This window comes from Dasypus novemcinctus, chromosome 28 (assembly GCF_030445035.2).
Source record: "Dasypus novemcinctus isolate mDasNov1 chromosome 28, mDasNov1.1.hap2, whole genome shotgun sequence".
NCBI lineage: Eukaryota > Metazoa > Chordata > Mammalia > Cingulata > Dasypodidae > Dasypus > Dasypus novemcinctus.
Genome location: NC_080700.1, coordinates 10,084,313 through 10,228,491, shown reverse-complemented (window position 1 = coordinate 10,228,491; position 144,179 = coordinate 10,084,313). Strand labels below are relative to the sequence as shown.

Below are 144,179 nucleotides of genomic sequence, written 5' to 3'. Positions count from 1 at the left end.
TCCTCTTTGTGCTCAATCTTACCACCAGCTCATCATAGATTCCACCCCTGCAGATGTCAGCGCATATCCTTCCTCCACCCCCCGATTTCCTGTAAGCCTATTTTCCAGTCTCCAGCTCTCTGAGGCAGCTTGCTTATTTCATATCATTGAGGTCATGTAGTATTTGTCCTTCAATGCCTGAGTTGCTTCACTCAACATAAGGTTCTCAAGATTCATCCATGTTAGCACGTATGTTTGTAGTGTATTTGTTCTTACAGCCGAGTAGTATTCCATTGTATGTATATACCACATTTTTTTGATCCACTCATCTGTTGATGGGCATTTGGGTGGATTCCAACTTTTGGCGATAGTGAACAATGCTGCTATGAACATTGGTGTACATATATTGGTTTGTGTCCTTGTTTTCAGTTCTGCTGGGTATATACCCAGTAGTGTTATTACTGGGTCATATGGCAAATCTATGGTTAGTTTTTTGAGAAACCACCAAACTGTCCTCCAGACTGGTTGGATCTTTCTGCATTCCCACCAGCAGTGGATGAGTGTTTCCCTTTCTTCACATCCTCTCCAGCATTTGTATTCTTCTGTTTTCTTCATAGCTGCCAATCTTATGGGAGTAAGATGGTATCTCACTGTAGTTTTGATTTGCATTTATCTGATAACTAGAGATTTGGAGCATTTTTTCATGTGCTTTTTAGCCATTTGTATTTCTTCTTTGCAGAAGTGTCTGTTTAAATCTTTTTCCCATTTTTTAAATGGGTTGTTTATCTTTTTATTTTCAAGATATATGAGTTCTTTATATGTGCAAATTGTAAGTCTCTTATCAGATATATGGTTGCCAAATATTTTCTCCCATTGTGTGGGTTCCCTTTTTACTTTCTTGACAAACTCCTTTGAGGCGCAGAGGGCTTTAATTTTGAGGAAGTCCCATTTATCTATTTGCTGTTTTGCTGCTCGTGCTTTTGGTGTGATATTCATGAAGCCATTTCCTATCACAAGGTCCTGTAGATGTTTCCCTACACTGCTTTCCAAGATCTTTATGGTCTTGGCTCTTATATTTAGATCTTTGATCCATCTTGAGTTGATCTTTGTATAAGGTGTGAGATGGTAATCCTCTTTCATTCTTCTACATATGGCTATCCAGTTCTCTAGGCACCATTTGTTGAATAGGCCACTCTCTCCCAGTTGAGAGGGTTTGGTGGCTTTATTGAATATTATATGGCTATATATATGAGGTTCTATATCAGAACTTTCAATTTGATTCCATTGGTCTGTGTGTCTCTCCTTATGCCAATACCATGCTGTTTTCACTACTGTAGCTTTGTAGTATGTTTTGAAATCAGGAAGTGTGATTCCTCCACTTTCATTTTTCTTTTTCAGTATGTCTTTGGCTATTTGGGGCCTCTTTCCTTTCCAAATAAATTTCATAGTTAGTTTTTCTAGATCCTTAAAGAAGGCTGTGTTGATTTTTATTGGGATTGCATTGAAGGTGTAGATCAATTTTGGTAGGATAGACATCTAATAATGTTCAGTCTTCCTATCCATGAACAAGGAATATTCTTCCATTTATTTAGGTATTCTTTGATTTCCTTGAACAGTCTTGTATAGTTCTCGGTGTATAAGTTTTTACCTGTTTAGTTAAATTTATTCCTAAGTATTTGATTTTTTTATTTACTATTGTGAATGGTATTTGTTTCTTGATTTCCTCCTGATCTTGCTCATTATTGGTGTACAGAAATGCTACTGATTTTTGCCCATTGATCTTATAACCTGCGACTTTACTAAACTCATTTATGAATTCTAGAAGCTTTGTTGTAGAGCTCTCAGGGTTTTCTATGTATAGGATCATGTCATCTGCAAATAATGAAATTTTGATTTCTTCCTTTCCAATTTGAATGCCTTTTATGTCTGGTTCTTGCCTCAGTGCTCAAGCAAGTACTTCTAAGACAATATTAAATAGGAGCGGAGACAATGGGCATCCTTGTCTTTTTCCTGAGTTTACAGGGAAGGATTTTAGGATTTCCCCATTGTAAACAATGTTGGCTGTTTTTCATATATACTATATATCATGTTCAAAAAATTTCCTTGTATTCTGATCTTTTGGAGTGTTTTTATCAAGAAAGGGTGCTGTATTTGTCAAATGTTTTTTCTGCATCTATAGATATAATCATGTGATTTTTTTTCCCCTTCAATCTGTTTATATGGTGTATTACATTGATTAATTTTCTTATTTTGAACCATCCTTACATACCTGGAATAAATCCCACTTGGTCGTGGTGTATAATTCGTTTAATGTGTTGTTGAATACGATTAGCAAGTATTTTGTTAAGTATTTTTGCATCTAGGTTCATTAGAGAAATTGGTCTGTAATTTTCCTTTCTTGTGGTGTCTTTGTTTGGCTTTGCTACTAGGGTAATGTTGGCATCATAGAAGGAGTTCAGCAATGTTCCTTCTGTTTCATTTTTTGGAATAGTTTCAGCAGGATTGGTGTTAGTTCTTTCTGGAATGTTTTACAGAATTCACCTGTGAAGCCATCTGGCCCTGGGCTCCTCTTAGTTGGGAGATTTTTAATGACTGATTCTATCTCTTTGCTTCTGATTGGTTTGTTAAGATCATCCATTTCTTCGTTCGTCAATATGCGCCACTTCTGTGTTTCTAGGAATTTGTCCATTTCCTCTAAATTGTCATTTTTGTTGGAATACAGTTTTTCAAAGTATCCTCTTATGATAGTCTTTATTTCTGTGGGGTCGGTGGTGATATCGCCTTTCTCATTTCTTATTTTGTGTATTTGCATCTTCTCTCTTTTTCTCTTTGTTAGTCTCGCTAAAGGTTTGTCAATTTTGTTGCTCTTCTCAAAAAACCAGCTCTTGGTCTTGCTTATCTTTTCAAGTGCTTTCTTATTTTCTATTTCATTTAGTTCTGCTCTTATCTTTGTTATTTCCTTTCTTCCTCTTCCTGTTGGGTTACTTTGTTGTTGTTTTTCTAATTCCTCCAAATGTGAAGTTAGTTCTTCAATTTTTGCTCTTCTTCTTTTTTGATATATGAATTTATGGCTATAAATTTCCCTCTCAGTACTGCTTTTGCTGCATCCCATAAATTTTGGTATGTTGTGTTATCATTATCATTTGTTTCAAGGTAGTCATTGATTTCTTTTGAGATTTCCCCTTTGACCCACTGTTTTTTTAAGAGTGTGCTGTTTAATTTCCAAATCGTGGTGTGAAATCTGGGCCTCTGTCCCTTGCAAACTTCCAGCTTCACTCCACTGTGGTCAGAGATATTGTTTTGTATGATTTCGATCTTTCTGAATTCATTAAGCCTTTCTTTATGGCTTAGCATATGGTCTATCTTGGAGAATGATCCATGTGCGCTTGAGAAAAATGTATATCTTGCTGTGTTTGGGTGTAATGATCTATATATGTCTATTAGATCCAGCTCTTCTAATATACTGTTCAAATGTTTTGTTTCTTTAATGATTCTCTTTTGAGATGTTCTGTCCAGAGTTGATAGTGGTGTATTAAAATCCCCCACTAAAATTGTAGATGCATCTATTTTTTTCACTTAGTTTTTCCAGCGTTTGCCTCATGTATTTAGAGGCACCCTTATTAGGAGCATAAATATTTATGATTGTTCGATCTTCTTGACAGATTGTCCCTTTCACTAAAATGTAGTATCCTTCTTTGTCTCTCACAATTGTTTTGCATTTAAAGTCTATTTTGTCTGATATTAATATAGCTACTCCTGCCTTTTTTTGGTTATTGTTTGCTTGTATGATTGTTTTCCAGCCATTCACTTTCAACCTCCATGAGTCTCTGGGTCTAAGATGTGTCTCTTGTAGACAGCATATAGATGGGTCATATTTCCTTATCCAATGTCCCAGTCTGAATCTTTTGATAGGTGAGTTTAATCCATTAACATTCAGTGTTATTACTTCCAAGGAATTATTTGTGTTAGCCATATTTTGATTGGATTTGTGTTCATCATATTTTTTTGGTATTTTTTTCCTTCTATTTTTGTCTTTTTTGTTGCTCTGACACTTTTCTCCAACTCTGCCTGTCCTGTTTTTTCCTTTCTTCCTGCAGAACTCCCTTTAGAATTTCTTGAAGGGGAGGTTTCTTGTTGGTATACTCTTTCAGTTTCTGTTTGTGAATATTTTGAACTCTCCATCATTTTTGAATGCTAATTTAGCTGAATAGAGTATTCTTGGTTAGAATTTTTTTTTCCTTTAGTACCTTGACTATATCATACCACTGCCTTCTTGCCTCCATGGTTTCAGATGAGAAATCTGCACTTAATCTTATGGAGCTTCCCTTGTATGTGATGGTTTTCTTTTTTCTTTCTGCTTTTAGAATTTTCTCTTTGTCTTGAGCATTGGATAATTTGACAAGTATATGTCTTGGGGTGGGCCTGTTGGGGTTTATGACCAGTGGAGTGTGCTGTGCTTCTTGGATATGTACATCTGTCTCTTTCAGTAGATTTGGGAAGTTTTCAGCCATTATTTCCTGCAACACTCCTTCTGACCCCTTTCCCTTCTCTTCTCCTTCTGGAATGCCTATAATACGTATTTTTGAGCGTTTTGCATTATCATTCAGGTCCCTAAGCCCTAGCTGGATTTTTTCTATCTTTTTATCGACCACTTCTACTATCTGTTTGATTTCTGATGTACTGTCTTCCACATCACTAATTCTCTGCTCTGCCTCTTCTACTCTGCTGATATTTGCCGCAAGTGTATTTTTGATTTCTTGAACTGTGGTGTTCATTTCCATCATATCTGTTGTCTTTTTGCATATGTCTGCAATTTCCCCTCCAAGTGTTGTCTTCATGTTGTTAACCTCTTCCTTTACTTCATCAAATTTGTCATTGATAAATGTTCTGAGATCTTTCATTGCTTGTGTGAAGTTCTGTTCCCCTTCCTGATTTTTGGCTTGTTGATTGGATTCAGCCATGTTTTCCTGATTACTGGTTTGGTTTGTAAATTTTTGTTGCTGTCTGGTCATCATTTTTTACTTGATGGGTTTAATCAGTTCCTTAGTTTCTTTGTCTAGTCTTGGAGATTAATTAGCTGTTGTTTTTGCATAAGTGTTATATCTTCTCTTTGTCACTTTGTTCTTCTTATTCTACTTTCTTATTGCTGGTTAAGTTCACTTTAAAGGAAAGTATTAGTGCCGGGGAAAGGCAATTGTGTAAGCAAGGAAAAAGTGTAAAGTAGTATTGGTGATATATGTTAACAAAGCAACAATATGAGATCTGGGAGGATGGAGATTAGATTCATGTAAATTGTGTAGAGTTATAGCAGTAGGTAGAGTACCTATAATGAGGTAGATGACTGAATATGGGAGGAATATGGTATGAACTAAAAAGCTATTGTTTTTGTGAGAGAGGGAAAGAGAAAAGAAAGGTAATAGTTTCAAGAGTGGATAACAGACAGAAAACAAGACAAAATTATTAGAAATTAAGAGTTAGACAGTTTGTGGATCAAAGAAAGGGGGTGGAATATAGGAGAGACAGTAGATGACGCAGGATATCAAGATGTAGGGGAAAGGGGATAATGTAGATATCCAAAATCTATTTGCACAGAAATGAGGCAGTGGAGGATGAGGAAACCCAGCAAACATGAGGTGTTTCCTGCAGCACCTATTGTATAGTTAAGATAAAATAGAAGAAGAAGAAGATGGAGGATGAGAGAGAGAGAGGAAAAAAAAGACTTTGGGGGATATTCTGGGAGAAAAGACTAGGGGATAATCCAATGTTAGCAATCAGAACATTAAAAAAATAAAATAAAAAATAAAAATAGAATAAAAACAAAAACAAAACAAAACAAAAAAGAAAAAATGCAAACGTTGAGGACTAGGACATTCAAGGACCTCAGATGGACCTCAGGGTGTGATGGATTCAGGGATGCAAAGTGTGAGATATTGAGGACTCAAGAGGTGTGAGTCTCTGGGGTGTGGACCACCAGGGTTTAGGGGACTCAGACCTGGCAACCTCAAGTCCAGTTAACAGGAAGCCTGGGAGCACCACAGTGCATCACAGCCTTCAGGGATCCCTGCAGGTGGGTGCCAGCCCTATGGGTGAGGTCACATCCACAAGCTCTATCCTGTGTTCTGTACCCCACAATTCACTCACTCACTGGGGTCTATTCTGTGGCTAATCACCAATTGACTTCAGGACCCCTCCCACCCTGTGATCCCCCAGAATGGCCACCTGGGGGTGCCTCTAGGCTGCAGCCAATTTAATGACTCAGATCAATAGCCAGGTCCAGGGAGGCTCCAGCCAGAAATGCTTATAACAGAGTCCAAACCCAAAATTCCCAGGCTTCACAAAATATTCCCGTAATCAGCTTCCAAATGTCTCCCACCCTGCCAGACCCTGGTGGCGTCTCTTTATTGCTATCACTTTAAGTCCACTGTAGATCAGCAGCCAGGTTTGGGGGGGCATGGCTCTAGGTGGAAGCGCTATTGTTTGTGTCCACAATCAAAAATGCCCCCCCGCTTTGCCATAAAACTCCCGTTTGTCTCCCCAAATCGGTCTGCAAGCGCCTTCTGTCCTATTAAGCCCCCAATAGGCCACTCAGGGCTTATGAATTCCCCAGTACTACAGAGCCTCCGAAAAAAAAAAAAAAAAACAACAGCCACGGCAGCTCCACCCACCCAAGGAGGGAACTTTCCGTGTGCAGCCGAGACCGCCGTGTATATTTTATAGACGTATTTTCTCTGTTACCTTCCCACAAAATCAATGTCCAGATGCCTCCTGACCTGCAAAAATCCTGAAACAGCCTGGTCCCCAAGAGCCTCCAACACTGCCCAGTGGCTTCTTTGCAGGAGATATTATCAGGTAAGCTCACTCAGCCACCATCTTGCCCCACCCCGGAAGAACTCTTATCATTGATGGAATGCAGGGGCCACCAGAGGTTTTGAGGAATGGGAGAGGGAAAAATAGGTGTAACATAGGGGCATTTTGGGGACATTATATTTGTCCTACAGGACATTGCAGTGACACATACATGCCATTGTATATTTTGTCATAACTTACAAAATTGTGTGGGTCAGAGTGTAAACTATAATGTAAATTGTAGTCCATTGTTAGTAGCAATACTTCAGTATGTTTTCATCAATTGTAACAAATGTACTACACTAATGAAGGATGTTTTTAATGTGGAAAGTGTAGGAGGGTAAGGGGGGGACATATGGGAATTCCTTATATGTTTTGTGTAACATTTATGTAATCTAAATCTTCTTTAAAATTAAAAAAATGTAAAATAAAGAAAAAATAAAAGTAAAACCGAGGCTTTTATAAGCAAAGATGCCTTACACGGAATCTTCACCATCATTCAAATACATTACTTTCAGTGAATTTAGCCATCAAATTTTGTAAAGATAGAAAAGACCCTTTGCTCTACTAATTACTGTTTGCCCCTTTCACTTGACAAAGTTTTTCAAGACTCTATGTAAGTTTTTTTTTTTTTGTCTGATATTCTATAATACACAGTATAGTTTCTGGTACTAGAAGTGTGTTTTGTCTGAAAAATGGAGCCACCTCAAATATGCTGGGAGTAAAGGGTTTGATATGGGAATTAGGCCTTACAACTATGTGGGAGGAACTGAGGCAGGGAAGGTCTGGACAGGCAGCCAGGGGATGAGCAAAACAATCCTCTTCAGAAAACTGGAGCAGTGAGGGAAGCTAGAGTGAACAAAATGGCCAAGTATTCAAGGCCTCTGGACACCATGACCTCTTAAGAATGATGGCTTAGCTTTCCAAACCCCATGCACATTCCTCCCACTGGCAGCAATCCAATACTGGAGTATATAGGAAGGAGCATTCTGGGAACCATGGTTCCCAGACTTGGCAGTGAGAGGTGGTACTGCCAAGATGACTGTAGGTAATCCAGAAAATCAATTGCACAATGAAAAAAGAAACTTCATTTACTGAAAATGGGTCTATTTATTGTAACTGATAACTGGTGTACCTGCTAACAGAATGAATTCAGTTTAGCTAACTTTTTATTTTGTGAAGAACAAAATATCAGCTGAAGCATTTATGAAATCTTTTCCATCAGATTTTAAACATAATTTTGCAACAAAGGAAGTCCTGTTTTTAATATCAAAGGCAGTCTCCCTGCCTTACTGTCTTGTTGATCAAGGTGAGACAATGGCAGTGTTTTGAGTGATATTGGGCTTCCTTGTCTTGTTTCTGATCTTAGACGGAAAGGTTTCAACATTCCCCACTGACTACAATGTTGCCGTGGGCTTTCATATATGCCTTTTATCAGAGTGAGGAAATTTATTTATATTCGTATCTTTTGAAGTGGTTTTTATCAAGAAAGAGTGCTGGATTTTGTCAAATGCCTCTTCTGAGATGATTATGCATTTTGTTTTCCTTCAGTTTGTTAATTCAGCATATTATGCTATTTGATTTTCTTATGTTGAGTCAACCTTGCATACCAGGAAGAAATTGCACTTGGTCATTATGTATAAGTCTTTGATAATGCTGCTAGGTTTGATTTGCAAGTATTCTGTTGAGTACTTTTGCATCTATGTTCATTAAACAGATGGGCCTGTAATTTTCTTTTCTTGTAGTGTCTTCGTCTGGCTTTGATATTAGGGTGATATCGACTTAATTAAAAGTGTGGGGTTATTTTCCCTCCTCTTCAATTTTTTGCAAGAGGTGAAACATAATTGGTGTTAATTATTTTGGAAATGTTTTGTAGAATTCACCTCTGAAGTCATCTGATCCTGGGCTTTTCTTTTGTGGGAGATTTTGATGACAGATTCAGTCTCTTTAAATGTGATTGGTTTTGATAAGTCCTTGAATTTCTTATAGTGCCAGAGAAGATTGTGCATTTCTAGGAATTTTACCATTTCTAGGTTGTCTAGTTTGTTGGCATACAGTTTCTCATAATATCCTCTTATGATAATTTTTATTTCTGTGGGGTCAGTCATTACTTCCCTCTTTTCATTTCTAATTGTATTTATAAGCCCCTTTTTGTTTTGTTAATCTTCCTATGGATTTGTCATTTTACTGATCTTCTCAAAGAACCAGCTTTTTAAAAAATATGAGTAAATGTACTTTATTAATTATTGCAGAACATAATAGTTTTTGTATTATCCAACTAAACAATTAGGAAATTTACAGAGTAGCTTGAATTCAATAGCTTGTTTCAATTGTTTGCCCATTTCAGGTTTTTAAGATGATACAATTTTTTCTGATACTTCTTTTAATTTTGTAAAAAGAATTATTTGTTATCATATTATTTTTAAATTATCTTTTTTTAATGTTAATAGATCACACAAAATGTTACATTAAAAATCATAAGAGGTTCCCATATACCCCACTCCCAAATCCCCACACCATCATTTTGTAAATTGTAATTTTTGAAGATATATAGATCACAAAACATGTTACATTCAAAAAATATTAAGAGGTAAACATATAGCCCCCACCCACCCCATCCCACTGCTACCACAGCAACAACTCTTTCATCATTATGGCACCTTTATTGCATTTGGTGAATACATTTTGGAGCACTGCTGCACCACATGGATAATAGTTTACATTGTAGTTTACACTCTGCCCCAGTACATTTTGTGTGAAATATTAACTTGAGAAAAAGATAATGAAAAAATAAAATAAAATATTAAAAAAATAAAGTAAAAAAATAAATTGTGGTATTAAAAAATGAAAAATATCATAAAATTTTGTTTTTGACATTTGGCCTTTCATCACTATAACTGGTGTTACCTTGCATGTAAAGTGGCAAGGAAATCTCTTCCATTCCTTCCTCAGTGTCTACATCCTTTTTTTATTTTTAATTTTGTCTTCAAAAAAGTTTTAGATCACAGTAAATTCACATATAAAATATAAGGGACTCCAATATAGCCAACATCAAACACTTTACCCCTATCCCCAGCAATGATCTTTTTATATGTGGTTGTTATGTTTGCTACAGGTGATGTACACATGTAGAAACATAGCAACTAACCGTGGTTACATTTGGGTTTACATTATGGTTTATAGTTTAGACTATATACTTTTCTAAATTGTTTGTCTTTCTTTTTTTATTTACATTTTTTCCTTTCTTGACTGTATTTTTTGAAGATACATAGATCACAAAAAATGTTAAATTAAAAAATATAACAGGTTCCCATATAACCCACACTCACCCACCCCACTCCTCCCACATCAACAACTGCCTTCATCATTGTGGCACATTCATTACATTTGGTGAATACATTTTGGAGCACTGCTGCGCTGCATGGATTATAGTTTACATTGTAGTTTATAGTCTCCCCCAGTCCATACAGTGCATTATGGCAGGATATATAATGTCCAGCATCTGTCCCTGCAATATCATTTAGGAGGACTCCAAGTAATTAAAATGCCCCTCATCACATCTATTCATCCATCTCCCTGTTCTCAGGAATTAGCATGACCACTTTCTTCACATCAATGTTACAATTTGTTCCATTACTAGCCACAATTGTTCTATAATAGATTCGCAGTTAATCAATTCTAATGCATATTAATTTCTTCCATCCTGTGGACCCTGGATTAGAGATGTTCACTCCACCTCTGTATCAAGAGGGGGCTTAGATCCCACATGGCTGATTGGTACAAATCTCCTGCTTGCAGTTGCAGGCTCTCTTGGATCCCCTGTGTGGTGGTTTACCAACTTCATCTCCCTGTTAGCAGGCCTGGTTAAGACCAAGGAACCAAAGCGTCTGAGTTGCAACCCTCCTGAGGCTCAGGGCCCAGCTGGAAAATGACCAGCCCAGGGCTTCAAGTCTCCTGGGCATAACCAACCCAGTGCCAAAAAAAAAGGTCCAGTAAAAGTGACAAGAGAGGCATGTGTAGAGGTCCAGTTGAGTCCAAATCCATCACCCTCAGGAACCCAAATTACAAATTAGAGACCACTGACAAGACACTGAAGTTCAGAGCCATCTGCCATGACCAGAGAACTTGTGTGTCTCCATAGCCCTCAGGAGAACCAGTATCTGGGGTTGTATCTACTTTGGCTGTCTCTGGGATCCTGCTGATGGGTGCATAAGCATGAACCCTCTGATGACCTCCTGACACTTTTTTTTTCATTTTTTTCTTCTTTATTTTCTTTTAAATGTTATATTAAAAAAAAGTGAGGTCCCCATATACCCCCCACCCCACCCACACCACCCCTCCCACATCAACAAACTCTTCCACCATTGCAGCACATCCACCGCACCCAGAGAATACATTCTGGAGAACCGCTGCAGCACATGGACAGTGGTCCACATTGTAGTCCATACTCTCCCCCAGTCCACCCATTGGGCCATTACAAGACACACAATGTCCAGTATCCATCCCTGCAGCACCACCTAGGACAACTCCAAATCCTGAAAATGCCCTCAAAGTATATCTCTTCTTCTCTCTCCCAACCATCAGCAGCCACCGTGGCTTCCCTCTCCACATCACTACTACAATTTTTTTCCCTTACTAATCACAATAGTCCCCCAGCAGAAGATTTAGCCATTTAAATTCATTTGTGTATACCATTGCCTCCTTCTTTCAGGGTCATTTTATAGTTGCATCATCAATTAATGATTGGTAATAATCCCTTGGTGGCAGGGAGGTTCATCCCTGAGAGTTATGTCACACACTGAGAGGAAGATAATACATTTACATGCTGAATTTGGCTTAGAGAGTAGCCACATTTGAGCAATATGAAGGCCCTCAGGAGGTAACTCTTAGGCACCATATATCTCTAGGCTTAGTTGAAATTTCAGACACACAGATCATAAGCATAGTCATCAGTATCAAGGGCTCATCATTGGACCATCCTTCTTCACTGTGATGGAAACTGAGGCATAGTGGTCTCACAAAGAGAGATGTGCTGTTTCCATGGCTACACTTTTAAAATAGGAATGCAGCAATTAAGTCTTTTGGGTCAACAGGACAAAGCTGTCTGGGGCAGGGAGAAATACAAGCAAACACACTTTGCAGTTTGAAAGGAATACTAAATCTTTGTATTCTGAGATAAGTTCTTTAATTTGTGAGTATTGTTAATGTGTAGTTAACACTGCTTGTTATCTCGATAGCTTGAGTATATATAATGACACATGTAGAAAATAAAGTTGTCTGAGGAGTCATTACTTGCAGACCCCCTGATCCCAGCTCGCTCATTCTTTCTCTTTATTTCCTTCCCCCTTTTCTCTCTCTTTCATTCCTGATACCCTCTGGGTCCAAATCTCCAACACACTCGTCATTGCCCTTGCACTTGGAGAATTGTTGCTGTTCCATTGGGGAATGTGACAAAGCTTCCCTTGCTAGGAACTCAGTACTCCCTCAGTTGCCATTTGTAACTGTAACTTCTATGAAAATATTCAATGAATATCAGAAAATGTTTATGCACCCTATATACATGCCCTAGAGAACTCCCTCCCAACCATGTGCCCCCATCAATAACACCCCACACCAGTGTTCCTCCACTACCATAGTTGTATCCCTCTGCGATCCAAAACTTCTTCAAAAATGAAGCCTAATATATTGTCAAATTCAATTAATAGGAAATTGAAATACAAAGGATTGGTTTAAAGTTAGAAAAAGAATAAATACTAAATTTAAAAAAGCTAAAATAAAGTAAAAAATGAATTGGGGTATTAAAAATGAAAAATATCATAAAACTTTGTTTTTGATATTTTGCCTTTTGTCACTGTAATAGGTGTTGCCATATATATACAGTAACAAGGCAGTTTCTTACATTCCTTTCACAGTGTCTCCATTCTTTTTGTTTTAATTTTGTCTCCAAAAATGTTTTAGATCACAGTAAGGTCACATATACTATATAGGGGACTCCCATATACCCAACATCAAACTCTTTCCCCCCTCCCTAGAAATGATCTTTTTACATATTCATGCTATATTTGCTGTAGCTGATGTACAGATATTGAAACAAAGCTACCAAATATGGTTTCATTTTGGTTTACATTATGGTTTATATTTTAGACAGTTCAATTTTCTAAAATTTTTTTATCATTATGGTTTATATTATGGTTTACATTTTAGCCTATAGACTTTTTTACATTTTTGGTGTAATATAACATGACATATATCCATCATTGCACAAACTTGTGGAACACGTCCACTACCCCCCATTTACCTTGCTTCCATCTATTCTGCTCCTCCTTCCCCCTCCCCTCAGGACCCACAGTGACAACCAAGCTTCACTACTTGAAGGACCAGATTCACAGAAACTTGCATCAATGCTGAGGGTTTGACACACTAAACTGTCCTCCCCCATTGGCAGCCACCAATTCTTTCTAGAGAACCCTTACTTCTGTTTGAGTACATCAGGCCTCCCCAGGATGGGGGTACCCCTTCCCACACATTGATGGGTCTCCACCCAATGATACTACACACTATGACAAGATGAGCACTCACACACTCCCTAGAAGTCTGCCCCTGTGCCAGATGCCTCCCATTAAGCACCTTAAACAGGTAACCATTCCTTATTATATTTTTTAAAGAGTTTTCTCATCATTATAGATTCAACCACATACCCGACAATCTCCCATGATCATCTGTTATCCCAGCCCTCCCTCCAATCTCTTGGACCATCTGACTCATTCTCCCAACCCTAACCTCCATCAAGTCTACAAAGCCCCACCCAATAGTATTCCTATGTCCCCATCTTATCCCTTCTGTGTGCAACTCCTTAGCACCACTTTATCATAGATTTCACTGATATAGGCATCAGCTTACAAACTTCCTTTCCCTCCCAATTTCCTGTAAGCCTATCATTCAGTCTCTAGCTCTCTGAGACAGCTTGGTTTGCTTATTTCTTATCAGAAAGGTCATGCAGTATTTGTCCTTCAATGTCTAGCTTGCTCACTCAACATAAGGTCTTCAAGATTCATCCATGTTATCCAATGTGTTTGTACTCTATTCCTTCTTATAGCTGAGTAGTATTCCATTATATGCATATACCACATTTTGTTTATCCATTCTTCTGTTGATGGGCATTTGGATTGATTTCAAATTTTGGCAATAGTAAATAATGCTGCTATGGACATTGGTGTGCATATATCACTTTGTGTCCTTGTTTTCAGTTCTTCTTGGTACATATCCAGCAGTCAAATTCCTGGGTCATATGGCAAATCTATAGCTACTTTTTTGAGAAAATGCCAAACTGTCTTTCAGTATGGCTGCATCCTTCTGCATTTCTACCAGCAAAGGATAAGTGTGGCCATACCGCCACATCATCTGCAACACTTGTAGTAGTCAGTTTTTTAAATAGCCCCCAGTGTTATGGGAGTAAGATGATATCTCATTGTAGTTTGGATTTGCATTTCCCTAATAACTAATGATTTCAATTATCTTTTCATGTGATTTTTAGCCATTTGTCTTTCTTCTTTGGGGAAGCATCTGTTCAAATCTCTTGCCCATTTTTTTAAATGAACTGTTTTTCTTTTTATATTTGAAATATAGGATTTCTTTATATTTGCAGGATATCCACCTCCTATCAGATATATGTTTACCAAATATTTTCTCCCATTGGGTAGCCTATCCTTTCACTTTCTTGAAAAACTCCTTCAGGCGCAAAAGGCTTTAATTTTGAGAAGGAACCATTTATCTTCTTTTGCTGCTCGTGCTTTGGTTTGAACTCCATGAAGTCATTTCATATTAAAAGGTCTATAGATGCTTCCCTACATTGGTTCCCAAGGTCTTTATGGTCTTGGCTCCTATTTTTAGGTATTTGATCTATATTGAGTTGTTTTTTGTGTAAGGTGTGAGACAGTAATCCTCTCATTCTTTTGCATGTGGATATCCATGCATGGGGTTTGGCAGGTACATGTTTGAAACTACAATGTTGGGAATGCTCTTTTGGCAATATGGCAAATGAGGGTTACTGATTTAAGGTGTTGAATGTGTGAGACATTTGGGGAAGGGTGTGCTTTGGGCAAGCTTCCAGGGAGTGTGTGAGTGTTCCTCTTGCCATAGTGTGTTATATCTGTGGTTGGAGACCCAAATAATAGCAGCAGGTGATGGAATCCCATCTAGGGGAGGCCCACCATGTTCTCAAAGAGAAGGATCATCTCTCAAAAGCATGGGTGGTCCCTAATAAGTAAGGACAGACCAGTGTGTCAAGCCCTCAATATTGTTGCAAGTAACTCTGAATCCTGCAAAGAGTGAAGCCTGATGGTTATCAGGAGTTCTGAGGGGAAGGGAAGGGAAGGGAGATATAGAACAGATGAAACAGGGGGCATTTTGGGGCTGATGGAAGTTCTACATGATCTTGCTATGATGGATGCAGACCAGGTTAAATTACATAAAAATTTATAAAAATGTATGGTCCATCAGTGTGGCATATTCTATTCCTCTCTCCTCCTCCCCTCAGGGCCAACAGGGACAACAAAGCTTCACTGCATTGTTGCTGTGGGAGGAGTTGGGGGAGTGGGATATATGGGAATCTATTAAAAATTTTAATGTAACATTTTGCGTGATCTATGTATCTTTTTTAAAAGACAATAAAAACTTTGCTAAAAAAAAGTGTCAGGTCCAAAATGTAAACCAAAATGTAAATCATTGACTTCGGTTAGTAGCTATGTTTCAGTATTTGTACATCAGTTGTAACAAACGTGTCATCCACATATAAAATATTATTAAGTGGGGAAGGAGGAAAAACAGGGAGGATGTTGGGCATAGGGGAATCTCCTGTATTTGGTACATGATTTTCTGCAACCTAAAACTTCTTTGAAGACAAAATAAAAAAAGTAAGACACTGGGGGAACAAAGAGAAGAAAATGTCACTGTACATATAGGACAACAGATGTTACGGTGATGAAAGAAAAATTTCAAACATTTTAAAAATGTTTTTTCATTATTTTTATCACATTTTAAAATTTTTATTTAAAATTTTAAAAATAGTATTTCTTATTTTTGAAACTATCATTATTTCATTCTCATATCAATTAGATTTTACTCTTTTATTGCTTTTTGAAGAAGTTTTGGATTGCAGAAGAGTTATAACTGTGGCAGGGGAGGATCATTGGCTAGGGATATCAGCGATGGGGGATACATGGGGGGAAGCTCACCTGGATATACATATAAAGCATATAAATGTGTTCAAATGTTCATGGGGGCATTGTCATGGTGCATGAAGATTCATGAATAACTGGAGGAATGTCCATTTCCCTTCCCGGGGATCTCTGTTACATTCTCTAATGGAACAGCTAGAATCCCTTGAGTACAGGGGCAATGACTAATGAAGAAGGATGGTCCATTGATTGGCTTTTGATATTGATTACTGTATTATGAAATTTTCCTCTTGAAATGGAAACTTAGCCTAGTATTATAGGTTGCCTAAGAATTGCTTCTTGGAAGCCCTTTTGTTGCTATTATGTGGCTCCTCTCTAAACTGAACTCAGCATATAAATATATCACCTTCCTCCCAGCATAGTAAATGACTCCTGTGAGTGAGCCTCCCTGGCATTGAGGGATTACTACCAAGCAACAACCAGCATCCAAATGGGAAAAGACCTTGACCAAAAAGTGGGAAAGGTAAAGACAAATGAGTTTATATGGCTAAGAGGCTTCAAGCTGAGTTGGGAGGTCATTCCAGAGGTTGTGCTAATGCATGCCTCAGCAGGATCTCATTGACTGGAACGTAGATATTACCACAAATAACTGGGCTCTTCTGGGTGCTGGAGATATCTCGACACTAAAAACAGTGTAGATAGCTCAGGAGCTTTGTGCCTTTTAAGTGTGCCCTATTTTGGGGTTTGTACTCCCCAGTGTGACACAGATGGACTCAGTTGTGTTTTCCCTACACATGGCTTTTCTGTCCTTCTATATAGTACTATAGAGTTAGTACTAGAGTTGTTAGGTATATGCCCAAGAGACTTAAATCTTTGGTCTGTCCATGTGCCAGCTTGGCTCTGAATCTCAACAGAGTTGAAACACCTACACTCTAGTCCATTGTTCTTACCCAGGAGAGCCAGCAAGTAGATGATGATGGACACCACCATACCAAGGAACTGAGAGAGTCTAAAATTGCAAACAAGTGAGCCCCATTCATAGGCCCTATGGGATCACAGCTCTGTCTCAATTAGAGGTGGATTAGGCATCACCATTCCAAAATCTTCAGGATTGTAGAATGTACTATGGACTAAAGTAGACATAGTGTTATTCTACTATAGACTTATTGGGATTCAACAGTAGAAGAAATTATATTACTGATGTGCAGGCCATGTCCACTAAAGGTTCTGAGGTCAGGGAAAGGGAAAAAGAGGTGACTACAGGGACATTTTGGGGACTTGGGAATTGTCCTGAATGACATTGCAATGACAGATATAAGCTATTTATATATCTTGCCATAACCTACAGAACTGGGTGGGAGAATATGTAAAGTACAATGTAAATTTTAATCCATGCTTAGTGGCAATGCTCCAAAATGTGTTCATCAATTACAATGAATGTACTACACTAATGAAGGATATTGTTAATGGAGGAAAGTGTGGACAGTGTGGGGAGTGGGGCATATGGAAATCCCCCATATTTTTAAAGTAATACTTATGTAATCTAAATATCTTCTAAAAATAAGTAGACTTAAAACAGAAATTAATAAAGGGAACAGCTAGTCAAAAATAGGAAATAAGAATGGTGAGGCAAAAGCTGATACAATAAAATGGAAGATAGTTCTTTGTTTAAAAAATGGGGTATCGGGTATATGGGGATCTCTTATGTTTTTTAATGTCACTTTTTTGTGATCTATATATCTTCAAAAAATACACTTAAAATAAATAAAATAAAATTTAAAAATCTGAATACAGTCGACTAATAAAAATGTAAATAAATGAGGACTGCTTATTGTTTGAAGAATTCACCAGAACCCCAAAATTGGAAGACAGTGAAGTCAGCTATGTTCTCAGAAAGGTTCCAAAATATAGCAGCAGTTTGCTCATTTCCCAAAGTCCTGCCTTGTTCAGTTTCTTCTTCTCAAGATGGATATAACCTCTATTTTTCAATACTCTTTTAAAACAGTCAATAAACCACAAAAGGACTATATTCAGGGAGTCACACCCTGATTACACAGACAAAACAATCAGTGCTTCATTCTCTGGTATACATCTTCATTAGATATATATACCAGATAATTTCAAATTATAACCCTCAGATAATGTTGAATGTGTAAAACTATTGTGAAGAGAAACTATGAAGATTCCTTCATTTTTCCTTTTACTGCATTCAAAATTTCTTTTTACTGCATTGTATGTAGTATGAAATATTCCAGGTCCTGGAGATTCTTTAGGGATCCTAACAACTGGTTCTCTATAGATAAAAGGCTGGAACTTTCTGAAATAAATGTGGAACTAAAAACAAATGGAAGATAAATATGAACATTTCAGCAAGTTTAACGATGTGATGAAAGTACAACAGGTTACTGGGATGAAGAATGAAATATGGGATTGGTAGGGTAGGAGCTATATAGTACTCTCTAGAGTGGGATAAAATGTTAATAATTATCTCTATAATTGTTTTGATATGGGGGAATTATATAATAATTATAATAAATATCACAGGCCAGGACATAATTTTATTTCATTTGCCATTGAATTGCTCAAATATTTGAGAGAAATTCAAGGGTTTACTTTATTTTGACATATTTATTTTATTTTTCTCTGAATATGTTATCATGTAGCATGAAAAAAATAGCCTGAGAAAATACAAGTTCATTTAAAATTTTTTGTAAATCACATGACTAAGGAAAGGAGCCAGATATTTACTTGTTCAAACTATTTCATTGTTAATATGTGTGATGGTTAGGCTAGTATGTCAACTCAGCCAAGTAATTACCCCCAGTTATTTGGTCAAGCAAGCACTGGGCTAATTGTAATAAAAGGGTATTTATGGACTTTAGTCACCACTGACTTTGTTGCAGTGGTAAATCATAGATAACTGAATACAATTACATCAGTCAGGGAGATTGCCATCAACAATGAGTGATGCTTTATCCAATCAGTTGAATACCCTAAAAGGGGAAGTGATTCCAGCATTCAGAGAGAATTTCCCAACTCATCTTTGGACAGCCAACATTTCCCAGCAACTCATCATGGACCTTCATTGGACTTTCAATGGAGCCCCTGGTTGCAGCCTGCCTGCAGAACCTGGATTTGTGCATCCCCATGGCCACATGAGAAACTCTGATAAAATCTCTTACTATTGACAGATATCTCTTATTGATTCTGTTTCCCTAAAGAGCCCTGATTAATACACTATTTCATTATTAATATGCCTTGAGGGAAGTAGGTCAAATAGATTTTGTAATAAACTTTAAATTTTAGAACAGTTTTAGATATACAGACTGTTTTGAAGATATTACACAGTTCCCATATATCACACATGCAATTTTACCTGTTAGCATCTTACATTAGAGTGGTACATTCATTATGATTAATGAACTAATATTGATATATTGTAATTTAATAAAATTTATTTTTAAAGAAAAAATAAAAATTAATACACTCAGCTGACACTCTACTCAATGAAGAAACCGTGAACGCTTTCCCACTAAGATCAGGAACAAGATAAGGATGACCACAGTCACCACAATTATTCAATATTGTGCAAGAAGTTCTAGCAAGAGCTATTAGGTAAGGAAAAAAACCACTAGAATAGGAAAGGGAAAAAGAAAACTTTCACTATTTGAGGATGACATTATTGAAAACATGGAAAGCCCTGAAAAATCTACAACAAAACTTCTAGAGATTAAAAAAAAACAAGTTCAGTAAAGGGGCAGGTTATAAGATGAACACAGAAATCAGTAGCATTTCTGTATATTATTAATAATCTCAGGATGAGACAGCAAATAGATGGCTCAAATTTTCTGTCCTGCAAGTTCCACTAATTTTCTATGCATGCTTTGAAATTCTTTGTGCTCATCTAATATCTTCTTTTTTTATTTTTTATTTCTTTAAAAGATATTTAGATTACATAAATGTTACATAAAAAAAATAGGGGATTCCCATATGACCTGCTCCCACACTGCCCACCCTTGCTCTCATTAACAACAACTTTCATTAGTGTGGTACCTTCATTGCAATTGATGAACACATTTTAATTATTGCCACTAAGCATTAATTATAGTTTACATTGTAATTTACACTCTCACACAATTCTGTAGGTTGAGGCAGGATATATAATGGCCTGTTTCTGTCATTGCAGTGTCATTCAGGACAATTCCCAAACCCCAGAAAAAGTTCCTGTGTTACACTTGTTTTCCATCTCCTTGTCCTCAAAACCTCCAGTGACCACTGCCTTCACATCAATAATATAATTTCTGCCATTGCTAGAATCTTAATAACTTTATAGTAGAATACCAGTAAGTCTTCTCTAGTCCATAGTCCATTCCCCAATCCTGAAGATTTGGGGGTGATGATGCCCACTCCAACTCTAATTGAGATGGGGCTTCAGTTCCACATGGCTGATGGTTTGGACTCTCATGGTTGCAGTTGTAGGTTCTCTTCATTCCTTGGTATGGTGGTTGTCCATTATTACCTCCTTGTTAATTGTCAAGGGAGAGTCCAATGAACAGGAGAGTAGGTACTGTAAATCCTTTGAGGTTCAGGGCCCAGCGGGATGGCATTTGGAAAGTCAAAACACTAAAGTCTCCTTGATATACACCTACCAACACCAGCACTGACTATAGGTTCAAATAGAAAGGACTGAAGAGACGTGTAGGGCAACAACAACTCTTTCCAATTCTGTCACACAGGGGAGCGCAAACCCTAAAGTAGGGCCCACTGTCAAGGCACCGAACTCACAAGCTGTCTACCCCAACCATATGCCTGGGTGTCTCCAGAGCCCCTAGGAGACTATTAGGGGTAGTGTGTAATTTGGAAATGAGATCTTGCTGGAACTTGTACAAGTGTAACCTCTGGAATGACCTCCCAACTCACCTTGGAGTTTTTTAGCAATATAAACTCATCTGTCTCTACTTTTTCCTCCTTTTAGTCAATGTCTTTTTCCAGTTGCATTTCTAATTGGTGCTTAGTAGTAATTCCTCAGTGCCAGGAAGACTCAACTTTAGGAGTCATGTCCCATGCTGAGGGGAAATTATTGCATTGATATGCTGAGTTTGGCTTAGAGAGAAGCCACATTTGAGCAGCAAGGAGGCCCTGGGGGTAATACTTAGGCATCCTACAATACAATGCTAAATTTAAATTTCAAGAGTAAAGGTTCATAAGACTATCATCTATATCAAGAGCCCATCAATGGACCATCCTCCTTCACTAACCCTTGCATCTGAACTTGAGGCTTCTTGCTGTTTCATCAGAATGTGGCAAAACTCTCCAGGATGGAATTTCAATACTCTTTTAGTTATTGTGTGAATATCCATCCACTGTGACTAACCTCCATTAACATTTTAACACATTTATATGCCTAATATATATGCCCATAAGAGCCTTCTCCCATTTATTCCCTTTAAGTGGCACCCCACATAACTATTCCTCCCCTGCCACCATTTAACCCTTCTGAGATCCAAAACTTCTTCAAAAATGAAGCCAATAAAACAACCAAATAAAAATTAGAAAATGGAATAATAATGATGGTTTAAAATAGGAAATAAAATATTTAAAAATTTAAAACATAAAAGTAAAACAATTCTGGGATAATAAAAAAATGAAGAATTATAAAATGTTTTGACACTTTGTCTTTCATCACTGTGAAATCTGCTGCCCTGTATGTAGAGTGACATTTTCTTCCATTTGTTCCTCCAATGTATTAATTTTTTCATTTTGTCTTCAAAGAAGTTTTAGGTCACAGCAATGTCATATACAGAATATAGGGGACTCCCATATATCAAACAACCTTCCCCTTTTCTCTGTTGCCCTATCAATAACGTTTTATATGTATATGGTACATTTTTTACAACTGATGTACAAATGCTGAAGCATATCTAGTGACAATAAGTGGTTTATATCGTGGTTTATATTTTGGACTGTACACTTTTATAAGCTTTGATGAAACTTAATGTGACCTGTAGCCATCATTGCAAGATCATGTAGAACACTTTCATTGCCCTCAAAATGCTGCATGTTCCATCTATTTTATTGCTCCCTTCCCTTCCCCTCTGCACCCATAGCAACCAACAGGCTTCACTCTTTGCAGGACTAGATTCATAGTTACTTGCAACAACACTGAGAGCTTGACACACTGGTCTGTCCTCCCTTATTGGGCACCACTCATGCTCTCAAGAGACTCCCACCCCTCTGTTTGAGAATAAAGCAGACCTCCCTGGGTGGGATTCCAGCAACATCCTGCTCATTATGTCCATCTCCACCCACTAATATAACATGCTATATCAAGATGAACATTTGTACACTCCTTAGAAGTCTGTTCCTAGTGCACTTTCTCCCAAATGCACCCCCCCACATCCAATACCCTAAGCCAGTCATCCTACCATGCCCTATTGCCAAAAGAGCATTCTCAACATTGTAGTTTCAATCACATACCCACCAACCCAGGTGTTCAACTGCTTCTTCCCCAATCCTAACCCCAGTTCAATGGGCAGTTCAACTCCCCATCCACAAACTACCTCCTGAAGTATCTGAACTGCCTAACCCAATAGCATTACTGCACCACTGTCATATCTGCCCACTGCATAATTACACAATTCCACCTTATCATAGATTTTACCCATGTGGGCACTGGCCACAGCCGTCTTCTCCCTTTCTAGTTCATAAAAATGAATCTTCCAGACTCTAGCTCTATGAGTCTACTCAATTTTCCCAATTCATATCAGTGAGGCCATGTAATCTTTGTCTTCAGTGCCTGGCTTGCCTCATTCAACATAAGATCTTCAGGATTCATCCAAGTTATCCTGTGTTCAAATGTAATGAATGTGTCACACTAATGAAAGAGGTTGTTGATGTGGGAGGCATGGGGGACTGGGGGGTAGAATATGTTGAACTTCTTATATTTTTGTTTAAAGATCTATTTATTTATTTATTTCTCTCCCTTCCCCCTGCCCCGCACCAGTTGTCTGTTCTCTGTGTCTATTTGCTGTGTCTTCTTTGTCCACTTCTGTTGTTGTCAGCAGCACAGGAATCTGTGTTTCTTTTTGTTGTGTCAGCTCTCCATGTGGGTGGTGCCATTCTTAGGCAGGCTGCACTTTCTTTTACACTGGGCAGCTCTCCTTACAAGGCACACTCCTTGCCCATGGGGCTCCCATATGCAGGGACACCCCTGCATGGCACGGCACTCCTTGCGTGCATCAGCACTGTGCATGGGCCAGCTCCACAAAGGTCAAGGAGGCCCAGGGTTTGAACCATGGACCTCCCATGTGGTAGACAGATGCCCTAACCACTGGGCAAGTCTGCTTCCCTATATTTTTTAATGTGACATTTTTTGTGATCTATGTATCTTTAAAAAAAGTCGAGTTAAGAAAAAAATTTTTAAAAATTAAAAGTACTGTATGTATATGCACAATTTGTATGCATATACCACAATTTGTTTATCCATTCTTCTGTTGAAGAGCATTTGGGCTGATTACAACTTTTGGCAATAGTAAATAATGCCACTATGAACATTGGTGTGCATGTGTCTGTTCATGGCCTTGCTTTCAATTCTTCTGGGTATAAACCCAGCAGTGGAATTACTGGATCATACTGCAGTTCTATAGTTAGTTTTCTGAGGAACAACCATTCTGACCTCCACAAAGTTTGCACCATTCTACATTCCCACCAGCTGTGCATGAGAGTTACCATTCCTCCATATCCTCTCTAACAGTTGTAGTCCTCTGCTTTTTTAATAGCTATGAGTCTAATGGGAATAAGATGTTATAGTATTATAGGATGTTTTCTTTCCCTTTATACATCTTTAATTCCTTCCTCCAAGACATTCCTTCCTTGTACTCTGTCAGGCATCTACTGATATTATTTAATTTATGTTCAATAATTTATGGAAATTTAATTATAGAATATGTACTATTATTTAGTTTCTATCATCTGGCACAGGGGCAGGCTTCTAGGGAAAGTGTGAGTGTTCATCTTGTAATAGTGTGTTATATCATTGGGTGTAGACCTAGACAATGAGAGGGAAGGTGTACCCCATTGTGGGGAGGCTTAATGTTCTCAACCATAGGGAATTGTGTATCTCCAGGGAATTGGTGGCTCCCAATGAGGGAGGACAGTTTAATGTATCAAAGCCTTAGCATTGTTTCAATTATTTGTGAATCTGGGCCTTCAAGCAGTGAAGCTTGGTTGTCACTGTGGACCCTGAGGGGAGGGGAAGAGAGGAATAAAATAGATGGAAGCAGGGGTAACTGGAGGGCAATGGAATTGTTCCACAAGTTTGTGCAATGATGGATATAAGGCATGTTAAATTTCACCAAAAATGTATAAATGTGTATAGGTTAAAATGTAAACCATAATGCAAAACATAATGTAACTAAAAATTTAGAAATTGTGCAGTCTAAAATATAAATCACAATGTAAATCAAAATGGAACAATTGGGAAGTGGCTGTGGCTCAATCAGTTGGGCTCCCATCTGCAATATGGGAGGCCCTGGCTTTACATCCCAGGGACTCCTTGTGAAGGCAGGCTCTCTCACAAGCACTGCAGAGTGCTGCCAGCCCACAAGGGCTGCAGAGGGCCAACTCAGCAAGATGACACAACAAAAAGGGAGACAAGGAAAAATCACAGGAGAGCGTGCAGTGAATGGACACAGAGAGCAGAAAACAAGCAAGCTGCAAGGGGGGGATAAATAAAAATGAAATACTAACACAGAAGAACACACAGTAAATGGACACAGAGAGCAGACAGAAAGCAAAAAGCTACAGGTAGGGGGAAATGGAACCATGTTTGGTACCTGTGTTTTAATAGTATATCAAACTGCAGCAAATATAACATGAACATGTGAAAAGATCATTGCTGCTGAAGGAGGAAAAGGGTTTGATGGTGGATATATGGGAGCCCCCTATATTGAGTAGGTGAGTTTACTGTAATCTAAAACTTTTTTGAAGACAAAATTATTATTTTAAAAAAAGGATATAGATGCTGAGGAAGAAATGAAAGAAATTACCTTTCCACTATACATATAGGACAACACCTATTACAGTGATGAAAGGCAAAACATCAAAAACAAAGTCTTATGATAGTTTTCATTTTTAATACTCCAATTTACTTTTTACTTTATTTTAGTTTTTCTAAATTAGTATGTATTCTATTTCTAATCTTTAAAGCTATCATTACTGTTTCATTTTCCTACTAATTGAATTTGGCAATGTATTAGGCTTCATTTTTTAAGAAGTTTTGGATCACAGAGGGGTTCAACTATGGCAGGGAAGGAACACTGGTGTGGGGTGTTAGTGATGGGGGACACATGACTGGGAAGGAGTTCTCCAGGACATGTATATGGGGTATATAAAAATGTCTGAATATTCTTTGGGTATGTTCATAGGAGTTACACTTACAAATGACAACTGAGTGAGTGCTAAATTCCTAGCCAGAGGAGCTCTATCACATTCACCAAAGGGACAGCAACAATCTCACAAGTGCAAGGACAAAAACCAATGAAGAAGGGTGATCTAATGATGAGCCTTTTATAGCAATGACTATGCTTATGATCCTGAGCCTGAAATTTCAACAAGGCCTAGAGCTGCAGGGTGCCTAAGAGTTACCTCCTGAGAGCCTCCATGTTGCTCAAATGTGGCCACTTTCTAAGCCAAACTGAGAATATAAATGCACTACCTTCCCCCCAGCATGGGACATGACTCCTGGATATAAGCCTCCCTGGTGCTGAGGGATTACTACCAATCACTACTGGTGATGCAACTAGAAAAAGACCTTGAATAAAAGGGGGAATAATGGTAAAGACAAATGATTTTACATGGCTAAAAGTCTTTTCAAAAGAGTTGGAAGGTCTTCAGAGGGGTCGCACTTATGCATGCCTAAGAAAGATCCAAGAGACAGCTGAAGTAGATACTACCCCAGTTCCTGGTGCTCCTGAGGGTTATGGGGACCAACAGGTTCTGTGGTCATGACAGATGGTTCTGGATTTCACTGCCTTTTCAATGGGCCCTGCCTTGTAATTTGTATTCCTGAATGTGATGGAGCTGGACTCAGATGTGAAGTTTCTACATGTGATACTTCTATCATTTTTTCTGAACCTGTGGTTGACACTGGGGTTGGTGTATACTCAGGAGACTTGAATCTCTGTACTGGCCATGTGTGTGCTGAGCTCTGAGCCTCAGCAGAGTTGCAATTCCTACTCTCTGGTTCATTGGACTTACCCAAGTTAGCTAACAGGGAGGTGAAAATGGTCAATCACCACCCTAGGGAACTGAACTACAACTGCAAGCAAGAGAATCACATCCATCAACCATGTAGGATCTAAGCCCCCTCCCAATTTAGAGGTGGATTGGACATCACCATCCCAGTGTCCACAGGATGGAGGAATAAAATATGGATTAGAGTGGACTTACTGGTATTCTGCTATAGAACTATTATGACTCTAGTAATGAAAGAAACTGCATCACTGATGTACACACAGTAGCCATGGTAGTTGCTGAGGGCAGGGAGAGTGAAGAAGAGATGTGATGTAGGGGCATTTTTTGGGACTTGGAGTTGTCCTAAATGATATTGCAAGGTCAGATGCTGGATATTATATATCCTGCCATAACCCACTGAATGTCCTGGGGGAGAGTGTAAACTACAATGTAAAGTATAATCCATGCATTGCAGCAGTGCTCGAAAATGTATTCACCACATACAATGAATGTGCCACAATAATGAAAGAGGTTTTTGATGTGGGATGAATAGGGTGGGGTGTGGGGTATATGAGAACCTGTTATATTTTTTAATGTAATATTTTTTGTGATCTATGTATCTTTTAAAAATAGGCAATTACATTAAAAAAATTTTTTAAAGAATAATGAAGCTTTTCAAATACATATATTTAAAAAAGTGTTCTGCTTAACAAAATAAAATAATATTGTCATTTAAAAATGCTATTTCATCTTTAAAATTTCTAAATTCTGTGTCCATTTTATAATGTACATAATATATTAGTACCACAGTATGAAAATATAGTCATGCATGAATTTTGGGTGATTGCTTCAAAAATTTTCCCTAACTGGTTTGTATAATCCAAATGGTCTGTGACAACAGCCTAGAGCTGTGTTGTCCAATATGGTGACCACTAGCTACATGAACCTATTAGGCATTTGTGTGGTTTGTGTTACTGAGGAACCCCATGTTTTATTTTATGTACTTTTAGTTAATTTAAATTTTACAAATTAAACAATGTGAAATATATATGAATATTTTTGTTAAGGAAGACATGTATGGTTTCAGTAAGACTACATTTCACTGTAGGTTTTGAAATTTTAGTACAGAAATTGAGATGTCCTGTAGGTTTAAAGTACACATCATATTTCACAGTATAAAAAATACAAAATGTCACATCAATAATTCTACATTGAGTCCACGGTGGAATGATAATATTTTGGATATTTTGGATTGAATAAAATACATTGTTAAAATGAAAGAGATTCCTAGAGGCTTTGCTGTACTGGGGAGTTCCCAAGCCCTGAGCAGGCTGTTTTAGGGGGCTTGCAGGGTGGGAGGTGTCTGGAAGTCGATTTGGTGAGACAGTGATGGAGGAGATTCTTGGGAGAGGTGGAATTTTGGGTTTCTGACTCAGAGGTCAGAGGTTCTGGGTGAAGCCCCTCCCCCTAGGGTGGGTGGCTGGGCCACAGTGATCCCTGGGATCTTTGTTGTGTGGGGAGCTCCCAAACCCTGAGTGGGCTGTTTTGGGGGCTTACAGGGCAGGAGGTGTCTGGATGTCGATTTGGTGAGACAGGGATAGAAGAGATTCTTGCAAGAGGTGGAACTTTTGGTTTCTGATGTGGAGGTCAGAAGGCCTAGGAGGAACCCTTCCACCTAGGGCTGGCAGCCCATCCACAGCAGTCCCTGAACTCATTGTAGTGCAGCAGTGCCCCTAGCAGGCTGTTTTGGGGGATTGGAGGGCAGGAGGTGTCTGGATGTCGATTTGGTGAGACAGTGACAGAAAAGATTCTTGTGAGAGGTGGAATTTTGGGTTTCTGAAATGGAGGTCAGAGTTTGTGGGTGGGACAGCTCACCCTAGGGGTGGCACCCAGTTGTGGGGATCCCTAAAGGCTGTGTTGTGCTGTGGTGCTCCCAGGCCCCCTGTTAACTGGATGCGTGGTTTCCCAGGTCTGTGTCCCCTAAAGCCTGGTGGTCCATGCTCCAGAGACTCACACACCTTGAGTTTGCAATATCACAGACTTCCCATCCCTGAAACTGCCATGCACTCAGGTCCATCTGAGGTCCTTGATTATCCTAGCCCTCAGCGTTTGTGAGGGTTTTTTTTTTTCATTTTTTGTTTTTTGTTTTTTGTCTTGGTTCCTAATATTGTATTATCTCCTGGTCTTTTCTCCCATTTTATCCCCCAAGATCATTTTTTGTTTATTTAGTTTTTTTCTCCTTTCCTTTTCTTACTTGTTTCCCTCCCTTTTCTTTGCCCATCCCCTTTTCTTTCTTCTCATTTTTTTCCTTTTCTCTCTTTTTCTTCTTATTTATTTTATTATTCTTTATATAATAAGTGCTACAGGGAGCGCTTCACCTTTGCTGTGTTTCCTCATCATCCATTTCCTCTTTTCTGTGGGAATTGATTTTGGCCACCTACGCTATCCCCTTTCCCCCACATCTTGCTATCCTGCATCATCTACTGTCTCTCTTACATTCCACCTCCCTTTCTTTGGCCCGCAAATTGTCTGACTCTTTAATTTCTAATACCTTTGTTCTGTTTTCTGTCTTTTATCCACTCTTGATATTATTGTCTTTCTTTTCTCTTTCCCTCTCTCATGGAAATACTGGCCTTTTAATTCATACTATATTCCTCCCCATATTCAGTTGACTTTCTCATTATAAGTACTCTACTTACTGCTAAAACTCTAAACAACTTACATGAGTCTAATATCCATTCTCCCAGATCTCACATTGTTGTTCTGTTAACATATATTACCAAAACTACTTTACACATTTGCTTTTCTTATGCATTTTGCTTTCCCTGGCCCTAATATTTTCCTTCAAAGTGAACTTAGCCAGCAACAAGAAAATAGAGGAAGAAGAACAAAATGACAAAGAGAAGACATAACACTTATGCAAGAACAACAACTAATTAATCCCCAAGACTAGACAAAGAAGCTAAGGAACTGATTGAACACATCAAAATAAAATGATGACCAGACAGCAACAAAAACTAAAAACCAAACCAATAATCAGGACAACATGGCTGAATCCAATGAACAAACTAAAATCCATGAAGGGGAGCAGAACATCGGACAAGTAATTAAAGATCTCAAAACATATATTAGAGACCAACTTAATGAAGTAAAGGAAGAGATTAACAATATGAAGAAAACACTTGGAGAAGAAATTGCAGACATATGCAAAAAGGTAACAGATATGATGGTGATGAACATCACAGTTCAAGAAATCAAAAATACACTCTTAGCAAATAGCAGCAGATTAGAAGAGGCAGAGGAGAGAATTAGTGACATGGAAGACAGTACATCTGAAATCAAACAGATAGTAGAACTGATCAATAAAAGATAGAAAAAATCCAGCTAGTACTTAGGGACCTGAATGACAATGCAAAATGCACAAACATACGTATTATAGGCATCTCAGAAGGAGAAGAGAAGGGAAAGGGGGCAGAAAGGGTGTTGGAGGAAATAATGGCTGAAAACTTCCCAAATCTACGAAAGAGATGGATGTACATGTCCAGGAAGCACAATGCACCCCAAACACCATAAATCCCAACAGGCCCACCACAACATATACTTGTCAATTTATCCAATGCTTAAGACAAAGAGAAAATTCTAAAAGTAGCAAGAGAAAAGAAAACCATCACATACAAGGGAGACTCCATAAGATTAAGTGCTGATTTCTCATCTGAAACCATGGAGGCAAGAAGGCAGTGGTATGATACAGTCAAGGTACTAAAAGAAAAAAATTTCCAACAAAAATACTCTACCCAGCTAAACTAGCATTCAAAAATGCCGGAGAGTTCAAAATATTCACAGATAAACAGAAATTGAAAGAGTATGCCAACAAGAACCCTGCCCTTCAAGAAATACTAAAGGAAGTTCTACAGGAAGAAAGGAAAAAACAGGAGAGGCAGAGTTGGAGGAGAGTGTAAGAGCAATAAAAAAGACAAAAAGAGAAGGAAAAAACAAACAAAATATGACAAACACAACTCCAAACAAAATATGGCTAACATAAATAATTCCTTGAAAGTAGTAACACTGAATGTCAATGGATTAAACTCACCTATCAAAAGATTCAGACTGGGAGATTAGATAAGGAAATATGACCCATCTATATGCTGTCTACAAGAAACACATCTTAGACACAGGGATTCATGGAGGTTGAAAGTGAATGGTTGGAAAACAATCTTACAAGCAAACAGTAATCAAAAGGCAGGAGTAGCTATATTAATATCAGACAAAATAGACTTTAAATGTGAAACATTTGTGAGAGACAAAGAAGGATACTAGATATTAGTGAAAGGGACAATCTCTCAAGAAGAATGAACAATCATAAATATTTATGCTCCTAACAAGGGCACCTCCAAATATGTGAGGCAAACACTAGAAAAACTAAGTGAAAGAATAAATGCCTCTACAATTATAGGGGGAGGCTTTAATACACCACTATCAACTTTGGACAGAAAATCTCAAAAGAGAATCAATAAAGAAACAAAAACTTTGAACAGTGTATTAAAGGAGCTGGATCTAATAGACATATACAGATCATTACACCCAAATACAGCAAAATATACATTTTTCTCAAGTGCACATGGGTCATTATCCAAGATAGGCCATACACTAGGCCACAAAGAAAGGCTCAATGAATTCAGAAATATCAAAATCATACAAAATAATATCTCTAAACACAGTGGAGTGAAACTGGAAATCTGTAAAGGCCATAGGGCCAGATTTCACACCAATATGGAAATTAAACAACACACTCTAAGAAAAACAGTGTATCAAAGAAGAAATCTTAAAATAAATTAATAACTGCCTTGAAACTAATGAAAATGATAACACAACATACCAAAACTTGTGGGATGCAGCAAAAGCAGTACTGAGAAGGAAATTTAGAGCCATAAATTCATATATCAAAAAAGAAGAAAGAGCAAAAATTGAAGAACTAACTGCACATTTGGAGGAATTAGTAAAGAAACAACAAAGTAACCCCACAGGAAGAAGAAAGAAAGAATAAAGATAAGAGTAGAACTAAATGAAATAGAAAATAAGAAAGCACTTGATAAGATAAACAAAACCAAGAGCTAGTTCTTTGAGAAGATCAATAAAATTGACAAACCCTTAGCAAGACTAACAAAGAAAAAAAGAGAGAAGATGCAAATAAGCAAAATAAGTAATAAAAAAGAAGATATCACCACTGACCTCACAGAAATAAAGACTATCATAAGAGGGTACTTGGAAAAACTATATTCCAAAAATAAAGTCAATTCAGAGGAAATGGACAAATTCCTAGAAACTCATAAGTAGCCTATATTGATGAAAGAAGAAATTGATGATCTCAACAAACCAATCACAAGTAAAGAGATTGAATCAGTCTTTAAAAACCTCCCAGTTAAGAAGATCCCTGGACCAGATGGCTTCACAGGTGAATTCTACAAACCATCCAAGAAAGAACTAATGCTAATCCTGCTGAAACTCTTCCAAAAAATTGAAAGAGAAGGAACATTAACTAATGCATTCTATAATGCCAACATTACCCTAATACCGAAACCAAACCAAGAAACCACAAGAAAGGAAAATTATAGACCAATTTCTCTAATGAACCTAGATACAAATATCCTCAACAAAATATTTGCTAACCATATTCAAAAACACAGTAAATGATTTATACTGCATGACCAAGTGCGATTCATTCCAGGTATGCAAAGATGGTTCAACATAAGAAAATCAATCAGTGCAATACACCATATAAACAGATTGAAAGATAAAAATCACATGAGTATATATATAGATACAGAAAAAGCATTTGACAAAATACAGCACCCTTTCCTGATAAAAAACCCTGCAAAAGATTGGAATACAAGGAAATTTTCTGAACATGATAAAGAGTATATATGAAAAACCCACAGCCAACATCATTTACAATGGTGAAATCCTAAAATCTTTCCCTCTGAGATCAGGAACAAGACAAGGATGCCCACTATCACCTCTTCTATTTAACATTGTCTTAGAAGTACTTGCTCGAGCACTGAGGCAAGAACCAGAAATAAAAGGCATTCAAATTGGAAAGGACGAAGTCAAAATTTCATTATTTGCAGATGACATGATCCTATACATAGAAAACCCTGAGAAGTATTCAACAAAGCTTCTAGAAATCATAAATGAATTTAGTAAGTCGCAGGTTATAAGATCAATGTGCAAAATTCAGTACCATTTCTGTGCACCAATAATGAGCAAGCTCAGGAGGAAACTAAGAAACAAATACCATTTACAATAGTAAATGAAAAAATCAAATGCCTAGGAATAAATTTAACTAAAGATGTAAAAAACTAATACACAGAGAACTACACAAGTTTGTTTAAGGAAATCAAAGAAGACCTAAATAAATGGAAGAATATTCCCTGTTCATGGATAAGAAGACTAAATATTATTAAGATGTCTATCCTACCAAAACTGACCTACACATTCAATGCAATTCCAATAAATATGAACATAGCATTCTTTAAGGAACTAGAAAAACTTGCTATGAAATTTATTTGGAAAGGAATGACGTCTTGAATAGCCAAAGACATATTGAAAAAGAAAAATGAAATTGGAGGAATCACACTACCTGACTTCAGAACATACTACAAAGCTACAGTAGTGAAAACAGCATGGTACTGGCACAAGGAGAGACAGACCATTGGAACCGAATTGAGAGTTCAGATATAGATCCTGATATATATAGTCATTTAATATTCGATAAAGTCATGAGACCCTCTCAACTGGGAAGGAATGGCCTATTCAACAAATGGTACCTGGAGAACTGGATATCCATATGTAAAAGAATGAAAGAGGATTACCATCTCACACTTTATACAAAGATCAACTCAAGATAGATCAAAGACCTAAATATAAGCGCCAAGACCATAAAGACCTTGGAAAGCAGTGTAGGGAAACATCTACAAGACCTTGTAATAGGAAATGGCTTCATGAACATCACACCAAAAGCACGAGCAGCAAAAGAACAAATAGATAAATGGGACTTCCTCAAAATTAAAGCCTTCTGCACCTCAAAGGAGTTTGTCAAGAAAGTAAAAAGGGAACCCACACAATGGGAGAAAATATTTGGCAACCATATATCTGATAAGAGACTTATAACTTGCATATATAAAGAACTCCTATATCTTGAAAATGAAAAGATAAACAACTCATTTAAGAAATGGGAAAGAGATTTAAACAGGCACTTCTCCAAAGAAGAAATTCAAATGGCCAGAAAGCACATGAAAAAATGCTCCAAATCTCTAGCTATTAGGGAAATGTGAATCAAAACTACAATGAGACACCATCTTACTCCCATAAGATTGGAAGCTATGAAAAAAAGAAGACTACAAATGCTGGAGAGGATGTGGAGGAATGGGAATAATCATCCAGTGCTGGTGGGAATGCAGAGGGATCTGGCCTTTGTGGAGGACAGTTTGGTAGCTTCTCAAAAAACTAGCTATAGATTTGCCATATGACCCAGAAATGCCACAGCTGGGTGTTTACCCAGTAGAACTGAATGCAAGGACACAAACCGATATATGCTCACCAATGTTGTGAGCAGCATTGTTCACTATTGCCAAAATTTGGAATCGACCCAAATGCCCATCAACAGATGAATGGATAAATAAAATGTGGTATATACATACAATGGAATACTACTCAATTTTAAGAACAAATACACTACAAATACACAAGATAACATGGATGAATCTCGAGAATCTTATGGTGAGTGAAGCAACCCAGGCATTGAAGGACAAATACTACATGACCTCAATGATATGAATTAAGTAAACCAAGCTGCCTCAGAGAGCTAGAGACTGGATGATAGGCTTAAAGAAAATTGGGGGGTAGAGCAAGGATGTAAGCTGTCACCTACATGGGTGAAAACTATGATAAGCTGGAGGTATTTGTACAAGGAAGGGATAAAATGGGGGAATAGGGTTACCTTTGGATGGGGCTTGAGGAGGACAAGGGATGGGAGGATGGGTAATTTTGGGGAGAGTGGGGGAACGTACGAACTTAGGAGATTGTCAGGTATTTGGTTGAGAGTATAATGCTGAGAAAACTTTCAAAAATATTATAAGAAAGGTTACCTGTTTAAGATGCTTAAAGGGGATAATCTGACACAGGACAGGCTTCTAGGGAGTATGTGAGTGCTCATTTTTCCATAGTGGGTTATATCATTGGATAGAGACCCATATAATGAGAGTGAAGGTATACCCACATCCTGGGGAGGGCTCATGTTCTCAAATACAGGGAATTGTATCTCTAGAGAGAAACGGTGACTCCCAATGCATTAGGGCAGTTGAGCATGTCAAGCCCTCAACACCATTGCAAGTATTTTTGAACATGGCCCTTCAAGCAATGAAGATTGGCTGTCAGTGTGGGCTCTGAGGTGAGGGGGAAAGGGGTATTGAATAGATGGAATCTATGTAACTTTGTGGGCAATAGAAGTGTTCCACAAGAGTACACAAGGATGGATATAAGACATGTAAAATTACACCAAAAAGATATAGGGGCTGATAGGCTAAAATGTAAATCATAATATAAAACTTAAGATAACTTAAAATTTAGAAAATTGTATAATCCAAAATATAAACCACAATGTAAACACAAATGTTACCTTGTTTGAAAGCTATTGTCTCAATATCTGTACATTAGCTTCAGTAAATATAGTATGAATAGGTCAAAAGATTATTGCTGTGGAAGGGAAAAGGGTTTTTTGTTGGATATGTGGGAGTACTGTATAATGTATATACTAATTACTGTGATATAAAACTTTTTTGAAGACAAGCTTAATATTTAGGGGAAAAAAAAGAACAGACATAGACACTCAGGAAAAGTCAGAAGTAGTTGCCTTGCCAATTTGCATACAAGACAACACTTATTGCAGTGATGGAAGGCAAAACATCAAAAACAAAGCTTTTGCATTTTTTAATGTTTTGATATTTATTTTTACCTTAGTTTTTCTAAATTAATATGTATTCTCTATCTAACCTTTAAACTCATCACTATATTCCATTTTACTATTAATGGAAACTGGCAATATATTGGGCTTCATTTTTGAAGACGTTCTGGATCACAGAGAGGTTCAACAATGGCAGGGGAGGAATACTGGTGTGGGATGTTATTGACAGGGGACACATGGTTGGCAGGGAGTTCTCCAGGACATATATCCAGGGTACATAAAAATGTTTGGATATTTTCATAGTGGGTACAATTAAAAACAACAACTGAGGGAGCGCTATGCTCCTAGCCAGGGGAGCTCTATCACATTCCCTAGAGGAACAGCAGCAATTCCCTAAGTGCAACATCAAAGACCAAAAAAGAAGAAAGGTCTAACAATGAGCCCTTGAACTAATGACTATGCCTGTAAGCCTGTGCACCTGAAATAAGAACAAGGCCTAGACCTGCAGGGTGCCTAGGAGTTACCTCCTGAGAACCTGTGTTGCTCAGATGTGGCCAGTCTCAAAGCCAAATTCAGCATGTAAATGCATTGCCTTCCCCCCGGCATGGGACATGACTCCCAGGGATAAGCCTACCTGACACCGAGGAATTACTTCCAAGTACCAGCTGATGATGGAACTGGAAAATGACCTTGAATAAAAGGGTCAACTCAGACCAGCAGAATATCTCAGTCTACATATAATACAAGGAGTTAAAAATGCTTTTTGACCTGAATAAAAGGGGGCAATGAAAAGGACAAGTGAGTTTATATGGCTATGAGTCTCCAAGAAGAGGCAGAAGATTATCAGACAGGTCGTCCTGTTGCACACCTCAGTGGAATCCCACAGACAGATGAAGTAGATACAACCTCAGGTTTTGGTTCTTCTGAGGGCCACAGAGACCCACAGTTTCTATGATCATGGCAGATGGAGTTCAGTGCCATGTCAATTGGTCCTACTTTGGAGTTTGTGTTTCTGTGTGATGGAGCTGGACTCAGATGTGTGATCTTTGTCCACAAGCCTCTCCTGTTACTTTTACCAGATCTGTAGTTGGCCCTGGGGTTTAGTGTATACCTAGGGGTCCTGATTCTCTGGACTGACCATGTGATAGCCAGGTCCTGGGACTCAACAGACTTGCAACTCCTACACTCTGGTTTATTGAACTTACCCCACTCAGCTAACAGGGAGGTGAAGAAGGTCAACCACCACACCAGGGAGCCAAGAGTACCTACAGTTGAAAGCAGGAGAATTGCATCCAGCATCCATGTGGAATCTACGCCCCTTTTGATATAGATGTGGAGTGGACACAACCATTCTACAAGGATGGAGGAATATAGATTAGAGTGGACTTACTGATATTCTATTCATGAACTATTGTGATTAGTAATCGAAGAAAATGTGGCATTGGTGTGGAGAAAGTGACCATGGTGGCTGCTGGGGGTAGGGAGTGGGAGGAAGAAATGTGATGTGGAGGCTATTAAGGAAATGCAAATCAGAACCACAATCTGATACCATTTCACACCCACTAAAATGACAACTATTAGAAAAAATGGACAGTTACAAGGCTTGGAGAGGATATGGATAAACAGGAACATTCACTCATTTTTGGTAGTAATAAAAAGTAGTGGCAGTTGCTGTGGACGGCTGACAGTTGCTCAGAAAGTTAAGTATGGAATTACCATATGAACCAGTAATCCCACCAGGATGGAACCAGATTCTGAAAACAGTTCCCACTCTAAGCCTTAGGCTTCTTTGCATTTGCTCCACAGCTTTGAAGAACTGTCCACGGTGCTGCCCTTCTCTGGTTGAAGTTCCTTTAGATTCACATGCTGAGAGTCTGAGTCATCATTTTAACTTTTTTTTGTTAGAAAAATAAAATATTTTATTTAAACCTCCTTACTCCAACACTGATTCTCTAACTTTCTTTCAGAAGATGAAATTTTCTGATCTATAACTTTTTCCTTTTCCCTGACAAATTTTGAAGGTTTCTTTTAGGACATGGCTGTTAGCAATAGGCTTCTACATTTTTTTTTTTTAACTAGAAAAGTATTTATTCTTAAGATTTAATGCATAATTTCTTTAAATACAAAGAATTTGAATATATAGTGTTGAAATTTTTAAACATATTATATTACAAGTAATCCTTTTCTTACTTGCATGACTTTTCAGGATTTTTTCTATCATTGTTTTTATATAGGTAATCTTTTTATTTATTTAACTTTCTTTCAATTCTTTCAAAACTAATACAGGTTGAACATAATTTGCCTAGATAATTTTTTAAAAAGATTTATTTATTTATTTATTTCTCTTCTCTTCCCTCCCACCCCGGTTTTCTGTTCTCTGTGTCTATTTGCTGCGTCTTTGTTGTCCGCTTCTGTTGTTGTCAGCGGCACGGGAATCTGTGTTTCTTTTCATTGCATCATCTTCTTGTGTCAGTTCTCCATGTGTGTGGCATCATTCCTGGGCAGGCTGCACTTTCTTTCATGCTGGGCGGCTCTCCTTATGGGGCGCACTCCTTGAGCGTGGGGCTCCCCTATGCGGGGAACACCCCTGCATGGCACGGCACTCCTTGCGCGCATCAGCACTGCACATGGGCTAGCTCCACACAGGTCAAGGAGGCCTGGGGTTTGAACCGTGGACCTCCCATGTGGTAGACGGACGCCCTAACCACTGGGCCAAGTCTGCTGCCCCCTAGGTAATTTTTTAAAATATATTTTTTACTTCCTTTTAAGAGATACATAGATCACACGAAATGTTACATTAAAAAATATAGGAGGTTCCCAAATGTCCCACTCCCCATGTCCCCCACTTTTCCCACATCAAGAACGTCTTTCATTAGTGTGGTACATGCATTGCATTTGACAAATACATTTTGAATGTTAGACAGCATGGGCTGTTATTTACAGTGTGGTTTACACTCTCTTCCTGTACATTCAGTGGGTTATGGCAGGATATATAATGTCCTGCATCTGTCCCTGCAATATCATTGAGGACATCTCCAAGTTCTGAAAATGCCTCCATATCACACTTCCTTTTCCCTCTCCCTGCCTTCAGCAACTACAGAGGCCACTGTGTCCACATCTATGATATAATTACTTTCATTGCTAGAGTCACAGTAATTCTATAGTAGAATACCAGTTAAACACACTCTAGTCCATATTTTATTCCTCTTATTGTGAGGACCCTGGGATGGCAGTGCCTACACCTTCACTTAATTGAGTAGGGACGTCTTTCCCACATGGCTGGTGGATGTGACTCTCAGACCCACAGATGTAGACTCTCTGAGTTCCTTTGTGTGGTGGTTATCCTTTCTCACCTCACTATCATCTGACCTGGGTACGCCCAATGAACTGCAGTGTAGGTGCTGCAACACCACTGAGGCTCAGGGCCCAGCTGGTACATGGATGGCCCAGAGATCCAAGTCTTCTGGGCATAGAGGAATCCCAGCCCCAACCACAGGTTCAATAAAGGGACAGAAGTGGCATGTGATGAAAGTCATTTCTGAGTTAAACTCCATCACACATAGGAGGACTAATTCCAAGTTAAGGCTCACCATTAAGGCACTGAACTCTGGAGCTATCTGCCATGACCATAGGACCAGGGTGTCTCCATAGCCCTCAGGAGCACCGCTACCTGGGGTTGTCTTGTATCATCTTTGGCAGTCTATGAGATCCTGTTGAGATGTGCATAAGCACAACCCCTCTTATGACCCCCTGATTCATTTTGAAGTCTCTTAGCCACATAAACTCATTTGTCTCTACCATTTCCCCCTTTTCTAGGTCTTTTTCCAGTTTCATCACCAGCAGTGCTTGGTTGTGATCCCTCGGTGCCAGGGAGCCTCATCCTCGGGAGTTATGTCCTATGCTGGGGGGAAGGTAATGAAATTATATGCTCTTTGGTCAGAGAGTGGCCATATTGGAGCATCATGGAGGCATTCCAGAGGTAACTCTTAGGCACCCTGCAACAATAGGCCAAGTTGAAATTTCAAGCACAACAGGCTCATAAGCATAGTCATCAGTATCAAGGTCCCATCACTGGACCATCCTTCTACACTGGTCTTAGCCCTTGCACTTGGGGGATTCTTGGTGTTCCATTGGGGAATGTGGCAGAGCTCCCCAGATGAGAACCCAGCCTTCCGACCCTTGTTGTGTGAGACTTTACCCACTATAGCTATACCCCATGTACCCTATATGCATGCCAAGGTGAACTCCCTCCCATACATCTCCCATCAATGACACCCTACACCAATGTTCCTCCTCTCCCATAGTTGCATCCTCTGTGATCCAAAACTTCTTTAAAAATGAAGCCTAATATATTGACAAATTCAATTACAAGAAAAATGAAATAGTAATGATTAGTTTGAACATTAGAAAGAAAATACGTATTAATTTAAAAAACTAAGAAAAGTTTAAAAATTGGGGTATTAAAAAGTTAAAAATACTACAAAAACTTTTTTTGATGTTTTGCCTTTCATCACTATAATAGATAGGTGCTGTCCTGTATGTACAGTGGCAAGGCCATCTCTTCCATTTCTTCCTCAGTGTCTTACCACATTTTTATATTTTTTGTCATTATGTCTTCAAAGAAGTTTTAGGTCACAGTAAAGTCACATACAGAATACAAGGGACTCCCATATACTCAACGTCCTCCCCAATTTCCCCCTTCCCCACCAATGATCTTTTTACATGTGGATGTTACATTTACCACAACTGATGTGTAAATATTGAAACATAGCTACTAACCAAGGTCAGTAGTTTACATTATGATTTACGTTTTGGACCATACACTTTTTATAAGTTTTTAGTGAAATTTAACATGATCTGTATCCATCATTGCAGGATTATGCAGAACACTTCCATTGTCCCTCAATTGCCCCTCTTCCATCTATTCTATTCATCTCTGCCCCTCCCCTTGGGGCCCATAGTGACAACCAAGCTTCACTGCTTGAAGGACAAGATTCATAGATACTTGCAACAATGCTAAGAGTGCTTTGACATACTGGACTGTCCTCCCCCTTTAGGAGCCACCCATGCTCTTGAGAGGCACCGTCCCTTCTGTTTGAGAACATTAGGCATCCCCAAGATGGGGGTACAACACCTTCCCAGGCATTGTATGGCTCTGATATAACACACTATGACAAGATGAGCACTCACACGCTCCCTAGAAGCCAGCTCCAGGTGCATCCTGTGCCAGATGCTCTCCATCCAACCCCCTGAACCAGTAACCCTTCCTTGTTGTGTTGCCAAAAGGGTTTTCTCAACATTGTAGTTTCAACCACATACCTGCCAATTCCCTGTGTTCACCTGGTCGCTCCCCCAACATTTTCCCCTTCCTCCTTCTGATCCATCTGCCCCAACATAGATCCTGTCAAGCTTGCACTGTCCAACCCAGTAGTATCCCTACACCCCTGTCATATCCCTTCACTGCACCACTCAATTCCACTTTATCATAGATTTTGTCTGTATAGATATTTGCTCACAACCTTCTTCTCCCTTTATATTTTCTGTAAGCCTTTCTTCCAGACTTTAGCTCTCTGAGTTGGCTCGATTTGCTTAATTCATATCAGAGAGGTCATGTAATATTTATCCTTTAATACCTGGCTTGCTTCACTCAACATAAGGTTCTCGAGATTCATCCATGTTATCCCATGTGTTAATACTGCATTCCTTCTTACAACTGTACTCATTCCATCGTAAGCATTCCATTGTACGTGTATACCACATTTTGTTTATCCATTCATTTGTTGAAGGGCATTTGGGTTGATTCCAACTCTTGGCAATAGTGAATAATGCCACTAAAAACATTGGTGTGCATGTATCGGTCATGTCCTTGTTTTCAGTTCTTCTGGGTATATACCCGGCAGTGAACTGCTGGGTCATGTGGCAGATCTGTAGTTAGTTTTTTGAGGAATGGCCAATCTGTCTTCCACAATGCCTGACCATTCTACATTCCCACCAGCAGTGGATGAGGGTTCCCATTCCTCCACATCCTCTCCATCACTTGTGGTTCTTTGTTTTTTAATAGCTGCCAGTCTATTGGGTGTAAGATGGTATCTCATTGTAGTTTTGATTTTCATTTCTCTAATAGTGACGTTGAGTGTCTTTTCATGTACTATTTAGCCATTTGTACTTCTTTGGAGAAGTGTCTGTTCAAATCTCTTGCCCATTTTTTAAATGAGTTGTTTGTCTCTTTGTTTTTCAGGTAAAGGATTTCTTTACATATGCTGGATATTAGGCTCCTATCAGATATATGGTTACCAAATGTTTTCTTTCATTGGGTAGGCTGTCTTTTCACTTTCTTCACAGACTCCTTTGAGGTGCAAAAGGTTTTAATTCTGTGGAGGTCCCTTTCAACTATTTTTTATTTTTCTTCTCCTATTTTGAATGTGAAGCTCATGAAGCCATTTCCTATCACAGTGCCCTGTATATGCTTCCTTACCTTATCTTCCAAGGTCTTTATGGCCTTGGCTTTTATATTTAGATCTTTGATCCATCTTGAGTTGATTTTTGAGTAAAGTTTGAATTGGTGTTCCTCTCTCATTCTTTTGCATATGCATGTCCAGTTTTCCAACCTCCATTTGTTGAAGTGGCCATTCTCTCTCAGTTGAGAGGGCTTGGTGGCCTTGTCGAACATCAGGGACTGTATATGTGAGGATCTGTATCAGAACTCTCAATTCAGGTCCATTGGTCAGTATGCCTTTGCGACAAGACATGCAGTTTTGACCACTGTAACTTTGTAGTATGTTTTAAAGTTAGGTAGCATGATTCCTCTGATTTTATTTTCCTTTTTCAATATGTCTTTGTTCAGGGCCCCTTGCTCGTCCAAATAAATTTCATAGGTACTTTTTTCAATTCACTAAAAAATGCTGTGTTGATTTTCATTGGGATTGCATCAAATCTGTAGATTAGTTTGGGTAGGATGGACGTCTTAATGATATTTATTCTTCCTATCCATAAGCAGGGAATATTCTTCCATTTATTTACATCTTCTTGGTTTCCTTAAACAGTGTTGTATAGTTTTCTGTGCATGTCATTTACATCATTAGTTAAATTCATTCCTAGCTATGAGATTTTTTAAGTTACTAGTATAAATGATATATTTTTTTATTGATTTCCTCCTCAGACTGATGGTTATTGGTATGTATAACTGTTCGATTTTTGCACAGGTGGCGTCCTGCAAGCAAGTCGGACAGTATGTGATTGGGTGCCTGGCGCTGTCCGTCAAGGGTAGGGCCACGCCCTCTTAGTGGCGTGAAGACCCGGAGCGGGGCGGGACCTCATTGGCCCAGGCGCAGGCGCAGAAGCTCCGGCCCTCAAGTCCCACCCAGTTTACGGCGCGGCGGCTCCTTTAAGAGCCCGTGGTGTTTAGGGAACGCTCGAGGACCTGCTGGCCTGTCCTGGGGGTGCCGCCCGGGACCCCGAGAGCAGAAGGGACATGTCGTCGGCCGGTGTAGGGGGCTCCGGGGAGCGCTCGGCTCCGCACCCCGGGACCCCGTCCGTGTCCCCGGCCCGCGGTAGCAGTAAGTTTGGGGACCCGACTTGGCGTCGGGGCGGGGTGCAGCTTCCGGGGGCGGGGCGGGGGGCGCAGGGTCCAGTCCGGGGTCCCGGCCCAGCCCGGCTGGCCTGCGGCGCGGGCCCGTGTCAGAATAAGGGTCCCGCGGCCCACGGGAAGGGCGGCCCACCCTCCCCCACGCTCCTTCCTGCTCCTCACCATGGTCCCTCCTTCCCACCGAGCTCCTTTAAGCCCCCCACGGCCCCTCCTGCCGCCCCCCCCCCACGGTCCTCCTGTCCTCTCCAGGACCCTTCCTCCCCCCTCATTGTCCCTCCCACCCCCCGAAAGTCCCTCCCCCACGGTTCCTCCAACCCCATGGCCCCTCCTTCACACAGTCCCTCCCTCTCCCCCCACAGTCCCACCCCTGCAAGATCCCTGCCCCCGCACTTCCCGCCTTGCTCCCTCGCCCCCACTGTTTCGCCAGCCCCAGCATGATCCCTCTCCCAGTTCTAACGTACCTCCCCGCATATGGTCCCTCTTAGGCCCCCATGGTCCCCTCTGCTCCCCAAAGTTCCTCCTCTCTGCCTACTGTCCCTCACCCACATGATCACCCCCGCCCACTGTCCCCACCAATGGTTCTCCTCTCCACAGGCCGTCCTGCTCCCCTCTCCATCCCTGCCCTCCAAAGTCCCTCCTCGCCCCCTACATTCCCCCTCATGATCCCACACCCCCACAATCTTTTCTGCCCCCCCATGGCCCCTCCTGCCCCCCCTACTGCCCCTCCTGCTCCCCAAGATTCCTGCCCCCTCAAGGTTCCTTCTATCCTCCAGGGTCCCTCCTCACCCCACATCCCTCCCCCCATGGACCCTCTTCACCCCCAAGGTTCCTCTTATTCCCTCCAAGGCTCCCCTGTTCCTGGATGGTCCCTCCTGCTCTGCCATTCTTCCTCCACCCCCACAGTTCTTCCCACCTCCCCAGGATCCCTCCTCATCTTGAGATCCCTTGTGCCCCCCCAAAGTCCCTCTTCCACCCCCACAGTCCCTCACTCCCCACTGTCCCTTCTTCCCCCCACAGTCTCTCCTGCCCTCTCAGCCCCTCCACCCACAGTCCTCCTCCCCATGGTCCCTGCTGTCCCCCCACAGTTCCTCCTCCCTGCCCTGGTCCCTCCTGCCACCCATGCTCATTCCACCCTCAAGGTCACTCCTACTTCCCAAAGGTCCCTCCCCACTAAGGTCTCCTCACCCTCAAGGACTCTCCTGCCCCTACAAAGTCCGTCCTGACCGTCCTTGGTCCCTCCTCCCCACCATGGTCCCTTCCCCCCACTGTCCCCCTCTGCCTCCTCGCAGACCCTCCTGCCCCCCCCCCATGGTCCCTCCTGCTTCCCCACAGCCCCTCCTCCTCTTCATAGTTCTTCCTCTCCCCTACAGTCCCTCCTCCCTGGAAGGTTCCTCCTGTTCTCTCCAACATCCCCTTTGTCTGCCACAGTCCCTTCTATTCCCTTTAAGGTCCTTCCTGTTCTGCTATGCTTCTTGTACCCCCACAGTTCCTCCTGCCTTCCCAGGGTCTCTCCTCCCCTCAAAGTCCCTCCTCCACCCCCATAGTCCCTCCTAGGGTTTCCACTCTCCCCCCACAGTACCTTCTCCCCACCAGGGTTCCTCCTCTTCCCTCCAAGGACCCTCCTGTTCCCCCTATGGTACCTCCTGCTCTGCCATTCTCCCTCCACTCCCACAGTTCCTCCTGCCTCCCCAGGGTTCTGCCCCCCATGGTCCCTCCTTGCCCCCCCACGCTCCCTCTTCCACCCACCCCACAGTCCCTCCTGTCCCCCCCATCCCGACCTTCCCCCCCATGGTCCCTCTTCACCCCTGTGGTCCCTCATCCCCCCCCCAGGTCCCTCATATGCTCACCATGGTCCTTCATTCCCCCACAGTTTCTCCTGTCCTCCATGATCGCTTCCTGTTCACTCCTGCCTCCCCACAGTCCCTTCCCCCCCATAGTTCCTCATCCCCCTCATGGTCCCTCCTGCCTTTCCAAAGTCCCTCCTCCTCTCCCAGGGTCCCTCCCCACCATGACCCCCCTGCCCATGGTCTCCTCCCCAAAGTTCATCCTCTGTGGTCCCTCCTTTCCATGATCCTCCATCCCCATGTTCCCTCCTGCCCCCTACAGTCCCTCCTGGACTCCCACAGTTCCTCCTCCACCCAAAGGTCCCCCCCCCCACTGTCCCTCCTGTCATCCCACAGTCCCTCCTCACTCCCATGGTCCCTCCTGTCCCCCCTTGCCTCCTCCTGTTCCCCATGTCCCCTCCTGCCCACCACCATCCTTCCTACCCCCCCATGCTCTCTCTACTCTCACTTTCACTCCTGCCTCCCCATGGTCCCTCCCTGCCAGAGATTCTTCTCACCCCCATGGTCCCTCCTGCTCCCCCAAAGTCCCTCCTCCACCCCTATGGACCCTCTCCCATATGGTCCCTTTTCCATCCCATAGTCCCTGCCCCCCATGGTCCCTCTTGCACCCCTATATGGTCTTTCCTCCCCCCACAGTCCGTCCTGCCCCCCCCATTCCTTCCTGCCTCCTCTCTTTCTGCCCCCACAGCCCTTCCAACCCATGACCCCTCCTCCACCATTGCAGTCCCTCCACCCCCTCCATGGTCCCTTCTCCCCCTCCACAGTCCCCCCTCCCTCCTTGCATTCCCCTCTCCATCCCCCCTTCCCCCATTCCCCACCATGGTCCACCCCTTTGCCCCACTCTCTGCCTCCTGATCCTCTGAGGTCCCTGCGGTGCTTCCCCTTTCCGCACCCCCTTCCCAGGCCGTGCACTTCAAATTTGCCTCTGGAGCCAGGTGGAGGCTGCTTGGCTTTCTCCTCCCACCTGGAAAAGTCAGGCTCAGGGACTGGCCTGCAGCAGTGGCTCTTAAAGGGGTCACTGCTGAGGGGAATTGATCACTCCCAGGGAACGGGCTCCTGGGAAGGCCCAGGGGAGCATGACTGACACCCGGTGTGTGCCTGCAGGGAGCACAGTGAATGGGGACCCCTCCCGGGAGTGGCCTACAGGTGCAGATTTGTGTCCAGCCTGGGCATTTTACAGGGATCACAACAGTTCACAACAGTTGCAACTAAAAGTGTGTATCAGACCCCAGAAGTCTGCAGGTGTGGGCTCTTCCTCTTCTTAGGTGTTTGCATTCTTTGGGTCAAAGCCCTGGCGAGTCCCTTGAGTCTTTTGTTTTCTGTCTTCCTCTCCTGTTTTACTGCATTCTGCTTTCTGGGAGTACACAGGTCATGTGAGCTCTGGGTTCTAGAGACCCACTCCCATCCTGTCCCCTCCTGGCTGTGGCTGCACTGGAGGCCCAGGACAACTTCAGCCTTGGCTTCCCTCAGAGCTCCCCATGGTCCCAGGGACACTCTTTTCCTTTTGGTAGTGGTTACATACCATATGATCTCTCCGAAGTGTATAATCAGGGCTTATAGTATAATCACAACATTGTGCATTCATCACAACAAAAATTTGAAGACATCTTCAGTACTCTAAAGAGAAAAAACCCACGCCCCTTAGCTGTCCTTCCCCAGCCCTGCATAACCACTGATCCAACTTCATCTTTATAAACTGATTTACATTTTATATAAATTAAATCATACAGTATGTAGTACTTTGTGTCAGGTTTCTTTTACTTAACATAAGTGACATTATGATATTAATATTTTGTAGCATTAACATACATTTGTTTAATTTCAAAGAAAAGAGTCATATGCAGTTTTATCCATACTCATTTCACACATGACTTTTTATTTTAAATAATTTTTATTGGCTTTTTTAAAGATAAATAGATCACACAAAACGTTACATTCAGAAACATAAGAGGTTCCCATATATTGCACTCCACCCCCGTACCCCTGCTCCTCCCACATTCTCATCCCCTTTCATCAGTAAGAAACATTCATTGCATTTGGTGAATAACCCAATGAATGCCCCACATCACACCTCTTCCTCCCTTTCCCTGCCCTCAGCAACTCCCGTGGCCATCGTCTCTCTGTCAATGATATATTTTCTTCCACTTCTAGAGTCACAACAGTTACATAGAAGGACACCAGCAAGTCCTCTCCAATTCTTAATTTATTCCTCCATTCTGTGGACCCTGGGATGGCAATGTCCACTCCACATCTAAATTGAGAGGGGGTTAGATCCCACGTGACTGATGGATGCTATTCTTCTGTTTGCAGTTTTAGATACTCTTGGTTCCCTGGTGTGGTTGTTGACCATTCTCAACTTCCCCGTCAGCTGACCTGGGTAAGTGCAAGGAACCGGAGAGTAGGTGTTGCAACTCTGATGAGGCTCAGGGCCCAGCTGGTACGTGGACAGTGCAGAGGTTCAAGTCTCCGAAGCATACACCAACCCCAGCACCAACCACAGGTTCAGTCAAAGTGACAGAGGAGGCATGTGTAGAGAGGCCACATCTGAGTCCAACTCCATCACACTCGGGAGCACAAATTCCAAAGTAAGGCCTTCTGTCAAGACACTGAACTCCAGAGCCAGCTGTCATAACCATAGAACCTATGTGTCTCCGTAGCCCTCAGGAGCACCAGGACCTAGGGTTGTATCTACTTTGGCTATCTCTGAGATTCTGCTGAGACATGAGTAAGTGCGAACCCTCTGATGAACTCCCGACTCATTTGAAGTCTCTTAGCCATGTGAACTCATTTGTCTTTACCATTTCTCCCTTTTATTCAAGGTTTTTTCCTAGTTTAGTCAGCAGCTGGTAGTGATAGTAATACCTCGGCGCCAGGGAGGGTCATGGTGCCTAAAATTAGATAAAGGTGCAGATCCATTTGTGGATGTACCACCTTTTGTTATCCATGCAGCAGCTAATAGACATTCGTATTTTTTTTTCCAGTTTTCACTGCTATGCACTTGCCCTAGGAATCGACAGACAAAATTTCATTTGTCTTGGATAAATTTCTTGGAGTGGAATTAGCAAGAATTATGGTAAGCTTATAGTTTTAAGAAATTGACAAAATTTTTCCCAAAGTGGCAGCACTATTTTGCATTCTCACCAGAAATGTACAAGGGCTCCAGTTTTTCCACATCTTCCCTAACAGTTTGTATTATGTCTCTTGATTTTAACCATTCTAGTATGTGTAGCAGATTTTAACCTGTATTTTCCTAGCGATGAAAAGAATCAAATGCTGCTTCTTTGGTAAATGTTTATTCACATATTTTCCCATTTTTAAGTGCCGCTTGCCTTTTTTTGTTTTTTTTTTTTTTCAAAAGCATACAATTTATCCACAGTGGTCGATCAGTGGTATTCAGCACAATCACATAGTTGTGCATTGATCACCTCATTCATCATTAGAACATTTTCATTATTTCAGTAATAATAATAAGAAATTAAAAACAAGTAAGAATTCATCACCTCTCGATCTCTCCATGCTTCCCCTGCCATCAACAGATCCCATTTCTGGCTTATTTTACACAAATACTTTTTTTTCTCTATAAATTAATATATTTTTGTATTTTATGTAAATGGAATCATACATTATCTTACACAATACATTTAGATCATAGTAATGCAGGCTTCCTGCATTTATCCAGTTGTGTCTCGCTTGCTTCACTGACCATACTGTTCTCCAGGTTAATCCATGTTGTCACATGGTTTATGACTTCATTTCTTCTTACCACTGCATAATATTGTCTCATTTGTTTATCCATTTTTTGTTTCTCCATTCATTAGCTGATAGACACCTGGGTTGTTTCCAGCTTTTGGCAATTGTGAATAATGCCACTATGAATGTAGGTGTGCAGATGTCTATTCATGTCACTGCTCTCAGTTCTTCTGGGGTATATACCCAGTAGTAGTGTTGCAGGGTCATGTGGCAAATCTATATTCAATTTCTTTTTTTTAAAATTAAAATTATTTTCTATTGTCACAAAAAATGTTACATTAAAAATTATAAGAGTTTCCCACATACCCCACACCCCACCCACCCACTCCTCCCACATCAACAACCTCTTTCATCCTTATAGCACATTCATTGCATTTTGTGAATACTTTTTGGGACACTGCTGCACCTCATGGATTATAGATTACATTGTAGTTTACACTCTCCCCAGTACATTCACAGAGTTATGGCAGGATCTGTAATGTCCTACATCTGTCCCTCCCATATCATTTAGGACAACTCCAAGTCCCCAAAATGCTCCCACATCATATCTCTTCTTCCCTTTACCTGCCTTCAGCAACTTCTGTGGCCACTGTCTCCACATCAATGATAAAATTTCTTCCATTGCTAGAGTCACTGTATTTCTATAGTAGAATACAGGTGAGTTCACTCTAATCCATATTTTATTGCTCCATCCTATGGACCCTGGGTTGGTGATGTCCACTCCACCTCTATATCGAGAGGAGGCTTAGATCCCATATGAGTGATGGATGTGATTCTCCTGCTTGGAGTTGTAGGCACTCTCAGTTCCCTAGTGTGGTGGTTGACCATCTTTACTTCCCTGTTATTCCGCTTCTTTAGGAACTGCAAAACAGTCCTCTACAGTGGCTGTACCATTCTGTGTTCTTATCAACAGTGAATAAGTGTTCCTCTCTCTTCACATCCTCTCCAACACTTGTAGTTCTCTGACTTTTTACTAGTGGCCATTGTGATAGCTCTGAAATTCTATCTCGTTGTTTCCATATGCATTTCCCTAATCATTAATGAGGTCGAATATTTTTTCATGTGTTTTTTTCCATTTGTATTTCTTCTTCGGACAAATGTCTATTCATGTCTTTGCCCATTTTTTAATTGGGTAATTTGTCTTTTTATTGTTGAATTGTAGCATATCTCTGCATATTCTGAATATTGAACCCTTATGAAACATGTAGATTTCTAAATATTTTCTCCCATTGAGTCAGCTGGCTTTTTACCCTTTTCACAAAGTCCTGGGAGGTGCAAAAGTTTCAAATTTTCAGGAGGTCCCATTTATGTAATTTTTCTTTTGTTGTTTGTACTTTGGGTGTGAGGTCCAAGAAACTACCATGTACCACAAAGTCTTTAGATGTTTCCCTGCTTTTTCTTCTAGTAGTTTTATGGTATTTGCTTTTATATTTAGGTCTTTGATCCATTTTGAGTTTTTATTTTATTTTTTTTTAAGATTTATTTTATTTATTTCTCTCCCCTTCTCCCACCAGTTGTCTGTTCTCTGTGTCCATTTGCTGCATGTTCTTTTTGTCCGCCTCTGTTGTTGTCAGTGGCATGGGAATCTGTGTTTCTTTTTGTTGCCTCATCTTGCTGCATCAGCTCTCTGTGTGCGTGGTGCCATTCCTGGGCAGGCTGCACTTTCTTTCGTGCTGGGTGGCTCTCCTTATGGGATGCACTCCTTGCGCATGGGGCTCCCCTATGCGGGGGACACCCCTGAATGGCATGGCACTCCTTACGCGCAGCATGTGTGAGGGCCAACTCCATATGGGTCAAGGAGGCCCGCGGTTTGAACCATGGACCTCCCATGTGGTAGACGGATGCCCTATCCATTGGGCCAAGTCCGCTTCCCAAGTTTGTTCTTGTACAGAGAGTGAGATAGGGGTCCTCTTTAATTCTTTTGGTTCTAGATAACCAGTTCTCCCAGCAGCATTTGCTGAAGAGTCTGTTTTTTTCCCAGTAACACAGACTTGGTAAGCTTGTCAAAAAACTAGCTGACCATAGAGATAGATGAGGGTTTATTTCTCTAATGAATTCAATTCCACTGATCATTGTGTCTCTTTATGGTATTTTCATGCTGATTTGTCCACTGTAGCTTTGTAATATGTTTCACATCAGGCAGTGAAATTCCTCCTATGTCACTCTTCTTTTTTAGAATACTTTTGTATATTCACATGCCCTTTCCCTTTGAAATGGTTTGGTAATTGTCTTTTCTATTTCTGTAAAGTAGACTCTTGGAATTTTGATTCGTATTACCGTGAATCTATAAATCAGTTTTGGTAGGATTCACACCTTCGTGACATTTAGTTTTCCAGTCCATGTACATGGAATGTCTTTCCAATTGTTTCGGTCTTTTAAAATTTCTTTTAGCATAGTTTTGTAATTTTCTCCATGATAGTCAAGTACTTCTTTTGTTAAATTGACTCCTAGAAATTTGTCTTATTGGAAATGGAATTTCCCCTGATTTCCTTCTCAAATTGTGCAATACTAATGTATAAAAACAAAAACATTACTCATTTCTCTGTGTCAGTCTTGCTGCCTGTCACTGTGCTGAACTCATTTATTAGTTCCAGTAGCTTTGGATGTAGACCTTTCAAAATTTTCTAAATATAAGATCTTGTCATCCTCTTTTCTTATTTGGATGCCTTTAATTTTTTTTCTCCTTTTATTGTTCTACATAGCAGTTCTGTTACAATGTTGAATAACAGTGGTGCTAATGGGCATTCTTGTCTTGTTCCCAGTCTTAGAGGGAAAGCTTTCCCCACTGGTTATGATATTAGATGTGGGTTTTTCATGTGTGCATTTCATCATTTTAAGGAACTTTCCTTCTATTCATCTCTTTTGAAATATTTTTATAAGAAAGGATGCTGGGTTTTCTCAAATGCTTTTTCTAGCTGAATTGAGATGTGGGTTTTTCTCCTTCAGTTTGTTCATGTGGTGTATTACATTAATTGATTTTCTTATGTTGAACCAGCCTTGCCTACCAGGAATAAATCGCACTTGGTTGTGATGTATAAGTCCTTTGATATGCTGCTGGATTCGATTTATAAATATTTTGTTGAGAATTTTTGCATCAATATTCGTTAGAGAGAATGGTCTGTAATTTTCTTTTCCTTACAGTGTCTTTATTAATGGTTCTGGTATTATGTTGATGTTAGTTTCATAAACATTGTTGGGTTATTTTCCCACCTCTTCAACTTTGTGGAAGAGTTTAAACAGTATTGGTGTTAGTTCTTTTTGAAATATTTGGTAGAATTTATCTGTGAAGCCACATGGTCCTGGAGTTTCTTTGTTGGGAGATTTTGAAGATAGATTCAGTGACTTTAAATGTGATTGGTTCAAGTTCTTTTATTTCCTGTAGTATGATGTTGGTTGTGCATTTCTAGGAAGTTGCCCATTTCATCTAGGTTGTCTAATTTGTTGGCATACACTTTCGCAGAATATCCTCTTATGATCCTTTTTAGTACTGTGGCGTCAGTCATAACTTCTCCCCTTTCATTCCCAATTGTATTTGTTTGCTTCCTTTTTTTTTTCTTTGTTAATCTTGTTAGGGGTTTGTGAATTTTACTGATCTCAAAGAACCAGTCTTTGATTTTGATTTTCTCTAGTTTTTTCTTTCTTCTCAATTTCATTTATTTCTCCACTAATTTTAATTATTTTTTCTGCTTGCTTTGAGGATTGGTTTGCTGTTCTTTTTCTAGTTTCTCTTGTTGTTCAGTTAATTCTTTGAGTTTAGCTCTTTCTTCTTTTTTACTATAGGCTTTTTGGTCTATAAATTTCCTTCTCAAGACTGCCTTTGCTGTATACCATTAGTTTTGAAAAGTTGTGATCTTGTTTTCATTTTTCTGAATACATTTACTGATTTCACTTCAAATTTCTTCTTTGACCCACTGGTTATTTAGGAGTGTGTTGTTTAACCTCCACACACATTTGCGAATTCACCTTTATCCTGTCTGTTACTGATTTTCAGTTTCATTCCCTTATGAGCATCTGAGAATGTGCTTTGTATAATTTCAGTCGTTTTATATTTATTGAGAGCTGTGTTGTGCCCTAACATGTAGTCTATCCTGGGGAAGGATCCATGGGCATGTACAAAGAATGTATAACCCACTGAGTTTGAATGCTGCATTTTCTGTATGTCTGTTAAGTCTAACTCATCATATTGTTTAAGTTCTCTATTTCCTTGTTGATCTTCTGTCTAATTCTATCTAATGATGTGAGAGGTGTGTTGAAGTCTCCAGTGATTATAGTAGAGGTGCCTATTTCTCCCTTCACTTTTCCCAGAGTTTGTTTCCTATATTTTGGGGCACCTTGGTTAGGTGCATAGATACTTAATGCTGTTATATCTTCCTGTTTGGTTGTCCCTTTTATTAAAATTCAATGTCCTTCTGTATCTCTTATAACTTTTTTGCATTATAGTCTGTTTTGTCCAATATTAGTATAGCTACCCCTGCTCTTTTTTGGTTACTATTTGCATGGAGTATCTTTTTTGAACCTTTCACTTTCAGGCAGTTTGTATCCCTGGGTCTAAGGTGTGTCTCTGATAAGGAGCTTATAGATGGCTATGCTTTTTCTTTAATACATCCTGTCAGCGTACATCTTTTGATTGGTGAGTTTAATCCATTCACATTCAATGATATTACTATAAATGCATTGCTTATTTCCACCATTTTCTTCTTTGGTTATCCTATGCCACATCAGATTTTGGTCTGTCTTTTTATTTTCTTGGTTATCCTTTCTACTATTCTTTCTTCTATTCTCTCTCCCAAGCCTCTCTCTCCTGTCATTTTCTTTGAGGTTCTAGGCTTCCTCTAATATATCCTTCAAGATGGATTCTTTATTATGAGCTGTCTTAGTTTCTCCTTGCTGGTGAATATTTTATACCCACCTTCATATGTGAAGGGCAGTTTTGCTGGATGCAGGATTCTTGGCTGGCAGTTTTTCTCTTTCAGTATCCCAGTTGTATCATACTGCTGTCTCCTTGCCTCCATGGTTTCTCATGAGGCAGCTGTACTAAGTCTTACTGGGTGTTCCTTGTAAGTGATGGTACCCTTCTCCCTTACTGCTGTCAGAATTTTCTCTTTATCTCTGACATTTGACCTTCTGAGTAGTATGTGTCTTGGAATAGGTCTACTTGCATTTATTCTGATTGGGATATGGTGGGCTTCTTAGAAATGTAGGTTCATTTCTTTCATGAGAGTTGGTAAATTTTCAGCTATTGTTTCCTCAAATACTCTTTATTCCCCTTTTTCCCTTCTCTTCTCCTGGAACTCTTATAACATGAATGTTGTTGCTTTTTGCATTGTCACTCAACTCCTTGAAGCCCTTGCTCATTTTTTTGCATTCTTTTCTCCCTTCAGTTTTAGCTGTTCTGTCTTTGGTATCACTTATTCTTTCTTCTCTCATTTCAGATTTGCTATTTTATGCCTTTAATGAGTTTTTTTACCTCACTTATTGTGTCTTTCATTCCCATTAGCTCTGTTACTTTTTTATGTCAGAATTCACATTTTTCTTTGTGCTTGTTCAGTATCTTCTTGATGTCATTCATTTCTTTAGCCATATATTTTTTCATGTCATTAATTTCATTTCAGAATTTGCACACATTTTGTTAATTAGTTCTCTCAAGTTCTGTGTGTCTTTTGGTGCTTTGACGTATTCCTTTTCCTGGGCCATGTTTTCTATTTTCTTAGTCTGGCTTGTAAATTTTTGCTCACGTTAGGCATCTGATTAGGATGCAGGTTACTCAGATGCTCAATTTCTTTCCCTTTTCATGGGATTTGGTGGCTGGAGTCTGTGTGTTACCGCTGCTCTTTGATTCTTGTTTCAACCTGGATCATTAGGCTTGTCCCTGTTAGTTGCTCAAAACTAGGCTCTGGACCCAGTGTCTTAGTCAGCCACAGAAGTGCTGAGGCAAAATAGCAGAAATCTGCTGGCCTTTGTAAAGGGTATTTATTTGGTTTAGAAGCTTATTTACCAGGTGATAAAGTATAAATTACTTCCCTCATCAATGTCTTTTACCATGTATTAGAGGCAGGTGGCTGCTGATGTCTGCAAAGGTTCAGGCTTCTTGGGTTCCTCTCCTGTTGTGGTTCATTTCCAGGATCAGCTCCTGTGTTTTCACCACAAGGTCATCTCTAGGCTGTGAGGCTCTCTAAGCTCTGCCTCTCTTCACAAGGTCAGCCATAGAATATCAGGCAAACAGCTCTGTCCTCTCCTCATGGCTTCTTCTGTGTCTAAGCAGCTGTCTCTATTCCTCTGGTGGTGTTTTCCTGCTCTCCCAGTGCCTCAAAGATCTTTTCCCAGTCCATTTCAACCTGTCCTCCAGCTACTTTTCTGGAGAATGAGAGAGTGCCCTGTCTTTCTACTCTGCCATCTTCTTGGAAGTCCTTGCTGGTGTCTTCTTTACATCGCCAATGAATTCAGCCTCAATGAATCTGAATAAACTGACTCTGCATTAACCAAATATACTACAGGAATTTCTACTTGATTAAATGCAAGGTTTTTTTGGTGGAATCAATTCAGTTGCAGGCAATGCATTCTATTACATCTACTCACTCATCTTTGTGGTAAAAATAATAATTATAGATATGAAAATATTGATATCTTACCATTTAAAAATGATCACTTAGTAACAGTGTATTTTTCCATCAGTCTTCCTTTTCTCCACCAGGTGTGTTTATTCACTGACTTACTGACTCTCCATCTTCGGCCTTTAACAGTGGAACAGTCAGATGTTGACATTTTTAAAGCCCTCTTGTGTCAGGGATCTGTTCATAGGATTCTCCTTTTCAGTTCTTCCTTCCACAAAACAGCAGCTTGTGTCTGTAGGTACAACATGTAGCAAGATCTGTACTCAATGTGAAAAGGAATGTGAGAAAGAAACATTTCTGTCTTAGACAAAAACAGGTGGCCTTACCTCAGCATTAGAGGCAGTCTCCTCATCTCGCTGTCACTAGGAGGCCCCTCCATCAGGTCTTTGATGGGAGCTTGAGGGAAACAGTAGCTGTCCAGTGCACTGGTTGCAGTTCATACATTACCTGGGGAACTTTAACTAGGACAAGGGCCTATAGTGATCAGGGCTGTTTGATTATAAAGCATACATGTGATGTTACTCAGACTTCCTCTATGTGAGAAAGACTAGTGAAAACAGGAAAATTATTAGAAGTAGAGTCCTTGGCTTTGTAGCTAAAGGCAATCTAAATTAATATGAAATAGTTCATGTAATAATGGTTCTAAATTACACACTGACTCACACAGAGCCCATACCCTTCTGCCCATTTTGAAGCCCAACTAAATTTCCTGTATCTCCTTGACATTAAGTTCATTATGGATTTGCCTGTCACATGTATTTTATAAGGTTTTGTTAAATTTTATAAGTTGACATGTCTGTAAAGAAAATTCCCATTTTAGCCATTTTTATTGGTACAATTAACTCATTGGCATCAATTATGTTAACAATCTTTAACATCACCTTTAATCTCCAAAATTTCTTCATTACCTGAAACGGACACTCTTATCTATAGGTATTACTCTCATTGCCCTTTCCCCTTAATTCCTATTAATAATCCTTAATCTCCTTCCTTCTCTGTTTTCTTTTCCTAGATGTTGTTACATATGCAGAATCATACACTCTTTGTCTTTTGTATCATCTAATTTGACTCAGTATAATCATATTGAATCATCCATGTAGTAGGACATCTCAGAACTTCTATTACTTTCTATGGCTGAATTCCCTTATATGGATATAGCACTTTTTCTTTTGGTATTCATTCATCTGTTGGTGGACACTTGCATAGTTTTGACCATTGGCTATTGTGAATAATGCTGCTGTAAACATTGGTTTGCAAGTATCTTAGTCGATTTTTCAATACATAGTTATTTTATATATCTATGTGTATATATGTCTGTATATAGATTTGTTAGATTGCTGGTCATATGGTTACTCTATATTTCATTTTTTGAGGGACTGCTTCACTGTTTTCCACAATATGAGACAATATACCTTGGTCAGAGCCTGCAGAGCTTTTCTTTCTTTCTTTTTTTTTTTTTAAAGATTTATTTATTTAATGATCCCCCCCTCCCCCAGTTGTCTGTTCTCTGTGTCTGTTTGCTGCGTCTTGTTTCTTTGTCCGCTTCTGTTGTCATCAGCAGCACGGGAAGTGTGGACGGCGCCATTCCTGGGCAGGCTGCACCTTCTTTCATGCTGGGCGGCTCTCCTTACAGGGTGCACTCCTTGTGCGTGGGGCTCCCCTACGCGGGGGACACCCCTGCGTGGTGCGGCACTCCTTGTGCACATCAGCACTGCGCATGGGCCAGCTCCACACGGGTCAAGGAGGCCTGGGGTTTGAACCGCGGACCTCCCATGTGGTAGACGGACGCCCTAACCACTGGGCCAAGTCCGTTTCCCTGCAGAGCTTTTCAACAGATATTGAGCCTTCATAGGGATGTATTGAAATCGGCACTGTAATTGTACAAACTAAACAACTAATGCAGTATGCTGAGCAAGGAGGGGAAAGATGGGAGGGGAAGATGTAGGAACTTTAGAACTATCTAAAGTATTCATTTTCATGTGAATCTAAAACTGCTCTGAATAAAGTGTTAATTTTTTCAAAATATGGACGCATTATTTCAGGGGTATTAGCCAAAGTGGTGCTGATGCAAAATATCAGGTATCTGTTGCTTTTATAAAGGGTATTTATTTGGGGTAGAAGCATATAGTCAGAAGGCCCTAAAGTATCCCTCTCAAGGTACTATAAGAGGTACTTTGTTACCCAAAGTCATTTGCCACATGTTGAAACAAGATGGTGGGCATGTGTACAAGGGTCCAGTCTTCCTTCTTCCCTTAAGGCTCCATCATCCCAGCTTCCTCACTTCCCAGCTGTAGGTTGGCATGAGGCTGAGCTCTCAGGGCTTCTCAGCTGCTCTCTTCTCTTTAGCTCCAAACTATCAGGCTTATCTCTGTATTCTTCTCTGCATCTTTTTCTATCTTCTCCCTGAACGAACATCTGCCTAATCTTGATTTAATAAAGTAAAAGTGAAACCTTCTAATTTAATATAATCAGAGGGGTATCATGCCCACTAGAACAGACCAGTTTACAACCATGATCAATATCTCATTTTGGAATTCATAAATAATATCAGGCTGCCACGAGAGGAGTGTATTTCATCTAATGTTCAGAAATAGACTAATGTCCACACTTTGGGTTGAAACACTGTCCACTATTAGATGTGAACCAGTCTTGAGTTGTAAATGCATCCTTATTTCTGTGATTGTGGCACTTCTGATTTAATTAGTAAATTAAAATGTTCACATGTAAAAGAAGAATATGACTTAGGCATTTTATGGATTTTCCCTCCATATGGGACTGAATAAACTGCAGTCATTATTCTTGAATCGACATGATTGCATTTCCATATTACCAACTGTAGGGCAGTTCCTCGGTGATATCTTCCCATGCTCCCTCTTCTTGGGCAGATAGTGATTTTCATGCTACTGATGGACTGGTGTCATGGGTAGTAGCTTTTTGACTAAGAAACAATTTTTCACTCTTTATCCTTAAGACAAAGACCTGGGAAAATCATTCACAATTGAAAGAGCTGTTGGTGACTTACAGTCAAAGACAGGAACATTATTAATACTTTATTTACAGTTTAAATTTTTGATCCCCTTATTCATAAGTTGCCTAGTGGACACATGTGAATTAAAGTTGGGTTTCAAGAAAATCTTGTCATTTTATGTTTACATAAAACACCTATCAGATTGAAATCAAGGCATGTGGAAGTTGCAATAAGTGGTTTGACTATTTAGCTTACCTTACAATGTTGGGCCGTATTTGGAAACTCTAGGCTTGGGAAATTTCAACAGTATGCACAGATGCTAGATCTCCCTTGTTCAGTATCTAATATTCCCATTTCACAGTTTAAGGGTAGTCTCATTGTATCAACACTGAGGTTACTTGATGGGGTACATGTTAGGCCTCTTCGACATGAGATTGGAAACATTTGTCTCCATGCCTGGGATCGTCCATCTCAGTTGTGTGTGTAATAAACAAACCCACTACATATGACTGTGATAATGACTGAATGAGTTCTATATGTAAACTTGGCAGTGGTAAGATTATATTCTTGACATAGTTGACAGTGGCAATTGTCCTGTGTGAATAAGACCTATGTTTAGGATAAATACATAGTAGCACACATACACACACAAACATGCACAATCCCATGACATAGATTTACACCTTGACAAAGCGCAACTCCAATTTATGGTAAGCTAGACCCCCCAAAGGGAACCCAGCTGATTCCAGGAACTGTAGTAACGTGATCAAAGATCTTTTCCTGAAAATCAGTTTCTCTCGCCACATCCGTAATCCTCACTCCCACATGGGAAATGTTATCAATGCACTATCCTCGCTAAAGCCAACAAGGAAACCCCATCACAGTCATTTAGATTTCCTTCCTCAGCCAGAGAGATTCCTCAGCCAAGAGATTCCTCTTGTACTTGAGGCCACCCATTGTGAAGGAAAAAAAATCACTGTGAGTATTGTATCATGGTGGGTATTGTTCGCATGGATTTTTTGCTCTCTTTGTTGCTCCAGAAAACCAGATGGAAAACAGTGGTTGTGTCATAGAGCACAAAAGCAAGATTAGAAGAAGCCTGAGTATTGAGGAATTTTATTTCAAGTCCATTCCGGTTGACAGTTACAACATTTCTAATTGAAAGAGGAAAATTGTTACCAATTAAAAGTCCTTCTGCCATACACTTTCCAATCTGGTACTACCAACATTGAATGCCCTTAGAACCAGAAATCAGCTAATAAGAGATTCCACTCACACACACATATGCACATACTACACACACAAGAGGATGGTACCTAAATTCTATGATCTACATGATGTTTTCAAATCTTGACTGAAAACACAAAAACAAGAAAGCAACGTAAGTATTTCAAGCAAAGAAAGGAAATCTTACCTAAGGATTGCGTGGGTTTTCCTCTTTTGCCTGACATTAGGAAGCTTCTCCAGTGTGTCCCTAGGAGGGACTGAGAGGACACAACTGTCAGTACATTGGTGGTTGTGCTCATGAATTACTCAGGGAAACTTTCTTGTTGAGGAAAGGGCCTCTGTTTATCACTGTTATTTAACAAGTATGAATTGAGCATTTTATCTTCAAAGAAGCTTTAGGTTACCAGAGAAGTCATGTACAGAATAGACTATTCCCATATACCCAACATTCTCCCCCTCTCCCCCTTTCCCCTGTTAATAACATTTTATGGTACATTTTTTACAACTGATGTACAAATATTGAAACATTCTTACTAAACATTGTCATTGATTTACATTTTTATGGTTTACATTTTAGACCATACACTTACATAAATTTGATGAATTTTAAACATGCCTGTATCCATCATTGCAAGATCATATAGAGAAAATTAATAAAAGAACAAAAAAATAAAAAGAAGAAAAAAGATCATGTAGAATACTTCCATTGCCTGCAAAATGCCCCATGTTCCAGCTACTCTGTTCCTCCTTCCCCCACCCCTAGGGACCCATGGCAACCCCAAGCTTCACTCCTTACAGAGCAAGATTCATAGTTACTTGCACCAACATTGAGAGCTTGACATACTCGCCTGTCCTTCACTGCCTATGCTCTCAAGAGACACCCACCCCTCTATTTGAGAACATAGTACTCCTCAGGATGGGAGTCCAACATTTTCCCGCTCATTAGGTCCCACCCACTGATACAACACACTATGACAAGGTGAACACTCATACACTCCCTAGAAGCCTGCCCCAGGTGTGCATTCTCCCGAATGCTCCCCAGAACCAACACCCTAAACCAGTAACACTCTCCTACCTTATTGCCAAAAGAACATTCTGAACTTTGTAGTTTCAAGAAGGTACCTTCAAATATCCAGATGGTGCCTGGTCCCACCCCTAATACTCCCCATTCCATGGATAGTCCAACCATCCCTCCTCACACAGACCAACCCTGTAGTATCACTTACCACTGTCATGCCCATCCACCGCACAACTACATACTTCCACCTTATCAAGGATTTTGCCCATATGGGCATTTGCTCACAACCTTCTTCTCCCTGTCTCTTGTAAACCTATCTTCCAGCTTCTAGCTCTGTGAGTCTGTTCAATTTTAGTTCACTGAACTAAAATTTATTTAGTTCACTTATTACACTGAGGTAATGTAATATTTGCCCTTCAGTGCCTGGCTTGCTTCACGCAACATAAGGTCTTCAAAATTCATCCATGTTATCCCATGTGTTCTTACTGCATTCCTTCTTACAGCTGAGTAATATTCTATCGTATGTGTATACCACAGTTTGTTTATCCATTCATCAGTTGATGGACGTTTGGGTTGTTTCCAACTTTTGGCAATAGTGAATGATGCCACTCTCAACATTGGTGTGCATATATCTGTTTGTGTCATTGCTGTCAGTTCTTATGTGTATATACCTAGCGGTGAGATTTTTGGATCATATGGTCATTCTACAGTTAGGTTCCCATGGCTGCACCATTCTACATACCCACCAGCAGTGGATAATTGTTTCCATTCCTCCATGTCCTCTCCAACATTTGTAATCCACTGTTTTTCTAATCACTGCCAGTGTAATGGGTGTAAGATGATATCTCATTGTAGTTTTGATTTGCATGTCCCTAATAGCTAGTGATGTTGAACACCTTTTCTTGTGCTTTTTAGCCATTTGTATTTCTTCTTTGGAGAAGTGTCTATTCAAATCACTTGCCCATTTTTAAAATGAGTTGTTTATCTTTTTATTTTCAAGGTGTAGGATTCCTTTATATATGCTTGATACTAGGCCCCTATTGGATATATGGTTACCAAATATTTTCTCACATTGTGTAGGCTTCCTTTTCACTTTCTTGACAAACTCCTCTGAGGTAGAAAAGTTTTTAATTTTGAGAAGGTCCCATCTATATAGTTTTTCTTTTGCTTCTCGTGCTTTAGATGTAAAGTTCATGAAACCATTTCCTAATACAAGATCCTGTATCAGCTTCCTTACGTTATCTTCCAAGATCATTATAATCTTGGCTCTTCTATTTAGATCTTTGACTCATCTTGAGTAAATTTTTGTACAAGGTATGATATGGTGTTCCTCTCTCATTCTTTTGGATATGGTTATCCAGTTCTACAAGTACCATTTGTTGAAGAGGGTGTTTTCTCCCAGTTGAATGGGCTTGGTGGCCTTGTTGAATACCAGTTGACTGTGTATGCAAGGATCCACATTAGAACTCTCAGCTTGGGTCTGCTGATCAGTATGTCTGTCCTTGTGCCAATACCGTACAGTTTTGAGTGTCCTTTAGTCAAGTAGTGTGATTCCTCTGATTTCATTTTTCTTTTTCAATACATCTTTGACTATTCAGGACCTCTTGTCCTTCCAAATAAATTTCATAATTAGTTTTTCCAATTCAGTAAAAAATGGTGTGGTAATTTTTAATGGGATTGCAATAAATCGGTAAATCACTTTGTATAGAATGGACATCTTAATGATGTTTAGTATTCCTATCTATGAATAGTGAATATTCTTCCTTTTATTTAAGTCTTCTTTGATTTCCTTTAACAGTGTTGTGTAGTTTTCTGTGCATAAGTCATTTACATCTTGGTCTGTTTAGTTCATCTTCTTTCATCAATGTAGGCTGCCTGTGTGTTTCTAGGAATTTGTCCATTTCCTCTAAATTATCTTTTTTGTTGGCATAAAATTTTTCAAAGTATCCTCTTATAATACACTTTATTTCTGTGCGGTCAGTGGTGATATGCCCTTCTTCATTTCTTATGTTATGTATTTGCATCTTTTTTTTTCCCTAAGATTTTGTCAATTTTATTAATCTTCTCAGAGAACCAGCTTTTGGTTTTATTTTTTCTAGTTCTTTTTTATTTTCAATTTCATTTAGTTCTGCACTAATCTTTGTTATTTCCTTCTTTCTCCTTCCTGTCAAGTTAGTTTGTTGTTCTTTTCCAGTTCCTCTGGGTGTGCATTTAGATCTTTGATTTTAGCACTCTCTTCTTTTTTAATATAGACATTTAAGGCTGTGAATTTCCTTCTCAGTACAGCTTTTGCTGTATCCCATAGGGTATGATACGTTGTGTTGTCATTTTCATTTGTTTCAAGGTAGTTTCTGATTTCTTTTGGAATTTCCTCCTTTACCTACTGATTGTCTAAGAGTGTGTTGTTTAATTTCCATATCTTTGTGCCTAATCTGTTTCTGTGCCCCTTACTGATTTCCAGTTTCATTCCGTTGTGGTCAGATAAATTATTTTGTATAATTTCAGTCTTTCTGAATTCATTGACAGTTGTTCTGTGGCCTACCATGTGGTCTATCCTAGAGAGTGGTCCATGAGCACTTGGAAAGAATGTACGTTCCAGTGTATTTGGGTGTAATGTTCTGTATATGTTTATCAGGTTCAGATCCTCTAATGTATTATTCAAGGTCTTTATTTATTGATTCTCTGTTGAGATGTTCTGTCTAATGGTGATAATGGTGTATTAAAGTCCCCCACAATAATTGTACAGTCATCTCTTTCTCCACTTTGTTTTTCCAGTGTTCACCTTGTGTATTTCAAGGCCCCTGGTTAAGTGCATAAATGTTTATGATTTTTCTTTCTCCTTGAGAAATTTCTCCCTTTATTAATATATCATGTCCTTTTTTTGTCCCTTAAATAGTTTTGAATTTAAAGTCTATTTTATGCGATATTAGTATGGCTACTCTTCGCCCCTTTCTGATTGTTTGCTTGTAAAATTGTTTTCTAACTATTCACTTCGAGTCTCCTTGTGTCCCTGGGTCTAAGGTGAGATTCTTGTAGGCAGCATATAGATGGGTCATATTTCCTTATCCATTCTGCCAATCTGTATCTCTTGATTGGAGAATTTAAGCCTTTAACATCCACTGTTCTTACTGCCAAGGAATTACTTATATTAGCCAAATTTTCTACAGGTTTATATATGCCATATGATTTTAGGAATCAAGTTTTTTGTTGTTGTTGTTGTTGTTGTTTTTGGAGGCATCGATGATTTAACCCAGGACCTCATACATGGGAAGCAGGCACTCAACCACTGACCTGCATCTACTCGCCTATACCATATGTTTTAATTTCTCTTTTTATCTTTTCAGTTATTCTTATGTTCTCCTCCATGTCTTTCTCTCCTGTTTTTTTCCTTTCATCCTGCAGAACTCTCTTTACTATTTCTTCATGGGCAGGTTTACTATGGATGAACTCTCTTAATTTGTGTATATTTGTTAATATATTGAATTCTTTCTCATTTTTGAATACCAGCTTTGCTGGATAGAGATCTTGGCTGGAAGTTTTTTTCTTTTAGCACCTTAACCATGTCATTCTACTTCCTTCTTGCCTCCATGGCTTCAGATGAGAAATCAGCACCTAATCTTATTGAGCTTCACTTGTTTGTGATGGATCTCTTTTCTCTTGCTGCTTTTAGTATTCTCTCTTTGTCTTGAATATTGGACAGTTTGACAAGTACATGTTTTGTGGTAGCCCTGCTAGGATTTATACTGTTTGGGTGTGCTGCACTTCCTGGACATGTGCATCCATATCCCTCAATAGAGTTGGGAGATTTTCAGCCGTTATTTCCTCCAACCCTCCTTCTGTCCCCTCTCCCTTCTCTTCTCCTTCTGAGATGCCTGTAATGCATAAGTTCGCGGATTTTGTGTTGTCACTCAAATCCTTAAGTCCCTCCTGGAGTTTTTATATCTTTTTATGTATCTGTTCTACTATCTGATTTCAGATCCACAACAGGGATTCTTTTCTCTGCCTTTTCAAATCTGCTATTATGTGCTAGTGGTGTATTTTTGATTTCCGGCATTGTGCCATTTATCACCCTTATATCTGGTATCTTTTTAGGTGTGTTTACAATTTCTTTAGTATGTTCCCTCAGTGTTTTCTTGATATCCTTAATCTCTTCCTTCACTTCATTAAGTCGATTCATGGTATTTCTTTGATTATCCATGTTCTCTATCTCCTCCTATCTTTTAGTTTGTCATTAGACCAGGCCATGTCTTGTTTCTTAGTATGGCTTGCAGTTTTTTGTTGGTGTCTAGGCGTCTTTTTATTTTGATGTGTTAATTCAGTTGGTTAACTTCTCTTTCTAGGGTTATATTTTGTTCTTTTTGTCTTGTAAGGTTTCCTTTTGACTCTTTGTTCCTTTTATTCTATTTCCTTTATGTTGTCTATGTTCCCTTGAAAAAACATAAGACCAGAGAAAAACAAAGATATAATAATAGAGAAAGAAAAATAGTAGTAGTACTGCTACTAATAAAAGGTAGAAGGGGTGCTGTAAAAGACCCAGCAAAATAATTTATATGAGAAAAGATCATAAATAGTAAAGAAAAATAAGATGTAAAAAGAGGAATAGAAAAAGTGAAATGAGAAACAAAATAGAGAAAAATATATAGAATGTATTAAAAGCCTGGAACGATAAAAAGAGAGGAAAAGAAAATAGAATAGAAGAAGAAAAAAGAAAGTAAAAAAATAAGGAAAGGAAACAGAAAAAAGAGAGAAATAAAAATTAAAAAATATTGAAACCCAAACAAAAAGAGTTGTGATGAATGAAAACAACAGAAAACAAGAGATAGAGAAAGGAAGGAAAGAAAAGAAATAACGTAGGTAGAAAATATCAGTAAAAGTAAAAAAAGGAGGAGGGATGACAAAGAAAGGGGTGTCACAACAAACAAGAAAGAAAGCAGCAGCAACAGCAACAAAACAGTGGAGAAAACACAGCCTTCCCTTTGAGCCCCTTAGGAGCTTCTCGAGCTGCTGCTGTTCATCATTCACCCTGTAGCCTGCCCTCTGAGGGTGATGTACGGGGTTTTTGCAATTACAATTTAAAAAGTTAAAATTAAAGAAGTTTTGTTTTGTTTTGTTTTAAAGAAATAACAGAACCAAGAAAGCCTGAAACAAAAAGAATATTATTTTCCTTGTCATAAAGTACAAGCTGGATGATACCTGACAACCAGGTGGCTCATGCTCTTGATTGACCTGGGAATCAAACCAGGGGCCTCCTATAGTCAAATCAGGAATTCTTCAACTGAGCTAAATTGTCTTCTTAGGTTAATGGCTCTTTAGATAGCTAGCTGCCACCTTTCCCCAAGGTGTTTTTAGACTTCTGTAGCTTGCTAGAGTCCTACTGATGAGGTGCCTGTGCTCAAACCCTCTCTGGTGTAATTGCTTTCTCTCCCCAGGTGGGCGGCCTGTCAGGTCAGGGTCCTTCTGAGATTCACAGGGGCCACAGCTAGACAAAGTCACCACTAAAAAACCACCTGGCTGTGCCAGACCCCTTTCCTCCCAGGGAACTCCTCCTCCCAGACCCTTGGCAGCAGCAAGCCAGGGGCCATGCTGTTACTTGCTGTGATTGTGGGGTATATGTGCTGTTTCCAACCACTGGGGTAAGCAACTCAGTTTTCTTTATCTAGTACCTTTCTAGATGACTCAGGGTACCTTCCTGTTCTCTATATATCCAAAGCAGCTCCTTTAGACAGGTCCCTGCCCTCTCCTCTTTTTTTCTTAGAGGGTGTGTCTCTACCTACCTACTCAACCATCATTTTCCCAGAAATCCTCTAGGTTATTTTTTGATACTTGGTCCCTTTTATTCAATATCCTTGCAGTTGTCTCTGTTCCCTTGTAAAAAAAAAAAAAAAGGATCAGAGAAAAGAGAAGAATAATGGTAATAATAATACAAAAAAGTTAGACGAGGAAGTGTACAAGAGCTAGGAAACTAAATGATATGAGTAAAAAATTCATTAAAAATACAAGGGAATAAGAATAAAAAGTGTTGGAATAGAAAAACCTTTAAACAAGAAACAACATAGAGAACCAACAAGATGGTTGTGGAGTAAGGAGTTCCTAGAGGCAGCTCATGCTACAGGCAGTTAGCAAACACCCAGAGCTCTCTGAAGCTAGCTGGAGCACCTGTTTGGAGGCTCCAGGAGGCCAGAAGAGCATCCTGCAACATCCTTGGGGGAGTGGAAGGAGGAGACTGCCCATCTGCAGAGAAGACTCCTAAGCAGAGCTCTCCATGCCCTGGAGGCCAGTGCCCGTCCTCCATTGGAAGCACAAGCCAACTTGGGAGCTGTTCTGTGGCTGGAATTGAAAGCTCCACTTTCCAAGAACAAGGGAGGAAGAGATGGTTGGGCACAAATTTCATCTACTGATGAGTAAATTCAATGGGCTACAGTATGATCTGGAGAACAGCTAAAGTTTGAGCCTGTCCAAATCAAAGAGGCTGGGAGCTGCCATCATAACTCTGCGCCTGGCACAAGAGGAAACAGGGCAGATTGAAAATCCCAGTGCTGGTGGGGACTGGCTTCTTTCCATCCAGATCATATTGCAGCTCTAACCTAGGCCCCAGTGCCACCTCCAGCAGGGAGAAAGCTGTGGGGACCGCACCAGCCTTTCCAGGAAATTACTGGCCAAGCTACGGAGGCCGGTGATTATCCTACTCTAGTGGCACAAGCCACCCCAGGAGCTGCTCTGTGGCTGGAATTGGAAACTCCATTTCCCAGAAACAGGAGAGGAGGAGACAGTTGGCTGCCAATTTTGGCTACTGATTGGTAGTCTTGGATGGCTAAGGGGATAACCCTAGGAACAGCTGAGGTGTGAAGCAGCCCAAGTTGGAAAGAGACTGGTAGCTGCCACTTTTATTCCACCGCAGTCGAGGGGAAGCTGAACTGACTGAAACTCTGTGTCAGCAGTAATCAGTTTCTATCACACAGATCAGCCTGCAGCCTTAGCCTAGGCTTCAGCCCTGCCTGTGGCAGGGAGGAGGCTGAGGAACCCTGCACCAGCATATACAGGTAACTGCAGGTAACTTTGGCTGGCATAGACTAAAAATCAGAAGTCTACCAGGGCAACGGCAGTCATCTTGGATCTGCACTACATAAATTGCTGCCCACACCTGCTGCCCCATCCCCACCCCAGGTAGGGGAGAAAAGGATGTGAAGCTTCATCAGTCTCTCTGGGCAGCACAGTTTAGGCCTGAACTTGGATTATTCCACATAGCTGTGACTCTGTCCCTACCCTTGGCAAAGGAGAAAGTTGGAAGAAGCTTCATTGGTCCCTGGTGCCATGAGAGCAGCTTGAGCCTCCACAGCTTACAGCACCATCTAAATGCTTGGCTCCTACTGCACATACAGCAAGGGAGAAAGAACAGGAAGCCCTAAACTAAAGAGAAAAATTGCACCCAGAAAAATACTCTAGTAAGCCAGACGTGAAGACACCAACAAAAAATTACAATCCACACCAAGAAACAGGAAGCTATGGCCCAATTAAAGGAACAAGATAAGCCTCCAGGTGACATAAAGAGTTAAGACAACTAATTATGAATGTTTAAACCAATCTCCTTAGTAAGTTCAATGAGATGGCTAAAGAGATTAAGAATATTAAGACACTGGATGATCACAAAGAATTTGAAAGCATACATAGAAAAATAGCAGATCTTTTGGGAATGAAAGGTACAATAAATGAAATTTAAAAAACATTGGAATCATATAATAGCAGATTTGAGGAGGCAGAAGAAATGGCCTCTGAAAGTGAACATACAAAAGAACAGATGAAGAAAAGAATGGAAAAAATTGAACAAGGTCTCAGGGAACTAAATGACAGCAAAAGTCATGCAAACATACATGTCATGGGTGTACCAGAAGGAGAAGAGAAGGGAAAAGGGGCAGAAGCAATATCTGAAGAAATAATGGTAGAAAATTTCCCAACCCTATTGAAGGACATAGATATCCCTGTCCAAGAAGGACAATGTACTCCCATCTGAAAAAATCCGAATAGACCAATTCCAAGACACATACTCATTAGAGTGTCAAAGGCCAAAGACAAAGAATTCTGAGAACAGCCAGAGAAAAGCAGTGCATAACATATAAGGTTTATGCAATAAGATTAAATGCTGATTTCTCACCGGAAACCATGAAGGCAAGAAGACAGTGCTCTGATTTATTTAAGATACTACAAGAGAAAAACTTCTAGCCAAGAATCTTATATCCAGTAAGACTGTCTTTCAAAAATGAGGGCAAAATTAGAATATTCACAGATAAACAGAAACTGAGAGAATTTCTAAGCAAGAGGCCAGATTTTCAGGAAATACTCAAGGGTGTGTTAGAGCCTGAAAAGAAAAGACAGAAAAGAGGGGCCTGGAAGAGAGTCTAGAAATGAAGATTATATTAATAAAAGTAACTGAAAGAGTGGTGAAAATAAAATAGATAAAACTCAAATAGTCAGAAATAAACTTAACCAATGATGTAAAGCACTTGTATTCAGAAAACTGCAACTCAATGTTAAAACAAATTTAAAAAGCCTTAAATAACTGGAAGAACATTCCATGCTCATGGATCGGAAGACTGAATATTAAGATGTCAATTCTACTCAAATTGATATGCAGATTTAATGAAATCCTGATAAAAATTCTACCAGCATTAAAGAAAAAATTGAAAACATGATCATTAAATTTATTTGGAAGGGTTAGGAGTCCGGAATAGCCAGAAACATCATAAAAAGAAAAAGTAAACCCTCATCTCCAGATTTTAAATCATAATACTTACCTATAGTGGTAAAAAACAGCATGTTACCGGCCTAAAACAGACACAGTAGAGCAACGGAACCAAATTTAGGGTTCAGAAACAGTCCCTCACACGTTTGGTCAAGTGATTTTTGACTAGACTGTGAAACTCACACTGCTCGTGCAGAACAATCAATTCAACAAAAGATGCTGAAGAATTGGCTATCCATAGCTCAAAGAAGGAAAGAGGACCCCTAACTCACACTTTATCCAAAAATTAACTCAAAATGGATGAAAAAACTAAAAAACAAGAACCATAAAACTTCTCGATGAAATTATTGGAAAATATCTTGAAGACCTGGTGGTAGGTGGTGGATTCTTAAAGGAGATAAGAGAAGGACTGAGTGCACTACTGATGTTTAATGTATGTAGAAGTTTTAATTAGCTTTACTGTAAAAATGTGGAAATTTTTAGGATGGATGGTAACACACAGTGAGTAACAGCTAGTTTATAAATGGGAATGTGACTGAAATGGTAGTGTAGTTATGTAAATGCCAATTCACAGAATGCTAGAGAATAATCTAGGAACTGAATAGCACAGTAAACCAAGAGGTGGATGGGAATTGTGGTTGATGGAACAGATGCAAGAGTGTCCTTTGTTAGCTAGAACAAATGTATATCACTACTGCAGTGTGTTGAGAATGTGGAGAAGCATGGAAAAATATAGCTGGAGTGACCTGTGGACTGTGGTTTGTAGTAATATTCTTGCATCTATGCAAAAGATGTACTGTGTTGATACTGAGGCAGTATGGAAAATGTGAGCCAAATGTACACTATGGACATGGTAACAATCAGATGATATTATTTTATCTGTAGCAAATCACACACCACATTGTGGTATGTTGATGTGGTGTTTGGGAATTCTGCACATGTGCATGATTGTTTTATAAGTTTACAACTTCTGTCAAAAAATATATTTAAAAAACAATAGGGTGGGTTGGGGTAAAACACCAAATGTAAGATAAGGACTATGATTAGTAGTAAGGTTTTGACAATATTCTTTCATAATTTGTAACAAACATCTCATGACAATGCAAGGTGTTGGTGGAGAGTTGATGGGTGAGACCCCTGTGTGATGTTATGCATGTTTGCTTTAAGTTCACAACTTTTACTATACACTTAATTGTTTACGTATGTTCATATATAAATGATACGAAGATGATAATCGGATTGGTTAAGGGAAAATAATAGTAATATTTTGACAATGCTCTTTAATCATTAGTTCAAAAGGTTTAAAAACAGTGCAAGTTATTGGTGGTAGGGTAAGATGTTATATATGTTTGTTTTGTAAGTTCACAACTATTATACACTTATTTATGTATGTTTATGTATGAGTGATATATTTCAATAAATTTTTAAAAAAAGAAACAAACAACAAATTAAAAGTCTGGACAGATGCGTAGGAAAAAATAAAGGAACAAAATATAAAAGAAGTAGAGTGAGTTAAAAGGCTGAAGAGATGAGAAGAGAATAGAAGGAAAATAAAGAGAGAAAGAAAAAGAAAAAAATGAGGGCCAAACAAGAAGTCGTGGAATGGAAGAAAAGCTACAGAAGTCAGAAGATGGAAAAATGAAGGAAAGAAGAGAAATAAAGTAACTTGGAAAAATAAGTAAAAGAAAAAAATTCAAACAAAGGGAAAAGAATAAACAAGAAACAGCACAGTAACAAACAATCTAGGGAGAGCAGCCTTCACTCTTAGGCCCCTGGAGGCCTTCTCAGGCTGCTGGTGCTCATCAGTCACCTGGCAACCTGCCCTCTGCAGGTGATGTATCCAGTTTTAGTGAGTAAAATAAAGGAAAAAGGAAAAAAATATATCCAGTATACCACAGAAGAAAACAATAGAAACTCAGTCAGTAAGTTCCCTATCTTAAGGTGCTGGCTGTGTGCCTTATCTCTCCCTGGATCCCTTAGGAGGTACCAGGGCTCAAACTAGGGATCTTCAAGCAAAGCAGGAATTCCCCTACTGAGCTACAGCAGGTCTATAGGCTAAATAGGCCCCTGAAAGCTTATCTGGCTCTTCCTGCCCCCATTTCCCTTAGGCAGTTGGACTTCTAAAACAGTTCTCAGGGGTCAGGCTAGTAGTTAGGAGCCTGTCTCCACCCCTCCTTGACCAAGTTCCTCTCTCCCAGTGCAGCTGGGTGTGGCAGCCTGCCTGATCAGAGTCCCTCTCCCCTCGCCCCAGGGCCACCTCAGTGTGGCTGGTATCTACCCCAAGATTGAAAGGGGGCTCAGGTGCCCAAACCCACAGAAAGGAAACCACTCCCCACACTTAGCCAAACCCCCCTTCCTCTAGGGAATTTTTCCCTCCCACTCAGCTGGCCTTTGTGAGCCAGGGGTTCCACAGAGGTTATTTGCCTTGAGGGTAGGATTTACCCAGGCTTTTCTAGCCACAGGGATCATCTACTTGGTTTTAGGTTGGGCTCTTTATCTCTCTGTGCAACTGCCTGCTGAATGATGCCTGCAGGCCTGCAGCCTCCTGCTGTGTGGATTCCAAGACAGCTCACTCAGATGAGGCCCCTGCCCCCTCGCTGCCATTTTTTGCAGAAGAACTGAGCAGTGCCCATCTACATCAGTGCCATTTTCCTAGACTAGTATCTAAATTACCAATTTTTAATCTGCTCAATGAGTAAAAGGAAAACATGAGAATGATGTCTCACGAAATAGAGAATATCAGTAAAGAGCTAGAAAGTATAAAATCAACAGGAATAGAAATTCTGGGTTGAAAAGTACAATCAGTGATATGAGAACTTCTCTGGAGGTGATCAACAACAGTTGTCTCCCTGAGTAAAGACCCGAACAACTCTCAGCAGCCTGGAGAGTGAACCTTGCTATTTAAGTCTTTCCTCACCTAGATCGTGTCCATTCCAAAAGATGTAGCAGTGAGACTGTGAGAGGTTTGCAATAATTAACAAGCTGTATCTCAGTTTCCCCTGATATGCACTGGGAAAAGGCAAACCCCCTCTCCTGTGTCTGAGGGCATGGCAGGCACTTTCCCACAGGTTAAACAAGAAACCTCATAGGGTCAGGAATAGAGGGAAATGGAGATCTTTACTACCTGTACCTGCATATCAGAGGAAAACTGAGATGGAAACCTTCGCTATTTACATATCCTTTAATCCCTACACATGAAAAGAAACTTTTCCTGCAGCATCCCAAGAAGCCATAAACTCCCTCAACCCCCTCCCAGTAATTCACTCAGACCCTCAACTCCCTCCCACTAACTCATTTCCCTGCTTAGGAAAGTTCATTATAAATTCAAGTCCCCACCCTCCTTCCAGGAGTTGGCTGAAGTCTCTCTTCAGACCCGGACCATGCTGGTGGGGGGACTGAAGCCTGTTCTTCAGACCCCCTCCATTGGGAGAGCTTCTCAATAAATACATATTCTGCCTGTGGTCTGTTAGTCTCCGTGTCCTAGCCGGTTTTTCTCCAACAGAGAATTTCTAGTTTTCTTATGAATTTTATTGGTCACTAGTGATGTTGATTGAAGTGTCATACCCTTGCTTATGTTTAACTCACTGCAGATCCTATGATTTAGGGTATACAAGGGAGGGAAGATGGTCAACTATTTGTTCTTTCAGAGACCTCTACTTCCTTCTGAGAACCCAAGGCTGCACCCAGCCTGAATGAAAATTCCCCAAAAGAGAAAAATGGCACTGCTGTCAGAGATATTCCACATCCTTGCCTCTGAGTCCCCAGGAGACTTCCAGAAAATAGTGACCCTCTATTAACAGGGAGAATTACAACCCAAATTTCTGTGAACCCCAATATCCCTGAGGATCCCACAAATTCCTACCTAAGCCTCATCTCAGTGAAAGCCCTTCTATTATAAATTAATCTTTCCCAGTCTCACAAAGGAGAAAGGTGATTGTTTTGTCAATTCAAGTCCCTTACTGATGCCATTTAAATTTGAGAATTGGTTTTTCCATTTTTGTAAAAAAAATGGCTGCTGGGAGTTTTGTTTTTTTTGAAGACTGATTTATTCCCCTGGCATTGTTTGCTCATCTATCTTTTTTTAGGAACCAAACCTGGGCCTACCACATAGTAGGCAGGTGCCTAATCACTTGAGCCACCTCTGCACCCTGCTGTGATTTTTATAACTATTTTGAGTCTGTAGTTCCTTGTGGGTAGTACTGATAGTAGAACAATGCAGTCTTATCATCCTTGAATAATGGATGTCTTGCTATATGTTTAGGTCTTCTTCAGTTTCATCAAGAGTGTTTGCTAGTGTTTCAGTGTTTCTATCCTTTCATTACATTCATTCTTAGGTATTTTATTTGTTAGCCTGCTTATTGAATAGACTTTGAAAAAAAGTCCATTTCAGATTTTTTTTTTGCTGTACTATATAAACAAAATGACTTTTTTGTGTGTATCTCATACAATCCAAGTTTGCTTAAAGTCTATATTGCATTAGTTATGTTGAATCTTTTGAAATTATGTATTTAAAAGCTTATGTCGGCAGTGTGTAAGGAAAGCTTTACTTCTTCCATTCCAATTTGAATGACTTTATTTCTTTTTCTTACCCATTTGCTTGGCAAGAACTTCAGGTCCAGTGTTAAAAAGCAGTGATGAAAGTGAGCTAACTTACCTTGTTTGTGACCTGATGGGAGAGTTTTTCAGTATTTCACTATTGAGTATGATGTTAGCTGTGGGTTTTTTAGATGCAGCTGTGAACACAGTAGAATGACTTCCACAAATGAATTAGTCAGCAGCAGAAAGTCCCCACATTGTTGGCATCCTGCAAGTGCATTTCTGAAATCCTGGAATGTGAGTTAATTGTAGGATACCTCCATTTTTATGGTTTTGAAGAACTTAATTCTTACTAATATCCATATGTTCAAGTTTTAGTAATAAGATAATGGTAGACAATACCTGAAATATTTTGATGTGTTCTTAAATTTTAAAAATTCAGTGAAACCAATTAAATGAATTTTTCTTTTAGAGGTTGTTTATAAAATAGTACTTTTAATGGAGCAAGGGCACATATTAAGCACAATCCTTGGGGATCATGGGAACTATAAAGATTACTTTGGGGGGTGCTGGTATGTGTGCCTGATGATACGTATTATGCCATATGGTGGTAATATTGTAGTCCAAATATAAATGACTCTGAACCTCTGTGATTGTGAATCAAAAGCAATAGAAATTTTAAAGAATTTGCTGAATATGAACTATGATTGCTAACACCAAATCTGTATAAAAATAGATTGATATAAAACATAGAAAGTTGATAACTCTTTAGTCATTATAAAATAAGAGAAACTAAAATCTAATGATTGTAGGGATACAATAAATATAAATATAAAAAATTAAGGTAATTCACAAATACAGCATAAGTTATTCAAATAACATAGATAATTGATTTTTAAAATATATAGACATTTATGGATAACTGGTTTTGAGAATATATAGACATTTATAGGGAATGATTAGATTTTGGCAATGTGGTAATTTTTCTCTTCAGTAGAGGAGTACATATAACAGGAATATTTGGTAGCCAGATGGAAGAAGAAAATAGGGAACAAAAGGTTCAATAGAAGTAATGAGAGTGAAGACCCGGTTTTAAGAGTGGTAGAAGTACAGAATCCAGAAATGTCAGCAAGAAAGATTTCTTACTTGAAAACATTTCATGAAAAATGTAGAGAGAGAAACAGATCAATATTGTTGGGAAAGCTGTTTTCAATTTCATTTCTGTCTATATACTTTTTTAAACTATATGAATACTAACAAAAAAATCCACATTATTTTATTTTCAAGTACCAAGGTAATAATAGGGAGAAAAGGAGTGAGGGCAGAGAAATTCACAACAAATGGTGATCTACATTATGTGCTGAAATGTACTTTCTGAAAATTAGATAAAAGGCATTAAGAAAATACCCAATATATGACAAGATATAAATTTTATAAAAAATGCAGAAAATGAATGAGAAGAAATAAGAAAATAAAATTCAAAAAATACTTCAACCTGAAATGTAATCTCTAAGAAATAGGGTGACAAGATAATGCTTAAGTAGAAAGAGAAGGTGAAATGCCAAAAGAGCTGATAACACATTAAGTGGAGAATGTTAAGGAGTTGGGAAAAAAAACTAAAAATGTGAGGAATGGTACAGATGGTCCAGTGTCTGCACCCTGGAGTGCCTGAACCAGGAGGTGGGCGGGGCCAACCCAGTCCCTAGGCCCTGGCTGGGCCCTGTGGTGGGGTGGGCCTGCATGTGGGTGGGCCTGAAAGCTGTCCCCCTTCCCAGGATGCTCAGCTCTAGGCTGCAGGCCTTGGCAGTTGGTGGGTGGCCCTGGAAGCTGCCCTGCCTCCTCCCATGATGCTCAGCTCCAGGCTGCAGGCCTTGGCAGTTGGTGGGTGGCCCTGGAAGCCACCCCCCCCCTCCCATGATGCTCAGCTCCAGGCTGCAGACCTTGGCAGTTGGTGGGTGGCCCTGGAAGCTGCCCTGCCTCCTCCCATGATGCTCAACTGCAGGCTGCAGGCCTTGGCAGTTGGCGTCCAGGCTTCGGCAGCCAGGCCTTTGGTGATGGCTGTGGCTCCTCAGGTGCCAGGCCACCTTGAGCTCTGCAGCCTGGGGATGTTTGTGGTAGGTGTTAGTCCTGTGCACTGGGGAGGGAACTGACCCTTCTTTATTAACATAGTGTGTTCCCATTTGTCCAGGGCAGTCCTGGTTTATGTCTGTTGTCCTACCTTTTCATGCCCCACCCCCTCACTAAGAGTATCCTGATGTGACTTTATATCATATGGTCACACTATTAGGTCTGTTATGGAAATTTCTTTAAGAAAGGTTGACTTAATGACCGAATAACTTAAAAATTTAAGTTAAAAAAAATCGTGTAAAAAATAGGCTGTAAAATCAGACACAGGCACTTATTTTTGTGCCCGGTGGGCCTGTCCAGCAAGGAGGTGAGAGAAATTGGTAGGTGGGTGTCTGGGAGGGGGAAGAGCTGAGGGAGTAGGGGCTAGATGAGAGGCAGGCTTACCTTTCATTGTGTAGCTTTATCAACAGTTGATTTTTCTTAAAATGGGTGTGTGTTTTTCCCACAAAATATACAATAATAATAAAGATTCTGAAGGGGTCAAGACAGGCATTTGAATATGTCCTGTTACATGAATTTTCCTTCCAGGAGTCCCCTAAACAGTGACAAAGTTTTGGTTTTATATTCATGAGAAATATTGGTATGTGTTTTCCATTCCTTTAATATCTTTATCTGGTTTTGCCATTAGGCTAATGTTGTCCTCATAGAGTGAGTTAGGAAATGTCACCTCTGCTTTGTTTTCTGAAAGAGATTGTGGAGAATTGGTTTCATTTTTCCTTAAATGTTTGGTAGAATTTGCCAGTGTCTGAACCTGGTCCTTTCTTTTTTGGAATGTTATTAATTATTGATTCAAATTTTTAATGGCTCTAGGACTATTCTGATTATATATCTGTTCTTGTGTGAGTTTTGATAGTTTGCATCTCTCAAGGAATTTTGAGCCATTACATCTAAGTTATAAACTTATTGGACGTAGGGATGTTCATAGTCTTGTTTGAGTTATCCTTTTAACGTCTCTCGAACCAGTAATAGTGATCCCTCTTCCATTCCTGGTATTGGTAATTTGTATCTTCTTTATTTTATGTTTGGTTAGCCTAGAGGTTTATCTGTTTGATTAAATCTTTTAAAAAGAAAAAACTGATGTTTTAGTTTCGGCATAAGTTTTCATTTCTATGTGATTAATGTGCAGAAGTGCACTTGCTGGGCTGTATGATAAGTATATATTTAGTTTTATAAGAAACTGCTAACCAGTTTGGCTTTTTTTTACCCCCTTCCCCACTTTGTGGCATTTTGCTTGCTGTCTGCTCTCTGTGTCCATTCGCTGTACGTTCTTCTGTGTCTGTATTTATTTTTATTTTATTTCCCTCCCACCCCCCCTTGTGGCTTGCTTCTTGTCTATTCTGTGTCCATTCACTGCATGCACTTCTGTGTTTTTGCTTGTCTCCCTTTTATTTTGTTGTGTCACCTTGCTGAGTTGGCACTCAGCTGCGCTTGCAGACTCGGTGGCACTCCGCAATGCCTGGGCTGGAGGCTCTCCACAGCATGTGGGCAAGCCTGCCTTCACAAGGAGGCCCTGGGATGCAAACCCAGGGCCTCCCATATGGTAGATGGGAGCCCAACTGACTGAGCCACAGCCGCTTCCAGGCTAACTAGTTTCAGAGTGACTGTACCATTTTACATTCCCTTTAGCAATGTATGAGAGATTCAGTTTCTCTGTAATTTCACCAGCATTTGGTGTTGTCACTTTTTATTTTAGTTGCTTTAATAGTGTGTAGTTATGTGTGATAATGGTGTAGGTTACATGTCTCTAATAGCTAATTATATCAAGCATCTCTTCATGTACTTATTTCCCATCCATATATCTACTATGGTGAAAAGTTTATTCATAAGTATTGCCCATTTTCTAACAGAATTGTTTTCTCATTGTTGAATTTTGAGAAATTTGAAATTCTTTTAATTTATTCTAGATATCTATATTGTTTTTTGTGTGTATATGGTACTAGGGCAAGGGATTGAACCCAGGACCTTGTAAGTGGGAAGCTAGTACTCTACCACTAAGCCATGTTTTTTCCTTTGTTTGCTTGTTTTTGTTTATTTTAGCAGGTATTTGGAACTGAACCCAGAACCTCCCTTGTGAGAAACAGGCACTCAACTGCTTCAGCCACATCCAGTCCCAATATTCTAGATACCTGTTCCAGATATTCTAGGTATCTGTTCTTTCTTTGTCATAGTTAAATTTCCAAATATTATTCTGTTGGTAGTTTGCCTTTATAGTTCTTTTGCGGATCAGTGGTTTAAAGTTTGGTGAAGACCAATGTATCAGTTTTTTTTTTTTTTACGGTCTCAGTCAGTGTACTGTCCCTTTGGAATCTTTCCATGTGTTCAATTATGAACTAGTTCTGATGATGCCCCAGTCTTTCTCTTGCCTAGCATGACTCCATTGATACTTCTGCTTCAGTGTCATAATTTGAAGCAAAAAAATTTTTTTCTCTATTTTTAAAGGAGCTTTAGATGACATTGATGTTCCATCACAATATGGGGAATTCCCATATATCCTACTCCTTCCCTTTAACACCCTTTTCCCATGAATATCTTTCATTAGTGTGGTCCATTTGTTTCACGTGATGACCACATATTGAAGCATTGCTACTAAGTATGGTCTGTAGTTTACATTATGTTTTACACTTTGCACAGCACATTTTTATAAGTTTTGAAAAAATGTATGAGTTGTATCTGTTATTGCAGTATCATGCCAAATTATTCCAGTGTTTCAAAAATGCCCCATGTTAACTCCTCTTCTTCCCTCTCCCTCCCCTCAGAACCTCTTGTGTCCACTGTCTATCAATGTTACAAGTTCTTCCATTATTAGAATAATAACAGTCTAATTTAGTCCATAGTTGCATTCCTCCTGTTTGTTCATTCCTCTATCATTTGGATTTTGGGATTTTGTCATTTTCTTACCCCACATCAATCCAGCATCAACACTTCAAATATGTGCAAAACCTGACCACCTGGTTTCCCTAACTGTTGCTGTTCTGTCTCATCCACCATATCGCTCGCCTGGACTACTGTGATAGCTGCATAACTGATCTGCCTTTGACCTGCTTGCCACTGTGGTCGATTTTTATCTAGCAACCTGAATGATCCTGTTCAAACCTAAGGCAGGTCTCAGTCCCTTGTCACTCTTTAGTGAAATCCCCATGCATTCCCAACTTACAGTAAAATGCAGAGTTATTATACTGTACTACAAGGACCTCCACAATGTGTGCCTGAGTCTTTAAAGCAGTTTTATTGAGATACAGTCACATGCCATAAATCTATCCAAAGTGTGCCAACAGTGACTTAAGTATAATCACAGAGTTGTGCATTCATCACCACAATCAAGTTTAGAACAATTTCATCATTCCAAGAAGAAAAACCCCATACCCTTAGCAGTCACCTCTCAATCCCTCTACCATACCCAGCCCTACATAACCTGTAATCTAATTCCATCTCTATAAATTTATCTTTACATTTTGTAGTAATGAAATCATAGAATATGTGGTATTGTGTGCCTAGATTCTTTCACTTAGCATAATGCTTTCTTAATTATTGTAATTTTTTAAAATTAGGGAAGTTTTATGTTTACAGAAAATTCATGTAAAAACTGTGTTCCCATGTATCCTTCTTGTTGACTCTGCATTAGTGTGCTACCTTGGTTATGATTGATGAAAGAATATTAAGATATTACTGGTAAGTATAGTCCATTTACATTAGGTATATTTTTCCATATACTTTCCTATTATTAACAACATGTAGTAGTGTCATAGGTTATAATTCATGAAATAACAACCTCATATTTGTACTATTAACTGCAGTGCCTCATCCACAACAGTGTTCACGTAGTTAAACAATCCCATGTTTGGGGTTCTAACTTTCCTTCTAGTAACGTATATAACCTAAAACTACTTCCCTCAACCACATTCACAAACATGCTCCATAGTAAGGTCCTTCCATCACCAATATCCATTCCCAAAGATTTACAGTCAACCTAAATAGAAATTATGTACAATTTAAGCATCAGCTTTCCATTCTCTACCACTGTTCTATCCCTTGGTAACTTATATTCTAGATTGTAAATCTATGAGTTTGATTATTATAATTAGTTTATACCAGTGAGATCATATAATATTTGTCCTTTTGTGTTTGGCTTATTTCACTGAACATAATGTCTTCATGATTCATCCATGTTGTCACATGCATCAGAGTTTCATTGTTTCTTACAGTTGAATCATGTTCCATTGTATATATTTACCACATTTTGTTTATCCATTCATCTGCTGGTGGTTATTTGACTTCTGCCTTTTGTCTGTTGTGCTCTGAAGATTGGCATACAAATACCTGTCTGAATCTCTGCTTTCATTTCTTTTGGATATATGTCCAGAAGTGGGATTGCCAGGTCATATGGTAATTCTAAGTTTAACTTTTTGAGAAACTGCAAAACTGTTTTCCACAGCCAATGCATTATTTTACATTCCAACCAACAGTGTATAAGGTTTCCTGTTTATCTGCATCGATACCAGCACTTGCTAGTTTACAGTTTAAAAAATAATTTCCATTTGAATGGTGTGGAGTGATAACCCATCATGCTTTTGATGTGCCTTTCCCTAATGGCTAATGGACTTGAGCATGTTTTCATATGATTATTTCCCATTTGTGTATCTTTTTTAAAGAAATGTCTATCTAAATACTGTACCCTTTTTAATGGGTTTGTTTGCTATGCCCACCTACCTTGGAGGTTACCCAGTGACTCATGCTCTGTCTTCCTTCTCTACTTGTCACTGACTGTTTCCTTGATGTGGAAATAGCCTCTCACACCTTGGCTGCTTCCTTCTCCTCCTTTGATCCCCAGCTCCAGTCTCGTCTCTTCTGACTTAGGTAAAAAAATTTTTTTGTCTTGTGTTACCAGGTCTGGGCGTTGAACCTGGGACCTTGTATGTGGGAAGCTGGCCCCGAACCACTGAGCCACATAGGCTCCTTTGAGTTGATTTATTCATTTGTTTGCTTTTTTGCTTTTAGGAGGCACCAGGAACTAAACCTGGGACATCCCATGTGGGCAGCAGGTGCTCAACTGCTTGAACCACATCCACTCCAACATTTTTCTTACCTGCTCTGTTACCCTAACACTGACCCTTTAAGTTGTATTTGCTGATTCTTTATCTCTTGCTGGATTGTCAATCACTTCCATAAAGTTTCATTCATCCCTCCCTGCCCTGGGCCTAACACAGGGGCACATATACAGTCATCACTCACTCACCATTTAATAGAGTGTAAAGAGTGGAGGACAGTGCCTGGTGCTCAGCTGTTTCCACCATGTATACAGTGACTCTCCTGGCAGGGCAGGCACTTTCAGACTCACATTTGTGGCACTTGGATGTAGTTGAGACTTGTCATTGACTTTGAGGTCAGGCCAACTTGGGTGGAATTTTGACTTCTGAAGTCATATTCACAGTGGTTTAGCCTGAAGACAGACTGCTTCCCTATACTTAGATCCTGACATGCACTTGGTGGTCATTTCAGGGAAAGTACTTGAGGTCTTTTTGCCTATTCCTCATCTGTAAAATGGTGATAAGAAAACATCCCTAATTTTTAGACTTTGTTTTATAATTAAAATCTAATTTTAACTTGTCCGCCTCCCCAAATAGCCTCCTTCCATCCCTATTCCTCTGAAAGGAGAGTGATGGACTCAGTGGATCCTATGCTTATTTTAAGATAAAATCTCTAGGAATATGTCATATCTTAGACATATGCATTTCAGTGTTTACAGAGCAGAGGTGACTTTTCATCCCTTGTTCACTCTGGTCCTGTGGCCTGGATGCCAAGCTCACACTCTCTAGGTGATCTGTGATTTGTCTAAACTTAATTAAAAGTAAAAATAACCACCAGCTTCAAAACACTTAATATATCCCATGTGTTTTATTGTGTGTAGTAGTGATGACTCAGCGTATTCCACAGTCTGAGTCCCCTGCCCTGGGCCCACTGTCTTGGGCCTCCACCTATCTCTCCCCCTCTCCAGGGCCCTCTTCACCCCAGGTTCCCCATCTACCAATCCATTTCCCCAGACCACTTTTACCCTGGGCACCCCATCTTTCCTTTCCCTGGATCCACTATAGCATGAGCTCCCATCCCTTAAAGTCTAAACACATTTTTAATGTTTATAGGTCAGGTTTCTACTCAGATTTCCTCTGTTGTGCTACTTTCCCCACCCCATTAGCTGAGACATCAGAAACTTGAAAGAGTTAATCCTTCCTTCATCTGTCTCCAATTCTACAAGTCAATGGCTTCTCTATACTTGATTTACAGAGGATAGAAAAATTATGTGAAAGAACCAGGTTTCATTTATAAAAGATCTGGAAGACTGACAAGGAAAATGGGAAAGGCAGGAGGTACCCATGGGCAGCAGTGGGTTCTGCCAGCTCCACATCTGGAGGGGGCGGGCCGAGGGCTCCTCTCCTGTCCGAGTAATCTTACTGCTGGGATCCTACCAGATGACAGCACAAACCCCCAACTTGAGAAGCAAAACTGCAGGAAACACAGAGGAAATGGAAACCTTTGTCTCTGGGGCTCCAGCTGGCTCTAGGAGTGAAGAGAAAAGGGTCTATTTATGTAACATTTTTAAACTGAACAACACCAGATCCAGCCTGCAGAAAAGTGGACAAGGCTGCTTCTTGAGGTTCTGCTGCCTCAGGCCAACATTTGCCTCTTAGACCCTGAGATGGTGGAAGCCCACCCGGAGAGGAGTGGATGGGCTGAGGGCCCACCAGTTCTGTCTCCTGCAAAGCCCTGACTCATTATGAGAGAACCCTGAAGGCCAAGCTGCTCTTGGTGGGTTTGGTGGGAATAAAGGTTGGGATGGACGTTCATGTAAACGCAACAGGGCTCTGAGAGGTTCTGGACCCTCCACGGGAGGTAAGGGGGCCCTGCCAGGGCAGGCCCCTGGGTATTGGGCAGCATGTAGGGGCATCAGTGCCTCCAAACACAGGGATACTCTTAGGGGTGCTGGTCCCTATGTTGGCCACAGGGTGCTCTGGCTCCAGGTTCCCACGGCTTCAGGTTCTCACGGCTTTAGGCCTCAGCTTACCTCACAGTGATTCGTGGTGTGGGGGGGCCCACTCCTTTCTGCTCTTACACTGAGTGCTTCAATTTTGGAGCTCCTATCTGTGACCTTCACTTGGTTCCCAAAACTCTTCTGTGCTCCTAAAGCCCCCAACCTGGAGACGACTGGGGTGGTGCTGCCTAATGTTGAGCATCGCTGCTTCATGTTGGGCTTGAATTGGTCACACAGCAACAGGGCATGGTGGTGGCTGCAAAGCCAGAGGCACTGACTGTGTCAGAGGAGAGAACAGTGGGGGTGGACCCAAAGACCAGCTGGAGCCTGGCATGGCTGCACAAGGTGGAACTTGGGTGTATCATTCCCCCAAAGTGCCACACAGTTGTGTGGTGCTGCCCGGGGTTGGCTAGCCATGAGGAGAGGTTGAATTGGGAGCTGTGAGGTTTGCAAACTGGAAAGAATGGTTAGAGCTGATGGCTCCATGAGGCTGCCCACCAGGAACTCCAAATAGAGATGGTGGGTGGCTCTAGGGGTAAAGGGGAGTTTACATTTTGGGGTAGGGCTGCAGAACCCAAGTGTGTGCAGGCCGAGGCAGTGCTGCCACTGGGTATGTCTGAAGTGTCTGGTCAGATGGGAAGGTAGTCACACTGCAGTCAGCAGGAGGCCCACAGAGCAGTGGGGTGAAGGGATGTGGTATTCCTCAGAGTCCCCCCCAAGTTTGGAAGGTGGGAAGCCAAGGCTGCAGGTGTGCTGGTTGAGGGGCTAGAAGTGGCTGCAGAAGCAACCTCTGTAAGGCCCATGGAGTGATGGTCCCCAGGCCCAGTGGTGGAAGGGGTGTCCATGAGAAGGAGTGAGGAGAGTTCACACACACCACGATCACTGACCTCATTCTGAATATGAAGGGATACCTGGGGAGGGAGGAGGTGCTGGGAGCTGTGGGGAAGGCAGAACCGGCATCAGCTGCAGCTGTCACAGAGACTCAGGGATGCAGAGGGACTCCTCTCTCCCCATTCAGGGGTCTCCCCGAAATGGGTTTTACCATGAAGGAGGAGGACCCTCAGTAGCAGCTGCAGGAGCAGGCTTTGGGCTTCTTAACAGTTCCCACCTCCTGTGGGGCCGGGTGCGGTCACCCCTCGGGCTGAAGTGTGGTTTGCTGGCCTGGCGGGGGAGCAGCTGCGGCAGGCCAAGCCGCTGCCCCCATAATAGGGTGGCTGGTCGGACTCACCGCCACCCCTGAAGGAAGCTCGGCATGGGCGCAGAGTGCCCTCGGGTCTCCCCTTCTTGGCAGCCATGCTTCCGCGGCTGCCCCTCCTCCCGGATGGCGCCACATGATGCCTGTGGGGCGGCACCCTTCTTCTTCTTTCTCCCTGCGCAGGCGCAGGGCGGAAAAATCCAGTCTGCCCTTTTCCCTCCCCCCGACAGCAGCAACAGCCAGGCGTGGGTGGGAAACTCAAGTCTGCCCTCCACCCCAGCAACAGCAGCCACCAGTCCCTAAACCCTGCCCCTTCCCCCAGCAACAGCAGCCACCAATCACTAAACCCTGCCACTTCCCCCAGCAACAGCAACAGCCAATCCCTAACCACCACCCCTCCCCCATCCAGTACCGCCCACTGACCTTTCTCCGGCAATCAATCAGAACAGGGCGTGGCTTCGACCAATCAGCTTTCCCCAGCCCCTATAAAACTGTTGCCTCTCCCTCAATAAAGTGGACTTGCGTGTTTACCTTGTCTCCGCGGTAGTTCTTCTGCCGTGCGCCCTCCAGTCCTGAGAGCCCCCGACAAGGGCCTGGCCTCCCTTGTCCCCAGTTCGTCGCCTGCTTCCCTGGGCGACCCCTTCGTCGCCGGCTTCCCCGGGCGACCCCGTCAGCCGAACCGCGCAACCTCTGTGAGACCGATCCCTCGTCTGCTGCCGGACCGACCCCTTGTCCCAAGTGGGACCGACCCCTTGTCCGCAGCCAGACCCCACCTCTACCGACCGAGCAAACTGTCGCAGCCGGGATCCAGGGCAGAAGAGGGCCTAGCACACAGCCCAGCCTGGTTGGTATCTGACGATGGGGTGGCAGCAGGGCTCAGCAAGGTGAAAGAGGCTGAGGGGAGAGGGTGTGCCAGCATGTCAGGTGGGGCTGGGACAGTGAGGAAAGGATGGGTCTGCTGAGCAGCATTTCTTCTGAGGCAAAGGACCCACCTAGGTGGCCACTGCAGTGGATCCCAGGCTGAGCCCTGGGCCTGGGGAGTCCTTCCCATATCCTTAGCTGTGAATTATTGTGGGAAGCTGCAGGGGCAGTTGGTGGAGGAGCAGTCCAGGAGCAGGCCAGGGAAAGTACAGGAAGGTTGTGAGGTGCTGCATGCAGGGATGTTTCAGTCTTTCCACCCGGGGAACTGTTGAATCATCCAGAGCACTGCTTCCTTTTCCTGGGTCTAGATCCTCAGCAGTGACTCAGTACCCTAGCTGGGGTGTGCTTGCGCACACACGCATGATGGCAGCCTCAGGTGGGCCCCTCACCTGTGTGACAGCAGAGGAATATTATGTTAAATGTTAATGGTGCCTGGAACTGTCAGATGTGGGTGAGCCATCCCTTAACTTTTTTCTCCTCTGTGGTGACTGGAGGCCTGATTGATCTGGATCTTTCTTGGGGTTTTCATGGAGGCTGAGGAGATAGGAAGATGCCCATCCTCACTCACATTCTTTGTGTACCTGTGGAGCAGCTGGGAGACAGACAGGGCTGGACCTCTCTCCTTCTCAGGGGCAGCAAACCTGGAATGGAGTCTGAGCTCCTGACAGCATTTTCTATGGTGCATGGTTCAGAGAGATCCCGGAGTTCTGGGTGGAGCTGCTTTCTGTGCTTTGTTAGGGAGTTTTCTCTTAAGGCCTGGGTCTGGACAGGAGGGAGGCCAGGCCTCCCCTGACCCTCAGAGGCCTGAATGCAGATTCTGTATTCCCAAGCCATCAGAGCCCTTCTTTCATTGTCCTGATAGGTCTTTGGCCCTTGGGAGGAGCAAAGCTTGCCCAGCGACTATAGCCCTAGGATTAGGAATGCCTGAGAATTCAAAGTAGGGGGCCATGAAATGGAAAGTCATAGGTAGGTTCTTCCAAGAAACCGGGACACCAGTGACAACCGCAACCAAAAACTCTTGAAGTTGTTTCTAGTTCAGGGCCATCACTTGTTTTCGCATTGGTTAGAATTCCTCTTGGGCACTAGAATTAGGACATTGTCAATATAGGTATTTATGTTCTCTTTTTTTTTTTTTTTTTTAATAAACTTTAACCTTTGAGTACTTACTGTCTGATTTAGAAATAAAGTTCTGTGACTGTACAAAAAAAAAAACCCTAGAAAACAAAACCAATGGCATGCTCTAGCCAAGAGAAATGAATATTTTTGTTCACATAAAAACCCTCTGTGCCACTCTTTTAGCTGCTTAATCGTATCTCCTAGATAAAGGCTGATCTGGTTCTCCAGTTTTTTACTTTGTTTGGAATTGTTTTCAGTGGGTGCTCTGGGTATAAGTTCTCACATACTAATCAGTTAATGCTTTAACAATTCAAGTAAAACGTAGATGCCTCACAGTTATATAGGGTATTTAAACCCTACTCTTGGTTATAATTGTCATATGCATTTCCTGTACCTGCAGTATGGCCATCTACCCCCAAAATCATCCGATTTCTGCTCATTATTCATTTGTATATTGAATTTGTGTTCCTGAGTGTGATGGCATTGGATTCAGATGTGAACTTTCTACATAAGCCTCTTCTGTCACTTTTACTGAACCTGTGGTTAGTGCTGGGGTTGGTGTAGACCCTGGAGACTTCAATCTCTGGACTGGCCATGTTCCACTCAGGCCCTGAGCAGAGTTGCAGCTCCTACTCTCCAGTTTGTTGGACTTGCACAGGTTGTTGGACTTGCACAGGTTGGCTGACAGGACGGTGAAGATGGTCAAGCAACACACAAGGGAACCAAGAGTGCCTACAACTCCAAACAAGAGAATCGCATCCATCAACCATGTGGAATCTAAGCCCCCTCTCAATACAGTGGTGGAGTGGACATCACCAACCCAGGGTCCAACAAGAGGGAGGATTAAATATGGATTAGAGTGGACTTATTGGTATTCTACTATAGAACTATTGTGACTAGTAATGGAAGAAACCATAGCATTGATCTGGAGAAAGTGGCCACGGTACTTGATGAGAACAGGGAGAGGAAAGAAGTGATGTGATGTGGGGGCATTTTGGGGACTTGGAGTTATCCTAAATGATATTGCTGGGACAGATGCTGGACATTATATACCCTGCATAACTCACTGAATGTACTGAGGAAGAGTGTAAACTTCAATGTGAACTATAATCCATGCAGTACAGCAGTGCTCCAAAATGTATTCACCCAATGCAATGAATGTGCCCCAATGATGAAAGAGGTTATTGATGTGGGAGGAGTTGGGAGGGTGGGTTGTGGGGTGTGTGGGAACCTCTTATATTTTTTAATGTAACATTTCTTGTCATCTATGTATCTTTAAGAAAAACTATTTAATAAAAAAAATTAACAATTGTGAAATAGGTTGTCATATATACCCAGATACTCACCATCTCTGGTCATGAAGTTCAAAGTTTTCCTCTTGCAATTATTTCTCTTCTATCTGAAGATGTTGCTTTCGCATCTTTACAGAGCAACTTGTCAAGTGATGAATTTAGATTTCTCTGTCCTCTTCATCTGTCTTCTTTTTTGTCTTCAATCCTTGAACAGATTTTGCTGTATGTAGTATTCTGGGTTGGTATTTTTTTATTTCAGCACTTTAAAGATCCTGTTTTACCCTCTTCTGGCCTCTTACTGGATCTGAGGAAAAATGACAGGCCTTCAAATTGTTATTCTCCTATAATGTGTCATTTTTCTTAGGTTCCTTTCAGAATTTTTCATCTTTGATTATCAGCTGTTTTTTTTTAATGATGTGTCAGGGTGTGATTTTCTTAGCTTCTCGGATCTGTGTGCCACAAGGTTGGGTAGTGTTCAGTCTGTTTTAGCCCATATTTATTGTGAACCATTCTTTCTTCTCCCATCAGCATTTAGCTTGAATGTTAACTGTCCTACAGCTTTCTGACGTTCTGTTAACTTTATTTATTTTAAGATTAATGTTGTATTTCTCCCTCTCCCTTTCCCCTCCCCCCAGTTGTCTGCTCTCTGTGTCCATTCACTGTGTTCTTCTGTGACTGCTTCTATCCTTATCAGTGGCACCAGGAATCTGTGTTTTGTTGTTTTCTCTTTTTTTTGTCTTTCTTTTTTTAATGTTATATTAAAAAATATGAGGTCCCCTTATACCCCCCACCCCCTCACTCCACTCCTCCTCCCATAACAACCTCTTCCATCATCATGAGACATTCACTGCACTTGGTGAACACATCTCTGAGTACCGCTGCACCTCATGGTGAACGGTCCACACCATAGCCCACACTCTCCCACAGTCCACCCATTGGGCCATGGGAGGACATACAGTGTCCGGTAACTGTCTCCGCAGCACCACCCAGGACAACTCCAAGTCCCGAAAATGCCCCCACATCACATCTCTTCCTCCCACTCCCTACCCCCAGCAGCCACCATTGCTACTTTCTCCACACCAATGCCACATTTTCTTCGATTACTAATCACAATAGTTTATGTATAGAATATCAGTAAGACCATGCTAATCCATACTCTATTCCTCCATTATGTGTACCTTGGAATGGTTGTGTCCACATCTGTATCAAGAGGGGGCATAGATTCCACATGGTTGCTGAATGCAATTCTCCTGCTTTCAGTTGTAGGCACTCTTGGCTCCCTGGTGTGGTGGATGACCTTCTTCACCTCCCTGTTAGCTGAGTGGGTAAGTCCAATAAACCAGAGTGTAGCAGTTGCAAGTCTGTTGAGGCTTAGGACCTGGCTATCACATGGTCTGTCCAGAGATTCAGGTTCCCTGGGTATACACTAAACCCCAGTGCCAACTACAGGTCTGGTAAAAGTAACAGGAGAGGCTTGTGGACAAAGATCACATCTGAGTCCAGCTCCATCACACAGAAACACAAACTCCAAAGTAGGGCCAACTGACATGGCACTGAACTCCATCTGCCATGACCATAGAACCTGTGGATCTCTGTAGCCCTCAGAAGAACCAGTACCTGGGGTTGTATCTACTTTGTGGGACTCCGCTGAGGTGTGCATAAGGGCGAGTCCTCTGATAACCTCCCAGCTTATGGAGACTCAGCCATATAAACACATTTGTCCTTTCCATTTCCCCCTTTTATTCAGGTCAAAAAGCATTTTTAACTCCTGGTATTATATGTAGACTGAGATATTCTGCTGGTCTGAGTTGACCCTTTTATTCAAGGTCATTTTCTAGTTACATCATCAGCTGGTACTTGATAGTAATCCCTTGGCACCAGGGAGGCTCATCCCCAGGAGTCATGGCCCACGCTGGGGGGAAGGCAATGCATTTACATGCTGAGTTTGGCTTCGGGACTGGCCACATTTGAGCAACATGGAGGTTCTCAAGAGGTAACTCTTAGGTACCCTGCAGCTCTAGGCCTTGTTCTTATTTCAGGTGCACAGGCTGACAAACATAGTCATTAGTATCAAGGGCTCATTGTTGGACCTTCCTTCTTTTTTGGTCTTTGCTGTTGCACTTGGGGGATTGTTGCTGTTCCTTTAGGGAATGTGATAGAGCTCCCCTGGCTAAGAACATAGCACTCCCTCACTTGTTTTTAATTATAACCACTATGAAAATATCCAAATATTTTTATGTACCGTGGATATGTACCTCAGAGAACTCCCTGCCAACCATGTGTCCCCTGTCAATAACATCCCACACCAGTATTCCTCCCCTGCCATGTTGAAACTCTCTGTGATCCAAAACTTATTCAAAAATGAAGTCCAATATATTGCCAGGTTCCATTAATAGTAAAATGGAATATTGTGATGGGTTTAAAGGTTAGATATAGAATACATATTAATTTAGAAAAATTAAGGTAAAAATTAATTGGGGTATCAAAAAATTTAAAAATGCAAAAGCTTTGTTTTTGATGTTTTGCCTTCCATCACTGCAATAAGTGTTGCCCTGTATGCAAATTGGCAAGGCAACTTCTTCCGTCTTTTCCTCAGTGTCTATGTCCATTCTTTTTTTTTCCTAATTATTAAGCTTGTTTTCACAAAAGTTTTAGATCACAGTAATTTGTATATACAATATACGGTACTCCCACATATCCAACATAAAACCCTTTTCTCTTCCACAGCAATAATCTTTTTACATATTTATAATATATTTACTGAAACTGATGTACAGTAATTGAGACAATAGCTTTCAAACAAGGTAACATTTGTGTTTACATTGTGGTTTATATTTTAGACTATACAATTTTCTAAATTTTTAGTTATCTTATGTTTTACCTTATGATTTACATTTTAGCCTATCGGCCCCTATACAGTTTTGGTGTCATTTAACATGTCTTTGGGTGTGAAGTTCATGAAGCCATTTCCTAATACAAGATCCTGTAGATGGTTTCCAACATTGCTTTCCAAAGTCTTTATGGGCTTAGCTCTTATTTTTAGGTCTTTGATCCATCTCGAGTTGATTTTTGTATAAGGTGTGAGTTGGTAATCCTCTTTCATTCTTTTACAAATGGATATCCAGTTCCCTAGGCACCTTTTTTTTTTTCCTTTTGTTTGTTTGTTTGTTTCTCTCCTTTTCCCACCCTCCACCCCAGTTGTCTGTTCTCTGTGTCTATTTGCTGCGTCTTTTTCGTCTGCTTCTGTTGTCACCTACAGGGGAATCTGTGTTTCTCATTGTTGCGTCATCTTGTGTGTCAGCTCTCTGTGTGTGTGGTGCCATTCGTGGGGAGGCTGCACTTTCTTTTGTGCTGGGCGGCTCTCCTTACGGAGCACACTCCTTGCGCGTGGGTTCCCCTACACAGGGGGCACCCCTGCGTGGCACGGCACTCCTTGTGCACATCAGCACTGCACATGGGCCAGCATAGGCCACCTCCACATGGTCAAGGAAGCCCGGGGTTTGAACCGTGGACCTCCCTTGGGTTAGATGGACACCCTAACCACTAGGCCAAGTCTGCCACTGAGGCACCACTTGTTGAGGAGGCCATTCTCTCCCAGTTGAGAGGGTTTGGTGGCCTTATCGAATATTGTTTGACTGTATATAGGAGGATTTATATCAGAACTCTCAATTTGGTTCCATTTGTCAGTGTATCTATCCTTGTGCCAGTGCCATACTGTTTTCACTACTGTAGCTTCGTAGTATGTTTTGAAGTCAGGTAGTATGTTTCCTCCACTTTCATTTTTCTTTTTCAGTATGTCTTTGGCTATTCGGGGCCTCTTTCCTTTACAAATAAATTTCATAGCTAGTTTTTCTAGTTCATTAAAGAATGCTGTGTTGATTTTTATTGTGATTGTGTTGAATGTGTAGATCAGTTTTGGTAGGAGAGACATCTTAATAATATTTAGTCTTCCTATCCATGAACAGGGAATATTCTTCCATTTATTTAGGTCTTCTTTGATTTCCTTGAACAGTGTTGTGTAGTTCTCTGTGTGTACGTATTTTACATCTTCAGTAAATTTATTCCTAGGTATTTGATTTTTTATTTACTATTGTAAATGGTATTTGTTTCTTGATTTCCTCCTGAGCTTGCTCATTATTGGTGTACAGAAATGCTACTGATTTTTGTGCTTTGATCGTATAACCTGCAACTTTACTAAACTCATTTATGAGTTCTGGAAGCTTTGTTGTAGACCTCTCAGCGTTTTCTATGTATAGAATCATGTCATCTGCAAATAATGAAATTTTGACCTCTTCCTTTCCAATTTGAATGCCTTTTATATCTAGTTCTTGCCTCAGTGCTTGAGCAGGTACTTCTAAGACAATGTTAAATAGAAGAGGTGAGAGTGGGCATCCTTGTCTTGTTCCTGATCTTAGAGGGAAAGATTTTAGGATTTCACCATTGTAAATGATGTTGGCTGTAGGTTTTTCATATATGCTCTTTATCATGTTCAGAAAATTTCCTTGTATTCCGATCTTTTGCAGTTTTTTTTTTTTTAATGAGGAAAGGGTGTGTATTTTGTCAAATGCTTTTTATGCATCTATAGATATAATCACGTGATTTTTTTCCTTCACTCTGTTTATATGGTGTATTACATTGATTGATTTTCTTATGTTGAACCATCCTTGCATACCCGGAATGAATCCCACTGGGTTATGGTGAATAATTCGCTTAATGTGTTGTTGAATACAGCTAGCAAGTATTTTGTTGAGGATTTTTATGTCTAGGTTCATTAGAGAAATTGGTCTATATCCTTTCTTGTGATGTCTTTGGCTTTGGTACTAGGGTAATGTTGGCATCATAGAATGAGGTTGGTAATGTTCCTTCTGTTTCGATTTTTTGGAAGAGTTTCAGCAGGATTGGTGTTAGTTCTTTCTGGAATGTTTTGTAGAATTCACCTGTGAAGCCGTCTTGCCCGGGGCTCTTCTTAATTGGTAGGTTTTTAATGACTGATTCTACCTCTTTACTTGTGATTGGTTTGTTGAGATCATCAATTTCTTCTTTCATCAATATAGGCTGCTTATGTGTTTCTAGGAATTTGTCCATTTCCTCTGAATTGTCATTTTTTTTTGGAATATAGTTTTTCAAAGTATGCTCTTATGTTAGTCTTTATTTCTGTGGGGTCAGTGGTGATATCTCCTTTCTCATTTCTTATTTTGTATATTTGCATCTTCTCTCTTTTTTTCTTCGTTAGTCTACCTAAGGGTTTGTCAATTTTATTGATCTTCTCAAAGAACCAGCTCTTGGTTTTATTTATCTTTTCAAGTGCTTTCTTATTTTCTATTTCATTTAGTTCTGCTCTTATCTTTGTTCTTTCTTTCTTCTTCCTGTTGGATTACTTTTTTTTTTTTTTTTTTTTTTTTTACTAATTCCTCCAAATGTGCAGTTAGTTCTTCAATTTTGGCTCTTCTTTTTGGATGTATGAATTTATGGCTATGAATTTCCCGGTCAGTACTGCTTTTGCTGCATCCCGTATGTTTTGGTATGTTGTGTTATCATTTTCATTAGTTTCAAGGTAGTTATTAATTTCTTTTGAGATTTCCTCTTTGACTGTTTTTCTAACAGTCTACTGTTTAATTTCCATATCTTGGTGTAAAAACTGGGCCCTTGGCCCTTGTAGATTTCCAGCTTTGCGCCACTGTGGTCAGAGAAATTATTTTGTATGATTTTGATCTTTCTGAATTCCTTGAGCCTTTCTTTGTGCCCTAACGTATGGTTTATCTTGGAAAATGATCCATGTGCACTTGAGAAAAATGTATATCCTGCTGTATTCATGTGTAGTGATTTGTATATGTCTATTAGGTCTAGCTCCTCTAATATACTGTTCAAAGTTTTTGTTTCTTTATTGATTCTCTTCTGAGATGTTCTGTCCAAAGTTGATAGTGGTGTATTAAAGTCCCCCACTATAATTTTAGAGGCATCTATTCTTTTACTTAGTTTTTCCAGTGTTTGCCTCATGTATTTAGAGGTGCCCTTGTTAGGAACATAAATATTTATGATTGTTTGATCTTCTTGACAGATTGTCCCTTTCACTAATATGTAGTATCCATCTTAGTCTCTCACAATTGTTTCACATTTAAAGTCTATTTTGTCTGATATTAATATAGCTACTCCTGCCTTTTTTTGGTTATTGTTTGCTCATAAGATTGTTTTCCAGTCATTAACTTTCAACCTCCATGAATTCCTTGGTCTAAGATGTGTTTCTTCTGGACAGCATATAGATGGGTCATATTTCTTTATCCAGTCTTCCAGTCTGATCTCTTGACAGGTGAATTTAATCCATTGACATTCAGTGTTATTACTTTTAAGAAATTATTTATGTTAGCCATATTTTCTTTGGACTTGTGTTTTTCAGTTTTGTTTGTTTGCTTTTCTTCTCTTTTTGTCTTTTTTGTTGCTCTTACACTGTCTTCCAACTCTGCCTCTCCTGTTTTTATCTTTCTTCCTGCAGAACTCCTTTAGTATTTCTTGAAGGGTAGGGTTCTTGTTGGCATACTCTTTTAATTTCTGTTTATCTGTGAATATTTTGAACTCTCCATCATTTTTAAATGCTAGTTTAGGTGGGTAGAGTATTCGTAGTCAGAAATGTTTTTCTTTTGGTACCTTGAGTCTATCATACCACTGCCTTCTTGCCTCCATGGTTTCAGATGAGAAATCAGCAGTTAATATTATGGAGCCTCCCTTGTATGTAGTGGCTTTCTTTTCTCTTGCTGCTTTTAGAATTTTCTCTTTGTCTTGAACATTGGGTAATTTGACAAGTATACATCCTGGGGTAGGCCTGTTGGGATTTATGGTGTTTGCAGTGTGTTGTGCTTCCTGGACATGTCCATCCATCTCCCTCAGTAGATTTTGAGTTTTCAGCCATTATTTCCTCCAACACCCCTTCTGTGCCCTTTCCCTTCTCTTCTCCTTCTGGGATGCCTATGATATGTATGTTTGTGTGTTTTGCATTTTCATTCAGGTCCCTAAGTCACAGCTGGGTTTTTTCTATATTTTTATCGATCAGTTCTACTATCTGTTTGATTTCACATGTACTGTCTTCCATGTCACTAATTCTCTCCTCTGCCTCTTGTAATCTGCTGCTATTTGCTAAGAGCGTATTTTTGATTTCTTGAACTGTGGTGTTCATCATCATCATATCTGTTATCTCTTTGTGTATGACTGAAATTTCTTCTCTATTCTCTCCAAGTGTTCATGTTGTTAATCTTTCCTTTACTTCATTAAGCTGGTCTCTAATATATGTTTTGATTGCTTTAATTACTTCTCCGATGTTCTGCTCTCTTACTCGTTTTTAGTTTGTTCATTGTATTTGGCCATGTTTTCCTGATTATTGGTTTGGTTTGTAGTTTTTTGTTGCTGTCTGGTCATCATTTTATCTTGTTGGGTTTAATCAGTTCCTTAGCTTCTTTGTCTAGTCATGGGGATTAATTAGTGTTGTTCGTGCAGAAGTGTTACATCTTATCTTTGTCACTTTGTTCTTCTTACTCTATTTTCTTGTTGCTGGCTAAGTTTAGGGCCAGAGGAAGCAAAATAAGTAAGAAAAGAAAATGTATGAAGTAGTATTGGTAATAATTGTTAACAGTGCAACAATGTGAGATCTAGGAGAGTAGATATTAGACTTATTTAAGTTGTGTAAAGTTATAGCAGTAAGTAGAGTACCTATAATGAGACAGTCAACTGAATATTGGGAGGAATATAGTAAGTTAAAAGGCCAGTGTTTTCATGAGAGAAAGGAAAGAGAAAAGAAAGTCAATAATATCAATAGTGAATAAAAGACAGAAAACAGAACAAAGTTATTAGAAATAAAAAGTCAGACAATTTGGGGGCCAAAGAAGGGGAGGTAGAATGTAAGAGAAACAGTAGATGATGGAGGTTAGAAAGATGTAAAGGAAAGGGGAGAGTGTAGGTGTCCAAAATCAATACACACAGAAAAGAAGAAATGGATGATGAGGAAACAGCAAATGTGAAGTGCTCCCTTCAGCACCTATTATATAAAGAAGATAAAATAAAAAAAGAAGAAAAAGAGAGAAAAAGGGGAAAAAAAAGAGAAGAGAAGGGGGGAACAAAGAAAAGAAGGGGGGAACAAGCTAGAAAAAGAGAGAAAAACAAAATAAATGAAAAAGGACCTTGGGTAATAAAACGGGAGAAAAGAGCAGGAGACAATGCAACAGTAGCAACCATGACAAAAAAAAAAAAGAAAGAACCAAAGTTTCAAGCTAAGAATCCTCTTTGCAGTTAAATAAAATGCTTAGGGATCTGGCCTTCCTCCTTTCTCCCTTCCTCACTTCTCTCTCTCCCAGGGCAGCAGGGAAGCTGCCTGAGAGGTCCCATAGGAGATTCAAGTGAGTCCTAGTTGAACCAACTCAACACAGAAGAGTATGACTCTCTATTTCCAGCATGAGAGCACCTACACCTCACCAGAAACCCCAAATATGCTATTGGAAGCTTGGATAACACGTCCTACAGTCCCTTCCCCTTAGGTGTGCTAGGGGAGGTCTAATTGATTTTCTGATTCCACTTTCTCCCAGATGGAAGTTTCCTATCCCAGGATGTTTAGATAAATTGGGCTTTCTCCTCAGATTCCCCTCTCCTTTCTTCCCAGACTCTCCCCAAGTCAGCTGGCATGCTCCTCCAAGCTCAAAGAAAAAAAAAACTTGGAAGGCTAGGGTAATCACTGACCTCAGATGGATCTCTTGGTGCGGTGGATTCAGGAATGGGAAGTCTGTGATATTGCAGACTCAAGGTATGTGAGTCTCTGGAGTGTGGGCTACCAGGGTTTAGGGGATACAGACCTGGGAACCATGCTTCTGGTAAACATGGAGTTTGGGAACACTACAACACAACAAAGTTTTCAGGGATTGCCATGGCTGGGCTGCCAGCCCTAGGGGGAGGGGTCCTGCACACAACTTCTGACCTCCGTGTCAAAAACCCCAAATTCCACCTCTCACAAGAATCTCTTCTGTCACTGTCTCACCAAATCGACCTCCAGACACCTCCTGCCCTGCAAGCCCCTGAAACAGCCTTCTCAGGGTCTGGGGACACCACAGCAGAACCAAGTTTTCAGGGATTGCCACAGCCGGGCCGCCAGTCCTAGGGGGAAGATTCCACCTACAACTTCTGACCTCCGTGTCTGAAACCCAAAATTCCACCTCTTGCAAGAATCTCTTCTGTCACTGTCTCACCAAATCGACATCAAGACACCTCCTGCCCTCCAAGCCCCTGAAACAGCCTGCTCAGAGTTTGAGAACACCTCAGCATAGCAAAGTTTTCAGGGATCACTGCAGCTGGGCCACCAGCCCTAGGGGGAAGGGTCCTGCCCACAACTTCTGACCTCTGTGTCAGAAACCCAGAATTCTACCTCTTGCAAGAATCTCTTCTGTCGCTGTCTCACCAAATTGACATCCAGAGACCTCCTGCCCTCCAAGCCCCCGAAACAGCCCACTCGGGGTTTGGGAACACCTCAGCACAGCAAAGTTTTCAGGGATCACTGCAGCTGGGCCACCAGCCCTAGGGGGAAGGGTCCTGCCCACAACTTCTGACCTCTGTGTCAGAAACCCAAAATTCTACCTCTTGCAAGAATCTCTTCTGTCGCTGTCTCACCAAATCGGCTTCCAGACACCTCCTGCCCTGTACCTGAAACTGCTCAGTCCAGCAGGACTCCATCCCTAATCAGCCACTTCTTTGCAGGAGAGATTATGAGGTGCACTCACTCAGATGCCATCTTGCCCCGTCTCCTCCTGCTAACTTTAGTTTAGCCTTTTCCCCCAGTCTGTGTTCTTCATTAGATCATGTTACCGGTCTACATTCCATGTCCCTGATTCTTTCCTTCATTACCTCCATTCTCTTATTCCACCCAGGGGACTTCTGAATTGCGGGTGTTTTTTTTTTTTTTTTCTTTCCATTTTCTTCATTTATTGAAGTCTGTCACTCTTACATAAAATTATGTAAACAAAAAATGTAAAGTAATAGTTGTGAACTTACAAAACATACATGACATACAGGACTCTCATACCTCATCCTCCACAAATGCCTTACATTGTTGTCAAACATTTTTAACTAATGATTAAAGAGCATCCTCAAAATATTACTAGTAACCAAAGTATCTTACATTTGGAGTATTTTTCCCCAAATCCACCCTATTATTTTTATATGACTTATATGTGAACATGCATAAACAGTGCATATTAAAAGTTGTGAACTTAATGAAGCAAACATGCCTAACATCATACAAGGGTCCCATATATCAACCACTACCAACAGTGTCCATTGTGCGACATTTGTAACAAATTCCGAAAGAATGTCATAAAAATCTTATTCCTGACAACAGTCCCTATCTTACATTTGGTGTATTTTTCCTCCATCCTACCCTATTATTATTTTTTAAATATATTTTTATGACAGAAGTTGTAAACTTACAAAACAATCATGCACATGTACAGAATTCCCATACAACACCCTTCTTCAACACACCACTGTGTGGTGGCACATTTGTTAAAAATTGTGAAAGAATGTCATCTAATTATTCCAGGTTCATAGCTTACACTTCGCACACTTTTTCCATACTCCCACATTATCAACACAGTACCTCTTTGGCATAGATGCATGAATATTACACTAATTTTGTAAACCAGAGTCCATACATCATTCCAGTTGTATTTTTCCCATGCTTCTCCACATTCACCCCACCCTGCAAATAGTGATGTATATCTACTCTAGATCACAAAGGACACTCTCACATCTGTACCATCAACTGCTATTGTCATCCACCTGTGGGTTTACTGTGTTATTCAGTTACAATTTATTCTCTAGCTTTCTGTCAATTAGAATTTACATCCTTAGACTATACTTTTCAGCCACATTCCCATTTATACACCAGCTGTTAATCACTATAATGTTACCATCATCTATGTATGTTTCCACAGTTTTACAGTAAGGTTAATTAAAGCTTCTGCTTACTTTAAACATAAGTAGTTCATGTCAGTCCTGCTCTTATCTCCTTTCAGAATCCATTACCTAAACCAGGTCTTGAAGATACTTTCCTACATTTTCTTCTAGAAGCTTTATGGTTCTTGCTTTTATCTTTAGGTTTTTGTTCCATTTTGAGTTAATTTTTGTATAAGGTGTGTGAGAGGGTCATTTTTCTTTCTTCTGGCTAAGGATATCCAGTTCTCCCAGCACCATTTATTGAATGGACTGTTCTGCCTGAGCTGGGTGGATTTGACAGGCTTGAGAAAAATCTCTTGAACCTAGATGTGGACTGTTTGTGAAACCATCAGTTCATTTCCATTGGTGTATCTGTCTTTATGCCAATACCATACTGTTTTCAACAGTATACTTTGGTAATATGATTTAAAGTCCAGAAGTGAGAGTCCTCCAACTTCACTTTCCTTTTTTAAGGTGTTTCTGGTATTCATGACCCCTTACCCTTCCTAATAAATTTGATAATCATGCTTTCCACTTACTTTTTAAATGCTGGTGCAATTTTTATCAGAATTGCACTCAATCTGTATATCAATTTGAGTAGAAATAACATCTTAATCATATTTAGTCTTCCAACACGTGAGCATGGCATGTTCTTCCCATTATTTAGGTCTTTTTAAATTTCTTTCAACAATGATTTGTAGTTTTCGGAATACAAGTAAGTGCTTTATAATGTTTGTCAATTTGATTCCTAAATATTGGTGTTTGATCTGTCATATTTTCACCACTCTTTGACACTTTTGTTTACCTTTTCTGATACACTTTTCATTTCTAGACTCTCTTACAAGCCTCTCTCTCCTGTTTTTTCTTTTCAGGTTGTAACATACCCTTTAATATTCCTTGCAAAGCTGGTCTCCTGGTTATAAACTCTCTCAATTTCTGTTTATCTGTGAATTCTAAACTCCCCCTCAATTTTAAAAGACAGTCTTGCTGGATATAAGATTCTTGGCTCAAAAATTTTCCCTTGCAGCTTCTTAAATATGTCATACCAATGTTGTATTTTTTTTTTTTTAAAGAACACCCAGTTTATTAATGGGAACTTAACTCTGTTCTTACAGGGAATGTGGGATGCAGATGTGGCTCGTGTGATAGAGCCTCTGCCTACCATATGGGAAGACCCAGGTTCAGTCCCTGTGGTCTGCTGGTGAACAGGAAGAAGAGAAAGTGTGCCTGCATGGTAAACCAGTGCCCAAGTGGTGAGCCCATTGCCTGCATGCTGTGCCATGTGCACATGTGGGTGCCCACTTGGCAAGCCGAGTGTCCATGTGGTGTGCTGAGTACCTGCCCAGCGAGCCAGTGCCCATGTGGTGACCAAATACCCACATGGCGAGGCAGTGCCCGTGCAAGTGAGTCACGCCCCAAGATCATGAAGCAATAATAGACAAGGAGATAGTCAAGGTGAAGCACTGAAGAGACCAGGTGGCACAATTGACAGGGAATCTCTCTTCACATCAGAGTTCCTCAGGATGAAATCCTGGTAATTCTAGACAGGAAAGATGAGAAGAGAAGACAAGAAAGAGGAATAGAGACAGATTATCACAAAGATAAAAAAGAAATAGAGACAGATTATCACATAGACAGCAGTAACAGCAGGGTGGGGGAGGGGAAGAAAAACTAGTATAAAAAAAATATGGGGAATGTGAGGTCCTTCCAGCAAGATCCAGAAGACCTACTAGACAAATTCTCAAAGAGCTGTAACACTCACGACTGTCTTCTTGCCTCCATGAGAACTTTGCACTTAATCTTATTGGGTATCTCTTATATGTTATGCATTGCTTTTCTCTTGCTGCTCTCAGAATTCTGTCTTTGGCATTTGACATTTTGATTACTATGTCTTGGAGTTAAGTCTGTTTAGATTTATTCAAATGGGACTGTGTTTTGCTTCTTGGACATGGATATCCATGTCCTTCAATTGGGTTTCAAATTTTTCTAAGATTATTTCTTCAGATATTCCTTCTGCCCTTTTTCCCTTCTCTTCTCCTTCTTGGGCACCCTTTACACATATGTTTGCATGTTATCATTTAGTTCTCTGACACCTTGTTCAATTTTTCCACTCTTTTTTCCATCTGTTCTTTTTTATGTTTGCTTTCAGAGGCTATTTCTTCAAGCCCACCAATCCTTTCTTTATCCTCCTCAAATCTGCTGTTATATAACTCCAGTGTATTTTTAATTTCATTTATTGCACCTTTCATTCCCATAGGATCTCCTATTTTTCTGTGTATGCTTTCACATTCTTCTTTGTACTTGTCCAGTGTTATCTTAATATACTTAATCTTTTCAGCCAGCTCATTGCATTTCTTAAGGAGATTTGTTGGAACACCTATGATTAGTTGTCTCAACTCCTTTATGTCATCTGGAGGCTTACCTTGTTCCTTTACCTGGGCCATATCTTCCTGTTTCTTGGGATGGATTGCAGTTTTTGTTGGTGTCTTGGCATTTGGCTTACTATGTGTATTTATTCTGGGCATGTTTCTCTCTTTAGTTTAGGGCTTTCTTGCCTTTTCTCTCTTGCAGGTTGTATAGTAGGAGCCAAGGATATAGTTGGTGTTGAACGCTGTAGAGACTCAAGCTGCCCTTGCTTTGCCAGGGACTGATAAATCTCCTCCCCTCTTTATCCTTTACATGTTAGGATAGTGCCACAGCTGTGTGGAATGATCCACATTGTGCAGGCCTAGGCTGTGGTCTCCCAGGGAGACTGACGTAGCTTAAAGTCCCTTTCCCCTCACCTAGGCAGGGATGGAACTGCAGATGTGAGCAACAAGATATGGTGTGCATGTGCAAAATGACCACAGTTGCCCCAGTAGACTTCCCACTCTTCAGTCTGCCAGCTAAATGTACCTGCACTTACCCTGAGAGGCTGGTGCAGGGCCCACAAACTTCCTCCCCGCTAGAGGTGGGGCTGATGCCTAGGCTATGGCTGCAGTCTGATCTGGGTGAAAGAAGCCAGTCCTTATAATCACTATCATTTTCAGCCAGTCCAGATTCCCCTCATGTTAGGGACAGAGTCATAATGGTGTCCACTGGCCTCTTTCTGACGTGAACAGGTTCACACTTTAGCTGTTCTTAGGGTTATATTTTACCCAGCCAGATTTACTAGTCATTAGGTGAAATTGGTGGACAACCATCTCTTCCTTCTCTGCTTTTTGGGAAATAGAGCTTCCAAATCCAGAATAGTTCCAGAGGCAGCCAGAGAAGGATGATGACAGGCCTCTGAGGCATGTATTTTCCCAGAGAGGCTGTAAAGGGTCCCCCAGCTTCCTCCCTGCTGGAGGTGGGGCTGGGGCTTAGCCTAAAGCTGCAATCTGATATGGATGGAAAGAAGACTGTCGCTACCAGCACTGTGAATTTCCTTGTCCCAGGGGCAGAGTTGAAATAGTGGCTGCTAGCCTCTCTCTGACTTGGACAGATTCAAATTTTAGTCATTCTAAAGAATATTTACTAATCATTATCTGAAGCTGGTGCCCAGTCTTCTCTTCCTCCCCCATTTTTGGGAAGTGGAGCTTCTGATTCCAGCTGAGGAATAGCTCTTGAGGTGTCTTATGCTGACCGTGGAGGATGGCCACTGCTCTCCAGGGCGTGGAATGCTCTACTTAGGAATCGTCTCTGAAAATGGGTAGTCTCCTCCTTCCCTTCTCTCAAGGATGTTGCAGGATGCTCTTCTGGTCTCCTGGATCCCCAGACAGGTGCTTTAGGTAGCTGTGTATGTTTACCAACTGTTCTGTAGCATGAGCTGACTCTAGGAGCTCCTTACTCTGCTACCATCTTGCCTGGTCGTCCTTGAATTTTAGATGTTTTATATCTAGATCTAAAGTTTCCTTTTGCATCTTTTTGTTGTTTGTTTCTTTGTTATGAACTATCTTTTCTTTCATTCCAAGAGTATCTACCTTTCTCATTGTGCAGAGACTTCATAAGTGCTTTGTCTGATCAGTCCTTTTCTGGGTCATTTGGAACTGTATCTGCTGATTGTTTATTGCCCTGGAGAAGAGATCAGGTTTTTCTAGTTCTTTATTTGTAATGTTTTATTATACTGGATGATATCCTGCTGGCATGTGCTTGTTTTATAGTTGTAGACTTCCAAAAGATTGATTTTGCTAGTTGGGGCCTCTTGCCATTCCCTATGAATTTGAGGATCAGCTTTTTCAATTTCTACAAAAAAAATGCTGTAGAGATTTTGAGAAGTATTACATTTAATCTGTGGATCACTTTAGGTAATACTGATATTGTAACGATATTAAATCTGAAAGGTGAATGTGATATCTTGCCATTTAATTAGGTCTTCTTTTGTTTCTTTCAGTAGAGTTTTGTAGTTTTCAGTGTACAGGTTATTCATCTCTTTGGTTACATTTATTCTCAGGTATTTTTTCCTTTTAGATATAGTGAATGGAATTTTTTAAAATATATTTTTTGTTCTTTTAGGAGATACATAGACTATATAAAATTTTACACAAAAATATAAGGGGTATCCAAATGCCCTTCTCCCCATACCTCCCACCCTTCCTCACATTTAACAGCTTCTTTCATTAGTGTGATAAATTCACTGCAATTGATGAACACATTTGAAGCATTGCCACTATGCATGGTTTATAGTTAGCATTTAGTTTAGACTCTCTCCCACTCAATTCTGTAGGTTATGGAAGGATATATAATGTCCTGTATCTGTTATTGCAGTGTCATTCAGGACAATTCCATGCCCCCAAAAAGACCCCATATAATTCCTCCTTTTCCCTCTCCCTGCCCTCTGCTCCTCTAGTTGCCACTATTTCCACATGAATGATATAATTTCTTCCATTGCTTGAATACCAATATGTCTATAGTAGAATACCAGTAAGTCCCCTCTATTCCATATTTTATTCCCCAATCCTGAAGATTCTGGGATGGTAATGATGACCACTCGACTTCTAATTGAGAGAAGGCTTCAATCCTATATGGCCAGTGATCTGGAGAGTAGGTGTTGTAATTAATGGAATTGTTTTTGTTTTATTTTTTTTAATTTACTAATGTATATCACTTATACATAAACATACATAAATAATAAGTGTATATTAATAGTAATGAACTTACAGAAGAAACATATAACATCATACAGGACTCTTACACTTCACCCTACCAATATCTTGAATTCTTGTTAAACATTTTCAAGTAATGATTAAAGGGCCTCCTCAAAATATTTCTACTGATGACAGTATTTTTCCCCCAACCCACCCTATTGTTATCTTTATGTCATTTATATATGAACATATGTAAACAATAAGTGTATAGTAAAAGTTGTTAACATACAAAGCAAACATGGGTAACATCATACCGGGGTCCCATATATCGACCCTCCATCAATACCTTGCATATTGTTGTGAGATATTTGTTATAGATTATGAAAGAATATTTTCAAAATCTTACTATTTATTATAGTCCTTTTCTTACATTTGGTAGGTTTTTCCCCAAACCCACGCTATTATTATTTTTTAAATAGACAGAAGTTGTAAATTTACAAAACAGTTGTGCACTTGTGCAGAATTCCCAAACAAAACCCCTCTATCAACACACCACACTGTGGTGGAATATTGGTTGCAGATTATATGAAAATATCATCCAATTGTTACCACATCTATAATGTACATCTGGCACATATTGTCCATACTGCCCCATTACCTACACAGTACATCTTTGGCATAAATGCAAGAATATTACATTATTACTGCTAACCACAGTCTATCTGCCACTCCAGTTGTGCTTTTCCTGTGTTTGTCCTCAGTCCCACTATATTGTATATGATCAAATAGGGATGTACCTTTGCTGTAGCCAAGAAAGGATACTCTTGCATCTGTACCATCAAACACAATTCTCATCCACCTCTAGGTTTTCAGTGCTATTCAGTTCCTGTTATTTTCTAGCTTTCTGTCAATTGGCATTTACAACCCTAGACTACCATTTTCATCCCCATTTATGAACTGGCTGTTACTCACTATGTGTTACTATCCACTCTGTACATTTCCACGGTTTTACAGGAAAGCTAATTAAAACTTCTACATAGATTAAATATCAGTAGGCCATCACAGTCCTCCTTTTGTCTCCATTAAGAATCCACTACTTACCACCAGGTCTTGAAGATATTTTCCTTCATTTTCTTCTAGAAGCTTTATGGTTTTTGCTTTTATATTTATGTTTTTTGAACCATATTTAGTAAATTTTTTGGATCAGGTATGAGATAGGGGTCCTCTTTCCTTCTTTTGGCTATTGATATTCAGTTCTCTCCACACCATCTGTTGAGTGGGCTGTTCTGCCAGAACTGAATGGGTTTGACAGGTTAGTAAAAAATTGCTTGACCATACATGTGAAGGTATATTTCTGAAGTATCAGTTTGGTTCCATTGGCCTATGTGTCTCTCTTTCGGGCAGTACCATGTTGTTTTTACCATAGCTAGGTAATATGATTTAAAGTCTGGAAATGAGAGTCCTCCAACTTCACTTTTCCTTTTTAAAATGCTTCTGGCTCTTCAGGACCTCTTAACCTTCTAAATAAATTTGATCATCATGTTTTCAATTTATTTAAAAAATACTGGTGGAATTTTTATCAAGATTACATCAAGTCTGTATATCAATTTGAGTAGCATTGACATCTTAATTTTATTTCATCTTCCAATCTGTGAGCATGGAGTGTTCTTCCAATTACTGAGGACTTTTTTGTTTCCTTTAAACACTGAGTTGTAGTTTTCTGAATACAAGTGCTTTACATCATTGGTTAAGTTTATTCCCTGAATATTTGTGTGTTATCTGTTATATTTTATTTTCACCACTCTTTTACAGTTTTAGTTACTAGTATTGATAAAATCTTCATTTCTAGACTCTCTTCCAGGCTTCTCTTTCCTGCCTTTACTTTTCAGGCTCTAGCACAACCTTTAGTATTTCCTAAAAATCCAGTCTCTTGGTTAGAAATTCTCTGTTTCTTTTTATCTGTGAATATTCTCAACTAGCCCTAAGTTTTGAAAGACAGTCTTCCCAGCTATAAGATTCTTAGCTGAAAGTTATCCTCTTTTAGTACCTTAAATACATCATACCACTGTCTTCTTGCTTCCATGGTTTCTGGTGAGAAATCAGCACTTAATCTTATTGGGTTATTCCTTATAAGGTATGCATTACTTTTCTTTTGCTGTTCTCAGAATTCTTTCTTTGATTTGGCATTTGACATTCTGATTAGTATGTGTCTTGGAGGTGGTCCATTCAGATTTTTTCAGATGGAAGTATATTGTGCTTCTTGGACATGGATATCCATGTCCTTCAATAGGGTTTGGAAATTTTCTACCATTATTTCTTGACCTACTCCTTCTGTCTCTTTTTCCCTTCTCTTCTCCTTCTGGGACAGTCATGACACAGATGTTTGCATGTCTCTTGCTGTCATTTATTTTCTTGAGACCTTGTTTGATTTTTCCCTTTCTTCATCTGTTCTTCACTTTCAGAATACATTTCTTCAAGCTTACCAGTCCTTTCTTCTTCCTCCTCAAATGTGCTGTTATATGACTCCAAAGTATTTTTAATTTCATTTATTACGCTACTCATTTCCATAAGGTCTACTATTTTTCTGTGTATGCTTTAAATTCTTGTGATCGTCCAGTGTCCTCTTAAGATCCTTAATCCCTTTAAATTCATTTAGGAACTCATCTGTGATTAGTTGTCTCAATTCCTTTATGTCATCTGTAGGCATATCTTGTTCCTTTAACTGGGCCATAGCTTCCTGTTTCTTGGTGTAGACTGTAATTTTTTGTTGGTGTTTTCACATTGGGCTTACTAGAGTATTTATTTTGGGTGCAGTTTTTCACTTTAAATTAGGGCTTCCTGCCCTTTCTCCCTTGCTGCTTGTGTGGTTGGAGCCAAGGATATAGTTAGTTATGTAAGCTGTGGTAGCTCAAGCTTCCTTCATTGCCCCAAGGACCAATGAAGCTTCTCCCAACTTTCTCCTTTGCCAGGGGTAGGACAAAGTCACACATGCCTAGAATAATCCAGTTCTTGCAGGCAGCCTATGTTGTAGTTTCCCAGAAAACCTAATGAAGCTTCATGTCCCTTTCTCCCCTGCTTGGGGTGGGCATGGAGCTGCAGGTGTGTGTAGCAATCTATGCATTATGGGCCCAGGGTGACTGCAGTTGCCCGAGTAGATATCCGATTATTCAGTCTGTACCAGCAAAATGTACCTGCAGTTACTTGGATAGGCTGAGCCAGTTGCCACCCTGAGAGAGGTGGGACTGAAACCTAGCCTAGGGCTGCAGGCCAATCTGGGTGAAAGAAACTAGTTCCTACCTTCACTGTGATTTTGGGTCAGGCTGCCTTCCCCCCAAGGTGGGGGCAGACTCAAAATGTTGGATGCTGGCCTCTTTCTGACTTGGACAGGTCCAAACTTTAGGTGTTCTTAGGGTTAAACTTTAGCCAGCTGAATTTACTCATCAGTAGCTGAAATTGGTGGTCAGCTGTCTCTTTATCCCTGTTTTTGGGAAATGGAGCTTCCAATCTCAGCTACAGAATAGCTCCTGGGGCAGCTTGTGCTGCCAAAGTAAGATGATTACCAGCTATAGTGATTACCCTGGCTAGCTTCCAGGAGAATTTTGAATAGAAGTGGTAAAAGTGTGCATCCTTGTCTTGTTCCTGACCTCAGGTTTCAGACTTCCATTGCAAGCTTTCATGCTTTCTCACATTGACTATGATGTTAGCTGTGAGTTTTTTATATTTATCATGTTGTAGATGTAACCTTTTATTCCTATTTTTCTGAGCGGTTTTATTATGATATCATGGTAGATTTCATCAGAAGCCTTCTCTGAGACATTCAAGTGATCAGATGGATTTTTTCTTATGTGGAACCACTGCTGCATTCCTGGGATAAGTCACCCTTGGTCATGAGTTATAATCCTTTAATATGTGTAGTTTGATTTGCTTCTCCAGTGTTTTGTTGAGATTTTTTTGCTTCTGTATTCATATGGGAAGTTGAGAAAAATCATAGTTTCTTTTGTGGTTCTTTTGAGACTGTATCTGCTGATTGGTTTTTTTTCCCCTGGAGAATAGATGAGATTTTTCTAGTTCTTTATATGTTATGGTATATAATTTGGGATGATATTCTGGTTGCTTGTTCTTATATAGTTAGAGACTTCTGAGAGATTGTTTTGGCTGGTTGGGGCCTCTTGGTATTCCATATGAATTTGAGGATAGACTTTTCCCATTTCTACAAAAAAAATGCTGCAGAGATTTTAGTAGGTGTTGCATTTAATCTGTAGATCATTTTAGGTCGTAATGATATTGTAACAATATTAAATGTGAAACATGAACACATGATATCTTGCCATTAGGTCTTCTTTAATTTCTTTCTGTAGTGTTTTGCAGTTTTCATTGTATACATAGTTCATTATTTTGATTTAAATTTATTCTCAGGTATTTTATTCTTTCAGATGCTATAGTGAATGAAACTTTTTTAAAATATATTTTTTATGTTTTTCAAAGACACTTAGGTTTCACAAAATGCCACAGAAAAAATATAAGGAATTCCCAAATGCCCCATTCCCCACACCTCACACCCTTCCCCACATTAAAAACTTCTTTTATTAGTGTGGTACATTTTGTCAGCGGCACCCAGAATCTGTGTCTTTTTTGTCATGTCATCTTGCTCCATCAGCTGTCCATGTGTGTGGTGCCATTCCTGAAAAGGCTGCACCTTTTTTTTTTTTTCATGCTGGATGGCTCTTCTTGTGGTGCACACTCCTTGTGCATGGGGCTCTCCTAAGCAGTGGACAGTCCGGCATGGCACGGCACCGCTTGCACACATCAGCACTGCTCATGGGTCAGCTCATCACATGGGTCAGGAGGCCCTGGGTTTGAACCTTGGACCTCCCATGCAGTAGGTGGATGCCCTATCCATTGGGCCAAATCCGCTCCTCAGTGTGATACATTCAATGCAATTGATGAAATTTTTTTTAATGTATTTTTTATTTTTTTCAAAAATACTTAGGTTTCACAAAATGCTGCAGAAAAAATATAAGGAATTCCCAAATGCTCCATTCCCCACATCTCACACCCTTCCCCACATTAACAACTTCTTTCATTAGTGTGTTACATTCATTGCAATTGATAAGCACTTTTGGAGCATTGCCAGTAAGTATGGATTATAGTTTAGATTGTAATTTACACTGAATTCTGTAGGTTATGGCAGGATATATAATGGCCTGTATTTGTCATTGCAGTGCCATTCAGGACAATTCCATGTCCCAAAAATGTCCCCATATTATACCTCTTTTTTCCTTTCCCTGCCTTTAGCACCTCCAGTAGCCACTGTCTCTACATTAATGATATAATTTTTTCCATTGCTAGAGTACCAATAAGTCTGTAGCAGAATAACAGGAAGTCCTCTCTGGTCCATATTTTATTGCCCAGGTTCTGGGATGGTGATACCTATTACACCTCTAATTGTGAGATGGCTTCAATTCCATATGGCTGATGGATGGCACTCTGATGCTTGCGGTTGTAGACTCTCTCATCTCCTTTGTATGGTAGTTTTCCATCCTCTCCTCCCTGTTAGTTTACCAGGGTGAGGCCAATGAACTGGAGAGTAGATGTTGCAACTAATAGAATTAGTTTTTAGTGCTCATTTCAGACAGTTCTTTCCTGGTATGGAAAAAGAAAACTGATTTTTTAAGGGTTTATCTTGTACCCTGCAACTTTACTAAATTTTTAAATTTTCTGTGGTAGTGTTCTTGCAACTACTTGAGGACTTTCAATATGGAGGAACATACCATCACAGAATAGTGTTAGTTTTACTTTTTCAATTCTGATTTAAAGGTCTCTCTATTTTTTGCCTAATTACCCTAGCTAGAACTTTCAGTATAATTTTGAATAGAAGTGGTAAAAGAATGCATCCTTGTCTTGTTCCTGACCTCAGGTTTCAGTCTTCCATTGCAAGCTTTCATGCTTTCTCACATTGACTATGATGTTAGCTGTGAGTTTTTTATATTCATCATGTTGTAGATGTAACCTTTTATTCCTATTTTTCTGAGTGGTTTTATTATGATATCATGGTAGATTTCATCAGAAGCCTTCTCTGTGGCATTCAAGTGATCAGGTGGATTTTTTCTTATGTGGAACCACTGCTGCATTCCTAGGATAAGTCATCCTTGGTCATAAGTTATAATCCTTTAATACGTGTAGTTTGATTTGCTTTTCCAGTGTTTTGTTGAGTTTTTTTGCTTCTGTATTCATATGGGAAGTTGTTCTATTGTTTTCTTTTGATGTTGCTCTCTGGTTTGGGTATCACAATAATACTAGCTTCGTAAAACGAGTTAGGAAGAATCCCGACCTCTTCATTTTTTTGGAAGAATTTGTGAAGGATTCATGTTAATTCTTGTTTGAATGTTTGGTACAATTCTCTCTAAAGCCATCTGGTCTTGGGCCTTTCCTTGTTGGGAGGTTCTTGATTATTCAATCTTTTTGCTTTTATAGGTCTGTTAAGAACTTTTATTTCTTCTTGAATCAGTGCAGGTTATTTTTATGTTTCTAGGAATTTGTCATGTCCTCTAAGTTATCTAGTTAGTTGGCATATGAATGTTCATAGTATTCTCTTTTTTTTTTAATCCCACCACCACCACCCCAGTTGTCTGCTCTCTGTGTCCATTTGCTGTGTGTTCTTTTTGTCCACTTCTGTTGTTGTCAGTGGCAGGGGAATCTGTGTTTCTTTTTTCTTTTTGCGTCATCTTGCTGCATCAACTCTCCGTGTGTGCGTCGCCATTCCTGGGCAGGCTGCACTTTCGTGCTGGGTGGCTCTCCTTACGGGGTGTACTCCTTGTGCGTGGGGCTCCCCTATGCGGGCACTCCTTGCATGCATCAGACTACACGTGGGCCCGCTCCACACAGGTCAAGGTGGCCCGGGGTTTGAACCGCAGACCTCCCATGTGCTTAATGGATGCCCTAACCACTGGGCCAAGTCTGCTTCCCATAGTATTCTCTTATAACCCTTTTGATTTCTGTTAGGTCAGTGGTAATGTTCCCATTTTCGTTCCTTAGTTATTTGCATCTTTTCTCACTCATTTCTCTTTGTCTGGATAAAGGTTTGTCAATTTTATTAATCTTTTCAAAGAACCAAATTTTGGTTTCATTGATCCTCTCAATTGTTTTTCTTTTCTTTATCTCACTTATCTCCACTCTAATCTTTATTATTTCCTTTCTCCTACTTATGTTAAGTTTGGCTTATTCTTCTTTCTTCAAGATATGAAGTTAGGTTATTGCTTTGATATTATTGTTTCCTAATGTAGGAATTTATAGCTATATGTTTCCCAATGAGCAGTGCCTTACTCCTTCCCATAAATTAATTGCATGTTTTTTTTTTATTCTTCTCTAAGAACTTTCTGATTACTCTTGTAGGTGGACTTCAGAAAATTATCCCGTTGGCCTCAAGGTTTGATGATGCATTGGAAGCACTCAGGAGAAAGGGAACTCTTTGCCCAGGTGGAAGGAAATGAGCTTCTCTTCTGGCTCCTCTGGCCAGATGGCAATGAGGACAACCTGCTCAGAGAAGATCTCCTCAACCCCAGAAGGATTCCTGTTAAATGCTTTTAGAGTGGTGGCCAGATATAGGGTGGACTGTAGAAATAGCCATGAAATAGGCAGTTACCACAAAGATGTTACAAAAGCCCTAGGGGCCTCCAGCTCTATAGGTGCTGCTTTGCCCTTTGGTGTGTTTGGAAAAGAAGGCACCACCGCCCATGGAGCTGGCCATAGAGTTGACACTGCAACTTGAAGAGGAAAAGGTTTCCCCACCCTGACATCCTTTCCAGGTGTCTTTTAAAAGGCAGAAAATAGCCTCAATCCTATCATATGACAAAAACCTAAACCTACCACATCAAAACCAGGAAACTTTCATAGGTAGTGGTTCAACTGATGCCTCATCTGAAGTTTCTCTTACTCTTGGGCAACCCCAGCCCTGGAAATCCTGCCTGAGGTAAACACCTGTGCTGTCTGCTCAGGCTCACAAGCATCCACTCCCATACATCCTGACTTTCTGACTTGGCCTCCCTGGAATCCTGAGCCTCAGGTTTGGCACGAGCAGGACAGGATGGCCATTTAAATGTCATTTTCATGTGCAGGAAGGTCATTGGGCCCTGGAGGATCAAAGGGTCCTGGTGCTGGGGAAAGCTCCCATGGGGATGGTCCATGATGTTTTGCAGTAAATTTTCAAAGGCACTATGAGAGGAGTGGAGACCACAGATCAGAGTGGCCTTCCCTGGCCACCCACATTCCCTTCTGAAGGTAACCATGTGTGTGTTTCTGGAGGGCTTCTGTGTATGGTTTTGCCCATCCACATATCCTGCGCCCACTCCACAAACACTGTCACACTGGGCAGTGGCAGACTGTCCCACAGCTGGGGACTCAGGATTCTTGTCAATCATAGAGGGCTTATGTCCAACATTTGAATGAATCTTGCCTACATCAGAGACCCTTTACTCATATCTGTCAGTCTTCCCTGCCCCCAACACAGAAGATGTAGAGCTTTACTCAATGTTCTGCATCAAAAACCAGGCGCTCTTAAATGCTTGGTGAATGGGGAACTCCTGCCCCATTTTCCATGTCCTAACTGTACCTCAGCCCGAGGCCAATGTAGGAAGACCTGCCTTATTCAAGCAGGCCTCTGAGTGTCTCATCCTTTTCCTACCGTTTGTTTCTTAGCATGGGCACTGCCTTGTCCCACCTTGCCTACAGCTCAGCTCCCTCAACAGAACATCCAGGCAGAGTGATTAGCAGTTTGCTCAACACATCTACTTCCCTAGGACCATGGATCCCATTTGTAGGATGGTTCAGGTGGGGACAAATCAAACCAAGAAGGGAAATATCAGATCTCTGTGACACATGACTAGAACCTCCACTCCTCAACCTCTACACCCGCTGTACATTTCCAATGCAACCGTGGAGTTTGGAGCCCTTTGTTCTGACCTGTGGACCACTCATTTTTAATTGGTGCAGTTTTTGCATCTCCTTGAGAGACCAGGAGGACTTTCCCATACCTAGAGAGAGCCATGACTGCATAACACCAACTTTCTGTTTACACACATGCGCAAGAGATCGAATGTAGGTGTCTGACTCCCTAGTGGAATGCAAGCTCAAGAAGCAGGGAATTTTTCTGCTTCATTCCTCCAATGAAGCTAGATTTTTCAATGTCCCTACACATATAGGTAGCCAGAATATATTTGTCAGTTGAGCTCCATGATGACATTTGCCCGTGTCACTGTGGGTCTGGGGTGACCCTCTGAAAACCCAGAGAACCCTGCTATCATAGGAATTCAGATGGGACCTCCAGGATGGATTCTGCATCATTCTTTGTAAATGGGAAAGAGGCCTGTCCCTTCCAAGAGGGTGTTCAAGGCTGTGAAACATGATCCCCACCAGGAGGAGGAAAACAATCTGATAAGCCCCTGAGCCTCTATCAGCCCATCAGACCTGGGTCAAAGTATCATAGCTAATGTGCTTAGGTTCTGAATATGAACCTGCAGTGTGTGTCCACTCACTTGCACCACCCGAGGAATGAGGAGGGATGCGACAAGAGAATCGACAGACCAAATGAACAACAAATGTGGAGTGAGTCATGGATGTAGGAGGCGCATGGTTCTCACGTGGTGAGGAGCTGGTCCACAACAATTGAGTTGGCCTCGAGATTTGATGATGGATTGGAAGCACACAGGAGAAAGGAAACTCCTTGCCCAGGTGGAAGGACACGAGCTTTTCTTCTGGCTCCTCTGGCCAGGTGGCAGTGAGGACAACCTGCTCACAGATCTCCTCCTTGACCCCAGAAGGATCACTGTCAAATGCTCTTAGAGCTCTGGCCGGATGTAGGATGGACCCTAGAAATAGCCACGACATAGGCAGTTACCACAAAGATGGTGAAAAAGTTCTGTAGGTGCTGCTTTGCCCTTTGGTGTGTCTGGAGAAGGAGACACCACTGCCCCTGGAACTGGCCATAGAGTTGACACTGCAACTTGAAGAGAAGGGTTCCTCACCCTGACATCCTTTCCAGGTTTCTTTTAGAAGGCAGAAAATAGCCACAATCCTTTCAGATGGAAAACCCAAAGCCACCACAACTAAACCAGGAAACTTCTGTAGGCAGTGGTCCACCTTATTTCCCTTCTGAGTTTCCTCTTATTCCTTGAGAACCCCAGCCCAGGCAGATCTTGTCTGGGCTCTCCACCCATACTGTCTGCTGAGGCCTATAGGCACCCACTTGCAGATATCCTCACCTTCTGCAGAGAGTAGACTCTATTGATTGCAGAAACTGAAATAGATAACAAGCATGATGGGACATCCCTTGAAATATCAAGCCACTCATATTCATATCTATGGAGTCAAACCAGTCCTTGCAGGTAAGGATGCCCTGGACCTGAGAAATTCCCCACTGGCATGGTCCACCCTTGTTTGGAATAGATAGCCGATGTCACTGTGAATGGAGTATAGACAACAGATCAGACAGGATTTCCTTTAATCCCATTTTCCCTCTCAAAAATATCCATGTGTGTGTTTCAGAGGTCTCCTCTGCATAACCCTGCCCATTCCCAGACCCTGCATCTACTCCCAAAATACTGTTATACATGGCTAAGGCTGTTTATCCCCTAGCTGCAGACTGCTGGCTATTGTCCAACCTAGTAGGCTCATGTCCAATATTTAACAAATCTTAGGTATGTCAGAGGCCCTTCACACATTTGTCTTCCCTGCTCTCTGTACTGAGGAATCTGGGTTCCAGAGGGCAGGGGAGGCAGTGACTACTTCCCTCTTTGCACTGTGCTTCAAAAAGAGGGGCACTTAATACCTAGTCAGTGGGGCCCTCTACCCCACATTCCCATGGTCTAAGTATATCTCAGCCTGTGGCGCAGTCACCAAGAGCTGGCATATTTTTTGAGTGCCTATGAGTATAATTCATCCAGGTCTTATTTTCCTCTTAGTGGCAGGAGCACAGCCTAACCCCACTTTTCCTATAGCTGAGAACCCACGACAGAACACCCGTGCAAACTCTTTATTATTTTGCTCAACACATCTCCCTGGGACCATAGATTCTGTTCAGAGGATGGGGCAGTTTATGACAAATCAAACCGAGATGTAAATCATGAAATTTTTGGGACATAGGGATCTGTCTTGAGCTTCCCAGAGACTACCCCCACCTAAACTTTCTGACTCGACTGTGGACTTTAAAGCCCTTGTAGTTTATGTATATTCTACACACATTTTCCTTAGGTCCATGAGTCTTCCTTGTACTTGAGTGACCTGGAGGACTTTCTCATCCCTAGAGAAAGACATTAAGGTTTCACACCTAACCTTTTCTGCCTATGCTTGTGAGGTCTAGTGTATTTGACTCCCTGTGGAATGAACCCCAAGCGGCAGGGATTTTTACTCCTTCATTCTACTAAATTGTGCAATTTCCCTACACACATAGTCACTATTTATTGATTGAGCCCAATCATCACATTCCCAGATGTCAGATTTGGCAGCTGCTATTTCTCCAGCCCCCTAAATGCATTTTGACTAGACCTTGGATGAAGAACTCTGGGACAGAAGTGTCAGTCTTTACAAAAGGGAAATAGGTTTGTGCTATAGCCCGTTGTAGTTGAGGACTGAGTCAGAGCCTGTTCCCTAGGTGAGTGGAAAATCATTCTGTCCATCCCAGGCCCTATAACAGCCCATCATGCACAGACTAACTTGGTCAACACTTCCTATATCTCCTCCCATTCAGTCCTCTCAGTAACTATTATCTGTTTTCCTGCAGCCCTGTACTCATCCAAGGAGCCACCTGAGGATCAGAGAAATGAATTGACCTCCAATGTCCAATGGCAATGTCTGGCAGACTCGAGGCCAAGTAAGGGGCATTGTACTCACCTGGGGATCATTTTTATCAGTATTTGCTTGGTGGGGAAGAACACTTTCATGTTCCCCAGGAGGTTGGATCAGTCCATACTCCCTCCCCAATTGGGCAGGCATCAGGTGCTGCTCCATCTTCTTGCTGGATCTAAAACTTGTCTGCACTGACCTGGGACCTTTCATCTCAGCCATGTCATTTTCACACTGGCAGATGGAATGTTGGGACAAAAAAGGACATGTAGTCACAGCTGCAAAATGTCCAAAAAGATGGTTATGCCTGGATTTCAAATTGGAAATCACTGACCTCAAGTGACTGTGGCAAGAAGTGGATCATGGGTGCCACTTAGTGACAGGGCAAAGGGAGACCAATCCTGGGTTCAAGTAATTGACTTCAATGACCTCAAATATCTTCATTCCTCTTTTTCAAATGAAAGAGTTTTGAGGATGTGAGACTAAAGCAATACTAAATTCTGTAAGGGCTGAATTCCTGGAGATTCCAGGATGGGAGGAAGACTCTGGATTGCCCAAGGAAATGAGCTGATGTGACAGGGAAGAGAAATTCCAAATGGTCTTGAAAGTATTCAAGTGCAGACCGCCTTCCAATGAGGCAATTGTAAATATGATTCTGCCTTGCTGTCACCAGATGGACAAGTTTTGAGACTATTCACACCCAACATCAGCTGACTGCAGGGAACCACCAACCATCACTGTCTGCTTTTGGATGCCTGAATTGTTTCAAGGAATTTGGCCCCAGCCATTCAAACTCTAAATGTGTATAATGTTTGAACAAGCCAACCCAATTCTAGTAACCCAATGTGAGTGATCTGGAACTATTAGACTAGTCAAAGTCACATGACATTCCTTGAAGCCCAGTTGAAATGGCAAAAGGAAGGAGTCCCATCTAGGTCCAAGGGCATTAAGGCTGAACTTCTGAGGTTCCTAGCCTCTCTTTGGGACATGATGCAGCCCTACCACCTGACCTAGAAGAGTCACAGTATTGAGCTTCATTGGATGGCAAGTTACACAGAAATATGTATGTTAGTGTAATCTTCTCACCCTTTTTTAGGTAAAAACAACCTAGGAAATGAGAGGATGCTTAAGGATGGAGAGCCAATGTAGCTGAATGCAGGCAGGAAATATGGGGATGGAGAGAACCTAGGAACAAGTAGATTAAACAACCAAGGCAGGATCCAAAACAAAGACTGTTGTGGTTTAATGTGAAGTTGAATCATCATAAAGGGCTCTTTTCTGATATCCAACCAACATTGCACCTGGTCACAAATGGGGCTGAGTTTGGGGTGGTGAGCATTCCCAGATTCCTTATGGTGTGGTCCGGAGTTCCAACAGGGAATTCCTGGCAGGGAGCCTGCAGATTCTGCCAGGGTAGGGTCTAGGTCCTGAAGTCCCCTGTCTTGACCTGGGTGTGGAGAACCCCTCAGCTCCCATTTCACTTCTTGTCTCTTCCAGCTTCTGCTGGTGGCTGTGTGCACCAGCACCCTGCTCAGGTGTAGATGACACCGTCATCCTGCTCAGAGCTGGTCTCATGGGTGGATCTCTGCAATGATAGGGTCATCAACAGGGTCACAAGGTGTCAGGACCCTGACTGGTTATCACCAAGAGGACCAACCACACATGAAGTTCTACTTCCAGATGAGGCAAAAACCCTATCTGTATAGACCTCCTCCCAGGAGAGGACAACTCTGCAGATCTGGATCAATGTCTGGGCAGAGGGGCACCAACCCTAGGCTTCTCCTCCTGTCCCTGCCAGCCATGAACTGGACAAGAACATGATAAGCCCAGCAGGTGTCCACCCCCAATCACCTTTCTGCCCAGCCTGGTATCCTCTATACACCCATCCTGGGAGTGGGAGGTGCTGAGGCTGCTCATAAGGAGAACAGTGTCAGCCTGGCCTGCATCCCCTGCCCTGGTTCGGTGGGTTACCTTTGATTTCCTCCTGGCAAGTGGCCAGATTCTTCGAGGTTGAGGGTTGAGCCAACGCCTGCAGTGTTGGATCAGGCTCTCGCTGTGGGGTTTCCTGTGGCCAAGACTGCAGGCAGGCAGCAATGAGAACATCTCTTGAGCATCTAGGACTGAGTGAGCTGTTAGGTTAGTATCTAGAAATGTGGGCACTTGGTTCTGGGGGTTCCAAGTTCTCTTGGGTTCTGTCTCCAGGGAAGTGAGGTAACTTCCTGCTTTCCCTCCTCTGTACTCTCTCCCTGGATAACAGTTTCCCAATGTCCCCTCTGGGCTGCTGACTCTTTACCCCCCTGACCCATTGAATTTCCCATGTGTACAGATTTTCACCAATACAGTCCTCCTTCCTGCCTTGCTGAAGTCTGGGGGCATCAAGAACCATCTAAGGAGATTGAGCTTGGTACACAACTGTCCTACTCCTGCCTGTTCTGTGATCCTAGGCATGTCTTTCTGTTTCTCAAGGCTTCCCTGTTGGAAACCAAGGCACAGTGGTCTCACCAGGAGATACGTGCTATTTCCATGGCTGTGCTTGCAATGTAAGCAATGGGGTAATTAAGAGTTCCAGGCAAACGGGTTGAAGTTGTTAAAGGTTGAAAGAAAAGATGAGCACAAACCTTTTGTAGTAAGTAGAACACTTAGACTTTGTACCTTAAGATAAGATTTTTTGAGTTCCTTAGTAATGCTAATAGTTAACTGCAGGTTGCTGCTTGTTGTCTCCTTGTAAACAATAAAGTCATCTGATTGAGTCTCTACTCGCAGACCCCCTGATCCCAGCTCTCTCCCTCTTTCTTTCTCCTTCTTTCACTCTCCTTTTTCTCTTTCTTTGATTCCTGATACCCTTCGGATCCAAATCTCCAACACTTCCCAAGTCTCCCCTGCTGCACAATGGATCAGATCTACCTGATCCTTCTGAGGAAAGGAATCAGGTAGCTCAGAGAAAATTCCTAGAAAACTTGAGGGCTGGTCTCACATGTAGCCAATGTACATATGAAGAGAAGGAAGAATTTACAAGGTGGAGTGGAAAGCAGCAGGGAACACAAGCAAAACAGGACTGAGTTGTTGCAGTGTGATCTTGAGAAAGTCATGACCACCTTGGCTTCATGTCACAGTCCATGCCAGGACGGGCTTTAAATTCTGTAAAAAGCAGTCTTAGTCACCTTCAGGTGTCAAACCCTCCAAAGACTTCCCATTCCTTTCAGTTTCAGATCCAAGGCTCCTGCAAGGTCTGACCTGTCCCTGGACCCGTAGATGGTCCTGTGTTCTGCTGCGTCTAGCACAAGTCATCAGTTCCCCAATCCTCCAAGCCTGTGTGTGTTCAATAAGACACCTAAGGTTTAGAACACATTTTCCAGCACCCCAGAATACCATGGTTATCAATAACCAAGGCCAAATAATCCTCCTGGGCTGTGGCACACTTAGGGTCACCCATTCCAAGCACCCCAATTTATAGAGGAAATTGAGGCCTTCGCTCCAGTAGCCTCCCTCCATACTGGGAGTCCATCTTAATTCCAGTTGCTCAGACAGTGGCAGGAGGACCTTAGCTCTGTCCTCTCCTGCTTACTCTGGGGTTGTCCCTGCCCAGGCAGAACCCTGGGAACCTTTGAGATCCCACAGCCCATCAGGCTGGCATCTCCCCTTCCAGGCTTGGGGCTATGGATACATCGACAGGAGAAAGATGCCCTGTCCCATGGTAGAGCTCACTCCAACCCCTCTGTCTCCTTGCCACCTCTCTCCAGGCCTACTCTGATTCCCAGGACATTGTCCCTACCCATTTGATCAGTGTGTGTGTGTTCAGGCAGTGCTTGTGAAGCCATTTGGGGATCCTGAGAAGAAAACAGCTTCATATGGGAAGAAGCAGGCAGGGGTCCCCATGATTTAGGGGCTGTCCTTTTCAAAGTTTCTATGCAAGAGAATTGGGTCCACACCTCAGATACCAGAAGTATCCAGGTCCTCTGGATTGTGCCCACACTGTGCTCCTGGGCTTGACCTTTCTCTGGGTCTCTGTTCCTTAATTGAAAAGTGAGGAGTTGAAAATGGATCTGGGTAAGAAGGTGCTCAGTGAGGACAAGGCCATCCTTCCCCAACCTGGGAGGAGGTAGGTGAGAACACACTTGGGGCAGTCAGGGTACTGAGCTCCAAAAGCCAGGATGTAAAGGACAGCACACAGGGTGAATGGGCTCATGCCCACAGCAGGGCACACACACGGGTCCTTTCCCAGACAGAGGAAGGTACTTGCAATGAGCCCTACCTCTCTGGGCATGTGCAAGGAGCCAGTAGCTGCCTGCCCAACCCCCAGGTCCTGCTCTGTGTCAACTCCCCCAGGGGACCCGAGAACACCCCAAATCCAGCTAGTGTGATCTGCCTGACCCTGGACCTGGTCTGAGTGGCGATCGGTGTCCAAGGATGCACTGCCTGTGAGATCCACCAGTGGGCATGGATTTGCAAACCTGCAGTAGCCAGTGACACCAAGAGGAGGGCAGGGCAGAACCCCTCCCTCCACCACCTTCCCCCAACCCAGATGGTGCAGCAGGGGTGGGAGTTAGCCCTGGAAGGAGGCCAACCCTTGTGCTGCCCAGAGTGGAATCTCCTCAGTGCCTATTGGCAGGGATCCCCTCTCAGCCCAGGTCTGTTCCCTATTTTATAGAGAAGCCCCAGGCTCCAGCACTCAAGGCCCCCAGCTCTCAGGAACTGAGCCCATCCTGCAGGTGGGACTAGGAATCACTGCTCTGTGCCATCACAGGTGCCTGTGCTAACACTCAGGAGCTTTTCCAGGGCTGGAGACTCCCTGGCCAAGTGGCTCCTCAGTCCAGGCCCTTCAGGCATGTATTTGCCTGGCCTTATTCCCTACATACCTTCATGTGGTTGGGTCACTCAATACATAGCCTTCAAGGAAACCAAGGCTCTGAGAAGTCACCACATTTTGGAGGTAGATCTGAAGTGCCCAGGATGAAGGAGACTCTGATGAGGGTGTGTGCTGGATGGGAACCTTGCTCAGGGCCATCTACCTAATCACACAGGGCTCTGATACCCAGGGGAGAAGATAGGGGACTTGAGTGCGTGGATGGACAGGGGGACCCAGTGTAGCAGGCTGGCCTGCCACAGCCACATCTAGCAAAAACTGGGATGAGGGCCTGCCTCAGGGCCCTTCTGGGCACTTGGGGGCTTCAGTGGCTGTTTGCCTCCACCCAGGGGTGAGCATGCTGGCTGGAGGCCCAGAGCAGACTCCTGGTCAGAGCTGTCATTCAGGACAAAGTGGTTATTGAAAAGGTCATATCTGGGGACCAGCAGGACACTGCCCCCAGCCCCACTCCCCTGCAGTTTCTTATACCTGCCACCTTTGTCCACAGTGCTATAGAGAAAGGGAATCTGAATTTCCATCATTTTTCAATGGATTTTTTTTTTCTTAACATAAATCACCTTTCCATCTTTAAGGATCCAATCATACTACAATACTGCAATCTATTCTACTCATATAATTTTAATATTAGAAATGCCTTTTATTGGGTTTCCATTTTTAAAGCTGAGTTATAGACAATACAGAGAAAGCAAACAAAATTGCAAAAGAGAATGGTAAAGGCTACAAGCCTGGATTTTTCTATCAGCTGAAAAGCTGGGAGAAGGAAGGGGTGGGGGCAAAGCTAATCTGTGAACTAGTCTCTTTAGCTTTCAGGCTAGGGAAGCAGTTGATCCTGTGTAAGTTCATGAATCTAATGATGGTTAATTTCACATCAACTTGAATAGGGAATGTGATGGTTTGATGAAAAGTCATGTTCTTAAAGAAGCTGAAGTATTTCTGTGTGTGTAAACCTATTTTAAATACGACTTTTTGATTAGGTCAAATCAGTTAAGTCCTGACCCAGACATTAATCTTCTTACTGGACTCCTTTATAAATAGGGTGAATATGGACAGAGATACGAAGGGAGAGAAAGGCAAGGAAGCCAATAGCTGTAAGCAACACCACCCAGAAGAAGGCCTTTTCATGTACAGGGGAGTCCAGGATGATGCAGCCAATCTTTGGGGAGATTGTATCATCTGATGATACCTTGATTTAAACATTTTCATGGCCTCTTCACTAAACTTGTAAGCTAATACATCCCTATTGTCAATCCAGTTCTGGTATATTGCTTTCAGCCGCCAAGCCAACCAGAACAGTAATGGTGTCCATTGGTTTGATCAAACAAGCACTGGTCTGATTGTTACTATGAGGATACTTCATGGTTTGAACTCATTAGTCAGTTGATTGCATCTGGGCCTGGTTATGCCTACAATCAAAACAGGAACTTGCCTTCAGCTTTGAGGGATATCTTATTCCATCAGTTGAAGACATTAAGGGAAGAATTGATGGTTGCAGCAGTCCAAAAGAGACAGGCAAATTCTCCAGGAGAATTCTTTATCAACTTCATTGGGTTTTCAACTTGCTGCCTGCCATGTGGAACTTGGACTTGCCAATATCCACAGTTACATGAACCAATTCCTCTTTAAAAAATTCTCTCAATATTTATATATTTTTATCTTGTCAGTTTTGGCTAAAGCAGACTTTGGTCCTGAGAATAGTTCTGAGAAGCAGAATCTTTAAGGTTTCTGAGTTGAATCTGGCAGTTTGGAATTGGTTCTCTAATATTATTTAAGTTTGCTAACAGTTGCTGGGAGCAATATACTAGAAATGGGTTGGCTTTTGCCATGAGGATTGATTAGGTTAAAAGCTTGTAGTTCTGAGGCCACGAAAGTGTCCAATCAAGGCATCAGCAGGAGACCCTTTCTCCCTGAGCTGCAGCTGTGGGCAGTCATGCACATGGTGTGTCTGCTTGCTGCTCCCCTCTCCTCCAGGCTCATTGCTTCAGCTTCTGTCTACACCAGCTTCCTCTCAGATTGTGTTCCCCAGGCTTCAGGCTCCTGGGGAGGTCACCCTCAGCTTCTGGGTTTCTCTCTATCAAGGTTTCTTTGGTATCTGTGGCTTTTTATAAAGGACAACAGTAAAGGGATTCAGACCCAACCAGCCCCACACAAGCTAATCAAAGACCCTTGTAGCAGTTTTGATATGTTTTATGAATTCCAAAAATAGATTTGCATTATGTTTATAAACTGATCTGTTCTTCTGGGCTAGTGATACCCTTATTGTATTAACTTCAGAAGTTTCAGTTTTACTTGAGTAAATTATGACTAGGGCTTTGATTGGGCCACATCACATAGAAAACAAAACAGAGGAGACAGTTGGAGTTTTTGAACCTGGAGACCAGGAAGTAAGTACACAGTGAAGCAGATGCATGAGGAAACTGACCAGGATCCATTAGACATGGTAGAGACCCTGGGAACACAGACAAGCCTTTTGCTTGATAATCTAGAACTGTCCTTGTGGACAACACGGCAACTGAGCCTAGAGAGAAACCACCCTGGGATACATACAAGACCTATCCCAGTCTACAGGTGATATTGGAAGAAGCTGGGACCACAGTGCCTTAAGGGGAAGAAGAAGCCTGAACACTTGCAGATGTCAGCAGTCATCTTGCTCCAACAAGATAGCAGTAGACTTCAGTGAGGGAAGTAACCTATGCTTTATGGCCTTTGTGACTATAAGCTCCTATCCCAAATACATACCCTTTATAAAAGCCAATGGATTTCTGGTATTTTGCATCAGCACCTCTTTGGCTGACTAATACAGCTCTTAAATGTAGAAATTTAATCCAAGCATCTCACCTACAATAAGTTTATATACATAAGAATGGATTAGCCCTAAGGACATGATTTTCTGAGTTCCACAAAATATCAAATGGTCACTCACCACCCTCTGGATCTCAGAAATACATATGAGGGAAGCAGACTTGGCCCAATGGATAGGGCATCTGCCGACCACATGGGAGGTCTGTAGTTCAAATGCCGGGCCTCCTTGACCCGTGTGGAGCTCGCCCATGTGCACTGCTGATGCGCACAAGGAGTGCCATGCCACACAGAGGTGTCCCCTGTATAGGGGAGCCTCATGCACAAGGAGTGTGCCTTGTAAGAAGAGCCACCCAGCATGAGAGAAAGTGCAGCCTGCCCAGGAATGGCGCTGCACACAGGGAGAGCTGATGCAGCAAGATGACACAACAAAAAGAAACACAGATTCCAGGTGCTGCTGATAAGGATAGAAGCAGTCACAGAAGAACACAGTGAATGGGGGGGGGGAGGGGAGAGAAATAAATGAAAAATAAATCTTTAACCAAATATATATATATATATATATATATATATATATATATATATATGCAAACTACATTCATTCCACCACAATATTTCAAAAGCCTTAACTCATTTTAGTAGCAATTTTAAGTACAAAATCTCATCAAAATCAGTTATAGGCATAAAATGTGTCCTGGGCAAAAATTCTCTTCTGATATGGAACTGTGAAACTTAAAAAATAAGTTAACTGCCTCCATTATATAAATGAAGGATTTTCATTAAATAAAAATTCCCATTACCATAGGGAGAAATTGGAAAGGAAACAGGGGTCACAGGACCCAAATAGTTCCGAAATACTGCAGGGGATATTCCATTAGGTTTCAAAGTCTGAGAGTCACCTCTAGAGCTATGATTTCTCCTCCTCAGGGCCTGATGGTGTAGCAGTCCCACCCATCCTTTCCAAGGCCTTGCCCAGTGGCCATGTTCTCAGCTCCACCCCCATCAAGCATCTGAGGGCATCAGAACTCTATAACCCACTCTCTGAGAACACTTGGATGACAGTCTCCACCCTCTCTAAAGCCTGGGAGGGAACACGTTACCAACAGTGGGGCACGATGCCCCTCTCTCCAAGCTCGGGTATACTCGCCCTTTCTGCACACAGAGTGAGTTCACACTCTGAGCTCAATAAGATGTCTTTACTTAGAACAAAACTTCCATAGCACTGCCATTGCAATCATTTTCCTTCAATGTCTCCCTTTTCTATCTCATTTAATTCAGATGGGCAATGCCTCCATTTCATACAGACTTCACAGAAAACGTACTGGTTCCACATTGTATCAGTCAGCCAAAGGGGTGCTGATGCAAAATACCAGAAATCTCTTGGCTTTTTTAAAGGTATTTATTTGGGGTAGGAGCTCATACTTACAAGGCCATAAATCACAAGTTACTTCCCTCACCAATGTCTGTTGCCACATTTTGGAGCAAGATGATTGCTGACATCTATAAGGGTTCTGCCTTCCTCTTCCCCTTAAGGCTCCATGGTCCCAGCTACTTCTAATCTCAGCTGTAGGCTGTCTTTTTCCCAGGGCTGGTTTCTCTCTGGGCTCACCTGCTCTGTTCTCCATAAGGCCAGCTGTAAACTGTCAAACAAATAGGCCTTCTCTCTTCCCAGGGCCTCTGCTTCCCTAATGGAGCTTGTTCTCTTTCCTCATGTATCTGTTTCTCTATGTATTTACTTCCCAGGCTCCAGGTTCAAAAATTCCAACTGTCTCCTCTGCCTTGTTGTTTCCTCTGTGATGTGGCCCAATCAAAGCCCTAGTCATAATTTGCTCAAGTAAAAGTGACACCTCTGAATTCAATACAATCTAAGGGTATCACTAGCCCAGAGGAACAGACCAGTTTACAGACATAATCAGTGTTTCATTTTGGAATTCATCCATAACATCAAATTGCAACACACACATAGGAATCAAGGTGAAGCAGGCTAGTTCAGGGAATGAAAAGATGAACCTGGGGCCTGGCAGAAAAGCACAACTGTGAGGCAAATGCCCTGGAACCCTCCCTGAGGGAAGGACCTTGTGAGAACTCCCCATTTGGAACAGGATTTTGTCTGGGAGCAAAGGAAAGCCCCAGATATTTTTAAGGTGACTGTCATCTGAATTGATGGGTGGCATAAGTAATCAAAACAGCAAACAGCTCGGAATACTCCCCTGAACAAAGGGGGAGGTAAGTAATGGCTTAAAAAGCCAGTGCAGAGACTAAATCAGCCTTCCCCCTCCCCCCTTTTTCTCCTTTCTCACTCTGCCTGGACCAGCATGCAAGTCCACCTGGGGACTTATAATCTGCAGTGGGGAGTTGTAATGTGTAAACCAGCCCTTTTTATCCTTTTTAGCCCCTTTTCCCTCTCTCTGCCTGGACCAGCCCACAAGTATACCTGGGACCCCATAATCTGTTATTTTCTTTCTCTTCTCTCTTTTTCTTAATAAACTACTGGCCTAACTAAACTGGCATTTTCTTAAATTCTCTTTTGTAACATAGCCAAGAACCTAGAGAAAATCTGGCAACAAAGGATCCATGCTGTCTGTTGGAGATTTGGACTGGAAGGGTATCAGGAATGAAAGAAAGAAAAAGGAGAGGGAAAGAAGGAGAAAGAAAGAAAGAGAAAGAGAGCTGGGATCAGGGGGTCTGTGAGTAGAGATTCATCTGACAACTTTATTGTTTACAAGGGGCTCTCTATATACCCCAGTCTACATGACAACAAGCAGCAACATGCAGTTAACTATTAGCATTACTAAGGAACTCAAAAAATCTTAATCTCAAGATACAAAGTCTAAGTTCTACTTATTACAAAAGGTATGTGCTCATCTTTTCTTTCAGCCTTTAACAGCTTCATCCCATTTGCAGGGAACTCTTAATTACCACATTCATTACATTGCAAGCATAGCCATGGAAACAGCATGTCTCTCCTTGTGAGACCACTGTGCCTCAACATTTCCAATATTTCCCCCTTTTGTTTCAGTCGAGGTGACTGTGCCTGTCTTAGGTTGCCCTTCTTTTGAGAGCCTTACCTGTCATTGACTACCGGCCAAGCTCTTCAACTAGGGGAAGTTATTGAAGTGCTTTTGCTAGCACCAGGTTATTTGCATGTCCCATGGCTGTTACACTTTGCAATTTTCTTCAAAATCACTGTCTGACACAGGTGAGAATCATGAGCAACAGAACAAATATGATTAGCCCTATTCCTAAAGCTGACAGGAATGGCTGTGATTTCCACCAATTACCTGGGTTAAATTTTGTAATATGTAACTCATATCTGAGAAAATATCCTTATCATTGGCTACATGAATTTGATTTTGAGACATTTCTAATATTTTCCTTTGTAATTCAATTATTTCCAGAGAGATTTTTATGGCCTAACAAATGATTCTTAATTTTTTCCATTGTAATCAGATGAATTATAGGCAAGAGGAGTAATACAAAAGTTGCTTTCATTACGATCACATTTCAATCCCCTTAACAAGTTTAAATTATACAATTGATCTCCAATATGCAAAACAGCTGATTCTAAATCATTAACCTGATTATTTAACTGTTCATCAATGTGCGCTTGGCTATGCCACAAATCACTAGCATTTTAATGCCAATCATGCATGTATTGTTGAGTCTGTACTTTCATGTAAAGCTACCATAGCAGTAGCAGCAGCTGTAATGATTCTAATCAGTCCCAAAATGCTTATAATAAGCAGTCCAATAAAATGTCTAGTCCATTTCAAGAATTCTTGTGCCATATGTAGCAATAACTGACTTTCAGGAGATGACTGCCAGACCACATCATTCTCACAAGTATCCAGATGCCTTTTCCTTCTGGCCATCGCTATTTTTTCTCCATTCTGCAACACACTTTCTGATAGATGTGTATACAAGGCACCGTTTTCATAAAACAATGAGTCATTCTTAATAGTTATCTTACCAGTTATGAAAACAAATGGATCTCTAACAGGCTTTAAGATGATATGTTTGATTAAGGGTCAAATACCCTTTTGTCTTATTTCTATTTCCCAACCATTCATAAGTAGGAGCAATTCCAAGAAATACTTTCCACAGATTCTTTTGTAGGTTATGACTATGAGTGTCATTAGCCCAGGGGGCCAGTATCCATTTTACTTTGTAATGTTAACAGTTCCTGCCACAATAGCATAAAGAGAGGGCACACAGGCCCAAAGTCCATAGGCAGACACAAGCTGCAAGTTCACAGTTCCAGGATTTGTAAAGTTAATGTGATGTGTGGCAGCAATTGCCACAGGTCTCAGTGAAGTATTTTAATCTCTGGCCATATTTCCACATTTCCCCCTTTTGTTTTTGTAAAGTAATGAATACAGTTCAGGTAGTTTTTTATTGTATTACTCCCCAGAGGGTTTGGATCATGCATCTGAGGGCCCATTCCTCTGAAGAGCAGAAAGGATCTGAAAGGATCTGATGTCACAGACATTGAAGTGCGCACAATGGACACTCATGGGTGAAATCCATGAGCTGTTGGTAACAGGCAGCTGGAACTGCTGGGCCAGGCACCACAAGGTCTGGTACTCACTATGTTCACCTTTCTGGTGGAGCCACTCTGCTTTGGATGTCTCATTTGACCTTTTCTGTGGTTCCTGATACTGATTTGGAAGACTCACTTCTTCAGGCCCCACGTTGGGTGCCAGCTGTCACCTAGTGAGACTTTCTTCCCACAGATCCTCCTGGATAACTGCCCTTCCCATCCTGACATACACTAAAGTGACTGACTGCTTCCCTGGTCAGTGAAATGTTCACATGGGGTCTATTCTCTGAGGACTCATTTTCCAGAAGCTCAGAATTTTCCAAACTAAAAATTTCAGGTTACTTTGTCCCCAAGACTTCAGTTCTTAGCTTATCCCTTTCTTCCCACAGTTTACTATAAACAGGAAGGACAAGTCAGGCCATATTCCCACATTTAGTTTGGAAATTTCCTCAGCTAAATATTCAAGTTGATCACTTTCAAATTATGCCTTCCTTCTAACACCTGGAGTCAATTTTGCCAAGTTCTCTGGCACTTTATAGCAGGGGTTATTAACAGGGGATCTGTAAGTCTGAATTGAAATTTTAAAAAAATTCTTGTGGGGATGTGTTGGTATGGGTGTGATACATTTATTAAATAATACACAATGTAGTGAGGGGCCCATGGCTTAGTGAGGGGCCCATGGCTTATGCCTGGCTGGCAAAGGGGTTTGTGGAACAAAAAAAGGTTAAGAATCCCTGCTTTAAAGCAACGATCACCTTGTTTCCAACTTGCAATTATGTATTCATTATTTCGAAGGCCTCTTCAGAAGCATCCTTTGCATCCATATATCTACTAACAATCCCTTCAAAGCAAAGAGGCTTTTCCTATTAAAGTCTTACAAGTCTTCCAAAATCAACCATTTAATAATTTATAAACCTGTTCACACCCCCTTGGTGTTTGCATAGCAGCATGCACCCCACTCTCCTGGTATCAGCTTCTCTTATAATTTGCTGAAAGCTCCTGGGAGCAATGTACCAGAAATGGGCTAGCATTTACAATGGGGATTTATTAGGATAAAAGCTTAGAGTTCTGAGTTTGTGAATGCATCCAAACCAAGGCATCATCAGGGGATCATTTCTCCCTGAGCTGCAGCTACAGGCCATCAGGCACATGGGGGTGCCTACCTGTCTATCCTTTCTCCTCTGGGCCTTGTTACTTTCAATGTCTATCAAAAGTGGTGTCCTTTCAGTTTTTGTATTCTCTTGATTTCACTTTCTGGCTTCCAGAGTCTTCTTGCTGAACCTGGGTTCCTTTCTATATCTGCAGCTTATTTATTATTATTATTATCTGTCTTTTTATTCCACCATTTACAAAGGACCTGGTAATAGGATTAAGACTAAAGCAGAATCATGCAATCTAATTAAAGGCCCTTAACTGACAATTTAATCAAAAATTCCATCCTATTATAGGTTTGTATGTACATGATGATTTTTTGAAGTCCAGAAAAGTTTCAAGCTGCTGCAAATATGAGTAAATTAAATAGCATTAAAGACTGTTCAATGATCAATTGAGTATGGACACTCCATGCATGAAATAGCAATAGAAATATGCAAAATATAACCAATGAACAGTGCTACTTTGCTGAGACCAGCGCAGCAATAGGTTGGCTCAAAAGGATGGTAATGTAGAACTTAAAACATAAAAGGACAGAAAGAAAAACATGAGAGAGGAAATAAAGATGGGGCCAGGAGACTCACAGCTTCTGGAACTGAGTGCCTTGACCCTAGTTTCCATATCATATTTATTAGAAATTACAAAGCAGCTGCTTTCCATGTTTACTTTCAAGTCTGTTTGTTTTTAGAACTGCAACATTTACAATACTAGGGAACAAGCCATACAAATTTCAAATGCCTCCTCATGCAAAGAATTGTGCTGACAAGACAGTGTTCTGTCTAATCAAGACCCAGTGTTCCTAAGCCCACACTTCTTATCTGCATTATGGAAACATTCTAACTTCAAGCCAGGTTCCCACGTTCAAATTCAAGCTATTTTCCCTCAAATCAATTCAGTCTGACCTCTGCAGTGAGGTGGGTTCCTGGACCCAGGAGACAATGGGGGTGATCATCAATCTCAGCCTCTCCATTTCCATTTCTCTGGCCCATTTTCCCTCCCTCTCTGGATCCCTCTCCCAGATCACATGACAACTGTGGGTTGCACACCCTAAGGGTCCTAGAAATGGGGGTAGGGAAGGACCCTGGGCCTCTCCCTGATTGCAGAATTTCCTCAGCCTTTTAAGCCTTTTGCTCCTGATGCCTAGAATACCATGGAACCAAGACAGTGGCCAGAACGGTCATGGTTACCTTCCGTGGTGGTGCCATAATTATGTACTCATCCAGGGAATTCACAGATGTTGCCATGGCCCCACCCAGAACCCCTGAAATTTGTCAGCAGGCCTGCAGCATGTGATCTTCATGGCTCCCTTTAGTGGCCTTTAGAAGGCTCCTCAGAGAATCCATTTCTGAGAAGGCTTATGTTCCCAGGGGTGTTTTCCTTCCTCAGAGGAGCATGGGGCACACCAGCCTCCCAGAGCTTGCCTGGAGACCACTGGGTGTCACTCTTCCTCCCTGAGGGTGAAGTCCACCTGCCTTCTCCTCCAGGCTCTCCACCACTGCACCACTAGGAGTTTCTCAGGGACCTCCCTCAGGCCTACTGTTTTCTTTTCCTAGGTATGTATTTATACGTACCAGTCACTTCCCCGTGTGGTCAGTAGCAGAGCTGCCAACCAGGTGGTCCCCTCCATGGCCCCTGGTTAAATGAGGGGACCCAGGTGGAGAGAGGAAATGATGGGCAGGAGAGGCGGGGCAAAGACCTGACCTTCAAGCATGCTGGCCAGAAGGAAAGGGGCAGCTAGCTCTGCTCCCATCTGCTATCCCCTCTGTGGTGGGCTGAGCAGTGGCTCCCCCCAACCATGGGCTGCAGGCTGCCCAGCAGCCAGCACTCAGGCCTTTGCGAGTCACCCAGACTGGAGCAGGCCCCTAGCTCTGGCATGTGTTACAGCTTTTAGTGGCTCATTTGTACATAGACTTGTCACAGCTGCTCTCTCATCTTCAATAGAATATAGGCTGTCTGAAGACAGAAATGAGCCCAATTTGTTCACTGCTGCAAGCTCAGTGGCTACCTCGCTGCTGCACAGGAAGTGATTGTAGAGTGAATTAAAGAACAGGCTTGGGGAATATTTGTTGTCATGCCCACTGCCTCCCTTGTCTTCTTTCCCATCCCCCCTTGGCTCTGTTATTATTCCATCGCAGGATGCCCACCCTCACATCCCAGCAGTGGGAAACAGTTTCAGTGTCATTCTAACAGATCTATTTTTTCGTGTGATCATTCAAGTGAATTAGGAAACATTTTTCCTACAATATTATTATTATTATCATTGTAGCTCTTTTAACCATGGTTACAATAGATTTAATGACTAACAGGAATATTGACATTAAATAGCTTTTTCTCCCAATCACCACTTTTAACTTGTCAGATTTTCCCTTTCTCTCCTTTCCAGTCACTCCTGCTAGGCCCACTCAGAACTGCCATCTTATATCTGTCACTGCTCCCAGCCTGCTCCTTCACTCTTCCTCCAAGTTCAGACCCCAGAACAGAAAGACAGGGGTCATGTGTGCTTTTGGGGGAACCCTTGCAAATCTCCTTGCAGGGTACTGGGGCCAGAGAGAAGAAGGAGGTACCTCATCTGCACTTCCTGCTCAAGGCTGCCATCTGCCATGTCAGCGGCTATTCTGACATTTGTTTTCATCAATGCAATAGCTTTTCTATTATTTCAAATTTTTTTTGGCTACAGTTACTCCAGAAAGTATTTAAGATTTTACCAATAACAAAGATTTGACTAAGTAACCAAGTTTATTTTCTTTGCTTTGCTTTAATATTACCCTCATTAGAATACTTATTTATGGTTCCAATAGAACAGACACAGTCAACAATGTCAAAGCAGATGGAATTATCTGTATTTTATCCAGGACTCCAGCGCTGTTCATTCTACTGGCCACATTTACAGTGTTGCCCCAGATACCATATTGTGGTTTCTGAGCTCCAGTTACACCAGCTATTACAGTTTCATGGTTAATACCTGTGACATATCAGAATTGAGTTAACTAAATTCAACTTATAGCAACTATTTTAACAGAAAAATTTAAGAGACTACTTGAATTATCATTCTTAAACATCAGTCAAACTCATGGAGCTCAAAGGCAAAGAAAAATAATCCCTATAACTTCTTCACCTCAGGCTGTGGAAAATGAGGCTGAGGCCATTAAAAGCTTCTGCTGGGCCTGAGGAGCAGCTTCTCATGATTAAAGAGAATTACACTCCTGCAGTGCTTTCTGGCCCAGAAGCCTCAAGAACTGCACAGAAAGCCCCTCTGCTTCCCTCAGCCTCATTAGGGTGGACAGCCTCCTGCTGGCCTCATGCTGGCCATGAGCAGCTGGCCCAGGTGGTGATTTGGTGTCATGGTTACCCAGGGATAGGTCAAAAATGCCAATCCATAAGTGACTCAACTGCAGAATTAACCCCAAATGTTCCACAGGATATTTCCCTCTGTGCAGGGCCAAAAGTCAAGTACCTGTAGAACCCTGATGCTGACTGCCCCTGAGAATGCCAAGGATGAGAAAACACCCATAACCCAAGCTTCTTGGCTATCTCCATATTATTTCCATTCTGCTCTAATGTCCAAAGCCCTTCCCGTGCTCTGACCTTGAGCTCCACCTGGCCTTGAGCTCCACCTGGACTTGCCCTGGGATTTGAGCCCATTCTGGGGGCTGGCAGGACAGAAGTTCTGGCACCAGAGTCCCCCACCTTCCATGCCCTTTTCTTGCCCACTCTGCTCACAGCAGGCCCTCGGGTCACCTGGCAGGAAGATGGAGGCCTCTCTTGCTTTGTCCACAGGCTGCTCTTGACGTCGAGACTTCTCCCTTGTGAAGGAGTCCCTGGCTTTTGTCCTGGTTCTCATATTCCCAGCTGCTAACCCATGAAGATGCCAGTCTTGAGTCTCTCACAGTCCCCACATCTGAGGAGGCTGGCTCACTGCTGCCACCACTGCCTGGCCCCTCATCACTGTCACCTGGCGATGCCAGGCACATTCCACCCAGCAGAGCCCATCACGAGCTCAGGCTGAGCCTGCACAAGGCTCCAGGCAGGCCAGTGCCTCCCTCCAGGGGATTCCACACATCCAACCCCAGAAATCCCACCACCATTTGACCCAGCAGTAGGGGTTTCCTCATGGTGCAATGCCAGGAAACAAAGAGTCTTGTCACATTGGCAGGGTGTGAGTGAGGGGCTCTTGTCTCCATAACACCCAAAGTCGATCTGTGAAGTAAGGAAATTCACATCTGACTTAGCCACGGCCATGCTAAAGTGAATACAGGGATGCAAACATGGCTCAGATAACTGAGCTCCCGCCTACCACATGGGAGGTCTGTGGTTCAGTTCCCAGTGCCTCCTAAAGAAGACAGTAAGCTGGCATGATGGGCAGGCACAGCAAGCTGACACAACAAGATGGTGCAACAAGAGACACAAGGAAAACATAATAAGAGACACAACAAAGCAGGGTATGAAGGTGGATCAAGCAATTAGGTGCCTCCCTCCCACATTGGAGGTCCCAGGTTCAGTTCCCAGTGCCTCCTAAAGACACAGCACACAGGAAGAGCAAACAATGAGGGGAGAAATAAAACAAATCTTTTAAAAAAATGATACAGAATTTTTAAAAAATAATAAACTGAATGTAAACTCCTTTAGCTCTTCTGGCTTTAGGTCACTGATTCCTGTGAGTCCACTTGCAAGAGTTGACTTGGCTTCTTCTCAGGGTACTTTCTCCCACCTATAGTCAAACCTATTAACATTTATCATTTATTGTTTCATGAACCAGCATTCATGACACTTTGTAAACACCATCAGCAGTCCCACTTTTTTTAAAAATGTACTTTCATTTGCTAGGTTTTTTCACCTTAAATTTGAATCATTACATGCTTGAAATCATAGCACAGACCTAGACTTAACTCAGCTTCTCTTGGGAGGATGGCACAACATCATTCTGTTGTCCCATCCACAACACATGGCTCATGATAGCCCACAAGCCTACTTAACCCTGGAGATTACTTGCATTTGAGGTTGTTTCCAGTTTTTCTCTATCACAACACTGAACTTAAGGACACCTTTGTCTTCAAAAAGAATTTCCTCTTGCATATTATTTCTGCTTCCTCTAATTTCTCCAAAGTGGAATTAGCCAGTGTGAACAGACTCTTCATCCTAGTAGTGAAGTGGCTTCTCAAAAGAGTTGTGTTAATGTCTAGACTAAACACCTCTTTGTTTGCCCATGTGGCCTGCAGGTTATCAAGGAAATGAACCTCATTTTGCAGATCTTGGGCTACACATGCAGTGCTGGGGAATAATCAACATGAAAGGAAAGGGGGAACTGAGCACCTATTTTATGAACACAGAGATGTCACGGTCACTTTCCCAGAGCAATGTGGCATGCTGAAAGACACCTTTGTGCCCAGAGGACCAGATGTTCAGGAAGGTTCCATGCCCTTTCTGACTACCTCATTGACCCCTCATATCCTGTGTGCATGCTCTGTCCTGTCCCATGGAGCCTTATAGACTTGTTCCTGTGACCCAGTGGCATGTCATTTGGTGTCTGATGTGTGCCAAGATCGTTTTACCACTGGCACTGTGCTTACTCTCAAGCGAAAGGGAAAGGAACGTGATTTGTGGGAGATAAGGATTCAAGGCACTAACAAAGATGATAGAGGTGAAACAAACAAAAAATTCTTATGGCAATAAAACTAGGGGGTGTATATTATCTTCTGATGCATGTTACTTTCTGGAAAATATGATAGCTCGCCAACTGCATCTGCTAGTCAGATATTAAATCACAGTATTGGTGAATAAGTTGATTCTGTCTCCCTACATGGAGTTTAACTGTATTTGTGCACATCTCATCTGTGGCTGTCCATGGGCTCCAGTTGGGATCTGTGGCTCTTGTCACCTCATTCTGTTGTTTCATGCCAGTGGCACATTGCCATCCATTACCAGAATTAGTCCTCACAAACTAGGACCAGTTTTGTACCAAACATGTCTGATGTTTTGATGCCATTGTCTTTTGTTAGGTTAATTCATTAAAAGTTTTTGGTTTTTTAGTGCCTGTATCTTTTTTTAGTCCTTTCTTCCTTCTCCTGTGGTTTACTCCAGAATTCAGGTTTGGTTTTCTTTTGTTTTGCCCTTCTCTCCTTTTTACATCCATTTTAGTTTCCTAGCTGCTGAAACAAATACCACACAGTGGATTGACTTGTGGTTTTGAAGCTAGGAGAACTCAAAAACCAAGGCATCAGCAAGGTGATGCTTTCTCCCAGAAGATTGTGGTATTTTGGGACTGACTGCTGGCACTCCTTGGTCCTTGCCTGTCACATCACATGGCAATGCACATGGCAGAGGCTTCTTTCTCTTGAAGTTCTTTTGACTTTCAGCTTCTGGCTGCTCCCTGACACTTCTTTTCCTTTGTCCAATCTCCTTTCCTTATAAGGACTTCAGCCACGTTGGGTTAAAGCCCAACCTCCTTCAGCGTGGACACCTTAATGAACATCATCTGCAAAGGTCCTATTGACAAATGGGTTCACTCCCATAGGACCAGGGGTTGGGACCTGAACCTGCCTTTTGTGAGGACATGATGCAATCCCTAACAACCTCACATTGGCAGTTGTTTCCAAAGAAAGCTCTCCAGAAGCCAATATTGAGGTATCCCTGGGTAACTCAGATCAGGACAAAGTTTTTATTCAGATAATTGAGAATGCAGCACCCCAGAAAGAAAGAAAACAGGCTCCATGTATCTATTGGCCTAACATTAATTACAGCATCTCTGGAGAATATTTTCAGGAAAAAGTATTTTAATTCTGTGGCCATTTGAAGATTTTGTGGACTCCAGAAAATCCTGTCCTTAGGGCTAATCCATTCCCATGTGTTTAAACCTATTGTAGATGAGGACTTTTGATTAAATTACTTCAGTTAAGGGCCTTTGATTAGATTGCATAGCCCAGGGAAGGTCTTGATCCTCTTACTGGAGTCTTTTTTTTTTAAATAAAACAGAGGACTGAAATGCCACAGACACAGAAAAAGCTGCAGAAACAGGAAATGCCCAGAAGCTGAGAGGGAAGGCTCCAGGAACCAGAAGCTGAGGGAAAACACTCTGAACAGAATCTGAAAGCAACAAGGCCCAGAGGTGAGGGGAGAGAGGAATAGTCTCCACCATTGTACCTGATCACCCATAGGGCCAACTCAGGGAGAAAGCATCCCCTGATGAAGCCTTGAATGGACAGTTTCACAGCCTATCATTGTAAGCTTTTAAGCTAATAAATCCCCATTGTAAAAGCCAACCCATTTCTGATATATTGCCTTGGTAGCCTTTAGCAACCTAACACAAATGGTCAAAAGATTCTCTACCAGCAAAAGCACCCATTTTAGTGTCCTAGACTGCTCAAGCAAATACTATGATATGGGTTACCTTAAACAATAGGAATTTAAAAGAAGGTCCAAATCAAGGTCATGCTTTCTTCCCTAAGACTGTGGTGTTCTGGGCTGGCAGCTGGCAATCCTTGGTCCTTATTTATTTCATGGCAAGACACATGGCAGCATCTCCTGGTCTCTCCCTTCTCTTCCAGGTTTCACTGATGTTGAGCTTCTGCTCCATTTGTGGTTTTCTTTGTCTGAATTTCATTCTTTAGTGAATACATTTTGGGGCACTGCTGCACTGCATGGATTATAGTTTACATTGTAGTTTACACTCTCCCCCAGTACATTCAGTGGGTTTTGGGAGGATATATAATGTCCAGCATCTGTCCCAGCAATATCATTTAGGACAACACCAAGTTCCAAAAATGCCCCTACATCTCTCTTCTTCCCTTTCCCTGCCCTCAGCAACTACCATGGCCACTTTCTCCAGATCAATGATACAGTTTCTTCCATTACTAGTGATAATAGTTCCATAGTAATGTGTGGGAGTGCTGTATATTATATATATACATTGCTGTGGTCTAGGACTCCTGTGAAGAAAAGCTGAATAATTAGGGGGGGGGGGAAAGAAAAAGATAGGATGTGGAATTTTTTCAAGTCAACATTCTTTATCTAAGTTCTTTATCTAACTTTATCCAAGTTCTTTATCTATCCTTTAAGCTCATCGCTATATGCCATTCCCTAGTAAGGGACCATGAAATTATATTGGGCTTCAAATTTTGGGGAGTTCTGGATCACAGAGTGTTTCAACAATGGCAATGGAGGGATACTGGTATGGGGTACCAATGACAGGTGATATATGGCTGACAGGGAGCTGTACAGAACATATGTCCAGGGTGCATGGTAATGTTTGGATATACTCATAGTGGCAACAATTAAAAACCACAGTAGGGGGGGTACTGGGTTCCTGGCCAATGGTGCTCTGTCGTGGTCCCTAGGGGAGCAGCGACAGTCTCCCAGGTACAGTGGCGGGGACCGGGAGGGAGTGAGGGTTCAACAGTGAGCCCCTGATGCTAATGACTATGCTTGTGAGCTGATAAACCCAAAATAAGAACAAGGCCTAGAACAACTTTGTGCCTGGGAATTTCCTCCTGTCAGCCTTCATGTTACTCAAATGTGGCCAGTCTCGAAGCCAAACTCAGCATGTAAATGCAATGCCTTCCCCCCAGCGTGGGACATGACACCCGGGGATGAGCCTCCCTGGCAACGAGGGACCACTATCAACTACCAACTGATGATGCAACTGGAAAATGACCTTATACAGAAGGTTCAATGCGGATCAGCAGAATATCCATGTCTACATAAAATACCATGACTTTAAAATGCTGTTTGACCTAAAGTAAGGGGGAAATGGAAAGGAGAAATGAGTTTATATGGCTACGAGTTTCTAAAAAAGAGTCTGGAGGCTGGCAGAAGGTTTGCCCTCATGCACAACTGAGCAGAGTCAGAGAGACAGATAAAGCAGATACAACCCCCAGATATTGGTTCCTTTGAGGGCTAAAGAGACCCACGGGAGTTATGGTCATGGCCGATGGGGTTAACTACCAGGGCAGATGGTCCCTCTTTGGAAATGGTGTTTATGAGTGATGAATCTGGACTCAGATGGGATCTCCCTTCATAAGACTTTCATGCCAATGTGCTGGAGGTGCAGTTAATGTTGGGGTTTAAGATATATTTAGGGGATTTGAATCTCTGGACTGACAATGTGATAGCCAGATCCTGAGCCTCAACAGACTCCAGCACCTACAATCTGATTTATTGGACTTACCACACTCAGCTAAGATGGAGTTGAAGAAGGACAACCACCACACCATGGAGCCTAGAGTGATTGCAACTGAAAATGGGAGGATTGCATCCAGCATCCATGTGGAATCTGAGCCTCCTCTTGACATAGAGGTGCAATGGACACAACCAATCCAATGTCCACATAGAAGAGGTGGCATTGGATTGGGAAAAGTGGACATGGTGGACGATGGGTATGGGGAAAGGCAGGAAGAGATGAGAGGTGGAGGCATCTTTGGGACATGGAGCTGCCCTGGATGGTGCTTCAGAGGTAATCACCGGACATTGTAAATCCTCACAGGGCCCACTGGATGGAATGGAGGAGAGTATGGGCCATGATGTGAACCATTGTCTATGAGGTGCAGAGGTGCCCAAAGATGTACTTACCAAATCCAATGGATGTGTCATGATGATGGGAACGAGTGTTGTTGGGGGGGGGGGGAGAGGGGGGGTGGGGGGATGGGGTTGAATGGGACCTCACATATATATTTTTAATGTAATATTATTACAAAGTCAATAAAAAATAAAAAAATTTAAAAAAAAAATAGTTCCATAGTAGAATACCAGTAAGTTCACCCTAATCTATATTTTATTCCTCCATCCTCTGAACCCTGGGTTGGTGATGTCCACTCCAATTCTACATAGAGGGGGGCTTAGATCCCACATGACTAATGGATGTGATTCTCCCTCTTGGTGTTGTAGGCACTCTTGGTTCCCTGGTGTGGTGATTGACCATCTTCATCTCCCTGTTAGCTGATCTGTGCAAGTTAAACTGGAGAGTAGGAGCTACAACCCTGCTGAGACTCAGGGCCCAGCTGGCACATGGCCAGTCCAGAGATTGAAATCTCCTGGGGATACACCAACCCCAGCACCAACTAGTAAAAGTGACAGATGAGGCATGTGTAGAAAGTTCACATCTGAGTCCAACTCCATCACAGTCAGGAACACAAATTCCAAAGTAGGGCCCACTGACCAGGCACTAAACTCCAGAGCCAACCACCATGATCATAGAACCAGTGTATCTCTGTAGCTCTCAGGAGCACCATTAGCTGGGGTTGTATCTACCTTGGCTGTCTCTGGGATCTTGCTGAAGCATGCATAAGCACAACCCTCTGATGACTTTCCAAGTCTTTTTTGAAGACTTAGCCATATATACTCATTTGTCTTTACCATTTCCGCCTTTTATTCAAGGTCTTTTTCTAGTTGCATCATCAGTTAGTGATTGGTAGTAATCCCTTGGTGCCGGGGAGGCTTATCCCTGGGAGTCACAGTGGGGGGGAGGTAACGTGTGTACATGCTGAGTTTGGCTTATAGAGTGGCCACATTTGAGCAACATGGAGGCTCTCAGGAGGTAACTCTTAGGCACCCTGCAGCTCTAGGCCTACTTCAAATTTCAGGCACACAGGCTCATAAGCATAGTCATCAGTATCAGGAGCTCATCATTGGAGCCTTCTTCTTCACTGGTCTTTGCCCTTGCACTTGAGGGATTGTTGCTGTTCTATTGGGGAATGTGACAGAGCTCCCCCAGTTAGGAGCTCAGCACTCCCTCAGTTGTCATTTGTAACTGTAACTACTATAAAAAATACCCAACATATATTTGAACATTTTTAGGTAACCTATATACATGCCCTGGAGAGCTCCCTCTCAACCATTTGTCCCCCATCAATGACACTCCACACCAGCATTCCTCCCTGCCATAGTTGCACCCCTCTGTGGTCCAAAATGTCTTCAAAAATGAAGCCTAATATATTGCCAAATTCAATTAATAGGAAAATGAAATAGCAATGATAGATTTAAAGATTAGAAATAGAATACTTACTAATTTAGAAAAACTAAAAGTAAAAATTAATTGGGGTATTAAAAAATGAAAAAGATCATAAAACTTTGTTTTTCACATTTTGTCTTTAATCACTGTTATAGGTATGGCCCTGTATGTACAGTGGGAAGGTAGTTTCTTTCCTTTATTTCTCAGGGTCTACATCCTTTTTTTTCTATTTTTTTCTCTCTCTATTTTTTAAATGTTACATTCAAAAACTGTAAGAGGTCCCCACACACTCCTTGTCCCCCTCACCCCACTCCTCCTACATCAACAACTTCTTTCATCATAGTGGGACATTCATTGCATTTGGTGAATACATTTTGGAGCACTGCTGCACCACATGGATAATGGTTTACTTGTAGAAAGTTTTAGATCACAGTAAAGTCACATATACAAATAAGAGACTCCCATATATCCAACATCAAACCTTTTTCCCCTTTCCCCAGCAATGATGTTTTTACATGTTCATGTTATATTTACTGCAGCTGATATACAGATATTGAAACATAGCTGTCAAACATGGTCCCATTTTGGTTTACATTATGGTTTATATTTTAGACTGTACAATTGTCTAAACATTATGGTTTACATTTTAGCCTTTAGACTTTTATACATTTTTGGTGTAATTTAGCATGTCCTATATCCATAATTGCACAATCTTGTGAAACATTTCCATTGCCCCCCAGTCACCCTGCTTCCATCCATTCTTTTCCTCTCTCCCTCTTCCCTCAAGTCCCACAGTTACAATCAATCTTCATTGCTTGAAGGACCAGATTCACAGATACTTGCAACAATGCTGAGGGCTTGACATACTAGAATGTTCTTTCCCATTGGGATCCACCGATTCTCTCAAGAGACACAATTTCCTCTGTTTCAGAACATCAGGTCTCCCCAAAGCTCTTTGTGCTCCAGGCAACTGAAAACACTTCTGTGAGCTAAAAATGCAAATCAGAAGCCTTAGAGTTCATTTCCGTCAGGCCAGTGAACAGTGATATCCATAGGTGAGTAAAAATAACCCATCCTCAAGGTTCTCCTAAACCCTTAAGTTTTGTAGGCAGTCTTCTTTTATTAAAAGCACTTTAGAGGAAGCAGATGTGGCTCAAGCAGTTGGGCACCCACCTACCACTTGGGAGGTCCTGGGTTTGGTTCCCAGGGCCTCCCAAAGAAGACAAACAAGACAGTGACCTGACATGAAGGGCTAGCATGGCAAGCTGATGCAACAAGATAACACAATGAGACAACAAGGAAGCACTACAAGAGACACAATGTGTATTGAGACAGATGTGGCACAAGTGGTTGGACACCTTCCTCCCATATGGGAGGTCCCATGTTCCATTCCCAGTGCCTCCTAAAAAAAAAAAAAAAAAGAAGAGAAGCAGACACAGAGAGCACAGAGAGCAGACAGTGAGTACAATGAAAGGGTGAGAAATAAATAAATAATAAAATCTAAAAAACACACTTTAAGTTCACACCCTTTAAAATTCCGGTATTTCAAAGCATCTGTTTAGAAATGACTAGGCTTTGTCTTGAATCCCCTATGTTATTCTTTTTCCAAACTCAATGTGCAATTCTTAAAGGCAATAACCACTCCACTTCCCTTTCTCTAGATATGTCTAACAATAGAAAAGGCATCATTGACTAATGGTGGAAATTTGATAAAGCAAAACAAAATATTGTAATCTAAGCATATGTTTCTGTTTGGTGTGACTTTAATGGACTTATTTATTACCTTTAAGTTGAAAACATCTCATCTACAAAAATACATTTAATTTCCTTAGCTGCCTAACAAATGCAAGATCTTTTGAAATCTTGCCCAGTTCAAACCCTGCTTATTAAAAGTGAGCACTAAAAGGTTAATGGCCTAATTTAAAGTAAATGAAAATAACTTAATTTTGAAGTTAATTTATTGCTGTCACTTTCAGATGAAGGCATCTCCTACAGATGCTTTGCTTTTCTTGATAATCAAGACTGGAGAAAGAGTAATTTATAAAAATGTCTATAACCCAAACTTTATATATTTTCTTATTGTATTACCAATATGATGTAATGGATCCAAAGGCATTCTGAATAAAATATTGTGAATTGTTTGAAAAAATGAAAGGCACCTATAGTGAAAAAGCTGGTTTCAAATGAATAAAGAAATATTTAGAAGTCACTCACCCTTGAAATGACCAGTAATTCAATGTCACAGGTCCTTTGAGAATGACCTGGGGTTCAAAACAATAAAACCAATGACGGAGGAACAGGGTGGAAATCAATTAAATCACCTCCCCATCAACTGCTAAGCTGGAGAATTTAATCACAATAGATGAGGGATTATCTCTTCCAAGGGATCGCTCCACTAAAATATAGATGGTATCTCAACACTTGAACAATTTTTCAAATTCTCTCCAAAGTAAACATTTCCAAATGAGGTTAAAAGTGACTGCTTCGAAAACCACCCAAAGTTGATGGTCATTGCCACATTTGCTGAGTGTGGTGGTGAGCTGGAGGGCCACCTGTATTACGACCAACTCCAGGAGCTCACTGAGCCCTCCACAGACTCAGTGACCGGAGCTGAGTCATGTCTCCCAAGGCATGTTCAAGTCCTGGTCCCCAGTTCTGTGGGCGGGAGTTATTTGGAAGGATCTCAAAGATCTAATTAAGATAAGACCAGACTGAGGCAGAAGGGCCTTCTTTCTAGAGGACTGGAGACCTCACAAGGAGAGGATTGGACAGATGGACCCCTGTGCAGAAGTGGAGACCACAGGAGACAGACAGCCATGTGATGAGCAGAGGCTGAGGCACCAGCAAGACACCCTGCTGCAGGATGGCATGGCTGTGCTCCCTTGATTTGATGTCTAGCCTCCAAACCCTGAGACAATGAATTCCTGCTGCTTGTGGTATGTGTCATGGCAGACCAGCCAGACACAGACACAGACTAGGTTAGGATCCCCTGCTGTAAAGGTGGGGGAATTTAGACTCCAATAGATGGCATTACTTGCACTAGACCTTGGAGCTAGAAAGCAAAGGAGCCAGAATTTCACCCAACCCTGGTGAATGCCAAGGTCCATGCTTTCCCCATGACCTCAGCTGCTTTTCACTTGTGAAGTGACAGCAGAAAATGCTGGACACCAGGACCATCCATCCTTCCTAGGGATCTTTGTCCTCAAGTGAACAAAATTCCATTATTTGCAGTTCAGACCATTGGGGAGAAAGTGCATTGTGGTATCTGGAGTTCAATTATGCCAAAATGTAACTTTCCTTATATTTCCTCTTGAGGAAAGTAAAAGGCAAGGGTTGTTTTGTGTACACTAGAGATAATATCAGGCAGTAGTGGCTTCCATGACTATTATGAAAATAACTCCACTCCCTCCCAAAATACAAATGTGGAGCCCGTGAAAAAAAACACCCAGTCACTTAAGGTGGGAGGAAAGGTTTGATGTCATGGAGGTGCCCGCAGGGAATGAGGTACCAGCATCACTTAAGCTGAAATAGTCTCATGTAAAAACCAGCCTACCCAGTGCCCCCACGTCTTAAAGGTTCCGCCAGGCCCTGACGGAGGCCCCTTAGGAAGCTGCTCAATGTTCATCGTCCCCACCGTAAGGCTGGACGGAAGCATCACTGCAGTTTCCAGGTGTCAGCACAACGGGGACTTAAGGCCCCAGGCTCCCCTCTCTCTGTGAAAGGGGCCCCTGGGCCCTTGGAGCCTGGGGCAACCTCAGGCTGGAGAAATGTGCCCAAAGCCGGGGGCCTTGATGCTGGGAATGTCATTTCTTCCTGTAGAAGTCAGCCCTCACGTATTTGGCGCAGCCATGGTCGCGGTTCAGTGGCTCGACAGGCTGGTGGATGTGCTTCCCGTAGGTGGAAGATGTCAGCACTCCAACAGGCCGTTCGTGCTCCTGTGGGAGATCATGGAGACGCTCCTGTCAGCAGGGGTCTGCCGCAGCAGGTGCCTGAATCCCACCAAGGGGTGCCAGGTGGGCACGCACCCACACCCTGCCATGGTGCACCAGGTGGGTGCCTGCACACCTGCACGCTGCCACATTGCCGTAGATGGGTGCCTGCATGCCTGCACCCTGCCTAGGTGCACCAGGTGGGTGCCTACACACCTGCACCCTGCCTAGGTGCACCAAGGTACACCTGCATCCCCTCCTCCCTGGTCCCTCACAGGCTACTCCAAAGCCTGAGGGCACCTCTACCATGTGAGCCTCTGTGCCCTCTGCTCAGACCTGCCAGTGTCCTCAAGTTCCTCCAGGCTCTATGGCCTGGGCCCTGCTTCCCTCTGACCACACCTTCATGACCTCCATCCCTCTTCCTTCTCTCCCAGCTGCCTCCTGCCTGCCTTTCTTCCTGCACTGGCCCTCTTTCTTGCCCCAAACACACAGGGCTCCTTCCAGCTTCCAGACCTTCATCCTCTCTGTTTCCTCCCCCTGGAAACTTGGCCCCTTCTCCCTTCAGTCTCCTTCCCATCATGTCTTAGTTCAAGAGTCACTCTTCCCAGAATGCCCCCAGCTCAGCCAAAGCAGACCCCCTGCCCTCACCACCTCCCCACTCCCCCTCACCCATTTAACATTTCACCCTACACTGCTTTATTTTCTGCATACCACTGACCACTGCCTGCAATTAGGTTCACTGTGCATTTGCCTTTTATTTTTGTCTCATGGGAATGTAAGCCCTCAGAGGGTAGGGACTTTTGTCTTGTGGCCTTTATGCCCAGTAAGCTTATAGCAGATGATCAAAAGGTATCTGCTGACTACATGGATATAAGTAATGCCAGGCATGCTTTTCTCATGAGAGAAAAATTCAGAATGAATGAATATGAACAAAAATGATACACCTCATAGTACCTCCAGCACTTTCTTTCAC

At 41.3% G+C, this 144,179-nt stretch overlaps 1 long non-coding RNA gene and 1 other non-coding gene across 4 annotated transcripts; one reads left to right on the top strand and one right to left on the bottom strand.

Annotated features, from left to right (window-relative positions):
- Positions 1-42,496: 42,496 nt before the first annotated feature.
- On the top strand, positions 42,497-117,758 carry LOC131276461 (uncharacterized). 3 transcript variants are annotated; one of them, XR_009183933.1, is made up of 7 exons: positions 42,509-42,749; positions 46,933-46,999; positions 47,604-47,695; positions 77,634-77,740; positions 88,405-88,469; positions 110,544-113,530; positions 114,925-117,758. It is a non-coding gene; the product is annotated as an uncharacterized lncRNA (long non-coding RNA). The 3 variants fall into 3 exon arrangements; XR_011647699.1 differs by lacking the exon at positions 77,634-77,740 and having other exon boundaries at positions 42,515-42,749; XR_009183932.1 differs by lacking the exons at positions 77,634-77,740; positions 88,405-88,469 and having other exon boundaries at positions 42,497-42,749.
- On the bottom strand, positions 99,804-99,866 carry LOC131276477 (U7 small nuclear RNA). The gene has a single exon (XR_009183950.1). It is a non-coding gene; the product is annotated as a U7 small nuclear RNA (small nuclear RNA).
- Positions 117,759-144,179: the final 26,421 nt, after the last annotated feature.